The 139,857-nt window shown below is 50.0% G+C and overlaps 3 protein-coding genes and 1 non-coding gene across 7 annotated transcripts; 2 read left to right on the top strand and 2 right to left on the bottom strand.

Annotated features, from left to right (window-relative positions):
• The first annotated feature begins 816 nt into the window (after positions 1 to 816).
• On the top strand, positions 817 to 889 carry TRNAK-CUU (transfer RNA lysine (anticodon CUU)). The gene has a single exon. It is a non-coding gene; the product is annotated as a tRNA-Lys (tRNA).
• A 46,104-nt stretch (positions 890 to 46,993) lies between these two features.
• Positions 46,994 to 117,806, top strand: DNAJC11 (DnaJ heat shock protein family (Hsp40) member C11). 2 transcript variants are annotated; one of them, XM_059138481.1, is made up of 16 exons: positions 46,994 to 47,142; positions 69,422 to 69,551; positions 71,584 to 71,657; positions 78,767 to 78,868; positions 100,493 to 100,621; positions 101,544 to 101,666; positions 102,672 to 102,745; positions 105,533 to 105,722; positions 106,292 to 106,377; positions 106,670 to 106,786; positions 114,145 to 114,300; positions 115,339 to 115,408; positions 115,854 to 115,911; positions 116,029 to 116,171; positions 116,767 to 116,896; positions 117,199 to 117,806. In XM_059138481.1, the coding sequence occupies exons 1-16, from the start codon at positions 47,071 to 47,073 to the stop codon at positions 117,222 to 117,224; spliced, it is 1,680 nt and encodes a 559-aa protein (XP_058994464.1). In that variant the 5' UTR covers positions 46,994 to 47,070; the 3' UTR covers positions 117,225 to 117,806. The 2 variants fall into 2 exon arrangements, with proteins under 2 accessions (XP_058994464.1, XP_058994466.1); XM_059138483.1 differs by lacking the exon at positions 46,994 to 47,142 and adding an exon at positions 47,423 to 47,753.
• Positions 117,807 to 119,293: 1,487 nt separating this feature from the next.
• THAP3 (THAP domain containing 3) lies at positions 119,294 to 125,091 on the bottom strand. Of its 3 annotated transcripts, XM_059138484.1 has the most exons (6): positions 124,956 to 125,089; positions 122,495 to 122,687; positions 121,668 to 121,810; positions 120,637 to 120,697; positions 120,170 to 120,267; positions 119,294 to 120,000 (listed from the first exon to the last, which is right to left on the bottom strand). In XM_059138484.1, the coding sequence occupies exons 2-6, from the start codon at positions 122,652 to 122,654 to the stop codon at positions 119,614 to 119,616; spliced, it is 849 nt and encodes a 282-aa protein (XP_058994467.1). In that variant the 5' UTR covers positions 122,655 to 122,687; positions 124,956 to 125,089; the 3' UTR covers positions 119,294 to 119,613. The 3 variants fall into 3 exon arrangements, with proteins under 3 accessions (XP_058994467.1, XP_058994468.1, XP_058994469.1); XM_059138485.1 differs by lacking the exon at positions 121,668 to 121,810 and having other exon boundaries at positions 124,956 to 125,091; XM_059138486.1 differs by lacking the exons at positions 120,637 to 120,697; positions 121,668 to 121,810 and having other exon boundaries at positions 120,170 to 120,265; positions 124,956 to 125,091.
• Positions 125,092 to 125,990: 899 nt separating this feature from the next.
• On the bottom strand, positions 125,991 to 133,723 carry PHF13 (PHD finger protein 13). The gene is made up of 4 exons (XM_059136748.1): positions 133,585 to 133,723; positions 130,965 to 131,066; positions 129,234 to 129,768; positions 125,991 to 128,645 (listed from the first exon to the last, which is right to left on the bottom strand). The coding sequence occupies exons 1-4, from the start codon at positions 133,621 to 133,623 to the stop codon at positions 128,419 to 128,421; spliced, it is 903 nt and encodes a 300-aa protein (XP_058992731.1). The 5' UTR covers positions 133,624 to 133,723; the 3' UTR covers positions 125,991 to 128,418.
• Between the last annotated feature and the right edge of the window lie 6,134 nt (positions 133,724 to 139,857).

Below are 139,857 nucleotides of genomic sequence, written 5' to 3'. Positions count from 1 at the left end.
ATTTTCAAAAAGCTATAAAAACCATGACTCCCACACAAATATAAAGTGTGTCTGTGTCAAGAACTGTCTTGAGCTCTTTAGATTACGAGGGAACCAGTAAGATATTGACCCCAGCTGGAAGGAGAATTTGAAGAACAGAGGCATATTTATACACAAGCAAGAATGCTTGCTAGAAGATGCAAAAGTGGTGCGTATCTTTTAGGGCAATAACGTTCCATGTGTGGGATCCTCCTTTCCATAGGGCAGAACGCAGTAGCGTCTACGGGCAGGAATCATCTGCATTCCTCTCAGCGTTCTGCTTCTACCCCGTCCACAGAAAGGCAGTTAAAAGTGTTCATTCTGATAGAATCACATCCTCCCAGAGGGTCCTCCAGGCAATGCCCAACACTTTGCTGAATAGACAGGCTTGCTCTTTTCCAAATCTTGGACAATTTTCTCTGATACAGGGATTCAATATTTATTGAGCATCCTACTAAGTGACAGGTACCGCTCTGTGCAATGGAAGTACATCTCCGAACAAAAAACACGGATTTCTGCTCTCTTGGTGCTCACCTTCAAGAGAAGGCAATAAACATAATAAAGAAAATCTATAGGATGTGGGAACTCCATAAGCGTTACGGGAAAAATAAAACATGCAGCAGGTCAAAAGGGATCAGAAACACCAGTGCTGGGGAGATGTAGTTTCAAATAGAAATGGTCAGGTCCAAGGCCAGTTAGCTCAGCAGGTTAGAGCGTGGTGCTGACAAATAGAAACCATCGGGGAAGACATCATTAAGAAATTGACACAAGGGGCCCGTGGGGAGGGGGAGGGGCAGCGTCTGGCTGGCTCAGTCGGAAGAGCATGAGACTCTTGATCTCGGGGTTGTGGGTTCAAGACCCATGTTGGACATAGAGATTACTTAAACAAATTTAAAAAAAAAAAAAGAAAGAAAGAAATTGACATTTGAGCAAAGACTTGTGGGAGCTGAGAGAGTTAGTCTCACGGATACCAGAAAGAAGATTGTGTAAAATAGAAAAAAAGAGTTTGGGATTTTTTTAAAAAGGAGGTTAATTTTGTTTTTAATTAGTGAAGGAAAAAAATGTAAGCAGTCAAATTTGAGTCATTGATTGAGTCAAAACAGTTTGTTTCCCTGCCTGCGATGCCTTCTTTCCAATTCTAAGCAGACTGTGATGCTGCGGGTACAAGATAAATGTGAAATCAGAAGAATGATTCTAACAGTCCTGATCTTTTCGCCCTTTCTGAGTGAAAATTGGCTCCTCCTTCTTATTGGAGAGGAATCCCATCTGCCTTGCTATCCCACCCACAAAGAATTTGACTGCATGTGTGACAAATACTTAAAGGAAAAATTAAACTTTTAGTAGTAAATAGCAATTCAAAAATAGGTTTCTCGAAAGAGAATTTGCTAGTTAATGGAAGTGCTGGCTGGAGTAGACTGAGAACTCCTGATCTGATTTCTAAAACTCCGCTGTAGTAAATGTATAAAAATGCAGCGTTGTTTCTCTGCTCTTTATTTGGGAGACAAAGGGAGCTGGGATTCTTTCCTTTCTAATTCGAACCGCGTAAAGCAGAGTCTTAAGACTTGGGCAAAGATTTCTCAAAGTACAATTTTCCTCTGTGACAAAAGATTTCTTCCTTTTTGCATCTTGTCAAACATAATCACTCACAGATAAAGTCAATTTGCTCTTTTGCCTCCGTGTTGGGCTGTTTCCTTTTGCCCGCTGACTAACGTTTTCGAGGGCAGGTTGGACTTAATCATTCAGCACCCTGAGATTTTTCAGACCGGCCGGGGCCGAGGACTCAAAACAATAAAACCCACAGTTCGCCCTCTGACAAAAGACCTCATACTTGGCCAGGAGGGAGCCACTGAACACCTCAGAAAGAACAATTTGGAAAATTCTACCTAACAGCCCAATTCCGCTTCTCCAGATCCGGAAAACGCATTCATTTGTCACCCTAACTAGAAGTCATTTGGTGCTAATTATTCTAGAACTGGTGGCCGTTTTCTGCTTCCCCAAGAGGCCTTCCCGTCAAGTGCAAGCGCACTACATTGTTTTCTCTCCGAAGAACCCCAAGCCTGCCTCGCGTTTCTATCCCGGCAGCTCTGCGGCCGGCATGTGGGTTCTCCATCCAGCGTCTCTGGGTGACCTGAAACGTCACGTTCTTTCCACCAGGGTGATGTCTTCCCCTTCCCCTTCCCCTTCCGCAGAGCCAGCCTCAGTCTGCCCGGGCTCTAAACCCCTGGCCACTTGGCTTGCTCACGTCTGGAGCTCCCGGACCAAAAGGCACAATGTGGTCCCTGGCACAGAGGAGCAGCGGACTGGGAACAGGGGCCGGCCAGGGTGCTAGCTGAATGTCAAGGGATATTTGCTGCAAAGAGGCTCCAGAAATAATGTAAAATTGTTCTGTCCTTTTAAAAATGGAAAATGCCTTGGCAGGGTGATATATTATTTGCCTGGCTGCATTTTCTCTCTGTCTCCGTCAAGGCTTGGAAAGTACTGGCACTTCTGCCTTTTCATGCGGAGCTCAGTGTAACTGGACCACATCTAATGCTTGTACGATGCAAATGAAGATTGAAAGTGTTGTTTCCTTTGATGTGTGTGACTAAATGCTCAAAGGGGATATTTTCTTTTCGATCCTCCGGTGGATAGAGCCTCTTTAAAGATACCTGTTGGCTCCTTCTTCCCATTGGCAATTGAAGTAATTCCCCGCACTGGAGACGGAGGTTGGGTACGGTCGTGATGAATGTCTTTCTCTGGGAAGAATACCTTGCTCGGGTTGGCGATGATTGTGAAAGCTCTGGGGGGAATTAAGAGGCGTGAAAGGCACGTTAATGATGGGTGTCTGCAATGAGCCATTCGGGCTTGCCTGAGAAAGTCCAGAGAGCACATTTGGAGAGCGAAGTTGGGGAGATGAGATGAGTCACGGCTGGGCTTCTCAGTGACGCTAGCTCTTTCTGGCTCCCAGTAGCTTAAAGGACCTGGGAAGCTGGCGAGGGGCGCGGGGTTGCTGCCATTGGCCCAAGAGGCTGACCCACACCTCGGCCATTCAGTCTTCCCACCAAGAGGGGAAGCATTCCTCACCTGTGCTGGGAGGATCCTAGCCCTTCTCTGAATCCGGGTGGTTTCTGAACACACACAAACACCCACAAGGAAATTAATAGCTTGGAGCGTTGTCAGAGCCGGCCAGCCTCCAGACCGGCTGAGCTCGATGCTCTGAACCGCTCTCCCTATGAGACGAGGCGTAACCATAATCCACCTCAGCGACTCTGCCTTGCACGCCCATGTTCAGCAAGGCCATCGACAAGAGAAGCTTCTTTGTGAAAGCGAGAACAAACAAACATTTGGATCCATCTATAAATCATGATCTGGGTCCTTGGATTTACTTTGGATGCCACCTCTTCCCCCTTTGTCCCTGGTAGATGTTTGCAGTAGCTCACCTGGGGAGGAAGCCGGAAGCGCGGATCCTTTTGGAGCCAGGAGAGGAGATGGGAGATCTGGAAACTCCAGGATAACAGAGGCTTGGCAGTGGCCCCTGCTGCGAGCCTCGTGCCCAGACTGGCCCAGGCACAGGACAGGTGCAGTCAACACCGAATGATGAATGAATGCTCAGCCCAGCCTTATCCAAAGGAACCACATTGTTTGGGGCGGGGTGGGGGGTGGGGGTGGGGGGGGAATTCACAGGGGGAGAAATTAAAGACAGCCTTTGGGCTAATCTGCTCAAGCAGCCGTAAGAAAGTGCCACAGACTGGGGGAGCTGAAACAACAGAAATTTATTTTCTCACAGTTCTGGAGGCTGGAAGTCAGGAAGCATGGCATTGGCGGGTTCAGTTTCTCCCAAGGCTTCTCTCTTCAGGTTGAAGCCGCCACCCTCTCCCTGTGTCCTCACGTGGTCTTTCCTCTTCACACCAGCACTCCTGGTGTCTCTCTCTCTCTTCGAGCCCAAATTTCCTCTTCTAACAAGGATGCCAGTCATGTTGGATTCGGACCTGTCCCAATGACCACATTTTAACTTAATCACCTCTTCCAAGGCTCCATCTCCAAATACAGTCACATTCTGGGATACTGGGGCGGGTAGGGCTTCAACCTACAAATTTGGGGGACACACAATTCAGTCCATAACCGGTCCAGACTAGTCTCACACTGAAGCTCAGTACTTTGGGGCTCCTTAAAATATAAGAGCACTGGTCTCATTTCCTGCCCTATTAGCTAAGCTTTCATCCCACACTGGGCAAAGCATGTTGAGCAAGTATCCCTCCTGTGTAAACCCTGCTGCACTTTGTTTTCTAGATCCTGGTTTTCCATCCGCTTTCCTCTGATTCCGGAGAGGCAGTGTGCCATGTTGTCAGGTGCCGGTGCCTCCTGGCTGTGCCCCCACAGACTTGCCTGGGGCAGCTCCCTCGACATTGCCGAGGGCCACCTCATTCTCAGAAGGGACTCAATCATCCTTGCCCTGCCTGCCTCGCAAGGTCACTGTGATGACCTTACGATGTCATGTCTATGTGTCCAAGCAGGTACATGTGCCCAACGAGGTATATAAAGTCTCAGAATAAACAAAGTCATTCTTCCCAGAGCATCACTTTAAAAAATATGATCGTTATATTAAAATCAGCACAGATGCATTAGGAAGCCGAACAAAACATTGGCATGGAATGCAAGTAAAACTGAAGATTTCCAATAAAATGTGTCCTTGCTGCAGCCTATGTGTTTCTGCCATCCCAGGCTCTTGGGTGGGAAGTTGAAGCAGTGCTGGTTATGCCATGAAGATGTATGAGGTGCTCTCCAGGTACTGATATGGAACAATTGCCAAGATATATTACACAGTGAAAAAATTCAGGTGCAGAACAAGGTGTTACCATTTGTTTAAAAAAAGCAGGGGGCATGTGGGTATTTATAAAGGCTTGTGAATGCCAAGCATAGTTGGGAGTAATACAAGGAAACCCATAGCAGGGGGTTACCTCCAAGATAAAGACCTGGGGAACCTGGGAGACGGGGACGGGAAGGAGACTTCACAACAAAACCTTCCTGTATCATCTGATTTTTAAAGATTTATTTATTTATGTGTGTGTGAGAGAGAGAGAGAGAACATGAGTGGAGAGAGGGGCAGAGGGAGAGAAACCTCAAACAGACTCTTCACTGAGTGTAGAGCCTGAAGGGGCCTCAGTCCCATGACCCACGAGCTCGTCACCTGAGCCAAAACCAAGAGTCAGGTGCTTAACCGACGGAGCCGCCCAGGTGCCTCGACCTCATTTTTTTAGACATACAGAGTACCTATTTGTAAATGGTGTTGTTTTTATTTTTTTTTATTTTTTAAAGATTATTTATTTATTTATTTGCCAGTGATAGAGGGAGAGAAAGAGAGCAAGCACAGGCAGACAGAGAGGCAGGCAGAGGCAGAGAGGGAAGCAGGCTCCCTGCCGAGCAAGGAGCCTGATGCGGGACTCGATCCCAGGACGCTGGGATCATGACCTGAGCCGAAGGCAGCCACTTAACCAACTGAGCCACCCAGGCGTCCCTAAATGGTGTTGTTTTTAAAAGCCACAGTCCTGGTTTTAAAATTAATTTATTATCATTATTCAAATGATAATCACATGCGTTACATGGAGTACATGAGCTATATGGCGTATACGAGTATAAGGAGAGCATGAATATAGTTACACAGATGCCATGAGCTATATGAACTATACGGACACCAGGAGTCATACGGACACCAGGAGTATATGGGATGTAGGGAGAGACGGACTCTATGAATTATATGGAGTATGAGTTATATGGAGTATATGGAGTACTTGAGCATGTAGAGTAACAAATATTTGGAATACATGGAGTGAGAGACTTTACATGCAGCCCCGGGAAATGCTAACATTGGACAACCAGAGAAGCAGAAAAGAAAACCCAGGAAGCATGTAGGAAATGGAGGAAGCAGGTTTTGAGAAGGAAGTGTCCATAAAGTCAAATGCCACGGAAAAGTCATGTAGCACCATTTCCCATCCACTAGGATGACTATCCTCAGAAGAAAAAAACAGGAATAGTAAGTGTTGGGAGGGTGTGGAGAGCCGGAACCCTCGTCACGCCTGGTGGGAGTGTAAGATGGTGCAGGTAACTGCAGAAACGGTAGGGTGATTCCTCAAACAGCTAAACACAGAATGACCGTATCACCCAGCAATTCCACTCCCAGGTCTATACCTCCAAGATCCGAGAGCAGAGACTCGAACAGATATCTGTACACACACGTTTGTGTGTCTACACTGTGAATTAGCTGAAAGGTGAAAGTGACCTAGTCGTGGGCAGACGGATCAGCAAATACGGTGTTCACACAATGGAATGTTGCTCAGCTCAACCAAGGAATGAAATTCTGACCATGCCCCAATGGGGATGAACCTTGAAGACAAAATTTGCTAAGTCACAAATAAACCAGTCACAAGACAGCAGATACTGCACGATTCCACTCACATGAAGCCTCTAGAACCATCACATTCGGAAGATGGAAGGAATGGAGGTGGTGGGGGGCTGAGGGCGAGGACGGGGCATTAGTGTTCAATGGGGGCAGAGTTTCAGTTGGGCTGCATGAGAAAGTTCTGGAAGTAGGCTGTGGTGTCGACCGCACAGCCGTGTGAAATCACTTCCTGCAGCTGAACGGTGTGGTTAAAATGGTGGATTTTATGCTGAGTGTATCTGACCACCACCACCAAACATCCAGTTAAAGGACGGATGTGAATCCAGCCTAGAAGTTACCAGGGATTTTGATGAGGCAGAAGGGCAGAAGCCAAACAAGAGTGGGTGTGGGTAGGGCAAGACTGAAGGGCATGAGGATGCGAACACGTTGACAAGGTGCCTCTAGAAAGCGGGAGAAAGCCGGGGTGGCAGTTAAGGAGTGGGGAGCACTTTTGCATCATCCCTGGACTTTCCTGCACACTTAGCCAGGCCTGGGCTCTAGAATCATTGCTAATGCTGGGATATGAGGAGGAGGCACCCCGTGCCCATGCCAAGGGACCCTCTGGTTTCTTCCAAGCCAACCTGCTCCTTTCTCTTCCGTTGTGAACATTCTTCAGTTTTCTTCCGGGTTTAGGCCTTCGGAAACAAGGGCCAGCGTCTTGCCGCTATCCCCACAATCTGCCAGTCCCAGAGCTTGTCGGAGGCTACGAAATGCAGAGCCAGCTGCCCACCTGAAGTAGCGGAAGGAAAACGAGAAAACCATCAGAGGACCTTACCTGCTGTACATGCTTCCTGGTTTCTCAGAGTCCGTGTGTGGCTTTTTGGTTGCTGAAATCAATGAGGTGAGTGGGTTTCTACCAGCTCCCCTTCACAGACCTCACCGTCCGTCTTCCTCTTCTCTCCTGTGTGGTCTTCCCTGTGCTCTTGTGCCATGCTCCACTTCCCCTTACACTTGACATCAAGTTCATTCAACACATTGTTTTTTAGCACCTGTTACCTGGCAGGCCCTGTAAGCAAGACAGGAGGGCATTTCTGCTTGTGGGCTTTAATTTTCTTGCCGTGGGAGATGGATTATAAAGTTTAAAAGTTAAGTACATATATGAGATAGTGGTAACAGCTATGTTGGGGTGAGGGGGTCCAGAAATGGGAAAAAGAGGGAACAGGAGTGAGGAATGGAATTGCAATTTCCAAAAGGGCAGTCCAGGAAAGCAAGTGAGCAAGGATGGAGGCAGGTGAGGGAGAGCCCTGCAGGTCTCTGGGGGAAGCGCATCCCAGGCAGGAGGGAGAATCAGTGCAAAGGCCCTGAGGCAAACACTTCCGTTGTGGATTGGAGAAAGAACAAGAAGGACTGCATCTGAGTGAGCAGAGGAGGGCACAGTGGGAGACACACTCAGAGCAAAGAAGCGAGCAATCAGATCTGATGGTGGAGGTTCCGAGCAATCAGATAGGATGGTGGGGGCTCCGAACAACTGAATGCTCTGGCTCTCGTTCTGAGTGCAAGGGGAAGCCATCAGAGAGGACAGGAGCGCTGCGATGTGACCTGAGAACTGGAGTCTTCCGTCTGCCCCCAGTATGGAGAACAGACGGTTGGGGTTGGGTAGTGAGAGCAAAAAGGCAGGAAGACCAGTTACAAAGCAACTGCACAATCACACGAGAGGAGATGGTGGGTTGCACCAGAGTGAGATCTGTCGGTGCAAGGAGTCAGGCTCTGGATCAGTTTTGAAGGCAGAGCCATCAGGACCTGCGGGCAGAACGCATGTGGAGTGCAAGGGAAAAGACAGTCCAGAACGATTCTGAGCCGGGGAAGCATGTGTGTGGGGGAGGATTAATGAAGCTTGCCACTGGATGGCTGCCTCATCCTCTGGTCCAGCCCCCTCCCCGGGGTGACCCAGCTCCTTCCCGGCACCCTCCGAGGGGCCCCACCCAGGAGACGTGAACTTGGAGTTTCTCTGCTGTACCACAAAGCCCAGAATCCAGAGTTTGCTTCCCACCTATTCTGCCGCGGGTAGGTAGAAAACGAACCTGTTACGAATGTTAATAATTTAAGAACAAAATGTTACTAATTAAGTTAAGAATAAAATGTTAACAATTTTGTAACCTGTCCCTTTTCTTAGAGAACCAGAACCCAGGAAAGCAGAGTCCTATCATTTCGTGATTATCAGAGCCAACGTCAATGTGGCTTACGTGTCAAGAGACTAAAGGATTGATCCTGTCTTTGTTCATGTGGACAGTTCTGTAAGTATCTGCCTACCTTCCGAATGTTGAGAAGTCAGATGTGTCAGAAGTGGGGGTGTCCCTCAGTGAGTAACGCACCCACCCTTTTCTGGTGGGACGCACTGCTGGATCAGTGGTCTTTGAGGTGCGGGTTCCTGGATTAGCTGCATCTAGCGTTTCCTGGGATATTCTGAGAAATGCAGATCCTGGGGTGCTATGCCAGACCCATGGAGTCAGAAAATCCTAGAGAAGAGTCCGGCGCTCTCTATCTCAACGAATGCCCCTCCCCCCGCCCCCGGTGATTCTGCTGGGCTCCGAGGCGCCATCCAAACCATCAGCAACGCCCCACCCCCTCCCCACCAGTCCCTGCCTTCAGGAGGGGTAGACACTGGAAAGCTGGAATAGGAAGGGACATTTCTTTATGCCTTTATTTTCTAGGTTCCCTCTCTGGAGTTTTCTTTATTTATAGATTGTCTCGACTTATTTGAGACACACAAATGCAAGCATCAGGGACCACATCCAGGCATTTTTGTCGTGGGCTCTCCACCACTTACACACGTACATGTCCCGTGGCTCCGGCACACGCACACGAGCAGAAGCCTCGGACCCTTTCTCACGGTATGGGTGACAATGCTGAGACCTTCCTCTCCTTGTGCCGGTCACAAAGTTTCTCTGCAGAGGAAAACAGCGACACAAGTGCCAAGTGATGTTGTCTGTTGAACACCAGTCAAACACGACGCTCACTTTTTCAATGTTTGTGTGACCAGGATAAAACCGATTGTTCTTTTGGCCGGCACCTTCTCATGGATCGTTCTTCCTAAACAGGGCAGAGGGGAAACCCTGCTAAGCTAGCCTACCTCACAGACTGAAGCACAAACAAACTCAGTCCTTTTTTTGTTGTTGGAATAAAAGTTTGAATCCTTACCACTACCCAGCTGTGCGCTCGATGAGACCCTGCCTCGCTTACCAAGTCTGGGTTCAAAACCACCTGGAAATCCCTATCCCTCCTGACAGCCCCGCAGTCTGGTGGCCCATCCGTCTACCGTGAGCATCTTGCCATCCACTGATACGTCCTTTTGAGGGCAAACAGCCACGCCGGCAACTGCAGATGAGCCGTCGGGGCTGAGTCAGCATGGGTGTGGCATATAATATTTTTCTTATCAGCCTGATGAGACAAGTCACCAGACTATTTCCTACGTTCCGGTGCTGGAAACCCAGCATGAGAAAGAGAGTCTGCCTGCCCCAGCGCACACAGACGTTCGGGGCCGAAGGCAAGAAGAAAATTCCCTCATTTCCCACACCGTTCCTCAGAGACTACTTTTTCTGGGTAAAAATAGTCCCCAGTTACGGCAGGTCTGGGAAGAGGGATGGAAGGTCTCTGTCCGAGCTCTCCCTCGTCGAGGGGCAAACCGAGGCTGTACCTGGACAGAGAGTGGGGAAGGGGGGCTGGAGCCCAGATAGAAAGGAGCATCTGCCCATGCCGAGGGGCAATGTCGATGAGCCCCCCAGACCTAGGATGATGGTGCTCAGCCGGACACAGCGCTGCCCCCCCATCATGCCCCGGCCAGGATGAGGGCGAGGCGAGAGAGCTGCCCCCACCCTCCTCCGCTCCCCACCGGCACGTGCAGGCCCTGGCAGCGAGCCCCTTCTCCGTCTGCACCTAGGCCTCCCCAAAGACACAGTGAAATCCTGCAGAGGATTATTGAACAAGACAGGCTGGAGCCAGTACCCGGCACAGTTCTTCGAATCATCACAGAGTTAGCAGTAAATGTGCAAGATGGGAAAGGAAACGGAAAGAAAATTCGAGAGCGCTTGCTTCCAGACTCTTACTTGGCCATCAACACTGTGGGCGGAGAGAAGCCCTCAGCTTCCCTCGCTGTTCCCAGCGCTGCCTTGCAACTTGGGAGCATCTGCGAAAGGCTCTGGACCAAGGGCCTGCCTCAGCCAAAGCGACATGGGGACACTGAGCGAGTCACATGGCTTCTGTGAGCTTCGATTTCCTAGAAAACGTGCATGACACTGATTACGGCATCCCATGAGCTGTGGGTTTCAGAGAACACCTGTAAAAGTTCCTTTGAAGATGCAAGCTGGGGGCGCCTGGGTGGCTCAGTGGGTTAAGCCACTGCCTTCGGCTCAGATCATGATTTCAGGGTTCTGGGATCGAGCCCCGCATCAGACTCTCTGCTCAGCAGGGAGCCTGCTTCCCTTTTCTCTCTGCCTGCCTCTCTGCCTACTTGTGATCTCTCTCTCTCTCCCTCTGTAAAATAAATAAATAAAATCTTAAAAAAAAAAGAAAGAAAGAAAGAAAAAAGAAAATGCAAGCTGTTTCAGGGGTGCCTGGCTGGCTCAGTTGGTGGAGCGTGCAACTCTTGACCTCAGGATCGTGAGTTCAAGCCCCATGTTGGGTGTAGAGATTACTTAAAAGTCAATTTGTTTAAAAAAATGCAAGATGTTTCATAGAAATGAAAGACACAATGGTTGCTATTCACTCTCTTCTGTTTACAGATCTGTGGTACGTCTCTGTCCGGCCAGTCATCCTCATTCTAAACTGCAGAAGCCCAGTTTGAGGTTGTAGGAATTTAAGAAGCAAGCCCTAAGACTCAAATGGAGACGTTCAGACACGTGTCATTTATTGATTTTGTCAAAGTTATTTCCTATTGGTGGGGCGCCTGGGTGGCTCAGTGGGTTCAGGCTCTGTCTTCGGCTCAGGTCATGCATGATCTCAGTGTCCTGGGATCGAGCCCCGCGTCGGGCTCTCCGCTCGGAGGGAGCCGGCTTCCCCCACACCACCACCATCCCTGTTTGTGTTCCCTCTCTCGCTGTGTCTCTCTCTGTCAGACAAATAAATAAAAAAATCTTTTAAAAAAAAAAGTTGTTTCCTATTGGTGTTCACAAGGTGTATTCAGCCCATCACACTGAACTAAGAGCACCAGCCTGCCTGGGTTCTGGGTTTGTAAACGAGGAGGTAGGCCAGGCTCGTGTACGGTACCCGCTGAGTAAAGGGTGGTTCGGACTAGAGTCACCAATGCCACACACACGATTCATGAGGAGAAATGCTTTTCACAAATTCCAAATGCTCAACTCCATGCATTCAGCTCTTCTTTGTTCATTCACTGGCCTCCCAGAAACTCCAAGGATCCTGCAGGCCATTAGAGTGAGGGAAGGAGCTCCAAGTGGCCCTCCAGAGAGGAAGATTGAAGGGTAACGGTATTAGAGTTCTCCAGAGAAACAGAACAAGCAGGAGATATGGAGAGAGAGAGAGAAAAGATGTGTGTGTGTGTGTGTGTGTGTGTGTGTGTGTGTGTGTGTGAGGGAGGGAGGGAGAGAGAGAGAGAGACATAATGGGAGTTGGCTCAAGTGATTATGGAAACTGAGAAGTCCCACGATCTGCCGTCCGCAAGCTGGTGACCCAAGAATGCCCGTGGTGTAATTCAGGCTGAGTCCAAAGGCCTGAGAACCAAGCATCCAATGATTTAAATCCCAGCCCGTGCAAGGAATGGAAAAGATGAGATACGATGTCCCAACCGAAGCAGGCAGGCAGGAAGTCAAAAGGGGCGGATCCCTCCTTCTTCTGCCTTTGATTCATCCCGGCCTCCCGTGGATGATGGCGTCACCCATACCGGGAAGTGAAGGTACATTGCTGAGTCGGCCCGTTCGAATGCTCTCATCACTGAGAAACACCACCCCCCAAGACACAACCAGAAATAATGTTTAATCTGGGCATCCCCCCCGCCCCACCCAGACAAGTCAACACATACGATTAGCCATCAAAGTAACCAAATATTAGCTATGAGTAGTCCAAGAAATGTCACACTAAGAGCTGGGGAAAACAAAGGAAAGGTCACCTCCATGGGAGGACCTCAAGGTGGCTTTACTGGAGAGGTTGACCAAGACCAGCCTTGAAGGCCAGATGGGCATCACCATCCCATAGCATCGTAGTTGCTTTCAGAACGTTTGCCCCTCTCTGTATTCACTCAGTGACCCCACAAATATCTGCGTTTCTGTACCAGCCCAGGCCCTGATGTTAGGGTCAGAGAGGACAGAGACAATGTCCTGCCCTTACAGAGCGGACAACCAGAGAGAGAACAAAAAAGGGCAGTGTGCCATGTGACAGGTGTTCTGAAATCGACAAAGCAGGGAAATGGGACAGGGAATGCCTGATCGGGGGTTCGGACCGTGGGTGGGGGTGCTGTTCTGGCTGGAGCTATAACTCTCTGGAGGAAATGCATACCGGATGAGAAGAGCCTTTTGAATGGCCCTGGGGATAGAATGAGCTTGGTCAAGCTGATATGAACCCCAGACAGGGAAGGAAGGAGCTGGAACTTAAGGGTGCTTGTTGGCTGCCTGATGAGGAGTCTGCGTTCTATTATAAATGTAATAGAAGTCCATTTGCAGGATTTTCAGTAGGAGAAATCTTATGATCCAAACTTCTAGGGAGCCAGAACTTTGTTTCTCAATGGTTTCCAACCATTTATTGAACTAAACTGAATTTCATCCATTCTCCCAATATTAGCCAAAGGACCTTGACCAAATTCCTTCACCAACAACCAGCCTGCAGAATCTTCTTTGAACTTAGGAGGCGTGACCCCAGCATGCGTTCCATGAAACCCTGGGTTGCACCCCTGTAATGGGAGAGTGGCAGATTGTGAGTGGGGGACTTACCGGTTCCACGAGTTCCATGCATGAGCCTGTGACCAAAAAAGACTGATAAGGTCCTAGAGTTATCCGAGCTCCTCCTGGTGCTAAGTCCCTATTGGATTACAACTGCTCATTTTCCTCCAGAATGACCCAGACCCCTCCCTCGACTCTCTGCCACAACGGGAAAATTAACAGTGACAAAAGTTGAGAAGGTGGAAGGACATTATCGCTCTTGTCAACAATAAAATCTGCGGCTGGCATTCAGTTGTGAAGATGGGCACATCTATTATTTATAGAATACAGATTGTTAAATATTAAATACTTGAACCTAGGACAGGGTGAGGGTAAAACCAAGAGTGTGAACTTGTCAAAATCGTAAAAACGGTAACTCTTTGCAAGGGTGGAGTGCACCTACATTTATAACCACGTTTACTGCACTATAAATTAAGGGGGGAAACCTTTGATGTGTCAGTTCCAAGTTCCAAGCGATAGGCATTGTCTTTGGGCTGACATCTGTTTAAGTCAGCTTTACAAACAGCTACGAGCCCAGCTGCGTAGACCTTTTAACTGGTTTGGGCTAGGAAGGTGGCAATGGATAAGGTTTTCTTCCTCATTTCCCACCTGAGGGATTGGAAGACAAGTCAAACGTCTCATGAGTTGGTGATTTTTCTCATATCACTTGTGCATCTGATCTAACATTTGCCCAAAGGTTTGCAATGATGAAGGCAAAAATACGTCTTAAAAATCTTAAAAGTCACATGTGATGTCAAACATCTTCATTTTTTTTTAAGATTTTATTTATTTATTTGACAGACAGAGATCACAGGTAGGCAGAGAGGCAGACAGAGAGAGAGGAGGAAGCAGGCTCCCTGCTGAGCAGAGAGCCCAATGTTGGGCTCGATCCCAAAATCCTGAGATCATGACCCGAGCTGAAGGCAGAGGCTTAACCCACTGAGCTACCCAGGTGCCCCAAACATCTTCATTTTTATATGATTTTGATGTACTCTAGTTTACCCTACTTTCTTTCTGGCCTGAATTTTTTGTGCAAATTTTAAAACTTGAATGGCTGCCATGTGCTTTGTAATAGGACGTGAGATACCGAGAGATCTGTCACAACCCAAGCATCCGCTCAGCCGACCCCTAATGTTCACAGGTGTAACAGCTTGATTTCTTGATTTACTGCTCGTAACAAAATGATTTTTCTGTCTTCTTACAAAGAAGATGTGCACATCCAATTTGGTTTTCCTTTAAAAAAAAAAAAATGTGTTGAAGTAGCCAAAAAATTTCCAGTGAAGCACCTGATCCAAATACAAATTCTGCCCACTAAAGTAGGCAGTCTTATGTTTAATAAGTACTCAACAAGGATTATGCATTAAATTATCTTCCTCAAAAACTTGCTGATAGACATCAATATTTGGCTTAATTTTAATGTTAAAGAAGCAAATTCTTAATATTTCCAGTTTAGGAGGACAGGAAACCTATGACTTAATTGTACAAAAGTTTTAACCTTGATTATCCCCTTTTCTGATTGAACACTAGACAATGATATTACATTCAAAAATTAATCTAGCCTGCAGGATGGACAATTAGTCAAAAGCAGGGAAAAGTCACAAGAAATTAACAATGAAATCAATTCCTTGATTTTGTGTCACACCTCTTTCTCCTGGGCATTCTGAGGCAGATTTTCAATATAAGCTCATTTCCTTCTTCTAAATTCTGCTGAAGTTTTATTATACAAAGATCTAGACTTTTCCTTTTAGAGATGGGGAAAACCAAGTGAAAGCAAAGTTCCATGGTGACAGGAAGAAAAACCAGAAGGAATGATTTAGAAAAGGTTGAAGCAGGAAGAAGGGAAGAGCCAGAGATCAGAGCTCCTGACATTGTTGAGGACGAGCAGAACAGCCAAGCGGTTAGGACTAGAGCAGAAAACTGCTTCCAAAAGCTGCCGGGGACCCCACGAGCTACCATCTAGTTTGGAACAGGAAAGCAGGGATCTCCAGGACAAAATCTCTGGTGGAAATAAATGGAATAAGTGAGAATTTGAAAAGGAATTGAGGGCATCAGGGTAGCTCAGTGGGTTAAGCCTCTGCCTTGAGCTCAGGTCATGATCTCAGGGTTCTGGGATCGAGCCCCGCATCGGGCTCTCTGCTCAGCAGGGAGCCTGCTTCCTCCTCTTTCTCTGCCTGCCTCTCTGCCTACTTGTGATCTCTGTCTGTCAAATAAATAAATAAAATCTTTAAAAAAGTAATTAAGAATATGATTAAGGCAAGTCACAGGAAAGAAGAAAGAAAAGAAGGAGAAACAGAGAGAGAAAGAAGGAAGCATAGAAGAAAGAAAGAGAGAGAGGGAGGGAGGCAGAGAAAGAAAGAAAGGAAAGAAAGGAAAAAAAAGTAAGGAAGGGAGGGAGAGAGGAGAGGGAGGAAGGGAAGGGAAGAAAAGAAGGTATACAAGAAATAATGGTTGGGCACCAAGGTGGCTCAGTCCATCAGGTGTCTGCCTTCTGGTCAGGTCATGATTCTGGGGTCCTGGGATCAAGCCCCACATCAGGCTCCATCTCCGTCTCCTCCCCACTCACGCATGCTCTCTTTCTCTCGCTCTCTCTCTCTAAAATAAAAATAAATAAATAAAGTCTTTTTAAAAAATGGTCCAAAAATGGGGCGCCTGGGTGGCTCAGTGGGTTAAGCCGCTGCCTTCGGCTCAGGTCATGATCTCAGGGTCCTGGGATCGAGTCCTGCATTGGGCTCTCTGCTCAGCAGGGAGCCTGCTTCCCTATCTCTCTCTCTCTCTCCGTCTACTTGTGATTTCTCTCTGTCAAATAAATAAATAAAATCTTTAAAAAAAAAATGGTCCAGGGACGCCTGGGTGGCTCAGTTGGTTAGACGACTGCCTTCGGCTCAGGTCATGATCCTGGAGTCCCGGGATCGAGTCCCGCATCGGACTCCCAGCTCCATGGGGAGTCTGCTTCTCTCTCTGACCTTCTCCTCGTTCATGCTCTCTCTCACTATCTCTCTCTCAAGTAAATAAATAAAATCTTTAAAAAAAAAAAATGGTCCAAAAAAGAAGCACACAGAATGTGTCATAGTTTTAAGCAATCAATGGACTATGATGATAACTTTTTTAATATTTGGAAAGAAGGCACAGAGTTCACTCATGACGTCAAACATCCTGAGGATGTCATCATGACGTAAAGCCGTTCATTGGCTCTTGGCTTTTCAGTTCACCCCGTAGACCGGGCTACGGAGAGCTAGATGTGTTGTCAGAAGGCAAATGCTACCCTATAGTTGTGAAGGCTGATGGAGAGAACAAGGAAGGAGGAAGGAGAGGATGAGCACTAACGTCCGCGTCTGACCAACCGGAGGCCAAGTGAAGTCACGGACAGCTGACGTATGAGAAATCAAGACGTCCGTCCATTATTTAAAATTAAGAAAATGACTTTTAGAAATTTTAAAATAATAATGTAAATATCAAACATTTAGAGGGAAAACTCAAAAAGGGACTCGAGAAATAGGAAATATGGGGCACCTGGGTGGTTCAGTCAGTTAAGCATCCAACTCTGGATCTCAGCTCAGGTCATGATCTCAGGGTCGTGGGATGGAACCCCATCTCAGGCTCTGTGCTGGGTGTGGAACCTGCTTAGGATTCTCTCTCTCTCTCTCCCTCAGGCTCTCCCTGCCTGCTTGCTCATGAAGGCACACATGCCCTCTCTCCCTCTCTTAAAAAAAAGAAAAGAAGGGGTGCCTGGGTGGCTCAGTCGTTAAGCGGATGCCTTCTGCTCAAGTCATGATCCCAGTGTCCTGGATCGAGCCCAACATCGGGCTCCCGGCTCAGCGGGAAGTCTGCTCCTCCCTCTACCCACTCCCCCTGCTTGTGTTCCCTCTCGCGGTCTCTCTCTCTGTCAAATAAATAAATAAAATCTCTTCTAAAAACAAAAAAGAGAGAGAGAAAGAAATAAAAGAAAAGAAGAAGTAGAAAATACAAATAGACCTACAAGAGACTGAATTAGTAGTCAAAAACTTCCCCACTTTCCACCCTCCCACACAAAAGCCCAGGCCTGGACGACTTCACTGGTGAGTTCAACCACATGCTTGAATGAGAATTAATGCTATTCCTTCACAAACTCTTCCTGAAAATAAAGCAAGAGGGAACACTTCCCAACTCATTCTATGAGGCAAGCATTCCCCAATACCAAAACTGGATAAACACATCACCCAAAAAAACACACACCGATAACCTTTTGGAAGATAGTACAAAAATCATCAACAAAATATTAGCAAATAAAGTCCAGCAACATAGAAAAAGGCATACATGACCATGTGGGATTCCTCCCAGAAATGCAATGTCAGCTTAACATGTGAAAATCAACCATGCTGGGGCACCTGGGTGGCTCAGTGGGTTAAGCCTCTGTCTTCGGCTCAGGTCATGGTCTCAGGATCCTGGGATCGAGTCCCGCATCGGGCTCTCTGCTCAGCGGGGAGCCTGCTTCCCCCTCTCTCTCTGCCTGCCTCTCTGCCTATTTGTGATCTCTCTCTCTGTCAAATAAATAAATAAAATCTTTTTTAAAAAAACCCTGAAAGCCACGAAATACTATTGAAAGAGATTAAGGAAGACTTACATTAGTGGAACCCAAGCTTATGGGCAGGAAGAGTTAACATCTTTAAGACAGCAGCTCCCCAGACTGGCCCACAGATTCAACATAATACCCCAGAGACCTAAATGTGAGGGCTGAGACTATAAAAATCTTAGAAGAAAGCATAGGAGTACATCTTCATGACCTTGGATTAGGCAATGATTTCTTAGATATAACACAGAAAGCACGAACAGCAAAAGCAAATATAGATGCATTTGGTCTCGAAAAATTGAAAGTATCTGTGATTCAAAGGACACCATCAAGAAAGTGAAAAGACAACCCCATAAAATGATTAAAAAAAATTTTTTTTTGCAAACCATGTATCTGATAAGGATCTAGTACCCAAAATAAGTAAGGAATTCTGGCACCCCAACAATAAACAAGCAATCCAACTTAAAAAGACAAAAGACCTACGGAGATAGTTTTCCAAAGATCTATGAATGGCCAGTAAGCTCACGAAAAGATGCTCAAAATCATTAGTAATTAGGGAAAATGCAAGTCAAAACCAGAGTCACAAACCACTTCACATCCACTTGGAAGACCATGAGAAAAAAGACAAATCTTTTGTGTCCGTGGGGATGTGGAGAAATGAGTAGCTGCCGGGGGGCTGGGGAGAAGGGGGTGATGGAGATGGCGTTTCTTTTTTTTTTTTTTTTTTAATATTTTATTTTATTTATTTATTCGACAGACAGAGATCACAAGTAGACAGAGAGGCAGGCAGAGAGAGAGGGAGAAGCAGGCTCCCTGCTGAGCAGAGAGCCCGATGTGGGGCTCAATCCCAGGACCCTGAGATCATGACCTGAGCTGAAGGCAGAGGCTTAACCCACTGAGCCACCCAGGTGCCCCGGAGATGGCGTTTCTTAGTGGAGGGCAAAAGGCAAACTGTGCTGGCTTTAGAAGTGGTTGCACAACTTTGTGAACACACCAAGGAACCACTGAATCATGCCCTTGAACGTGATGAATTTTATGGTATGTGTCAGCTCAGGAAAACAGTTGTCAACATTAGAGACAGAAGAGGGGGAAGGAGAAAGGATGGAGTTAGGTGAGCTCAACCTCATCTTCCCCATTAGGAGTCAAAAGATAAATTGATATCAAAAAGATAAAGTCAAATTGACAAATCCAGCAGTAGGGGCGTAATCCTAGAGCAGCACGGTGGGGGGAAACTCTGGAAGAATTAAAACAAGGAACAGGTAAAGTCACTCTAGGGGGAGGGCTGGGAGGTGTTGGGGAGAAGGTTGCTTTTGAACATTATCTCTTTTCTACTTATTTGTTGCTGTGTGTGTACGTTATTTTGATAGAACAGGAGGGGGAAAAAATCTTAAAAAGGTAAGCCTCTTTTCAAAGCTCCTGTAGGTCAAGGCCAGGGAAAGGGAAGCTTTGCAAGGTACTCATGGGATGTAGAGACGGAGCTTCTGCACCAGGCGTCTTCCAGGAAACCGCCCTCGTGCTGGAATCTTGTCTCAGCTTCCAGCCCGCTGCTCCACGCCGCTGTCTCCCTGCTGCTGCCAGATGACCCTGTCTGGGCTCCAGCAAGGGTAATGACCAGCACAGACTTATCCCAACCAGCTGAGAGATCAGAGAGTGACAGTCAAAAAAGGAACAGTGAAAAGAATTAACTGTGAAATTAATTAAATGTCATGCATCAAAATCACCACAAGATTGGAGAGAGAACGTGGCTATGGTTTAAGCAGTCGGTGCTCAACTTTTGCATACATCTTGAACAGTGTGTGCCGAGAAATCGGGGGTTCACACCGTCACCGGTGGTCTGTATGACTTTAATTCCACATCACTCTTCTTCTGGGTCAGATCTTTGTTTAGCCAGCACACGGCTCAGAGAACTCTCCAACTGATCCAACACTCAGGAAAAGAAAAAGAAAAAAAAAACAAAAAAACAAAAAAATCCCCACAACTGTGTGTAAGGTAATTTTGTCCCAGATCTTTCCCTCCAAGTCATGAACATAATAGATTTGACTTTTTACATCGTGTGCCCCCCTAAGAAGCATAAAAGAAAGGTTACACTGGCAGGCAGCTAGAAAAGAGTTTAATTAATCCCAAAGTGTGCGCTTCATTTGGAAAGTGCATCACAAAAGAATCCTGTGTTTACTGAACTAGATCCTTAGGGCCATTATCCCTCCACCAATGGTGAGATTTTTCTGAGGGAGCCTTGTCCCTTGTGGTCTGGAAGGTACTGCCATTAAAAATAAGATCCACACGGGGAACCAAAATTGAAGATGCTGAGGATGCAGGCACTTTCCCCTTGGCAGAGGTAATTGGCGTCTTGGCATTTGTGGAAAGATCTAAACCTTAATCCTGTAGACTTTGATGGGGCCAAGGCAGCTTTCCCCAGACCATGCCCACAGAGGCGCTGAGGGGTGGTCTGTGCTCGGTATCCCCCTGGCTGGCTATCCCTTCTTTGAAAGTAGAGCTGCCCTGTTCTAGCAAGCATGTGCTAAGCTAACCAGAAACTACGGGTTTAAAACAAAAAATACAGTTGTGTTAATTTAGCATTGCCCTTATTACAGGAGTGCCTGATATAAACACTTAGGACACTAGACGTGGGAACCTTGAAAATTATTATGCTCCCTGGTGTGTGCCCATCACAAGAGGACAAATACTGTGTGATTCGCCTCTGTGAGGTGCTAGGGGAGTCAGACACACAGAGACCCTGTTTCCCCCTGGGGAACAGGGATGGGGAGGGAGCATTTGGTGAGGACTGACTTTCCCTCGGGGAAGATGAGAAAGTTCCGGAGACAGAGGGTGGTGATAGGCTTACAACACCGTGACTGTACTTAAAATGGTTAAAATGGTACTTTTTCTGTTGTATTTACTACAATTTTTTTTTAATTTTTTTAAAGTTGGGGCTCGTTCTGTTAAAAAATAAATAAATAAATAACACAGTGTTGTGCTTTGCGCTACGTGATTTGGCTTCATGCTGATTCCGGGGGCGGCTCGGAAGCCAAGGCAAGGGACCCTCGGTGGGCATCAGAGGGCAGACCCAAACTGTTCTGGAGACCAGGAGGAAGGAAATTTGCCCTGCTCATGAGTAATGACTGTGGTTTTCTGGCAAACATTAAGGAGGAAGGAACTAAAAATACTTAGCGGACACCCTGCCAAAACTCCACAGTGCTCAGAACGTACCAGGCCAACATGTAGAAGCACTTTCAGAGTGAGAGGGATCGGACTAGGCGCCAAGGTCAAAGTCATTTCACACCTTCTCCTCCGCTCTTGAGAGGCTGGGGCAACCAATGAGGGGCCAGGTGCCCAGCACTGCCCCAGCCAGCCGTCCAGAACCACAGCCCACGGGAGAGGAGGCACAGGACCAGCAGGGCCCCCAGGCCGGCCAGCCACGGTCCCCACTCCCACCCAGCTGCAGGGCGAGCCCTGCCAGGCAGTGCCTTTGCTGCTTGCCAACTCCCAGAAGCTAAGACAGAAAGAGCCACATAGACATTTCCCTGATGCTTCCTCCAAGCTCCTGGAGTCAAAGCGGCGGACACCTGCGAGAGGGGGTGGGAGCGGAGGCACACAGGTGTGTGAGCAGGCAGCCCAAATGGGGTCTGCCCTGGAGACCCGTGCCTCTCCAGCTTGAACACGCACGTGTTCGCCGGCGGGGCTGGTTAAAACGTAGTCTCTGATTCAGCAGGTCTGAGTAGAGCCAGAGATCCTGATTTCTAACTAGTGCCCAGGTATGTCGACGCCGCTGGCCCAGGGACCAAGACCTGAAGACGAAGCCCACCAGACGCAGGGAGCAAACAGGGGTGGGGGCGAAGCTAACAGCGATGGGCTACTTCGGTGTGGCGAGCTCTCCCAGTCTGGAAGGCGAACGCTTTCTAAATCCTGACCGTGCCCATGTAGGTTGGCACATTAGCTGATGGCTCATGTTTTTGTTTCTGCCACAAGTGAGAATTTCACTCAGTGTCCACTCTGTCACAGAGCCCTGTGGGTTTGGGAGGAACAGGCACCCTCTAACCACGAGGAGAAGTATGTCCCTGCAGACACACTGAACCAGATGGGTCAGTCGGGGAGTGTGACTCAGGGGTTCAAGGTCCAGATATTACTCAATGATGACCATGGAATCCTGCTTCCAAGCACTTCTGATGTCCGGAGTTCAGACCATCTTGGGGGAAGGGGATCCCCAAAGCGAAGACTTTAGAATCACTGACGAAGCACAAAGGAGACATTAGTCCTGACGATTCTAGCTGGCATCACGCACTTCCCCTTAGCTAAGGATTAAAGTCCACTTTATAAAAATCTCTACACCTCCACTGTAATTTCACAAAGAAATGCCATTTTTGGGGTGGGGAGGAAGGCATTTAAAAGGGATGATGTCCAGCCTGAGTTTCAGGAGGATGCAAAATGGGGCAGACACCAAACTGAGCCTCCCGAGAAGGACTTGCTCATCGAGACCGTGGTCACAGCCCTAACTCCCGACCGGATCTCAGGAGGCTCCTGGATTACCAAACCTGGACCCAAGCCAGGGCATAATGGATCATAACTATGGAGTAAGTTATTCAAATTATGATCATTTCAAGAACCATTTTTTATGAGAAAATAAATTTTAAATAATAGCATTTTAAACTTTTTATGCTTACATTTGCCATGTGACCTGAAACAAGGTATATTTTTGCACTAAAATGGGACACATTAATTATTTCCAAAGTAACACTCACTCAGTAAAAATACCAGCAGGATGAAAGGACAGGCTGATTCAAACAGCTGTTCCTTCTATTTGAGAGTCCTGAGTGCACACGCGTGTGTGTGCACACACAAAGGATGTGAGTAGAACGGTTCGGCCGCTGCACCCAACCCAGGTCACTGACGGGCAGAGGAAGATTGCACACCAGGCAGTGGATTTAATGGAGATCCAGAAAACCTCGTAGTGTGTGTGAGTGTGCATGTGTGTGTGTGTGTGTGTGTGTGTTTGCTTTTCTTGCTTGTTTAGCAGTTAAACAATTAGCTTAACTTTGGCCATATGCTTCCCCAAATTCCTAGAAATGGAAAGGAAATTGCTATCAGCAATGACTCCCCACCTTTCTTTCCATATTCCCGTGGAAGTCCAGAGGATCTGAGCCCACCTACTGCCTGTGCAGGTTATCGGGGGTCTGGCAGCAGACCATCGGATTGTGTGAACGGGGGCTTTCCTGGCAGGAAGAACAGTGTCTGCACGTGGGGGGGTCCACACAGCAGTGTCCGTCCCTGGGAGGAAGGAGAGGCGGCTTATAAGTAATAAAAAGAAATGTTTTCTATAGTGCTTTACAGTTTACGACTCCTTTTCCATACATTGCATCACCTGCCTAGGACCGCCTGTATAATTTGTGGGGCAGGTGTAAGAAGGAAATGCAGACCTCCATTTAAAAATTCTTGGGAATTGCAAGACAACAACGGCAGAGCATTAAGCCAAGCACAGGACCCTGTGATTGCCCAGGTCCGCCACCTGTGAAAGTGGCCCAGCCGCACCACCCCCACCCCAAGTGGCCACCCCAAGTGGCCCAGCCGCACCACCTCCCATGCCCCAAGACTCCCGCCACCTCCCCTCCACCTCCTACCCCTCACCCCTCCACTGTGTGCTTTCAGCTGCAAAATACAAACACCCAAGGCAAATTGGCTTATGCAGCAGTGAAATGTGTTGGCTTCCACAGCTGAAAGCCGAGAGAAAGCTTTTGCTTCGGGACCTACCTAATCCACTGGCTCTAGCTCAGTTTCCCCGCCTTGCTCTGGGTTCTGCCCTCTTGGGCAATGACATCATCCTCAGGGCGGAAGCAAGGGTGGCTGCAGCTCTGGCCCCGCCCAGCCCTGGATTCTCGGAGAATCCAAGAATGGGGAAGGTAAAATCACCTTGATTGGCTTCAGCCGCCCCTTCCCCATGTCACTGAGCTTCAGCCATTGAATCACACTGAGGCTGCTTAGCCCTGGGTGTAGGCGAGATGATGCCTCATGACCACAGCCTTGTAGGCCCATATGGCTGGGAGAAAGCTCTCTGACCCACCATGCTTTCCAGCCTAGACGCTGACCTCTAGCCATGTTTGTCTGGGACAAGGGTACCCCTCCCTGAGGACCGACCATGCGTTGGTTATGTGTTGCCCTGTATAGGACGATGGGTCGGACCAGGTTGTTGCTCTGGGCATTTGAAGGAAGAAACTATAGGAGCAACAGGGCAGGGAGATGGTTAATGTTCAAGATTGCAGTTTAAACATCACAACACAAAAAGAAGTCAGAGAGGCCAGCGTGGGTCTTGTGCAACTGAAATCCCGTGCGGGAAGCGGGGACAGCAGAAGCCGTGGAACAGAGAGGTCGAGTGAACGGTGAGAAGCAGGCAGAGTCGCCACCTGAGTGATGGGCAGAGGGAAACCAGCCAGCTCCGGCTCCCAACAGCCTGTGGGCAGTCCTGCATCCAGAGCTTTGCAGATGCCCCTCGCTCTCCTCCCCTGCTCTCCCAGCGGGTCTTCCTCACAGCCAAGTCTCAAACGAGGGATCTCAGATTTTACTGCTCTTTTCGGTTAAGAGGAGAAATGTAGAAGAAAAGAGCCTTTCATTCATTAAACCCATACTCCGAACTCGGGAGCCGAGCCGCTCCGCCAGGATTCGGGGATGCGGCGATGGGGGCGGGGATGCCCCCTGAAGGACCTCAGGGTGTCGCCTTGGTGGAGGGAGCAGACAGGTGAACAAGGAATTGTGCTGTGGTCTGAGGAGCATGACAGGGAGAGGAAGGAAATGATTAAAAGGTCCCAAAGTCCACCGTCTCTGAGGGATGTGTCCCCAAAACTTCAGCCACGTTGGGAATGAACGCTCTGAGCGAGGCTAAGAGGCGAATGTCGGATAATAAGCGAGCAGATGGCCAAATCCTTCAGTTCCCCTCCCCACCGTTTCCCCTGATCTGTCATCCTTCTACTTCCACAAAAAAGAATTAAAAACAAATAACCAAGGCACCGATCAGTCCTTCCAGTGGGTGAGGCCCACAGAGTACAGCTTGCAGTCATGGCGAACTCTGATAACCAAAACCATATCCATGGTAACTGATCAGAAACATAGGAAATCTATGACATAGGCATCTCCGATGAAACAGAGTAATCAGACGGATGATACTGACTTGTGAATCCAGTTACGGAATTTTATGACAAAAAGCAGGGGAGAGGGAAGGAAGAGGGGTCACATCTCAACAGAACATCCATCTGTGTCGGTCAAACCAAGCACCTTGATTCCGAAGGACTTGCCTTTCTCTCTGAAAATACCCGGGGGTCTGAGACTCAAGAGCTGGGGGTGTCAGCAGGGCGGGGGTGGGGCACGGGGAACGAGGAAGAACTTGCGTATTTCCACGGGAAAGATGGAGCCACGTGGTCCTGACTCACTTATCCTGTGGGCATTGGGCACACCTGCTATATATTCACGGGTGGATATTTGATACTTGATATTAAAAGGCTGGTTGGAGAAAGTGTTAAGTCCTGTGAGGTCCTGGGAAATCTTCTGGCCAGAACTCTGAAACAGAAAGGTCCAAAGAAATGTGCTCCAAACTTTGCAGAGGGACATTAGCTTCATTCAGAGAGGGACGTAATTACAGCCTTTCCCGCTCCTTGCCTCACTGAGACCTCCCTAACATCTAAGACGTGCTGTTGAAATCTGAAAGAAATAGCACTGCATAAATCATAAAGACTGAAATTTAATTTTTAGATTACAATAGAGAAAAGCGAGCCTGAGAAGACAGCCCTAAGGTCAGCCGAAGGGGACAGGAATTGATTTCTTCATGAAGTCATTGTTCAACAAACCCCCGGCCAGATGTGACCTGGCAAATGTCCACATCTGTATCAGAGAATCCAAACGGCCATCCTTTCATACTTAGAAAATAGATTAATAACCAGGCAAGTCATGATTACATTAACAGCGTAACAGCTGCCTGTCTGATGAATTGGAATGGGCCATAGTATTCGGAAGCTACATTCTCGGAGTCAATGAGTTTTGATAATTGAGTTTACCCCTTGCGACGAGCACAGTTCTAGGAAACCTAGACAAAAGTGTAGCCTAAGTGTTTCCTGAGCAAGGACTGTTAGCTTTGTATGACTTTTTTGGACATTTTGTGGTCATTCCACCCAGGATAGGATTTTTGGTGGTACTCTCCGGCATCACAGAGCCTCCCCCTACCCCCTCGCCTCGAAGATTTTATTTATTTATTTATTTGACAGATCACAAGTAGGCAGAGCAGCAGGCAGAGAGAAAGAGGAGGAAGCAGGCTCCCTGCGTAGCAGAGAGTCCGATGCGGGGCTCAATCCCAGGACCCCGGGATCATGACCTGAGCCGAAGGCAGAGGCTTTAACCCACTGAGCCACCCAGGTGCCCCACAGAGCCCTTTTTTAAATAACATGTGGAAAAGCAAACAAATCACACAGAAAAAAAGTCCAGCAGCTCTCTGCCTGGTGGATGGCTGGGAGGGGCCGACCCTTTTCTGTTGCTGCTGCCCCCCATTACACACAGTAGCCCCGAGGGGGACCCTGGGGAGCCTAGTTTGAAAACGACCTCATGATCCACCATAAACCTCTATGATTCTTCCCTAGTTAACGGATTATCACTGAAGCTTTAGGAGGGTCTGGGCTTGGGTTGGCCTTGGTTTGGGTCTGCATTTGCGGGACGAGGAGAGAGCTGTCTGGGAAGACAGCGCTCTGAGGACAAGGGGCAGGGATGGGAGGGAATCTGGGGGAGAAGGAGGCTGGGAGTCACCCAGATAGGGTGCCCGGAGGGATATGATAAGAAGGAGGGAGACAGATCGGGAATTTGGGGTAAGACAAGGACATAAAGGGTCTTGAACACCAAGCTAAGAAATTTGGGCTTTGTCCTGTGTCACTAGGCTTGTGATTGGTGGATCAGACTAGTTCCCTAAGGCTCCTATAACAAAGTGCCACAGACTGGGGGCATACACAACAAGAATTTATAACCTCACCGTTCGAGAAGCTGGATTTCAGAGAGCGAAGTGTTGGCAGGTTGATTCCTTCTGAGGTTCTCTGCTTGGCTCATGCCTGACCATCTTCTGCCTGTGTCCTCACGAGGGGGTCCCTCTGTGTGTCTGTGTCTCACCCCCTCGTCTCATAAGGACCCCAGTCCTGTCAGATCAAGGCCCACCCTAATGACCTCATTTTGACTTAACCACCCTCTTAAAGACCCCCCTCTCCAAATACAGTCACATTCTGAGGTGCTGGGGGCTAGGAGTTCAACGTGTGAATTTGGGGGGACACATTTCAGCCCATAACATCGAGATTTATAATATAACACACACACACACACACACACACATACACACACATACTTCTTTTATTTTTTTTTTTTAGGCTTTAAAAAAAAAATCATCTAGCAATAGTGTCAAATAAATGGGCTGGCTCCAGGCATAGCACGGAAGTGGCGGGAGAGAAAGGGGAGAGAAGCAGGAAGGGCAGGCCTGCGGCAACACTGGCAAACAGCACACACACACACACAATGGGAGGTGGTTGTACCCAGCGCTGGCTGGGACGGTCCATCCAGGGTACCACGGGGGTTCGGGGAGGAGAGAGAAACCGGTGTAGGAGGCAGAAAGTGTGGTGGGGGGCTGTGGAGGGATTGCACCTGCAAGTGTGGGTAGGTTCGAGCTAGAAGAACGGAGGGAGGGTCTGTGTTAACAAAGAGATGAAGACAGAGCCACAGGACAGGCTTTGCAGCTTGGAGCTACAGGTCAGACCTCCTCATGCAAGATCTAGACAGGACCGCATTGCTGGGCTCTTCGTGGCCAAACTCGTGAGCTTGGGAGGCCGCTGCACAGAGCACGATATTTAAATATGAAGGACTTTGCCCTTGTATCTTCATTGATCCTGAAGAAATGCCCGGAGGTAACGCTGAGAGCCCCAATCCTCAGAAAACACATTTCCTTCCTTCCCTGATATGTCGTTTGCATTTTTATCCTGTTGCAACACGCCAGGCAACCTCTCGTTGCTTCCAAAGCCCTCCTAGGCACTCACCCCAGCCCCCCGTTGGAGGATAAGAGAGGGGTCCTCCCAATCCTGTCACAGAGAACCTGACATCCACCATGGTGTGTGTGTGTTTCAATGGCACTGGTTTTTAAGCAATTTTTAGATGGGCTCAAATACCAATCTAGGAAAGCCAGATTCCAGAAAACAATGAGGAAATGTAAAGAAACCAAATATAAAAATACTGGCACATGCCAAAGAAAAGAAAACAAAAAAATCAAGTTACTTCCCCAGATTACAGCTGGAAATTCCCAGAGGAACAGGTAGATTTTTGGAAGAGGAAAAGAGATTATATTTTATGGGAAGAGACACAATAACCATTCTCTTCCCATAAAGCCAGTGATGGAAGATTGTCTCTTCCCCATAGACACACACGGCACATTTTCCGAATAATACCAACAGGAAATCAATAGGATCTTTTATATGTGAAAAGACATTATCTCTCCCGAAAAATTGCCACTCACCATTAATCTTGGTCCTGGGACAATAAGTAGCCTTTAAATCCAGATCTTTGTTTATTTTTAAATTATCCTTATTATTTATTTGTTTAGAAATAATCACGTTCAAAGCCTCACCCTTCATTAGAGACAAAGAGGCTTCGGATAACACTCTCTGACAAGTGTCTCCACCGTGGGCCGGATGCTCTCCAGAAAGGCCCCTCCCAGTCGCATCCATGCAGGTGAACGGCCATATCGTTAGCCACCAAAAGCTTTATCAGAGCATAATTTGGCCGCCGTGACAGGTTCAACGGGATTTATGGGATCTCCTGGTTTTTTGCCTCCATTGATCTGAAATAGAACCAAAGTTAATATTAGCAAAAAGCACTTTGTGCTGGGGTAATTTTCCCATGAAAGGTTTTGGCGACGGGTAGCTTTGAACATCTATTATCCAAGTGCTCTTGGCCGACTCTAGGTCATGAGTTTCGTAATACCTAAAAGACGAAGTATCCTTGTCTCTCTTCCCATATGAGACTCTGACCACCATCTTGGTGAAATCTCTCACTTTCCCCCAGCGCTAATGTAATTGTCACAACCCCACTAGTCTCAGGTTTGGGTTTAGCACTGGTTCTGCCCTTGGGTTAGTTTCCTGGGGCTGCCCTAACATGGGGCCAAAAACCAGGTGGGTTAAAAGAACACAGTCAGGAGGCCAAGGTGTGGGCAGGCGTGAGCTCTACCCTAGGACCCAAGAGGAGAGGATCCTTCCGTGGCTTCCAGCTTCAGTGGCGGACGGAAGTCCTTGCTGTCTCTGAGCTTGAAGTTACATGGATCCGTGGTCTTCCGTGGGTGCGTATCTATGTCCAGGAGTCCCTTCTTTATAAGGACTCCAATCCCATGAATTAGGATCCACATAAGGACATCATGTCAACTTGATGACCTCTGCAAAGACCCTATTTCCAAATAAGGTCACATTGGGAAGTACGTCTTTTCCGGAGGACATGATCCAGCCTAAAACAGCCCCAAAGGAGCTCACCTGTCACTCCATGCAGGCCAGACAACACTTGCACGGATCAGGTTGAACGTGAGGGGGTCTCAACCTCAGCACAGGTGACATTGTGTTGGGGTAATTCTTTGTTATGGGGAGCTGTCCTGCATCCTAGCTGTCCAGCTAGAGGTACAGGGACACCCCTCCTGCCCCCTTGTGATAACCAAAAATGTCCCCTAACAGGGACGCCAGGGTGGCTCCGTCGGTTAAGTGTCCGACTCTTGATTTCAGCCCAGGTCTTGATCTCACGGTCGTGAGTTCAAGCCCCAGGCTGGGTTCTGTGCTAAGCGTGGAGACTACTTTAAGAAAAAAATAAATAAATAATAAAATAAATAAAATAAAAACGTCTCCTCACAAATGTCCCCGGAGGGGGCACCACTGCCCTGAGAACCACAGGCTTAGATGAAAAGTCAACCGAGCTTATGAAGGTGCTTCAAGTCCCCTGAACACTGAAGAGACTAGGGCGTTCACATTGGTCAGAGTCCAGTCCCTGAAGGAGACGGGCCCTGAGCAACTGCGCCACCGGATTCCTTCATTAATTTAACCAATACAGATGGAGTCCTAGCTGCATGTTGGGTGCTGATCTGAGCCTGGGGTTGGGGGAAGCTGGATTTTAAAATCCCTGCCTGAAACAACATCCATTTTAGCGGGGAAGCTGAAAATAAACAGGATGAGTGAAACACATAATATGTGAGCTACTGATGGAGTGAATGAGAAAAAGAGAACCCAAGCAAGAGGTTGGGAAGGGGGGGCGGAACGGGAATGGGGAAGGGGAAAGGGTCGGGGAGGGAGGACAGGTGCGGAAAGCTTTGACCGAGTGACCTGGGAAAGGCCCCCTGAGAGGGCGCACACCTGAGAAGGTGGGGGCTGGGGACCAGGCCATGCAGATTTGGGGCAAGGGGCGCTGCAGGCAGACAGAACAGCAGACCAGGATATTCCCGGGTGCCCAAGGAATAGGGGGGAGGCCTGTGCAGCAGGACAGATAGGGCAAGGCCTTCGGGTCAGAGCCATGACGTGCTGTGGCTGCGGGCATGTGTGTGGAGGGGTGGTCGGTGGCGCGGCGTGCTGGGCGATGTGGCGGGGGTGAGGTTCTGGACGGTACGGGCGTGCCGACTGTGGACTGCAAGAGCACGGAAAGGTCTTTGGCGTCAACAAATGGAAAAATCGAGTTGGTACGAAGTGAGATGAAAAGTCCTCAGAAAAGGAGCAGGTTTGAAGAAAGTGGCAGAAGAGTCCGATTTTCTTACAAAAGAAAATGTACCCTTGCGACCGTCTTGAACGCTACAGCTTGGTGGCACTTAACACGTTCCTTGTGGTGACACCATCACCGCCACCTTCTTCCAGAGCTTCTCCATCTTCCCCGGCTGATGCTCCGTCCTCCTAGCAGCCTCCGGGGCCCCCCAGCTCCCGGCAGTCACCACGCTGCTCTGTGTCTAGGAGGTGACGCCTCTAGGAACCTCACATCAGTGGGATCGCACAACACTTGTTCTTCTGCCACGGGCTCATTCCACTTAGCAGGAGGGAGGGACTTCAAGGCTCCATCCCCATGGTCGCAGGCCAAAATCTGCTGCTTTTTTAAGGCTGAATTGCACTCCATCTGGGCACGGACCACCTTGTGTCTATCTGTTCGGCCACTGATGGACACGTGGGCTGCTCCCACCTCTCAACCACCGTGAATAACGTTGCTGAGAACATGGGTATCCAAATGTCTCTTTGAGTCCCTGCTTCTGGTTCTTTGCGATACATGCCTGGGAGTAGAATTCTCAAATTCTACGGTAATCCTGTTTAAGGTTTTAAAGAACTGCCCTATCATTTCCCACAGCAGCTGTAGCATATTATGTTCCCACAGGCAAGTGCACGGTCCCCATCCTTGCCAACACCTGCTACTTTCTGTGTGTTTGTTTTTGCATAGCCACACTAACGCGTTCAAAGTGGTATCATATGGTGATCAGAAGGTGAGTTTTGGGGTCCCTGGGGGGGCTCAGTTGTTACAGCTTCTGCCTTCAACTCAGGTCATGGTCCAGGGGTCCTGGAATCAAGCTCCATGTCAGGCTCCCTGCTTGGTGGGGAGTCTGCTTTTCCCTCTCCCTCTGCCCCACCGCCAAATAAATAAATAAGTAACCTCTTTTTTAAAAATATTAAATAAAGGGATACTTGGGTGGCCAGTCAGTTAAGCTTCTGTCTTCTGCTCAGGTCATAATCCCAGAGTCCTGGGATGGAGCCCCACAGCCCGCAGAGCGGGGAGCCTGCTTCTCCCTCTGCCGGCTGCTCCCCCACCTCCTGCTCTTTCTTTTTCACTCACTCACTCTCTCTCTTTCTGGCAAATAAAATCTTTTTTAAAAATTATTAAATTAAATTTTATTTCCTTAGTTACATGAGCTATACTTCAAGCACCCAACGGCTGTATTTGACTAGTAGCTATGATATCGGACAGCACAGAGACCGAGCATTCCCAGCTCCGCAGAAAATTCCATCGGACAGCGCTGGAGTGGGTAATATGTAAGAGTCAAGAAAGAAAGAGAGAGAGAGAGAGAGGAAGAAAGAAAGAAAGAAGAAAGAAAGAGGAAGAAAGGAAGGAAGGAAGGAGAAAAAGAAAGAGCGCGCGGCCCAAGCACTGGGTCACAGGGCACGTCAACCCTGAGATCATTAGCAGAGCATGGTACAGGTTGGCCTAAAGGTAAGGTACCAAATGTCCCTCTTTTCTGGGGACAGTCCAGATAGTGCCTCCAGGCCAGATGTAATTAAGAGTAGCTCCTTTCAGGGCCACCCAGGTGGCTCAGTCAGTTAAGCAGTGACGCTTGATCTCAGCTCAGGTCTTAATCTCAGGGTCCTGAGTTCGAGGCCCGCACTGGGCTCCACACTGCGCAGGGAGCCTATTTAAAAACAAACAAACAAACAAACAAACAAAAACAGCAGCACCTTTCGTTCTGAAAATCACTCTGGACTGGATGATAATATGGTCACCCTGGGACGCCTGGGTGGCTCAGTGGGTTAAGCATCTGCCTTTGGCTCAGGTCATGATCTGGGGGTCCTGGGATCAAGCCCCACATCAGGCTCCCTGCTCAGTGGGGAGTCTGCTTCTCCCTCTCCCTCTGTGTGTACGCTCTCTCTCTCAAATAAATAAATAAATCTTTAAATAAATATATATATATATATATACATATATATATATATATATATATATATATATATGGTCACCCCACCTACCAAGGTGTGGGCAGGTACAGGTCTAAGGTAAGGGTCAGCTGGCGTCTCCTGTACGGAGAGGATGCGGGGTTCCAGTGATTGGGAATCCGCCCCTGGCTCCTCCATCCAACCACATCAGTGACCAGGAGCCAGGTAGGGGACAGGTTACAGTCTGCTGCTCCCTGTGACTGACCCTTGGAGAAGTCCATGCACAGTACTTGCAGGAGGCAGGTGTGGACTCCCAGCCGCCGTCCTCAAAGTCATGAGGGCCAGCCCACCGCCCTGGGTCTGCCTTCCCCTCTGTGTGCTGGTGCTAATGCCCTAAACCAGAGGTGAGTTTCGACTGGTAAAGTGTTGGCTGCGATGTCTCCTGCTATGATTTCCACCTCACCAGCAGCCTACCCCTTGGGGACCATCTGGTTATTTACAGCAAATCTCACCTTCCTTGTTGACATTTCCATGCACAGGCAAAGCTAGGAGAGAGCCTGAAGAGAGAGGTACGTGAAGACCCCAGGTGCTCCCCTGTCGCTCCACATTGCATTAGCCAGGGGGGCTGGAATATGGCAGAAAATCAGGAAGGTAGGGACACACATTCCAAAACCCCCCCGTGACATCTTCGGAATGAATGAAACCCCATGGCTGGCAGAGACAATAGCCCTTGTTGAATTCTAAAGTTCAGACACACATTGGCACCGTTCTATCTCAACCTTTCATTTCCATGGAAACCATTCATGATGCCACAGAACAGGGATTCTGACCAGAGTTGAGAAAGAAGTAGCAGCACGGATCCAAGCTTTACAGCGAGCCTGTGGCAGTCGGAAAGACAGGACAGGCCACGGAGCCGGACCTAGAGTTTTTTTAGGGACAGCGGCACTCTCAGGGTCCCCAAGTTGAGCACCTGTAGCCCAGGCAGAGCCCACAGACCCCAGAGTGGGTTCTGATAACCCAGCCGGCTGCCTGTTCCACCCCAAATCTGCTTTCCCTTTTTTGCTTCTTTTCTTACGCGGAAAGTGTGCTCTCCAGTCAATGGTAAGGCTCCTTGGCTAGAACTCAAGCACAGAAAGGCATGGGTTGGAGGGAGCAGAAGTCACCCATGATCTGAGCTTCCCGTGGCCACGGTAACAAAGTGCTACAAACCGTGGAGGGACTCAAAGAACTGAAATGTAATCTCTCTCTGTTCCAGAGGCCAAAAGTCCCCATTGTGGGTCTCAGCAGAACCACGCTCCCTCTGAAGGCTCCAGTCCTGCCTTTTCCAGCCTCTGGTGGCCCCTGGCATCCCTTGGCTTACGGACACATAGTTCCAACCTCTGCCTCTGTCTTCACAGGAACTCTGTCCTGTGTGTCCACGCCTCAAATCTCCCTCCACGTTTTCTTGTAAGAACACAGGACTTTGGAATTAGGGCCCACCCTAAGCCCAAGATAATCTCATCATGAGATCCTGAATTACATCTGCAAAGACCCTTTTGCCAAGGAAGGTCATATTCACAGGACCCAGGGATTAGGACTGAGACTTACATTTCTGGGAGACACTATTCGACCCGCCACCCCCACATACCAGGACACTTTGCCGGGGAGAGGCAAAAATTCTCATTCTTGGCGCTGAGTGGGCAACCCTGCAGGTCTTGAAGCTTTGGCCAATTTCAGAGGAATGCCATGACCAGTTCCTCTCTCTCTGAAACCTGGGCAAGGCAGGGAATTTGAGTCGTTGCCATGGTGATCCCACACCTTGAAACTTTTGTCCTTTCGCATTGTTTGCAAGGACCTAATTACTCTAAAATCATGTGAAACACCTGAATCCAAGAGGTGGGCTGTTTCTGGAGGAAACTCATTGCTCAAAGGGGGGCTTTCCCCTTCCTTCATCAAACAAACCAAAATCTGTGACATTCTTTGGATTTCTTCCCAAACGACCATTGTACTAGGCTTAGCAACAACCTTGAGCATCATCAGGCACGTCTGGGAGTTTGAAGAGGAAGGGGAGAGGCTCCTATTACCCACGTTCCAGCACTCAGATTCCAAAGAGATTTTGAAAACGCTCAACTCGACAGACATGCGGGTGGTAACACGGACAGGAAAGGAAAGGCTCCGCCCGAGCAGCTTCCCATGATTAATATGGCTCTGCCAGGCACGTAGCTAGTTCTACGAAGAGCTAGCAGAAGGGCCAGGCAGCAGGGGAAAGCCTGCTTCTCTGGGAGACGGCACAAACTTGGAGAAGTTTCTGTTTACCCTCCCTGCGGTTTCCATGCAGGTGAACATGGGAAAACGAAGATTTGGGTAAATTCATCAGAGGTTCGGCCCAGATAGAAGTTTGGCTAAAAGTTCTGTGGGTAATTTTCTTTTTCATAAAATAAGGACCGGCGCACCTGTCCTCTCTGAAGGCAGCCGTCCCCTTCTGGATTCAGCGTTCCGCTGGGGGTAGCACGGTGGGACCTGAACACATGGCCCCACTAAGCCTCTGAGAACCTACCAGCTAGAAGGACGCAGAGGAAAACCCTCTCCTTCTTAATGGTATTTCCCAGCAGAGACAGTTCTTGGTCCTGTGACACTGTCACACAGACCAAGATCAGCTTAATAGCGATAACTCACGGAAGGGGAAAGCTAACTTAAGGGGGTCTTTCCACTTTACATTATCATTATGGAAAGGAGGTGGTACATTTTTTTAAAAGGACAGGACAAGGAAATGCCCTGCCCATAAAGATATTTTAAAAAACGGCCCCACTCTGGATGAGCAAAGGATGCAGCTGCCATTTCCCTAAGCCTTTCCCCCTCTGTTCCCAACCTCCAAGAACAATTTTCTTTGCCCACTGCTGTCAGTTGGGACCACAGGTCTGCCCTCTGCTGGTTAAGGGATATTCAAGCAGTATTCCGACCGGGAAGGGGAATACGTCGGGCCCCTGAGCCACCTGTCTCGCCAGGGAGGCAAGAAGGTCCCCATCCCCTAACTCTCAGACGCGTGATATGGGACTCAGGGCTGTTGAGTGCGCAACAGAACGTTCCCCGCCCTCGCGGGTCCCCGATAACATGGTCTCACACCGTATGACCCAGGGAAGTGTGAGATAAAGCGGACGTTACCCCCTGTACGCACAAAGACCCCTGAAACATCATTTTACAAATTAATCTAAAAGAGAAAAAACCAATTAAACATCAAGGCAGTCATAAACAGAGACAGACCTGTGTCTGAATCCTGGTCTCACCATTTTCTAGCTCCAAGGGCTGGGACAAATGCCTGCCTGAGCCCAGCTTCCTTCTCAGTCAAGTGAAGCTAGTAAGAATTACATCGGAGAGGGAAGCCAGGGTGGCTCAGTTGGTTAAGCATCTGCCTTCAGCTTAGGTCATGGTCCCAGAGTCCTGGTTGCATGTTGGGATCCCTGCTCAGTCGGGAGTTTGCTTCTCCCTCTGTGCTCCACACTGCTTGTGTTCTCCCTCTCTTGCTCTCTCTCCCCCAGATCTTTTTTAATCTTAAAAAAAGAATTGGGGCGCCTGGGTGGCTCAGTGGTTTAAGCCTCTGCCTTCGGCACAGGTCATGGTCTCAGGGTCCTGGGATCAAGCCCCGCATTAGGATCTCTGCTCAGCATGGAGGCTGCTTTCCTTCCTCTCCCTCTGCCTGCCTCTCTGCCTACTTGTGATCTCTCTCTCTCTCTTTCTGTCAAATAAATAAATAAAATCTTAAAAAAAAAAAAAAGGAATTACATCAGAGAATTAAATGAATCAGTTAGCACAATGTCTGGCACATAGGAAATATTCCATAAATGGTAGCTTAATTATTTTTTTTCAATTCATCAAATTCTAGAAGCTAAAAATTTTTTCTCTGAGTGCCTGCAGGAAGAAAAGCCGATGTTGGAGAAGAGGGTCCTTGTGGTTCGTGACCAGTGTCCTCACCTCTAACCCAGAGTTCTCAATCAGAGTGACTCTGTTCCCCAGGGGAGTTCTGGAGACATTTTTGGTGGTCACAGCTAGGGAGGGTCCTGCTTATCTAGTGGGTAGAGGCCAGGATGCTGCTAAGCTTCCTACAGTGCCCAGGACAACCCCACAAGAAATTTACCCAGCAACAGATGTTGATAGCAATGCGGTTGGAGACCCTGCTCTGGTCTTTCTTGAAGTATCTTTAGCTTTAACACTGAAGAATTAAGGCTTCGGCAGCCACTGTCTACAACTGAAGTCATGCCTCCATCATGCTCAAAACTCATTCAGAAATGCAACGTGAGTCCTCCCGGTGTGTCAGGTTGGCCTTAAACAGTAGTGACTCTCAGCTGTGTTCCGGAACTTTCCATCTCTAACTAACTGGCAACATTTCTGCTTTTACTGCTTGGCTCTCTTGATGGCAGTGAGATCAGGAATAAAATCTCTGGATTTAAAGTCACCCAAAGTTAAGAGGTCAAGACTCCCAACATATTTTTTAAATATTTTTAATTGTGATAAAATACACACCACATAAAACTGATCACCTTCACCATTTTTAAGTGTACAACTCAACAGGGTTTTTGTTTTTTTTTTTTAAGATTTCATTTATTTATTTGACAGAGAGAGATCACAAGTAGGCAGAGAGGCAGGCAGAGGGAGAGGAAGGGAAGCAGCCTCTACGCTGGGCAGAGAGCCTGATGCGGGGTGGATCCCAGGACCCCAAGATCATGACCTGAGCTGAAGGCAGAGGCTTAACCCACTGAGCCACCCAGGCGCCCCTCAACAGGGTTAAATACATTCACTTCATTGTGTAGCCAACCTTCAGATTGGTTTCCATCTTTTTTTTTTTTTTTTAAAGATTTTATCTATTTGACAGACAGATCACAAGTAGGCAGAGAGGCAGGCAGAGAGAGAGGGGTGCGAAGCAGGCTCCCCGCTGAGCAGAGAGCCCAACGCAGGCCCAACGCGGGGCCCGATCCCAGGACCCCGGGACCACGACCCGAGCCAAAGGCAGAGGCCCCAACCCACTAAGCCACCCAGGCGCCCCAGATTGGTTTCCATCTTGCAAAACTGAAACTCTATACCCATTAAACAGCTCCTCATCCCCCCTCCTTACAAGGATTCCTGCTATTTTGTAAGATTAAGTATTCTTGTTTTTTTTTTTTTTAAAGACCTACAGCAGCCATCCAGGCACTGTAAGAGGATCCAACTCCCAAGAACACCAGGAACAACATGGAAACAACATGGGAAGGGCCTTCCTCCTTCATGGTATAGTTGAGCAGCTGATCTGTCTGCTTCCAGAACCATCTGGCTTTGGGCCTCTTGTTCGATAATCAAATTTTAACTGTTTGTGGGGGGGGAGAAACACGTAAAAACAAAAGAAAATGAAATAGGGACCCCTGACTGGCTCAGCCGGTAGAGCTTGCAGCTTTTACTCTCAGGGACCTGAGCTCAAGCCCCACACTGGATGTGGAGCCTACTCAAATTTTAAAAAAATAATAACAACTTTTAAAAATAATAAAATAACCACCCAACCAACAAAATATCCAGACATTTTTCTTTGAAGTTGGCACTTCATTTAAAAGAAGACATTTTGGGGCGCCTGGGTGGCTCAGTGGGTTAAAGCCTCTGCCTTCAGCTCAGGTCATGATCCCAGGGTCCTGGGATGGAGCCCCACATCAGGCTCTCTGCTCAGCGGGGAGCCTGCTTCCTCCTCTCTCTCTGCCTGACTCTCTGCCTACCTGTGATCTCTGTCAAATAAATAAATAAATAAATAAATAATAAAAGAAGACATTTCTTCAAACCTGGCTTGACTCTGTGGTCACAACAGATCCCCACTCACCCATCCTCTGTGACAAAGCCACCTCTCCTTGGATTTCCCAAGAAGACAGGGAAGGGAGACGGGCAGCTAACCACACTATACGGCCATGCACTGACCAGGGATGTTTGGAGAGAAGGCTGATCGATCCCAAGCCAGAAAGACCCGGGGCTTCCCTTGGCTCTGCTCTGCTCTTGGGACCCCAGTACCCCAGGCTGAGCTCTGTCTCCTTGCCTATCAGTGGACGAAAATGTCTCTGTGCATCTCCCCTTCCATCTTGTTTTGCTTCCAGCTCTCTTTCCTCTTGGTTTCAAGACACATTAAATACATGTATGTAACTTATTATATATAACTCTTATTATATGCAAGACACACAATGCTGTTGGAAATATAAAGACAAACTATTTCAAACACTTGCCTAAGGAGCTTACGGTCTAACAGAGGATATAGATGTGTAAATGATGGAAAATTGTCACTGGAATATACGTGGTACAAATGGACATTACGTTGTACAAAGAGACTGGGATTAAAACTGACAAAAATCCCTCCAGAAATCCCAATAAAAGGATAATAAAGGAATTAAACAAGTATAAGCACCTATGGACATAATGCATGGGAGAGGAGATGACATGGGATGAAAGACATGACAAAAATATTACAGCCTTCTCCGGGAGTGACAACAGAAAAGTGGACTGGTTTGTACTACGGGATCCAAGAGTGGTTCAGGAATTGAAGACTGGGCAGGGGTATAGCTGGTCTATACACAGGATAGTTTAGAACCCCAGGTGTCCTTCCCCCATCTACCCAGGCAGGCAACTAGTCCCCCACCCCTGCCCCGTAGGGGGTTTATTATCCAGTGAGGCTCAACAAGAAAGGCTCTGGAGTCTAGACATCAGAGCATCACTACTTACTGGGTATCATACTAAAATGCTACTCCCTTCCCTGCAGAGCTTTTGCCTACCCCAGGCCAGGGAAAGTAGGACTCCTCTCTGGGAAATCCAGTCCAGCCAAGAGAAAAGACCTACAGACTCGATATCTGGGGAACCTTACCTGACAACTCTCCAAGAAGCCCCCCAGAAGAGTAGTGTTGAACATGCATGTGGAGGTCCATGAATAGACAGCCAAGGGTCACCAGAGCTTTGAGGAAGGTATACACACACACACAGGAAAAAAAAACTAGGAGGAATACAAAAAGTGAGAAGGTGGAATAAAACATAGATACATTCTCAGAGATGTGAGAGAACACATTGCCTGCACAAAACTATTTTAAAGAAAAAATAGGTGCACCTGGGTGGCTCAGTATTTAAGCGTCTGCCTTCAGCTCAGGTCATGATCGCAGGGTCCTGGGATCGAGCCCCGCACTGGGCTCCCTACTCGACGAGCTTGCTTCTCCCTCTCTCTCTGCCTGCTCGCTTCCCTTGCTGTGTTCTCTCTCTGTCTCTCTAATAAATAAATAAATAATCTTAGGAAGGAAGGAGGAAGACTTCTGGAAATTTATTTTAAAATATAATACAATGTGGAGCAGGGGGATGGCTCAGTTAGTTAAGCATCTATCTTTGGCCCAGGTCATGATTCTGGAGTCCTGGGACTGAGCTCCATGTTGGGCTCCCTTCTCAGTGGGGATTCTGCTTCTCCCTCTCCCTCTGCCTCTTCCCCCCCGATGCTCACTCTCTAGCTCTCTCTCACACAAATAAATAAACAAAATCTATATATATATATATATTTTGACATTATGACAAACATTTTTTTAAATCAATAAAAGAATTGGTAGATATAGTTGGATCTCCAACAAAGATCAAAAAGACAAAAGAATGGGAATCAGTCCAAGAGGTCTGACATCGCAATAAACATAGATCCAATGAGAACAGACCAAAAAAAAAAAAAACCAATTAAGTGGAATTCAGTTATCAAGCAATCAAATATACTTCTCCAGAGTGATGGACAGAAATGAACCCACTAACTGCATAGCACCATAAATTTTGGAAGACCATACAAGGCACATCACCATGGAACTTCAGAAAACCAGGAGCAAGAACAATATTTCCAAAGAGAGAAGAAAAAGAACAGTTACAACATTGTTGGTATTAGAACAGAATCCATCTTACTGACAACAACATTGGGAAACAGGCTAAAGGCTTTAGCAATGCTTTTAAAATTATGAGGAAAAATCGTTACAACCTAGATTTTTGTACCCAAACTATCTACCTAGCAAACTCACCATCATATATAAAGGTAGGATAAGGGCACCTAAGGTCTCAAAAAACAGGGGAGATTTACTCCATCAAAGCCAAGGAATGAAACAAATAAATAGGAAATAGGACATTCAGGAACCAGGGGTGCCCACAGTGAGGAGAGGGGAAGTGTCACCTGCAGTGAGAGTCTAAGCATGGGGCAGGATGTATGTCCCATATATAAAATTCTAGAAAATGCAGACTAGTCTACAATGATAAGCAGTGGATTGGTAGCTCATCATCTTAATTATAATAATGGATTCATGGGCATACACATGCCAAAACTCATAAAATTATTCACTCTAAATATGCATATTTTCCCGCACATAAACTATACCTCAATTAAGTAGTTAAGAAAACTTACAAAAATGAGAGAATCAGGGCGCCTGGGCAGCTCAGTGGGTTAAGCCTCTACCTTTGGCCCAGGTCATGATCTCAGGGTCCTGGGATTGAGTCCTGCATCGGGATCTCTGCTCAGCAGGGGAGCCTGCTTCTCCCTCTCTCTCTGCCTGCCTCTCTGCCCACTTGTGATCTCTCTCTGTGTGACAAATGAATAAGTAAAATCTTTAAAAAAAAAAAAATGAGAGAATCATAGAGAAGTGGAAGGTTGCTCATACAGAACTATCCACAAAGCCATAGAGATAAAAAGAAGGAAGAAACAAAAGAAAGAATAAAACGCATAAAGGACAGGGCGCCTGGGTGGCACTGTCGGTTGGGCATGTGGCTTTTGGTTTTGGCTCAGGTCGTGATCTTGAGGTCATGATCTCAGGGTCTTGGGATCAAGCCCTGCATCAGGCTCTATGCTCAGTGCAGCATCTGCTCGTCTCCCTCTCTCCTTGCTCTCTCAAATAAATAAATAAATAAATAAATAAATAAATAAATAAATCTCTTTTTAAAGAAAGCATACAGAGGAGTGTCTGAATGGCTCAGTCAGTCAAGCAGGTGCCTTCATCTCAGGGTCCTGGGATCGAGCCCTGCACCGGGCTCCCTGCTCAGCGGGGAGTCTGCTTCTCCCTCTCCCTCTGTCCCTTTTGTGCTCTTACTGTCTCTCGCAAACCAATAAAATCTTTTTTAAAATAAGAAGGTCTAACAGGCTTAACCGAGATCCCCCAAAGAAACAAGAGCACCCCCTCGCAGCAGCAACTGCAGATGCCTGAAAGAAGGGAAGTGATGCTGGAAACATGTGCTGGAAAACAAAATAATTGCCGAACTAGCTTCCTCTAGCCTGAGGGGAAAAACCCTTTAATACTAATAATGGAAGATAAAGATCTTTTCAGATAGACAAATGCCGAGAGCATTATTCAACAGCAGAGTCCCCCAACCCACCCCCCAAAAAATTTTTTCCACAAGGCTGTTTTTTAGGCTGAAGGTCAATGACCCTTCCTGGAAGCTCAGAGATGCAAGAAAGGATGCACACGTTCAAGAATGGTTCAGAGATTAATTTTTCTTTCTGGTTAGAACCAACGCTCCATGAAGAAAGTTGGGAGGCATAAGGCTGGAAGATGTGTGAACCCAGATCGCAGAGGAAGAAAGGGGGCTGGATGCAGAGAAACATGGAGGTCAAGAGAGAGAGACCGAGCAGAGGTGGGGAGCTTGTAGTGAAGGAGAGGCAATGTTGATAGCAGCTGCCTGAGGTCCAGGCTGTCTGCGTTCGACAGATGCCACCGCATCTGGGGCTCAGGAAGCCACCGGAAACTTTGAGGAGGGAATTCTAAAGAATGATGGGAACAAGGGTCTGCTGGCAAGAGGTGGAAGGAGCGAGTGGAAAGGAAGCAGAAGCGGCAGGTACCACCTCCACGTCGAGGTCTAGCAAAGACGTAGCTCTGTGTCTTCCAAAAAGAACTCTTTGTGTCGCCCTCCAAAATCTTCCCTTGCTTCCTCAATAGCATCCATGGTCTCACTACCTAGCAGCGCAGACCAAAATGCAGGAGTAACTGCTGATGTCTCTCTTCCCCGCCTCCATTCTCCAGACTCAACCTATCGGCAGTCCCTGCTGACTCCAGTGCAAGGAGCAGTCTATGCCTGCCAGCCCCACGCTTCTGTCTCAGTGCAAGCCCACCACCGTCTCCTCCCAGAACACTGCATAACCTCTAACGGGGTCATCGGATGAGGGGCTGATTCCATTCTTGTTCCTTCTAACCCACGCCCCTGGAGCGGGGTGGGAATTGGACCATGTTACTTCTCTGCTTAAAGTCCTTTGATGGCTCCCTGTTGTGGTTGGAATAACATTTAAATTCCTGAGGTCTCCCCTCCATGAGCCTGTCCTGACTCAGATCCTCTAACATCTTTTCCTACTGCTCTCCCCAACCTGCATCGGCTTGTGCCCACGGGCTTGCTCCCTGCCCCTCATCCCACCTCCGAATCTCCACACCAGAAGGTTCTTCCTGGTGGTCTTACAAAGCTGGGTCCTTCCCATCATTCAGTTCAAAATCACCTCTTCAGGTAGATATTTCATAACCAACCAGGCCACTTAATGTGATCTCCCTCCCTCTGACATGTCCCACCATTGCATTTCCGTGTTTTAATTTACTTGTAGTCTTTAGCATCGGACATTATCTTCTTTATTAACTCACGGATTTACTGTCTGCACCTCACCACCCGCCAAACCCCTTTAGAGTGTCAATTCCACTAAAATGGAAACCATTTCCTTCTTATAAATTGCTGAAACACCCGTGCCCAATTTGGAGTTGTCTCCAAATTCAAAGATAAGCTGAGTAGACACTGTGGGGAATTTATAGAGTGTAAATAAGAGATGAAGGTAATAGGGTTGCCAAGTAACACTGGGGGCCCATTGAAGTCAGACAGCATCAACTTTGTATTTTCCAAGACTTTCCCCAGCTACTTCCGACAGCCGGGAAGGAGTGCAGAAAGGAAGATACAGAAGAGAAACCAAGCTGGGAATAGTTGTGGTGGACAGAGCCAAAGATGAAAGGATTATGATATCACCGAATGATCAAGAAAGCAGATCCGAAGGGGACCCCAGCAGGGAGCTGATGGATTAGGACAGATTAACACACCGGGACCAAGGATCTAGAGTTGCAAACAGCAGGGGAAACCCGAACCCTTGGTGTGACAGGTAGATGACAGTAAGGGTGGAATGCTGAGTTCCAAAGGCAGCAGCCCTGGACTGGAGATTTTGGAGATGCACGCTCTGTTGGGATGGTGAGTTCTAAACCTGGGGAGTCGCAAAGCCCCAGTCCATCCCCGCCAGAGGCTTCCTCAGCAATGGTCTCCACACAGCAGTGGGTTCAGTGGGTTAAAGCCGCTGCCTTCAGCTCAGGTTATGATCCCAGGGTCCTGGGATCGAGCCCCGCATCGGGCTCTCTGCTCAGCGGGGTGCCTGCTTCCTCCTCTCTCTCTGCCTACTTGTGATCTCTGTCTGTCAAATAAATAAATAAAATCTTTAAAAAAAAAAACTTTAAAAAAAATAATAAAAATAATAATAATAATTAAAAAAAAAGAAAATTAAATTTTTTTTTAAAGATTTTATTTATTTGACAGAGAGAGACAGCGAGAGAGGGAACACACTCAGGGGGAGTGGGAGTGGGTTCTCTCTGAGCAGGGACCCCAACACGGGGCTCAATCTCGAGACCCCGGAACCATGACCTGAGCTGAAGGCAGATGCTTAATGACTGAGCCACCCAGGTGCCCCAAGAAAATTCAATTCTTGAGTGTTTGCACACTGTGCCTTCTTTTCTTCAGCCGAGGAACCTTTTCCCCCGAAGTCCTCTGAACAGGGTTATCAGAGCTCACGAGGGAAAGGGAGAGGAGGCTGTGAATGGCAAACCAGCACTGAATCTTAATCAGGACTCAATGACAAGAGAATCATAAAAAGATTCGAGGTAAATTTTTCCTCCTGAATTATAGAGAAGGTGTATGGATTCAGCCCAAGTGCAGAAGGGGCTAGGTCAGGGCTGCTTAGCCCATCTCTTACAAGTATTACTCAGGAAAAGGGGTAAGGAGTGAAGGGTTTCCAGTTGGGGTTGCCAGATGTGGCAACTAAAAATAGTTAAATTTTAATTTCAGGGCACATGGGTGGCTCAGTCCTTAAGCGTCTGCCTTCGGCTCAGGTCATGATCCGGGGGCCTGGGATCGAGCCCCACATCGGGGCTCCCTGCTCAGCGGGGGGCCTGCTTCTCCCTCTCCCACTCCCCCTGCTTGTGTCCCCTCTCTCGCTGTGTCTCTATCAAATAAATAAATAAAATCTTTTTTAAAAAATTAAATTTCAGATACACAGTGAATTTTTTAGTATATGTAAATGCTCGTGCAATATTAGTATATGTATACTAACAATTATTCATTGCATATCTGAAATTCAAATCTGAGCATCCTATATTTAATGCTAGAAGGGAGTCCCCCCCCCCAACTACATTAAGCCATTGAGCAGAGGAAGCTTGCTTCCTGATGGTGGTGCTGGGAAGGTCAAATATTCTGGGGTCATTCTGAATACAAATGGTGGTGAAGGAAAATGTCCTTATGTTTTTCTATTTACAGCTGAGAGAATTCAAAAATCATTATCTATACATATATATAACACATACACACGTAGCTATATAAATATATTATGTAAGTGTATCAGGCTTGGCTTTGCAGCTAAGTTACAAATTGCTTTGTGGCTTTACCCAATGAAGAGAAAACAAAAATGCAAGGCAGTGCATTAATGTGGCTGAGTTTCGGCAGTTGCCCAGGCATGAGTGGTGGCTGCATGGGTGTGGTAACTTATCAATTTGTGCCTCTCCTGCTTTCTATTATCTCGCCCATCAGAGATGAAGGCTTTTGGAGGGAGAAACAAAACAGCCAACCTCCAAAATAAATTCCCTCTCAGGCCTGTGGTGTATCTAAGCTTATTTTCCATTTGTCACATTTGCTTTCCAAGTAACCGTAATACAAAGTCTCGTGCGCCCGGAAGGGGACAAATACAGAGCATCCCTGAGTCACTATTTATTTCGTTTGAGTGGCGATAAAAACCAGGTCATTCTCAATCATAGAAACACAGACCTGGGCCCTCGGAAACATATGTTGGGTTCCGTTTATAGAATTCCTACAGTGTTTTCCAAGGCAGAGGGAAGAAAGCAAGGAGCTTCTCTACCCAACTGAGCATTATGGCCCAATTAATGTCTACAAACCAAAGGAAAAAAGGAATGTCTCAATATCGGAGTTTTCTCCCCCAGCTTCTCTGTAAGAAATTCTCTTAAAGACCAGCAAATGTCAGCAAGCAGCTTAGCCCTAATCACCGCTCTGCAAAGGAGAAAAAAGGAAAGACCATAAAAAATTGCTGCAATTGCGGATGGCATGGGAGCATCTGTGAAAGCTGTTGTGGAAAAGTCTCACCCAGCCGGAGAAATAGCTCTTCCTCCACAACCTGGGCTGAGGTCGGCACCGGACTGACTCAACACTCCTGAATAACCTGTCTCAGCACACCTACTTGTCTCACGCCAAAAGATCCTAAGAGGGCTGAGCAACTTGGAAGGGACCATACACAGGCCCAGATGGTGAACATCTGGCCAAAAATGAGGAAGAGAAAGAAATCAGCTTCTCAAACCCACAGACAGGTGTTTGGGGCTTCCCAGGAGACCTGCTTAGGAAGGGCAACAGGGATAGTTCTAAACTGATCGTTAGTCAAAGCTCAACGAACGGTTCCTGAGAAATAATGAAGGATGGGTACAGGTCAGCATGAACCAAACAGGGGGCAAGAGCAGGGAAGCTCTGCTGTCCACCTCCTCTTGATAACGGCATCATTTCGAACACATTTAAATTATTTAGGTGGTTGTAACCAGACATCTTTAATAATGCACCAAACAGCAGGCACCAGGTTGAAATCAATTAGACTCCACCGCTAAATCAGAAGGTAGAAATTTACAAGAGGAGGGCTCTGGGATAGGGACTGGAGGTATAGATGCCTGCCAGAGACAATTCTATTAGGAACCCAATGGTTATTGCCTGGTCAGTTAAGCAGCAGAAAAAATGGCCAGATGCTCCTAAATATAGGGCAATTTAAAAATTTTTAAATAAAAAAATTAAAAACCCAACATTGAGGAGGCTCGTCCTCTGGGCAGGGTTCTGGATGGCCAGGAAAAAGACGAAGAACAATGGAGGCAGGAATAAACCCCATTCTGGAGGTTTCCTGTGCAAAGAGAAGTCAGCCAGTGGGGCCTCGAGGAGCCTCCGGCCCCGGGTGGACTCCGCGGGGGGGAGCCCGGGCGGGGCTGTTTGGGAGAGAATGATCCCGCACTGGGATCCGGCGTGGGGGACAAGGGAGGTGTCTCAGGGGGCAGAGGGGACCACCCCCAGCCTCCCTGCCGGGTCCCAGGTGAACCTCAGGGAGGCCGGCTGAAATTTAGGTCCGCGAGCACCACGTGGCGGACCCCGGCCGCCGCGTCCCGCCCTCGACCGCGCGGGGGCGCAGGGCGCAGGCGCGCTGCTGCGGTGCGCGGGCGGCGGCGCGCCCCTCCGGTCCGCCAGGGGCCGCTGTGGCGCAGCCGGGCGGGCCCGTGCCGTCGGGGTCGCGGCTCGCCGGTCCCTCTTGGGCACGGCCTTGCCGGTTTGGCGGGGTGAAAGGTTGCGAAGATGGCGACGGCCTTGAGCGAGGAGGAGCTGGACAATGAAGACTATTACTCGTTGCTGAACGTGCGCAGGGAGGTGAGGCTTTCGGTGCGACGCCCTCTGGGCGGAGGCCGTGCCCCGTGGTTCGGGAGGGCCGGGCTGGCGGCCACCGCTCCGTCCCCGCCACGGGCGGCCGGGACCCGGCGGGGAGGCCGCGTGACCCCGCCCGACATGCGCGACCGCCCGCCGACCGGGCGGTCCCTACCGCCTCGACCCCTGCACCGGGGGTGTCCCGGCCGGCCTCTGCCCTTGCTCCCGGCGGCCAAGGAGCCGCGTCCTGGCAAGGCCAGAGGCTCCAGTACCCACAGGAGGGAAGGGGTTCCCGAGGTAGAGGCTCCTGGAGTGGGGTTCCCGGTCCTCCCGGACCCCGTGCCGCGCCCAGCTCGCAAACTTGCCTCGGCCGAGGGGCTGTGTCATCACCCCTGGCCGGCAGAATGGGAAACTGAGTCTCCGGCACCAAGGTCAAGGCCACGAGGGAACCTTCCCGCGGCGTCCGTCGGGTTCCCGAGTATTCATGGGGACGTCCCGCTTTTGAAATGAATCCAGGCCCAGAGGCACGTGTCTTGTGCCCTCCTCTTCCCTGAGCGGCTGTCCAGAAATTCAGGAAAGAGCGTCCCGTACCTACAGCCTCTCTTCGGAGGCCGCAGGTGAGGAAGCCGCTCGCTGTAGAGACCAGGAAGCCGCGGTACCCCAAGGACGGCCTCAGCATGCGCGCCCCTCTCCACACTAGAGGGTTTGCACCCTGTCTCCTCACCCAGTGAAAGATAAAGTCTCACGCTGTGTCTGGCATGCAGTAGGGCCCAGTCCGTTTCGTTGGCTCGTCCCGCGGACATCAGCGTGAAGGGCAGGGAGGCTTCCAAGGTCAGGTCCTGAGGTGGATCGTTAATCTGCAAGCTGCTGGGTTGGGTCTTCTCAGCCCTGCTAGAGAACCTTTCATAACCATCTCTCAGTTTTCCCAGTGACCACAATTAGCCAAGTTGGACTATTTTAGGCAAAGCCGGCCAAGTGTGTGCTGTCCGTAAGTGTTGGTGTGCACGATGTCCGTGAGAACTAACATTTTTTGAGTGCTGCTTTGGGCAGGGCCACCAGGCTGAGCGAGCACTTCCTGTTACATTACCTCGTTTAATTCTCACCCCAGCCCCTAAGGTAAGCATTGTGATAATCCGTGATTTATACCTGAGAAGACCGAGGTGGAGAGAGGTGAAGTCGCTTGACCAGAGCAACACAAATAGAAAGTGCAGGAACCTGAATTCCGCCCTGAGAAGTCTGACTGGAGCCTCAGCTCCTGACTTCTACACTCAGTGTCATTGCCAGCCAGCCTACAGAGCTGCCAGTTCTGGTCTGTGTCCTGGGGCACCCGTATATAAATCCCTCAGTTGCGTTAGCCCCCTCGTATTAGGAAAACGTCCAGTGACATATCTGGGGCGACTGCCAATCGTGTGGGCAGCTGGAGGTTCTTGTAACTAATGAACAGTAAGGCTTTGGGTAAACCATTTCTTTGGCCTTCGGTTCCTTTCCCTTCGAATGAAGCTGTTTGACTAGTTACTAACTTTTCTCCAGTTCTTAGAAGCCAAGCAGTAAATGAAACTAGCTTTTCTGAAACCAGCCTTTCTTTCTTCTTTTTTTTTTTTTTTTAAGATGTTATTTATTTATTTTACAGAGAGAAATCACAAGTAGATGGAGAGGCAGGCAGAGAGAGAGACAGAGGGAAGCAGGCTCCCTGCTGAGCAGAGAGCCCAACGTGGGACTCGATCCCAGGACCCTGAGATCATGACCCGAGCCGAAGGCAGCGGCTTAACCCACTGAGCCACCCAGGCACCCCCAGCCTTTCTTTTTTAAAAAAGATTTTTTAAAGATTTATGGGGCACCTGAGTGGCTCAGTCGGTCAAGCGTCTGCCCTGATTCAGCTCAGTTCATGATCCCAGGGTCCTGCTCATGCTCTCTCCCTCTCTCTCTCTCTTAAATGAATAAATAAGTAAATAAATGTCTTAAAGATTTTATTTATTTGAGAGAGAGTACAAATGGAGGGGGACGGGCAGAGGGAGGAGCAGATCCAGCCACCTGGGCTGGATCGTAGGGCCCTGGGATCACCACGCAGGCGCCCCGAAACCAGCCTTTCTTACCACTCATTTATAGTCTGAGTTATCAGTAATTGAGCGGCAGTTTGCCCATTTATCAGGCTTACTGAGTCTTAGGCAGATGCATATGGTCAAAAAGATCTAGAATAATAGGTTTGGCCAGAGTCCTCGGTAAACGGTAGTCAAAGGTGTACCTTGAAACTGCTGGAACCTTAAGACTTACTGTTATTGGACTGATGAGTGGGAGCCAAATAAATATTTCTTTTTAAAAAGATCACTTTTCCCAATGAGTTATGGCACTTCTCCTATTTATGGCTATGGGTGAAATCCCCATGAAACACGTTCTCTCGCTGAAGTCACTTTGCGTTCCCTTTGCCAACAAACTCTGTGTGAAATGTCAGGGTGTGCAGATTTTCTCTCTCAAGATTCTGCTGGAAGAGAAGTTCTCAAGGCGGTCTCTGGACTTGATATTGACTAGGATTTTGTGGGGTGGGGGGACCAGAAATCAACCTGAGGTTGAAATAGCATGATTTAGTTGGAGGGTGAGAGGAGGAGTAGAAGTAATGTTAACTCTTACACCTGTTGATAAATTTCCTGTCAGTTCTATTTCTTCTGTAGCTTGATGCCGTTTGTTTACCTGTGGGAGGCGGGATCCCCTTCCCGCCAGTATTTCAGAGTACCTTCAGCTCTTTGTTCAGGGAGTTCAGAGACTGGGGCACCTGGAGGGCTCAGTGGGTTGGGCCTCTGCTTCCGGTTCAGGTCATGATCTCAGGTCCTGGGAGGGAGGAGCATACTTTCCCCCTCTCTCTCTGGCTGCCTCTCTGCCTACTTGAGACCTCTCTCTCAAATAAACAAATAAAATCTAAAAAGAAAAAGAAAGTTCAGATACTTTCCCCAAGAAATCTCAAATGAGGGAACCTGATGGAAAACCAGAAGTTCTATTAAAAAAATTTTTTTTTAATTACAAGCCTACTTTACAGTTACCATTGGAGTAATACAGAAATGTCAAAAATCAGCTTGCAAATCTCTTTTCCAAGGTTTTAAACCTCAGAATATCCCCTCATACTGTATTTCAGCAAGTGAAGCAGGCAGTTAGGACTAGATGCCTCTCTCTAAATGAGACTTATGTGATCTTTAATGATTCCCTTTCTCCACTGTTCTGAATTTCCTGTTTACAGAGTAGAACTATTGTCGCACTGAGCGGAGGGAGTAATTTATCATTAACCGGGCACATTAAAACCAGATTGACATCTCTGGTTTAGTGTCGTCAAATGCGTTATCAGGGGCCTAAAATCTAACCAATCCGAGATTTCTGAGATGATTTTCCAAAATTTATTTGGATAAAGGATTCCTGACCAATCAATCCGTGTATTTTTCTTGGTCTTTATACATTTTATAGACATTTTAATTGACAGCTTCTAAACGGAATTTATTCCTAATCTACTCAAATTCCTACCTTATCAATGTTGTATTACCATTAAAAGAAACTTTTCGTTTTCTTGCAGGACACTGAACAGTGTTTATAACCCATTTTAAGATCTTTGGTCCCAATCAGGGACCAAAGGGGCCAGTCTCTTCAAGTTTTAAACACTTTTAAAAAGAACAGTGAAGGGCCCTGGGTGGCTCGGTTGGTTAAGTGACTGCATTCAGCTCAGGTCATAATCCTGGAGTCCCAGGATCGAGTCCCACATCAGGCTCCTTGCTCAGCAGGGAGTCTGTTTCTCTGTCTGACCCTCACTCCTCTCAGGCTCTCTCTCTCTCTCATTCTCTCTCTAAATAAATAAATAAGATCTTTTAAAAAATAAAACAAAAACATGGTTAGGTAAAAGATAAGCTTAATTTGAAAAGGTTTTTTCTTGCAGTCCATATGGGGAGGTCAGTATTCTGGGTTTTTCATCCTTCCATACCGGCCTTGAAACGAGAATTCCAAAATTGTCACCCACCAGGAAAGTTTCCCCCAGAGTCCCTGCATTTTCATTCCTTCCCTGGTTTAGGGTGTGTTGGTGCACAATTTTGCAGTTTTAGGTTGTCTGGATTTCTCTGGCTGGAGGTTACAGTTACAGGGTGTGACTAAACGTTCAAGTTCGGGCTGCAGATGGAATGGGCGAGAGCAGTGGAGGAAAGTCTGCTAGCCACTGTCTGGATAGACCGAGGGGGACATCAGGCAGCCCAGCAACCAGGATGGCTTGGAGGTCTGTAGAAGTTGGAGCGTGGGCGTGTCAGCCAAGCCAGGTGCACACCCGGGTTCCTAAAGTAGCCAGGTGCTGTGGGTCTATTCATCCGTTGCTGACCTATCCTTGTGATGGGCGGGGAACTCATTAGTCTTTAGAAAAGATACCGAGAAGGGTCTGAGAAGGTGATTGCTTCGGTGAGTTTCCCATCAACTACATTTTGCTCAGAGTTCGGTATTTCTAACAGTGACTCTGCTTAAAATGTGTGCATTCAGCAGGTAGTGCTAAGCCTTGGTTATCCAAAAACTGAACTTAGGCAGGTGATCCACTTCCTAAGGTGCCCCTAAGCAAGAGGCTGAGGAGCAAGGTCAGTAGGAGCAGGAGTCACAGGCCACGCTGCCCCCAGGCCACAGGTCATTGAACCTCTGCAGGTCTCCACTTCCGTGCTGCAGTCCTTCCGAGTTACTGAGAGAGTGAGAGGCCACACTGTGCAGCTTTGCCAGAATGTCCTGGGTCGCAGTCTTTACATTGGGGGTGGGGAGGCTCGGGTTCCTGCCTCTGGGCCAGTCATCTATGCTTTCTGCCTTTCTGCTTCCCGTTTTCTTTGACATTGAAATGGAGGGAACGGACAGTAATGGACTAGGTGCTAACTTACTGGGAGCCAGAACGCTGTGTGTTGGAGTGTTGCCCTGTGACAGGGGTCTGTGCACACTGCCTTGTACAAGTAGATGTTCGTTTAGTGTTTATTGTTATTTCTTGAATTCTGACAAAGCATGAGGTTTTGCTTATTTTAAAAGACATACATGTACATCGAAAACTTCGGTTAAATCTGATCCTGGCTAAATTTGCTATCCGACTGTTAAATATTAATTTAAAAAAATAGCGCCAAAATCTATGCTAAGGATCAAGTTATGAATTCCTAAAAGTTTCTTTTCTCTTTCTGTTCAAAATACTGAGTTTCTTATCTTCAAAAGGCAGTTATCTCTTTGAACTCTGCTTCCTGCAAAGTCAGGAGTTTTCCACCTGGAGGGCTCCGGGGAGGAGCTCCCAGAAGGCCGAGCTGAGTTCTCAGGGTAGGGGACAAGGGATAGTCCCCAAAGACAGTGAGTGTCTGGGGTAAAGGCCGAGTGGGACCCGAAGACGGAACTCTTGTGAGCTGTCAGCTCCTCGAGGGCCTCCCTGATCAGAGCAGAGGGACAAGACAGCGCTGGGGTCAGTGGACCCCGGCAGGATCTGTAGAGGCTTCTGGTGGTCTTGCTTCTGGGTGGGGACAGAGTTCTTAGGATACCCAGTTAGTTCCAGATGTCATCCTGTAATACGATTAGCAAACACCATGGGGTTAAATTTTAGGTTTTTTTTATTAAATTTTTTGTAAAGATTTTATTTATTTATTTGGCAGAGATCACAAGTAGGCAGAGAGGCAGGCAGAGAGAGAGGAAGGGAAGCAGGCTCCCTGCGGAGCTCGATCCCAAGGACCCTGGGATCCTGACCTGAGCTGAAGGCAGAGGCTTTAACCTACAGATACCCCGAGGTTAAATTTTAAAATGTGTTTTCTTTAATGAACCATAAGCTAGTTATTACTTTTCTGCTTTGGGCATTTTAAATAATTGCTTCTTGAGATTTTAATGTTCTAGTTCTGGTTTGGGGCTTTTTTGTGTTTTTTTTGTTTTGTTTTGTTTTATTTTTTTGGTTTGTTAAAGAGAATTCAGTTGAAAGCTTTTTTATTTGCTGTGAGTTTAGAGGTAAACAATAGATAAGGAAAAGACGGGACACACAAGCAATGTGTTTTGCTTGGCTGTGGAATTCTAGTGTTTACTTTTATTAAACTTTCATTTTGATTTTATATCATACCTTGTCCAAGAAAGGATTTAAGACAACTAACAGGGATGAATAAATAAAATAGCATAAAAGTTTAAAAGGGGGCACCAGGAGGGAGAAAGACCATTGGGAACACTGCTGCTTTATTACTACCGTTGTGGCCCACACTTTACAAAGCCCCTGTAGCCCCTGAAGGAGCTTGGAGCCTCCTCCGAGTTCATATCCCGGTAGCTGGGTGCTGTTTGGCTCTTGGACTGTTGGAATGACTTCTGCATGCTACGAGTGCACAGTGTCCCCTCCCTAGTTTGCAGGAGCCAGAACATTCTTCAGTGGTAAAATGCCAGCAGACATCAACTACAAGAAGTCTGCAGTGGTGGGCAGGGTATAACAGATGGACATGGACGAGAGAAAGTATAAGGTCAGGCTTTTTGGGGAAAAAAAGCCAAGCTCTTTCTGTGACCATCACTTCTGACCCAGAAAGGAACTGGAGCTCATTTTCCTAAGATGCTGGCCTTTTTATTTACTGTTGTGTCTCAAGGGCACCAAATACACATATGGACATGACGAGGAAGAGAAATGAAAACCAAATTGTACAATGATCAGACAATCTCTCCTCAGCCCTTGGAATGACCTCTCATCAGAAATCAGACTTTCTGCTCTTCTGGCTCCTTTGTTCTCACATTTTCTGTCATCAGCAGAAGTGGACATGGCAGACAGGATTTCCCCCACCCCCTAAACACTGAAGGTGACCGGGGCCTGCCTTTTTCTTTGTTGGTGTGTAGACTTCTGTCATTACTGGTTGCCTGATCTTTTTTTTTTTTTTTTTTTTTTTTTTGCCATCTTGGGGGTAAAGAGTTCTGTCAACTTTGTAAGTTTTTTCCTTCCCTTTAAGACAACGGACTTCGGTTACCTCTACTTGTAGAAACCTGGAATTGCTTGAGCAACCTCATATTTAGTTTTTCTGACTTACTCATGGTTTAATTGTTCTCTCTTAAGCCCACCTTCTCAAAGCAGAGTCTGAAATGTCTGAAGGGGGCAGCTGGGTGGCACAGTCCATTAAGCGCCTGCCTTCCGACCAAGTCATGATCTCAGGACCTTGGGATCGAGCCTCATGTTGGGCTCAGCGCTCGGCGGGGAGTCTATTGTCCCTCCACCCTGCCGCCCCCCCCCACCACCACTCGTGCTCTCTGTCTCTCACTCCCAAATAAATATTTATTTTTTAAATAATAAAATGGCAGTAGGAGGTTGACTTTTCAAAATCACATGACACAGAGTGTGTCCACTTGACCCCCGTACTCCAGAAAGCTGTGACGGTGCTCAGGGGTTTTTGAGAAGTACACCAAAACCACTGAGCCCATTACCTTCCATGAGAAGCACCTTCCTTGGGAAGCCCCTGTACACCCTCATGGGTGATTCTTTGGAAAGGCGGTGGAGCTTCAGAAGGGGTCGGCGTCCTAAGAGTGAAGCCCTTGCAGTCAGGTTTGAGTCGGACTTCCCTTAGCAGCCTGGTCTGGGGCAAGCCACTTACCCTCTCTGGGCCCGTCTCTTCATCCATAAAATCCAGACAATAATTTCACTGTCCTAGGGCTTTGGGGAAGATGAAGCAAGAGCGCACATGAGTGCTCCGCATAGTAATGGGCACGGTTCTAGGTAAGGTAACGCGATACATTTTTGCTGGCGTCAGGAGCATGACATTCAGCCAGGACTGTTCCTAGTGCTGTGTCCGAGCTCTTCACAGTCTGCACGATCCGGCGGGTGCTGGATGCTTCCCGTGTACTTGCTCCTTCCCTGTGACCGGGCTTTGGTCTGGGCGGGGCCACACAGACTCTTAATCTCCAGCCAGCTTTTGGGTCAGGGGGCCAGAGGGAGTTCCTTCTCCCTCTCAGACCAGACTTTTATCTTTTTGATCCTCACTGCTTTGACCTGTAAAATGGAGGCTCCGGTGCCAATCTCCAGGTGTTCTGTGAGTGTTAAGCCTCAAATGGGAAAATACCAGCTGATGCATGTTTGCCTTCTGGAATGATCTCTGTATCTTTCCTTACCCTGTCAGGTGCGCCTTCTCGCTCCTCACAATTCCCCCAGGTTTGGGCCTCTTGAGTTTGGCTGTTTTTATAATCTCTTGCTCTCCTGCATTCCCCCCCCCTCTGGGCCTTGTGCTTAGGTGTTCAAATTTACCTTTTCCCCAAAGCCTGATGCTTCCAGTTTCTCCCCAACCCACGCCTCTGAGCCAGAACCTCAGGTGTGCTCTTTGGTTTGTTTTCTCTATATCGTACTGAGCCTCTTTCGATTGTCCCACAGCCCCGCCCAGCTCTTAAAGGCTCCTCCTGACCCCAGCCAGCTCTGATCCTTGGTACATTGCTGTGACTTCTGGGCAGCCAGGGAGCCCTCCTGACCTCAACCCTACATTTCTGCCTTAGTTTTCTCTAGGTCTCTCTGGTTTTGATTTTGTCGGTTGTAGTCAAGCTGTACCAAATTAATATTAACAAACAGTACTGATAACAGTATTTCCCTACCCAGAAGCCATCTGTGGCTTCCCGCTGTTTATTGGGTAGGGGTCAAACTCCTGGACCCGTTTGAAAGCCCCTTATAAATCCGTTGTTTTATGTGTTTTCTGCGTTTCTCGTGGTGATGCTCTGCTTTCCTCCACTGCAGAGTAAGCATCCTGTGGTCAGGGACCGTGGCTGTTTGATCCACTGCTGTATCTCTTAGGGCAGGGCCAGTGTTTACTGAATGAATGGGCAGGTGGACGGACGCCCAAGTTCAGTTCCAGCTGGCGTTTGCTCTAGTGTCGGCCTGTTCCTTACGATGTTCTTTTCCCCTGAAATGCCCCAGCCCGTCTTGGACACCAGAACGTATCAAAACCCGCCTTTCTCGTTCCCATTTAGATCCCGCCGCCGTCATGCGGTTTTCTTTCCATTCTGACGGCCCTGAACTTACTTCTCCACCATTCATATTAGCATTTTTGTGTTCTCACCGTTTAGTTAAATCCACGTGGGTTTTTTGTTTTTTGGTTTTTTTAGGGGAAACACATATGCACACCTACTTTGTAATCTTAATACTGCATTTCTGTTGTACCTCCTGCGGTACTCAGAACAGGTCAGGCGCTCGGTCAGTGCACTGACTGGAAGAGTTCAGTATTTGCTGGTGTCATACCCACCATGTCCGGATGCTCTTTGCTTTGAGGAATGCCTGTGTTGAAGATCACATTGCAGTTTTGGCAACAAAACTAGAGGAATTTAGAAATTCTAGAGGAATTTATTGGTAGGAGTTTATCAGTTGTCATTTGGCAGATCTGAATGGCCACTTGTCAGAATTGTTCGAAGCCAGATACAAGAGGAAGAGAGCAGATGCGAATGCTCACCTTTATGCCTGCCCCCAGAGTAAGCCGGCGTGCCCGGAGACTGGGGACTGTGCTGAAGAGAACAGGGCTTGCCCTGCTGGGCTTGTCCCTTTTCGTCTGGCAGGCTTTTGATCCTCTTCTGTTCCTTTGTTGTGGTGGGAGAAGGTTACTTGTTTATTGCCTTTTGTACGAGCATCACTAATATCAGTAAAAGTACATTTCAGATGGATTAGATTGGTCTTGGAGTTTTTTCTTTTGTCAGAGCTGAATGTTCAGGACAGACTACATAGGTTAGTCTCACTAGAAATCGTGTCCCACTGGTGACGCTCCTGACAACCACGGGTCAGGCAGGACGAGTCCGCACGGTCCACACCGTGCTCGAGGTTGCCTGTGAGTCCACGTACAGTGTCGGAGTCCTGCTGTTTGCTGATCAACCCCAGCTTCTTTCCAGACCCTCCATCCGTGTTCAGCATGAAAATGAAAATTGTAGAAGGCTGTGTTGAGCAGGGAAAATGGCATCAGAAGATGGCAGGGCTGTGTGTGAGAGTGGTTTTATTGTGTGATGCTTCAGGCTGTGTGGTGGGAACCTTTTCAAAATGAAGTGGGAAATTTTTCCAAGTCCAGTTAGTGCCTGATGAGTACATGCCTTGGTCTCCTCGGTGACACCAAGTAGTCTGTAACCCCTCCTCTCCATGAAACAGCTCTTACTCGGCACAAAGCACCCATGCTGTCTTGGTGTTAATTAGCTCTGAAATCTGCTTTTTCTTTTAAATTGTATGAGCACCAAGTATCGTAAAAAATTATAGGTTTTATTAGCTGATGCAGTTTATTTCAATCAGATTGTCACGGAACATATGGACAGTAATGAATCTTCAATGGTGGTAATTAGGCAAACTTCCCAAAATCCAATAGAACGTAGTTTTGGAGCTTTGCTGAAATACAGCGGTGTAGACACAGCTGGAAGTTTGAGCTGGAAAGTATGGGCTTCAGCAGCAACAGACCTAGTGACTTTCCTGTTCCTCAGATGGATGTAAGCATGAGGTGTAAGTTGCTGCTTGCCGGCTCTGTCGGGTCTTGCAAGAACATTGGTTCTTTGCCTGTCCGGCCCATGGTGCAACGGCACCTGCCAGCCCCCCAGCGTTGAGTGAGGCCCTGTGGCTAGTTCTAGGCAACGACATGAATGGATCTAATATGTATTCTGCTCAGACAGAAGCATTTAAAACAATACAAAGGAAAAATGGGTTATTTCTTAAAAAGTTGTCCAAAATGCAAATAAATACATGGAGAAATGTGCATCCTCAATAGTAAACAAATCACCTTTTTTTTTTTTTTTTACGATTTTATCCATTTATCTGACAGAGATCACAAGCAGGCAGAGCAGCAGGCAGAGGGAGAGGGAGAAGCAGGCTCCCCGCTGAGCAGAGAGCCTGACATGCTCAATCCCAGAACCCTGGGATCATGACCTGAGGCGAAGGTAAACACTTAACCTACTGAGCCACCCAGGCACCCAACAGGCAGTTTTAAAATAGTGTGCCCGGTTTGTCTACCATGTTGACAAAGTTTGTTTTCTTTCTCATGGTAGCACTCAGTGCTGACGAGGTGAGTGTGCTGACCCGCCCAGCCAGGAGACAGGACAATCATTCCCTGGAGAAATTGAACCAGGAAGGCCGTAGACACAGGAGAGGGCGAGAGTGGCAGCCTTGCAAAAGCAGGGAACACACGAGCGATGACATCTTGCGCGGAGACTTACAGCTTTTCCTTGTTTTCTGTGTCCTTCCGTGAAGAAACTGACTTATCAAAGAGAAAATCCACCAAATGACACTTCCGGGTCCTCCCATAGGCATTTCATAAAGGAGCTCATCAGACGACAAGGCCTGTTCACATAGAGCTTCCAGATAGCTCCTTAGTGTCTTACTCTTGGGTATGAATTGGTACCAGAGAACGTAAATATTTGAAGGAATACCACAACGTGAGTTTCTAAGATCGTGCGACAGCAAAGAGAGATGAAGGAAGCAGACAGTGCAGGGAATTTGAAAGCTAGGTCGTCTTCCGAGAAATAAAATATTACATGAAAGAAATAAGAACAAAGTGATACCCTTTTTTTTTTGAAAGATTTTATTTATGTATGTGTGTATTTATTTAGACAGAGAGTGAGCACAAGTGAGGGGAGGGGCTCCCGGCTGAGGGCTCTGTCTCAGGAAGAGCTTTATCTCATGACCCTGAGATCATGACTTGAGCTGAGGACATCAGGGGTCTGCCACTTAACCGACTGAGCCACCCAGGCACACCTGTCTATGTCTCTTTTAAAATTATCACCTTGTTCTGGGTCGCCTCGGTGGCTCAGTGGGTTAGGCATCTGATTTGATTTGGGCTCAGGTCATGATCTCCGTCCTGGGATTGAGCCCTGTCTCACGCTCTGTGGCCAGCTGGGAGTCTGATTCACGATTCTCCCTCCCTCTGCCCCTCCTCCCGCTTGCTCACGCTTTTCTCTCTCAAAATAAATAAATCTTTTTAAAAAAGAAATATAAACAAAAGAAGGATATCTTAGAAATTAAAAATAAGATAGAAATAAAAATTCTGTAGAGGGGCTGGAAGATAATGATGAGGAAATCATCAAAGTAAAATTTTAAAATTAGAAGACCAACTCTTACATACTAAAGGAAAATGAAGAAGAAGACATTATATTAAACAATATGGAAAGAATTCTCAGAACTAAAAGATATGAGACTGTAGACGGAAAGGGCCAATGAAGTAACAAGCATGGTTGGGTTGGAGAAAAGACCCATGCTGAGGAAATCATTGGTTGAAGAGAACATGCTAAAAGTTTCCAAACAAGTCACGAGGAATTGGAAATTGGAATGACATTAACCTTTCTCAGCTCAGTACTATAAGCTAAGAGACAGTGAAACAAACAATACAGTACAAATTCTGAGGAGAAAATATTTCCGAGCTAGGATTTTATCCTCAGCCAACTATTTATCAAGGGTAAAGGCAGAATACAAGAAAAGAACATTTTGAGGGGCCCCTGACTGGCTGAGTCAGTAGAGCATGTCTCTTTCAGGATCCTGAGTTTGAGCCTCACAATGGGTGTAAAGCTTACTTTAAAAAAGAGAAAATGGGGCGCCTGGGTTGCTCAGTAGGTTAAAGCCTCTGCCTTCAGCTCAAGTCACAATTCTGGGGTCCTGGGATCGAGCCCCACATCAGGCTCTCTGCTCAGCAAGGAGCCTGCTTCCCCCTCTCTCTCTGCCTGCCTCTCTGCCTACTTGTTATCTCTGTCAAATAAATAAAATCTTAAAAAAAAAAAAATTAATTAACGGGGCGCCTGGGTAGCTCAATGGGTTAAAAACTCTGCCTTCAGCTCAGGTCATGATCCCAGGGTCCTGGGAACGAGCCCCACATCAGGCTCTCTGCTCAGCAGGGAGCCTGCTTCCCCCTCTCTCTCTGCCTGCCTCTCTGTCTACTTGTGATCTCTCTCTGTCAAATAAATAAATAAATCTTTTAAAAAAAATTAAATTAAGGATATAAGTATAAGCATATGATTTTGAAATATAAATGAGGAAAATGCTGAGAGATTTTAAAGTACTTATCACCTGAGGAGTGGGGATGAATGCTGTTTTGGTTGTAAGTCTGATAGTTCCATTTATAAACTGTTTTATATATCCCTTTGATAAAATTAAATTTTTAAATTTAAAATAATTAAATCTTAGACAATAGAGAGCAGTTCAGCAGATTAAAACAGAAATCTTACACCCTTTAACCCAACAGTTCTAGAAACTTCTTTGCAAAAAGATAATCATGGATGCACATAAAGTTTTAGCTGTAGGAATGTCCACTCCAGCCTTTTGAAAACACATGAAAATTGTTCATAGGGAATCCTTATATAAACTGGTAATGCCACATTTGAAGTACTATGCAGCCATTTAAAATGATGTGGAAAATACTTGATGACCAATAAAAGCTGCAAAAACAAAACCTCACAAAGACTTTTAACTGAAACAAGGGGGGATTATAAAATTCTATTAAAAAAACAAATTTTTATTTTAAAACATGTTCTCTCTATTTTCTGTTTTATCTATGAAGAATATGTATACTTTTCTAATAAAACTAGCAGGTTTTTTTTCAAGATTTTATTTATTAGAGGAATGGAGAGCACAAGTAGATAGAGCAGCAGGCTGAGGGGGAGGGAGAAGCAGGCCCCCCGCTGAGCAAAGAGCCCAATGCAGGGCTCAGTCCCAGGACCCTGAGATCATGACCTGAGCCGACCTGAGCTTAACTGACTGATCCACCCAGGTGCCCCAAAGTAAAGGTTTTTAAGGTAATTTAACTAGGAAAAACATAGCCATTGACTCATTTCTTTAACCTGTTTTGACCGTTAGAATTGATGCCATTTTTATCTCTCTGCTAATGACAAAGCTTTTGTTCATATTTTTGCAAATGATGTTTATCTTGCCTCACATCCTCACCTACATTCAATATTCTCAGTCTGTCGTTGTAGGCATTCTCGTGGTCATGTGGTATCTACTTTTATTTTTAATTGGCACTTCCACAGTGACTAACAATACCGAAGGTCTTTTCATGTACTAACCAGTTTTTTTTTTTTTTTTAAAGATTTTATTTATTTATTTGTCAGGGATAGAGGGAGAGAGAGCAAGCGAGCACAGGCAGAGGCAGAGGGAGAAGCAGGCTCCCTGCCGAGCAAGGAGCCCGATGTGGGACTCGATCCCACGACGCTGGGATCATGACCTGAGCCGAAGGCAGCCGCTCAACCACCTGAGCCACCCAGGCGTCCCTAAATCTTTTACTTGCAATTTTATCGGATTGTCTTCTTCTTTTTTTTTTTTTTTAAAGATTTATTTATTTATTTATTTGACAGAGAGAGAGATCACAAGTAGGCAGAGAGGCAGGCAGAGAGAGAGGGAAGCAGGCTCCCCGCTGAGCAGAGAGCCCGATGCGGGACTCGATCCCAGGACCCTGAGATCATGACCTGAGCCGAAGGCAGCGGCCCAACCCACTGAGCCACCCAGGTGCCCCGGATTGTCTTCTTCAGGAAGAGCTCTTCATATATTCTGGATACAAGTCTAATCCATACATATTTTACAAGTATTTTTCTTTTATTCTGTATAGGAGATATTTAACTCAAGGTTACAAAAATAATGTTTTTAGAAGTTTTATGGTTTTAGCTTTCACATTTAAGTCTTTAATTTTTTTCTATTTTGAGGGTTTTTTCCCCCAATTATTACTATTATTTTTTAAGATCTTATTTACTTATTTGACAGAGAGGGCACAAGCAGGGGGAGCAGCAGGCAGGAAGAGAGGGAGAAGCAGACTGCCAGCTGAGCAGAGACCCAGACTTGGAGCTTGATCCCAAGACCCTGGGATCATGACCTGAGCCGAAGGCAGACACAGGCGCCCCTCAGTTGTTTAAAGTGTCAAATACATATAACATAAAATTTACCATCTTCCCCAGTTTTTACAGTTCTGTGGTGCTCAGCACATATCTGATGTTGCGCAACCTTCCCCACCATCTGTCTCCTGAACTCTTTTCATCTTGCAAAACTGAAATTCTACCCATTACACAATAACTGTCTACTCCCCCACCCGGGTCCCTGGCAAGCACGATTCTACTTTCTGTCTCTGATTTTTTACTACTAGATTCCTCATCATAGAATCTAGAATCATACAGGATTCATCATTTTGTGACTGGCTTATTTCACTCGGTATGTCATTTTCGGGGTTCATCCACGTTCTAGCACGTGTCTTTTTAAGACTGATCATTCCGTTGCGTGTGTTTGTACCACATTCTGCTGATAAGCATTAGTCTGTGGATGGACGCTTGGGCTGCTTCCGTGTCTTAGCTGTTGTGAATAATACTGCTGTGACCGTGGGTTTACAGATACTTCTCTGAGACCCTGCTTCCAGTTCTTTTGGCTCTATGCCCAGAAGTGGATTGCTGAGTCATATGGTAAATCTGTTTTTATTTTTTTGAGGAACTACCACACTCTTTTCCACGAAAGCCATACCATCTTACATTCCCACCAGTCGTGTACACGGGTTCCGGTTTCTTCACATCCTTGCCAACACTTGTTATTATATGTTTGTTCTGTAGTAGCGTCCTAATGGGTGGCTTTGATTGGCCTTTCCCTGATGATTAGTGATACCGAGCATCCTTTCCTGTGCTTATTGGACATTAGTATATCTTCTTTGGGGAAATGTCTGTTCAAGTCCTTTGTCAGGTTGGTTGTTTTTGTTGAGTTTTAAGGGTTCTTTATGTATTCCGGGTATTACTTCCTTATTAGGTAATATGATTTGCAAATATTTTCTCCCATTCTTTAGATTGTTTTTTCACTTTCTTAATATTATCCCTTGATTTACAAAAGTTCTTAGTTTTGCGGAGTTCAGTTTGTCTATTTTTTTCTTTTATTGGCTGTGCCTTTGATGTTATAACCAAGAAATCATTGCCAAATCCAATGTAATGAAATTTCTGCCCTGTGTTTTCTCTGCTACGAGTCTTTTACACTTCTGGGTCTTATGTTTAGGTCTTTCATCCATTTTTAGTGAATAAACTAATAAGTGAATTGAGTGAAGTTACATGATATGAAGTCAACACAAAAGTCAGCTGCATTAACTTTTATATATGGTATGGAAGAAGGGTCCTACTCATTCTTTTACAAACAAATATCCAGTTTTCCCGGCACCATTTGTTGAAAAAACTGTCCTTTCCCTATTGAGTAGTCTTGACACCATGTCAAAAATCATTCGACCATATATGTGAGTGTATATTTCTGGACCCTCTGTCCTATCCTTTTGGTCCATACATCTGTCTTTATTCCAGTACCACACCGTTTTGATTACTGTACTCTGTAGTAAGCTTTGACGTAAGGAAATACAAATCCCCCAACTTTGTTCTTTTTCAAGATTATTTGGCTCTTCAGGGCACCTGGATGGCTCAGTGGGTTAAGCCGCTGCCTTCGGCTCAGGTCATGATCTCAGAGTCCTGGGATCGAGCCCCACATTGGGCTTTCTGCTCAGTGGGGAGTCTGCTTCCCTCTCTCTCTCTCTCTCTCTCTGCCTACTTGTGATCTCTCTTTGTCGAATAAATAACATCTTAAAAAAAAAAAAAAGATTATTTGGTTCTTTGGGTCCCTTGAGGTTCCATGCAAATTTTGGGGGGGATTTTTCTATTTCTGCAAAAACTGGCATTGGGATTTTAATAGGGATTGTATTGAATCTTTTAGTTGCTTTGGGTAATATTGACATTTTAATAATACTGTCTTCCCATACATTGATGTGGAATGTCTTTCTTTCTTTCTTTCTTTCTTTTTTTTTTTTAAGGTCTTCTTTAATCCTTTCAGTGGCATGTCATAGTTCTCATTATAAAAAATCTTCTACCTGGTGCCTGGGTGGCTCAATGGATTAAGGCCTCTGCCTCTGGCTCGGGGCATAATCCCAGGGTCCTGGGTCTGAACCCTGCATGGGGCTCAGAAGGGAGCCTACTTGCTCCTCTCTCTCTCTCTCTGCCTGCTTCTCTGCCTACCTGTGATCTCTGTCAAATAAATAATAAATAAAATCTTTAAAAAAAAAAAATCTACCTCCTTAGTTAACTACTAGGGTTTGCTTTTTTTTTATGCTTTTGTACGTGGAGCTGTTTTTCTTTCTTTCAAGGTAGTTCATTTTTACTGTATAGAAATACAGCTAATTTGTGTGTGTTGACTTTGTATCCTGCAACTTTGCTGAATTCATTTATTAGTTTGAAATTTTTTTTGTGTTGGTGGAATTGTTTGTTTCCTTCATATAAGATCATATAGTCTGGGAATAGAGATTATATTACTTTCCAATTTGGATGCCATTTATTTCTTTTTCTTATCTAGTTGCTCTGGCTAGGACCTCCAATACTATGTCTAATAGAAGTAAAAGCAGACATCCTTGTGTGGATCCTGATCTTAGAGGAAAATGTTTCAGTGTTTCACCATTTAATATGATGTTCACTGTAGATCTGTCTTCTGTTGTAAGAGGTCTTTATGGCTTTTATTATGCTCAGGTAGTGTCCTTCTGTTCCTAGTTTGTTGGATGTTTTTACCACGATAAAGTGTTGAATTTTGTCAGATACTTTTTCTGTATCAATTGAGATGATCGTATGGGGTTTTTTTCTTTTCATTCTCTTAGTGTAGTATATTATATTGATTTGTGCTGAACTATCCTTGCATTCCAGGAATAAATGCCACTCAGTCACGGTGTATAATAATCCTTTTAGTATGCTAAATTCTGTTTAGTAGTGTTCTGTTGAGAATTTTTGCATCAGCGTTCATAGGGTTTTCTTCTGCTATCTTTTTCTAGCTTTGGAATGAGTTTGGAAGTGTTCCTTCCTCCTCAGTGTTTTGGAAAATTTGGAGAAGGATTGAGATTAATTCTTTAAATTTCTGGTAGAACTCCCCAGTGAAGCCGTTAGGTCCAGGGCTTTTTCACTTTGTCAAGAAGTCTTTGATTAGTAGTTAAAGCCAGGCTGCGATTCCTGTTGGTACTGTGTTGGGGTTACCTGCAGACATGTCCTGAACCCAGTCATTATGTTCACCCATGAGCAGGCCGTGTTTGTTGATGGTATTCTGAACAGTATTGTCTTTTTAAGTTTGTTTTTAGATTGTAGAAATAAATTGATGTTTGTGTAGTGACTCTGTACTGCATGACCTTGCTAACATCACTTAGTAGCTTTTTTGTAGGTTCTTTATGATTTCCCATGTAAGTGATGTCTGCAAATACAGAGTTCTTCTTTTTCATTTCATTTCATTGTAAGCCTTTTATTTTTGTGCCTTATTGCAGAAGTTTCTTTTGTTTCCTGTAACATGAAATCCAACCATTTTAACAGACCACTAAACTCTATGGTCAGGTCACAGAGGACCTTTTCACTGTGAGTTTTATGATCTATGAGGTTGAATTTATAATAGATTGACTTTACATTAAAAACAGAACCAGGTGGGGGCGCCTGATTGGCTCAGTGGATTGAAGCCTCTGCCTTTGGCTCAGGTCATGATCTCCGGGTCCTGGGATCAAGCCCCGAATCCATCTCTCTGCTCAGCAGGGAGCCTGCCTTCCTGTCTGTCTCTGCCTGCCTCTCTGCCTTCTTGTGATCTCTCTCTCTGTAAATAAAGAAATAAAATCTTAAAAAAAAAAATAAAAGAAAGAAAGAAACAGATGATTGAGATGGTGAAACTTTTCAGACTTTTTTTTAAGGTTTTATTTATTTATTTGACAGTGGAGAGTGAGAGAGGAAATTCAAGCAGGGAGAGTGGGAAAGGGAGAAGCAGACTCCCTGCTCAGGAGGGACCCCACATGAGGCTCCATCCCAGGACCCTGGGGTCATGACCTGAGTCGAGGGGAGAAACCCCAGGCGCTGCAAAACTTTTCAGACTTAAAAGCACAATACACCTCTTTATACAGAATTTTAGAAACGAGTGTGCAGCTGTAGGTTTCATTTTTAATGATATCACAGATTTTGAAATAATACCATTTTTTTATGATAAAGAGTTTATCATTTATGAAATATCGACCCAGTGACCTCAGCTCTTCAGTTATGATGAAAGGTTCAATCTAACCTTCTACTGAATGTAATATTTATTAAAAATGAAACTTCTCATTTCTGTTACTCAATCGATAGCACATTAAGTCATTTATTAATATGATTACAGAAGGTCTTTCAGATTAGATGTCCCCCTCCCCCTTTGTCATCTCATTTAATTTTAACAACTAGGAAACAGCAGCCTAAGCTAGAAGTCAGCCGGGTCTGTCTAATCATGCACTTGTAACTTAGGAGATGCTGGAAAGAATGATTAAAATTGGCAGAAAGAAAATAACCTGTAATTGCTCTTTAGGAAGGAACAAGCCCCCTTACGTCATCACGTGGGTAAACCTACGTGGGGGAGATCTGGTTTATTCAGTTAACTAGTATTTGCTTAAAACAATGAGTTTGGTACAGGGGACATATTGGCCAAGTGTGGCAAGAAACGCATTGCACGATTGGTGTTGGCAGGGAAAGAAATCAGGGTTAAGAGAAAGAAAAAAGACCTGCAGACACAGGAATGTTGACTGACGCACATGTCTTCAATGGAGTCTCGTGTGTTTTATTGAAACAGAAGGTATATCTAGAAGAGGGCGCGTGTCATGTCGTAAGTGTGCAGCTCGGTGGATTTTCACAAATAAGGACTGCTTCACGATTGAGCGCTCCTGCCAGCCCGTGCCAGGGCAACACCTTCTCTCTGATCTGTTCTGCTTTCTGGGGGGTACTGAGCTGCTCTTTGGGTTATGATAGCTGGAGTGATCGGATCCCTCTTGTGAGCGCAGCGTCGTTGAGCACTGTACGGGTCATACGCCCTTTACTCCTCACGGGGACTTTGGGGAGAGAGGTACTCGTGTCCACAGCTGCAAGGTGAGAATACAAAGAAAAGGTTTTACAAGAGCCACGCTTTGTAAGCTTGTGCTCTGGGTCAGGCACTCTGCGAAAGCCCCGTGTGGTCACGCACTCACTCCGTGGTCTCCCCATCCCGGAGACTTTCGCCCTTTTGCGGATGAGCACGGTAGGAGTCAGCAAGCTCATTTGCCCCAAAAGCCTGTGTTCTTCACCAGTAAACTTGGAGGTCGATGTGTCACCACAGAGGAAATCTTGCAGGTGAGCAGATGGAGAGAAAGAGGGACGGCAGCCACCTGCCAGTTGTCGGACAGTGTAATTCTCAGAGGCTGCGCCAAAGAGCACAAAGGCAGGCAGGGGAGCTAGAATGGGGCAGAAGTCTGCCTGATTCCGAGAGGACAAGGGATACTCAGTTAACAAGGTCTTTGACCCTCTTCAGGGAGCTGCTGATTTAAAACTACGTGTAGATGAGCCTCTGTCCAAATAAGCAGCGAAGGTCTGTGTCTGGTTTAAAGCACAGGCTGAGGGGCTCACAGATAGCTCTTTCCGGATAACAGATCATGTGAAGTCCGCTGGAAAGGCCCAGAGAGGTCAGCCAGCCAGCCACCTCCTTCCCAGAAGAAGAAGTGATGGGCCTAGAAGTGAAAACATTGTCCAGAAGGCACTGAGGGGCACTGGGCACGTGTGACTGACACATCTCACCAGTCACATGCAGTCTTCCTTTGGAGGCCTCCAGAATTCCTTGTTTGAAACCTCTAGTGGAGGGGCGCCTGGGTGGCTCAGATGGTTAAACGTCTGCCTTCGGCTCAGGTCATGATCCTGAGGACCTGGGATTGAGTCCCGAATCGGGCTCCCTGCTCAGCGGGGAGGCTGCTTCTCCCTCTGCCTCTCTCTCTTTATTTCTCGTGAATAAATAAATAAAATCTTTTTTAAAAAAGAAAGAAAGAAAGAAACCTCTAGTAGGGGAACCTGGATGGCTCAGTTGGTAAAGCGTCTGATTTCAGCTGAGGTTATGATCCCAGATTCCCGAGATCAAGCCCCGAATCGGGCTCCCTGCTCAGTGGAAAGCCTGCTTGTCCCTCACTATCTGCCCCACACCCCCCCACTCGCTCACTCAAATAAATAAAAGTCTTAAAAAAAAAACCTGCAGTAAACATTCACAGTGTTGCCGTTTTTCTACCGTCTGAGTAACATACTCATATATAAAGTATTTAAATTTTGTGCCAGAAATTACTACTAAAGTACATTAAAGTTTTGCCTTTTATCCTTAGTGGGGAAAAAAAAAACTTCATGAGTCCTGGAATTGGAAGATACTGAAAAGTTGTAGAAATTATAGGAAAATATGCTCAAACGTGTTTCCTTGTCACCTTGATCACTTGATGAGTCCCTGCGGTGGCTCTCCCTGCACATACGGGTTCTGAGACTTGGTCCCAGGCCTCTGCCCAGATGCCTGGTTTTTTGGCTCCCTCTGGCACGTTGTCGATGACCCAGAAATGGGATCAAAATGGTGAGGGAGTTGACTCCCAAAATAAAATGTTCTTTGACCGATCATCTGGATAGAGCTGCCTGTTCAGCATCGCCTCTGATGGACCAGAGTGGTCCCTGAGGCTGATACAAAATCAGATCCAATACTGCCCAAAAAACAGGCCTGATGGGCTAGCCACATAGGTAGCTCAGTGTTCCTAGGGCCTCTGAGGGAGGTTGTTCCTGCTAACTTCTCGGTGGCTGTGTGGCAGGCAAAGCAGAATGTGGGTTTTGTCCTCACCCCCATGTCCCTCCCTTCTGTGTGGCTGAAACACGGAGTCCCATTTTATTTACTCCGTGTCTTCTGCTCCTCTCGTGGTACGTGTTCTCCCTCCAGCTGAGGACTTGTGAGGACTGGGGCCTCGGGGGCAGGGGGGCGTCTTTTGGATTTGGGAAGGAGGGCTTTTGTTTCTACTGTAGGATAGCAAAGGATTTTTGCCTGCTTTCTGCGCTGCCTTTTGGAATTAGAGGTTGCACCGGGGACGTGTGTTGGCTTTACAATTTTATTTGTCTTTGATTTTTTTTTTTTTAAGGGCAAATATATTCACTGCATTTCTTTTGTTGGAAAACTGCGTAAGATGCATGGCATTGCTGTCTAGTGGTGTATAGTTTTTTCCCTGTCTGAGCCAATTTTCTGTTAGGAGTACCTTGTTATGATTTATTTCAAATAACTTAGGTTAAAAAGTAAGCGGGTCTCTGACGTTTTTTGTTTCAGCTCAGAGCACAGTGAACCAGTATTAGAGACACATCTGATCGCAGCATTTCCCAGCGAAACACAGTTGCTATTGATGTCCATAATTGATCACTTTATTAACTGGGGAAAAAAGAAGCCTTATTGAAGCAATAAAGCATAACTTCATTATGTCCCGGGTGCGGAGAGCAGACACGTTGGAAAGTGGCTGACAGGCTCCCATTTCAAGGCTGATTCTGATAATGATAATATTTAAGGAGCATTGATTGTTCTCTAATTGGATTTTTCTTTCCGTAGGCCTCTTCTGAAGAGCTGAAAGCCGCGTACCGGAGGCTGTGTATGCTTTACCATCCCGACAAGCACCGAGACCCCGAGCTCAAATCACAAGCAGAACGACTGTTTAACCTTGTTCACCAGGCTTATGAAGGTCAGCGGAGGGCTTGGCTTCACGCAGACGCCCTGGAAGCAGCTGCTCGATTTTTAAGAGACTTGATTTGTAGGGGGCAGAAAGAGAGTCCTTAGGCGTGTATAAGAGAGGAGGGTTAGGTCAGTGCTTTTTTACTGACAGGGTCCTTTGAAAGAGTAGTATTTTGCTTCAGAAATCAATATGTGTCCAGTGAGTAGGAAGCGCGAGTGCAGGCAGAGCAGCAGACGGGCTGGGCTGCAGGGAGCACTGGGACTGTGAGTCGCTCGCTGGCTTTCTTCTAAAGGGAACTCGTAGAGGTAAAAGGCTGATCGCTGCCGACAAGCCCCCTTTGTTCTCTTGTTATGAGAAGATGTACAAGAACGTTTTTTTTGGCCCCGATTTTATTGGCTCCGGAACATTCAGTGAAGGAAAGTTTCTAACAGAAGGAGGAGAACGATCTTAAGAAGGCCACCAGGGAGTAGTCAAGTAACACAGGGTTTTCTGCTTACTTCTCAGGTACTAGAGAAAGAAAATTCTGTGATATAGTTGGGTGTAAAACGTTCAAGTCGCTGATAAGTCCCCGGTTTCTGTCGGAGATGGTGGCAAAGCTCTTGGTCACACGTTGGTGTTGGTCACACAGTGGCGCAACTGCCTTCAGTACCCTGAATTGTACACTTCAAAGTGGCTAAAATGGATTCTCTGTTATGCATATTTTGCCACAGTTTTAAAAAGAAAGATTAAAAAATATTTACTCCTAGGACACACACCAAGTAAAAGAGTCTGTTTATTCCAGAGCCATTTGGTGATTTGCACCTTGGTTAGACAGACCAAAAATTAGTAACGTGTTTCTTTAGAGAATAAAGACTTCTCATTGCAGTCGTAAGAGCATATGCTGTATTTCACTTAGTGGTTTTACCGTAAAATTAGATTTTACTGAGGAGGAACGTTCGGGCCGTGACACGTGGCGCGGGCCTGAGCTCAGTGGCAGGTCTTCATCGCACCTAACTCCAGTGAGACCGTTTCCATGGCGGTCCTGACCAGGAGCCTGGTCCTTCTGTCGCATCATGTGGGCTGAACGGCTGTGATACTTTGACTGCTGTCCAGATCACCCTCAGCCCATTCGTGTGGTTCTGGAGATTCAGGGAAGAGTTAATAGAAAACCTTCACAGAGCTGGTGTAAGTGCTGCGGCAGCAGAGCTAGCCCCAGTGTTCACCCTAACGGGGAGACCAAAGCAAAGCCGTGAATAAGTAATTCCCTATGAAATTCTCCAGATCAGCTCGAGAAGTCTGCCTCCCGCGTTTTCCAGTGGTCAGCATTTCCTTCTTCCCCATTAGATTTGAATATGGATAGAATCATTTACATCGTTTTTTTAATTAGGCCTAAAAATATATGGGAAGTCTCAAGGGAGAGAAGATTCAAAGGTCTTGAACACAAACTGGCAGAGGAAAAGAGGAATGGCCATTAGCTTTCCTGACACTTGTGTTCAGTTCGGACGTCCTTCCAGTGGCTCCGTCCCTCACTGAAAGACTTTGATGTACGGAGTTAGGTGGCGTGGCCGCCACCGTAGTGACAGGTGTTTGTGTCTTTAAATGATTTATAAAAAAAGGAAAGATTGGGGAGAAGAACCTGTCTTCGGAGTTAGTGAAACTCTGTAATAGAGCAAATAATAAATCACCTTTTTCTACAATCAGAGCCTGTCTGAACAGGCTTTAGAGACTGGAGTGAACAGCCCAGGTACGTTACGGGCTACGGCAGAAACTGAGCTCTATTAGAAACAACTGTTCATGTGGGACACTCGGAAGCAGCTTCCTATAAGGTGAACCTCACAATTTAAGAGTAGCTGAGACACAAAAAATCCAGTATTTCTCATTCATGTCCACCTTTCAGCATATCCTAGATCAGATCTAAGAGGCAGTTAGGAGGAGGGAGGCACGGGACAGAAGGTGGGGTTGGGTAGGGAAGAGGAAGAGGCAAGCTCACCGGGTGATGTTGTCTCCGGCTCGGACGGGAGAATTCCGTGCTCTCTTAGCATGTGTCATTCTGAATTTGCAGTGCTCAGCGACCCCCAGACCAGAGCCATCTATGATATATATGGGAAGAGAGGACTGGAAATGGAAGGATGGGAGGTAAGAGAAACTGCACATCCTGTGTCCCGGAAGAGCCCTCCAGCTCCACACGCTGTGATCATGGGTTGGAGAATACCGAGAGGCGCCAGGGTCCCGTTCTCATTGGTCTTTTGGTCTCAGAGACAGAGTTCTAGGCTCGGCTGTGCCTCTGCCTACCTCTGTGTACCTGGGCAGGTCAGTCACCCAGCTTGTCCTCAGTGTCCCGACCTGTCTGGTGAAAAGCTAAGGGCGTAGATGCTGCCAGTAATTCCTAACCCCAGGGAGGGCCCAGGCCGGTTGTGGGGTTGATGGAAGACCGTTTCTGCAGAACACAGTTCTGCCTTCACCTGCGTTTCCTGCCGCCCCCTTCCCCGCCCCGCGGGTGGCACAGTTCTGTGCCCTCTCTCCACCCCAGCTTACCTGCAACCCCATCTGGGACGTGTTCCTGTTGGTCACGTGCTGTGCGTGTGAATGAAACGGAAGCACAGTAGCACAGTACAGTTGAGAACTACCGGGCTAACTGGCCCTTCGTGAAATCAGCTCTCCCCGGCAGCCAGGCTGTACGAAGAGTCACAAAAGTCATACAATTCTGTGCTCCAAGCCTCGTGCACGTCCACACTACCGTCTGCAGCAGGAAGGCCCGAGGCTCGAGTGGGAAATCGAATATGAGAATTAGCGGGAAAACTCTGAAGTTGCTGTAAGAACATGTAGATGTTAGAATTTAATTTCATTAGACTTGGTTCTGATGCCCGAGAAATGGTGGGAGGCTGTTAGCGTTAAATTGGCCGTCACTGGTTTCTCATCGCATAAATTACAAGGCATATGCAAGGGCATAAATTACCCTTGAAGTTCTCTCGGTGCGTAATCTCGAGCCGGAGGCCTGGCTCTGACTAGTATCGGAGCCTTCTCCAGGCCTTTGGAGAAGGAGTGCAAGAGAAGCCACACGGGCTCCAGTCCCTTGGCCACTGCTGCTTCGTATTTATGGCAGCTTATGGGGCGTCTTCTGCCTGTGGCCAGGTTTGGGGCGCCCACGCAATAAATTGTAGTTGCTAACATTTATCAAAATGGGAGGTTTTACATAAATATCCAGTTGTCTGTCTTCTCTTGGAAAAATCGGAAAATCTGGTAGCAGCATATCTGAATTGTTCTGTGAGGAGCCTCTGCCCCGTGGGTGGGCCATGCTGTCACCGTCCCGGCGCTCACCACCTCCTGTCATCTGACCACTGGCCCGCCCTTCGTCCGTGTGTCCCACCTGGCTCCAGCGTGCATTTGGGTTCTGACCTGTGGCTGGATGGAGGCAGCAGCACTTCATGTCACGTTAGTTCCTTGTAGCTAAGTATTAGGTACACATTTTTCCATTCCTGAAAGGAAAATACGATCCTGTCGTATTTACTGACTTGCTCCTCATCCTTCGTGCACATGGTCAAGCTCCCTTGTGTTTTGAACACGTGGGTCAGTTGTGGTTTGGATGGGTGCATTCAGGGACCCTGCAAGGCCAGAGGCTCCCCCTTTGGAGTCTGGGCGGTTAATTCCCAGCATCGTCAGCCCATCTAATGGAGCGGCGGGATAACGTCTTCCTGACAAAATACTGCCTGGTTTCCTATCGCCAAACCAAATTATCTCCCCATTAGAAACAAAGCAAAACCACACACACAGTAATGATTCTAAAAGTATGTAGGCAGTCACAGATGGTGAATGGATAAGCTTTTCTATTCATATATTTTAGTAAGCTACTTTATAAGGAAATTAAGTTCTCATCGATCAGAATTGGCTTTTTATTTTCATTGATAACTAAGCTTTTTTGCAGTTTGCTATTTTTGCATTGATACTAAGCTTTCACTGAAGATAAAAATGCCTTCAAGGAAGAGCACATGAAGATACCTCCCCGATATTTACTAAGAAAGGTGTGGGTGCCTAACATACGATAGAAACGGAGCCCGTTGTTCGTGTTGCACAGGAACGGTCTCACTCCAGAGCATTCTGTGCGGCTGGCGTCCTGACTCCCTCAAGGAGACCGTCGCGCCCCTACTGGGTAACGTGCGGATTCTCCGGCTTCAGCTGAGTTCCCTTCGCGCTGTTGCTGGTGTTCTTCAACTGTTAAACTTTTCTAATTGCTGATGGTATCCGCTTGCCACATACCTGTTAGTCTGAACATACAGGCAGTCGCTGGAGGAGGGAGGGCGCTGTCAAAACCATAGCACCTGAGACGCCTCTAGTCCCGAGATGTCAGAGCCCGCCTGGCCGGCCCTGGGGCGGAAACCTGAGTTTGTTCAGGCTGCACAAGATACAAGTCCTGCTTTCAGCCGCTAGTCAGTTTCAAGGTTGGTTTTGTTTAGTTTTAGAGAGAGAGAGAGAGTAAGCAGGGGTTTGGGGCAGAGGGAGAGAATCCCAAGTGGTTTGTACACTCAGCACAGAGCCTGACAGGAGGCTTGATTCCACGACCCTGAGATCATCACCTGAGCCAAAATCAAGAGTCAGATGCTTAAGGGCGTCTAGGTGGCTCAGTCAGTTAAGCATCGCCTTTGACTCAGGTTATGATCCCAGAGTCCTGGGATGGAGTCCCGCATAGGGGTCCTTGATGAGTGGGGCGCGGCCTTTTTCTGCCTGCTGCTCCCCCCGCTTGTGTGCTCTCTCTCGCTTTCTCTCTTTATGACAAATAAAATTTGTTTTAAAGGGGGGCTAAGATGCCTAACCAGTTGAGCCACCTATGCTTTTGCCCTTTTTTTGTCTTTTAATCTTTGAGAGGCTTTGTCATTCTCCAGCAGGATTCCGAAGGAAGAAGATGCAGACGTACAAGTGATCGCCACTTGTGAAACCAGCTATTTTAGTTACCCGAGTTGGTTAGCAGTGTTTGTGCAATACCCATGTTGAAAATGAAATTGGCTTGAGTGGCAAGCTTCACCTTTGAGCTGGGAGTGCTCGGTGGCATTGAAGCCGGTAACGGTGAGCCGGCAGAGAGGAGAGCCCGTGACTCAGGAGCACTGGGAGATGTTCCACCGCGTCCTTTGGCTTACACTGCCCACGGTCTAGTTTTTGTCCACAGGCCCTGCTGGTACCCACATCTCACTCTTCCCTGTCTCCTTGACGTCCGTCTCACAGTGGCTAGGACAGTAGCCTTCATTAGGCAGAGCTGCAGTGCGGTCAAGGTCATGAAAACAAAGACTTAGAAGCTCTCACAGACTAAGGAGATGGGATGACAGCATGCAAGGCCAGAGCCTAAACCGGATCCCGGAGTACAGGGATGACAGCATGCAAGGCCAGAGCCTAAACCGGATCCCGGAGCACAGGGATGACAGCATGCAAGGCCAGAGCCTAAGCCGGATCCCGGAGCACAGGGATGACAGCATGCAAGGCCAGAGCCTAAGCCGGATCCCGGAGCACAGGGATGACAGCATGCAAGGCCAGAGCCTAAACCGGATCCCGGAGCACAGGGATGACAGCATGCAAGGCCAGAGCCTAAACCGGATCCCGGAGCACAGGGATGACAGCATGCAAGGCCAGAGCCTAAGCCGGATCCCGGAGCACAGGGATGACAACATGCAAGGCCAGAGCCTAAGCTGGATCCCGGAGCACAGGGATGACAGCATGCAAGGCCAGAGCCTAAGCCGGATCCCGGAGCACAGGGATGACAGCATGCAAGGCCAGAGCCTAAGCCGGATCCCGGAGCACAGGGATGACAGCATGCAAGGCCAGAGCCTAAGCCGGATCCCGGAGCACAGGGATGACAGCATGCAAGGCCAGAGCCTAAACCGGATCCCGGAACACAGGGATGACAACATGCAAGGCCAGAGCCTAAACCGGATCCCAGAACACACAAGGGATGTTAGTGGAAGAGCTGGTGCAATCAAAAAGGTCTGGGTTCCGTTCCTCGGAGTGCTCTAGGGTTGGCTTTGAGATTTGGCCGCTGTCCTAGGGCAGTGTGAGGTGTTAACATCAGGGGAAGCCGGGGAAAGGGTGTAGGAGAACTTCCTGTACTGTCTTTGTAATTTTTCTAAAGTTCTGAATAATTTTCTAAAATTGTTCCAAAACCAAAGTCAAGTAGCTGGACTCAGAATTTTCAGACCAGACAACCCCTCAGGAATCCTGTAGTCCAACCCCGTCACTGTAGCAGGGATCCGAGGCTTAGAGAAGTGAAGTGACCCTCCCCGCGCCCCTGAGGCTGCCAGGAGGTTAGAGGCAGGGTGAGAGAGCCTGCCTTCTGTCCTTCTACCACGCTGCCTTGCTTTTAGGGATCCCTGCCCCCTCTTCCACAAGGCAGATCCGTGTTCCTGGCTAGCGCAGGGACGGACCTCATTGGTGAATGGACAGTTAAGGTGAACGGGACAGGTGTGTAGATTCAGGGGCTGCCCATGATCTGCCCTGTTAACGGAAAGTGTCTGGTATTCACCATCTGGCATGTGGTTCTGGGCACTGTGTTCCTGGGTACGTCTATCCAAGGGTGCCTGAGATTGAGGAAAGTGACGTGTGGCTGGCTCGGTCTCCTTCCCTCCTCTGCCGTGGTGCACTGCGTGGAACGGGCCGAAAGGACGAACGATGTCGGGAGCCTTGGAAGCGAGACTCTGCCCTGAGCCACCCAGCTCTTCGCCGCTCTCCAGGTGCCAATCCTCTTGACTTTGCAGTCCGCTCTGATTATGCACCAGCTGTTTGCCAAACCTGTGTAAAATTGACTAGAAACGGAATGACTTCACACATTTGGAATATTTGCCTCTTCAGCTTATCACAGAGTAGGGCAGAGAGAGGGATTCACAGCTACTAATTCAGTCGGCAAAGGTCAGACAGCTCTAGAATTTCTAAAACAAATCTTGTTTTGCTCTGGCCTCTGCAGAGCCTGACGCTTTCCAATCTTTTAACTCCTGAAATCTTACAAATCTTTGTATTTAAAAAATATCAGGGAAGAGGCATATTCATGGAGTCTGTGTTGCTGGTTAAAGCTTGGCTTGTCAAACTTGTGCTTAGTCTGCATTATCAACACCGGTGTCCCGCTGGACAGAGTACTCGGTGGGAAACCTTCTCATCCAGGCAGAACAGGGAGGTTATTCCAAGACCTGTGCAGCAGGCACTTCCCATCCAGACCCTGCTTGACCTTGGTAGTGCAGCACTTAGGTCACCACCGGCAGGTTCCACAGTCATAGGTTGGGGTTCAGAGGTCGTGAAGAATTTCTAAAACACTTTAAATCCTTTTTTCCTGATCTTTGTTGATCTTCATGGTTAAGTGGAGTAGTTGGTAACTTCCATCTCCCTGAAGCTCTTTTGCTTTTATTCTCTGTGCTGAAGGGAGAAGCCGGTGGGAGACAGGGGTGCTACAGAAGCGGAAGCCCTGAGCCTCCCTGCCCCGGCTCTGCCCCCGGCTCAGTCCAGGGTAGGAATGCAGGCGGAGTGCTCAGGCCTCAACTGCAGGGAACCAGCAGGCTGAGCCTCCATATCCATTCAGTACGACCGAGGATGGTGCTGGGAGGCCACAGAGCAGTCACTGGTGCCACTGATTTATTTGTTCTTGGATGATTTTTGTGTTTTTATTTTAAAACTTCCTTTAAGAGAACTGCTGCCCCCGTTTAGTAATTCTTGGTTGTATCAGGTTATAAGAGGAGAAAAAGGTTTCTCCATTTTTTTTTTCTTTACTTCCTGGGAGCAGTAGTAAACACATTTCTCAGTGTTTTTTTGGATAAGCCAGTTTTTATTTTTCTTTTTCTTTATTGCTGAATAATAAAACCGAGGTACACAAAACCTTAGACTATAACCCATTTATGTGTTAGAATACACACACACGTATGTGTGCACAGAGATGTCTAGAAGACACAGAAAAGCTCGATGTCAGCCTGTGGGAGGGATGGTGGGAAAGAGGGAGCTACAGGCGAGTTGCACTGTTTGCTTTATATCCTCCTGTACTATTTTGATTTTTTGCTGTAAGCGTGTATTTTTTTAAACAATTCTTTAAACTTGTGATTTCCAGGATTGCTTCTTCTCACATCACCTCCCTTTTTAGCTGTTCTGTGAGCAGCCTCTCAAGGCTCCTCTGTGTCTCTCCCACTGCTACAGGCAGTGTGCTCTCGGGGCTTCCCCCCGCCCAGCTCCGGACGCTGTCCCACGCCGATCTCGGTGTTGCTCACAGGCCGTGGCATCTTGGACCCTAAAATCACATGGTGCGGTTTTCTCTTTCACAGATACGGGGCCTGAGGCCCACGGTGGCCTTCCGTTGCCTATTAGAAATCTCTGCTTCATGACGCGCTAAGAAAAGCCGCAGCGGGAGGCCGTATTTCCTCATTGATCCGACATCATTGTTCAGGGGGTCTGCCTGTCAGTACGAGAATTGGGGGTGCAGAAGTGCACCCGACATCTACATCCTCGGGGTCCTATCGTAGTGTAGTAGGGAAGGTTGCAAAAAATGCCCAGACCTGATGGCCGAAGACCCCTTGGTCCGAGCCCAGAAGGCATCTCTGGCGATGGCCCCGGCGCACTGAGGAGAGATGGCCGGGCTGTGTGGGCCTTTGCCCTTTGGTTCCGTCTTTAAGGTTTATTGTCTGTGCTGGGACCATTGGGAAATTTAGACCGTGAGACTTAAGGTGATGTGTTCTTGGGGAGCCTGGGTGACCCAGTTGGTTAAGTGTCCGACTCTTGCTTTCAGCTCGGCTCCTGATCTCAGGGTGGTGAGATCGAGCCCCGAGCAGGGCCCCAGGCTGGGTGTGGAGCCTCCTGAAGATGCTCACCCTCCCTCTCCCTCTGCCACTCCCCACCCCCCCCGACACTTGTGCGCGAGCTCTCTCTCTCACCGTCTCTCAAAAACTAAATGAAAATTTAAAAATAAGGTGACGTGTTCTTTGTAAGGTTCCTGCAGCCTCGCATCAGCTACTGAAACCAGGGAAGCGTGCTTTGGTCTCTCCGGAGAGCTGAGGAGAAGCGCGGCCACGGGACGATGAGGGCAGAGCTGAGTGGGTGTGACCGTGAGCCTCGCCTCCCCAGGGCCCTTGTCCACGGGGAAAAGCCCACTGGGCATCGCTGGCGTCTCGTTTAAGTCCCGGGGAAAGGAACACGACCCCGGGCCACGCGGACTCGCCAGTTAACCCTGTCAGCTCTTTGCATCTGTCTTCCTTGCTTTCTGGGTCCTTAACTGTGTCCTCCTGCTGTGCCCGCAGGTGGTGGAGCGGAGGAGAACGCCGGCCGAAATCAGGGAAGAGTTCGAGCGGCTGCAGAGAGAGCGGGAGGAGCGGAGGCTGCAGCAGCGCACCAACCCCAAGGTGAGCTGGGCCCGCAGGGCGTGCGAGCCAGCAGGCCAGCCCGAGGTCCGTGGTGCTGCTGGGGTTTTTGTGTGTGTGTTTGGTTGGTTGGTTGTTTGTTTGAAAATAATAACATACAAAACTGGTGGAACAAAGTTTTGTGTATCCAAGTGGCGTCTTTATGGAAAGCAGCTCCCAGTGGCTTTCCGCAAAGCTGTGGCCGAGGACGTGAGAAAAGGGTTTCCAGCCACACGCGGGGCAGCAGCACTGGTCCCACGGCTCCCCAAAGCCAAGGAGACCTCCCAGACAGTAAGCAGCACAGGCAGGTCCCCGAGACCCTTCCCTGCAGTCGAGCTGCCCACACTCTTGCTGGGTGACAGTCAGGGGACACTCGCTGTCAGGGAGAGGGCGGCCACCTGACCACACTGAGGCAGCTGGGTTCCCTGCATGGCTTAGGACATAGGATTGTTCCAGACTGCCTTGTGCAGGGGCCTAGGCTTTTTTTTTATCCTCTCCAGACAACAGCGCTGTGAACACCAGTCACTGGGCTCTTGTGGCAGCGACAAGATGACTCCCTTTGACTCTGTCAAGTCCCCAGAGGAGTTTGAGTCCTCCTAGCAACGTGCCTGAGTCTGGGAGCTACTTCTCAGTCCCATGTACCGTATCTCTGTCCTTTGGTTTGTTAGGGAAGCGCGTTCTGAGTCCATGTCCCAGCCCTGCGGCAAATGGGGCACGTCAGTCAGTCAGAAGTACCAGATGTGCGAGTGGCTAACCGAATGCGGCCCCGTGTTCCCGTTCAGTGTGCTGGGTAAGCGGGGCTCGGCCTCCATCAGCGTGACCAGGGTGTCCTGGCAGGTGGCCTGAGCGTCTCCTAAAGGAAAAGAACAGACGCTGGCGTACATCTGGGAGGTGCGATAATACGAACTTCTGATCAAATATATTCCAGAAAGTGGATTTTTTAAAGACTCCCACAGCAGTTAGGGGACTGTATATTCAGAACACTGCCGTCTATTTGAAGCCTGCATTTCAGAGTATATTTATAAATGCCCACACCTCTCCTTTCTACCCGCCTCCCTGCAACAGATGATGGCGTCAGTGGTGGCGAGCGGCTTTTGGTCACAGGCTGGTGGAGAATTGAAACACCGGCCAAACCGACTCGGGGCAGGTGACGTAGTCGGGGGCACTAAAGATCTCAGGGGCGCCTAAACCATGCTCATGGGGGACCTTCGCAGAGCCAGCGGTCAGGGCCGCACACTGGGGGGATGCTGGGTTGGAGGGGTCGGCGCTGGCAGATGGAGCGAGGGCTGCGGAGATGGGGTGGGAGCCCGGCGGGAGCGTGCTGTTGCTCTGCTGTCTTTGCTGCGCTGGCTGCAGCTCTGCCACATTCAGAGCAACGAAGGGGAAAGACGAAGGGGAATGACACTGTCACAGTAGCCTGAGCCTCTGTGTCCTGCAATAAAATCGGCCATCTGGGTGTGCGCAGTGATTGCTTATTGGGATTCTGTGGAAATGTGTCTCCGGGCCATGTTTCTGTGGAATGAGGGAGCACAGCTGTGACCGTTTCACACAAGCGTGCAAGTTATTGTAAAATTCCTAATACTGCACTACTTGCTTAAACCGCTTCCAAATAAGACGTTTTCTAACCAGAAATAGGGAGTAATAACCAGATGTGGGCTATGCAGCATTTCAGGGAGAGGTTTTGAGCTGGGTCTTTTATTCCATTTCTGAAGGTTTTGCTTTTCATAGTGGAAGGGTTTGGAATATTCTCATCCTAAGAAGACAGGGCGATCTCCTCTGTTAAGAAAACCACAGAGGAAGGACACTGCCGATGACCATCAGGCTGAGCACTGACCTGTCCCAAGAGACTGGCAGGCAGGTTCCATTTTTGGTACTGCCGTCTGAATCTTGGACGGGCATTTCTCTCTGTTGTTACAGAAAGAGTTTGTTGGGCAGGGATTTTTGAGTAGGATGTATGTACCAAGAACAGGCAGAGAGGTCAGGTGAGAAAAGTCACAGATTGGAATTCCTGACTCTGATACAGTGATGCGGGACCCAGAGCAAAGCATGTGACCTATGCTTTGTTTTCTTGTCTGTAAAATGAAGCCATCTGGGGGCGCCTAGGTGGCTCAGTCGGTTGAGTTGTCAGCCTCTTGTTTTCGGCTCATGTCATGATCTCAGGGTCGTGGGATCGGGCCCTGTGTCAGTCTCCACACTCGGCGGAGTCTGCTTGTCCCTTTCCCTCACCCTCTGCACCTCCCCGCAGTCGGTCTCTGTCTCTCTCTCTTTCTCTCTCTCTCAGATAAATAAAATCTTTAAAAAAAAAAAAAAAAAAAATGACACTGTCTGGCTTTCCTGTCATACAAGCTGGGAAATGATTTAACCTTTTTTTTTTTTTTTTTTTTTAAGATTTTATTTATTTATTTGTCAGAGAGAGGGAACAAGCAAGCAGAGAGGCAGGCAGAGGCAGAGAGAGAAGCAGGCTCCCCGCTGAGCAGGGAGCCCAATGCAGGACTCCATCCCAGGACACTCATGACCTGAGCTGAAGGCCGCTGCTTAACCGACTGAGCCACCCAGGTGTCCTGGGAAATGATTTTAAAAATAGGAAATAGGAGTTAATTTATTAGAGACGGACAAGCCTGCTAAAGAAATGCATAGTGGTACCTATCAGGTACTAGTGAGGTTAAGAACTCAATTTCATTTTCGTTTTGCCTCCAGCACTGCATGGGAAACGCTTGGTTTGGTCAGGCAGTTCTGGGCCCTTGGTGGTTGGGTCTGGATGGGGTCTGGCAACTGGGATTTCAAAATGGCCCTCTGACAACACCATCAGCCTTCTGCTGCGGCCTTGGCCCAGTGGTGTCAGCGTGCCCAGCTACCTGTGAGTCCTGGCTTGTCTGACTGAGCTTGGGAAAGCACTGTGGGGCTCAGAAGTGGTGAGCGCAGCCCCCAGCTCCGGTGTGCGAGCCGGCAGCGGAACGCATACAGACACGCTTATGAGCAGATGCCGGAGACAGTGTGGTGGAGCCTTCCACTTGGAGTCAGGAGCCCTGCACAGGGATTCAGAGTCCTCCCTCCCATCCTGGGCCCTGGGTCAGGCTGCTTCTCCTGTCTTAGCTCAGTTTCCCCTTGTGTGCAATGGAAGCTTTGCCCGGAAACCCACTTCTTGGGGTCAGAAGACCCCACAGTCCTTAGTTTCCTCACTTCTGTTTTCTGTGTTTGCTGCATGAGAGGAAAGTCCTCTGTGTCCCCTGCCGGAGACCCCCAGGCTCAGGTTGGTGGCATCCAAGGACCTCCCGGGCCCTGGCACTGAGCAGCTCTGGGAGGGTGTTCACAGCCAGGCCAGACGGCGAGGCTCGTCCCCATCGAGAGCGCCACGTGTGACTGGACTGTCGCTGCACTGCCCCGGCCACCCTCCCTCCCTCCATCCTCCGGATCTCTGTTTTGTGGCTCAGTCCGTCCACAGGGCTTGCCTTTTAAAGACTTAGGATCCCACGATAGGTTTGTTCCGTGTTGCATTCACTTGAGATTGGTTCCCTTGATTCTTTCCTTTGTTAATGCCCGGAAGCCGTCCCTCCCTGCCACGGCGGCCACTCTGGGGTCGGCCAGTGGACGTTACTGCCGCCTTCTGGGGACTTTGTTCCCATTCCGTGCAGAGCAGAGCACTAAGTCACGAGCTGTTGGGGAGCTGTTGGGGGGCCGCTGCCGTCTGCCTCCGGGGGTAGGCTGGCCGCCTGCCGATCCCGTTACGGAGCAGTTCAGGGGGCTCGCTGCATCCTGTCCGTTTCCTTTTCGCCGTTCAGAGGTCCACGTAAGCTCCCTGGCAAGACCTCCTCTCTGATTTCAGAAAGGCCGGCTTATCGGCCTGGTTCCTGTGATAGCTTAAAAATAGGATTCAGCTTTATCGGGAAAAGAATTTAAATAACGTATCAAGGAAGACATGTAACAGTAAAAATATTTTTAAATCCCAAAACGTTTTCATAAAGATGCAGGATTACATTACTCAATTATTTTTAAAGGGTTTTTAAAAAGCTATGTCTCGGCTGCCGCGGCTGATGGTCGTAGGCATTCGAATGAGCCCGTGGCTATGACTTCAGTCTGTTCAGGGGAAATGGCTCTGATGTCATAAACCGGCTCGGCTTTGCTGACAGGAAAATTGTGCCGAAGGAAAGCTCTTTGGACCCATATGTTTGTTGTGTTCGATGGCAGGAGGGGACGATTTAGCGTTTGCACAAATAGGCAGCCACCGCAGGGGAAGAGACTGGGAAGTTGTTGTAGAAGATGGGACCGAGTGAGGAGACAGAGCCTTTGCGGGAGGCACGAGGCTGTTCTCCCCCATCCTGTTGGCGTCACCGCTCCGAATCAAGGTGTCCAAGTGGGAGACTGGGGGTGAGGGGACACAGGGGTGGGGGCATCCTCGGGGGGTGAGGGGACACGGGGGTGGGGGCATCCTTGGAAGCTCCGGTGAGTCTGCGTTTGATCCTCGCTGAGCTCAGGCAACACAGGTTCCGACTCTGATCTCCCAGCGACTCTGTGGACACGACCTCAAGAGCCACCCTGGGCCCAGCAGCCGGAAAGCGGCTACACGTTGCTCTTACGGCACTTGCCTCCTGGGGGAAGTTTCAGTCAGTCATTGAGAATGCATTTGACAGAAATTTCTCCCTTTATCCTTATGGCCAGATAAAATACAAACATGAAAATAATTCAGAACGGAGCATTCCTGATTCTCCTCAAAGAGGGTTGATGAATGCACCATCTCCAGCCTGGTGAGAAGCTTCTCGTCGTGGGAGAAGGGCTGTCACGTGGCATGCTCAGAATTTCTGTGAATGATGTCAGTGAAGATGTGTCTGTCATATTCTCCGGCAACCCAAGGCTGGAGGACAAAACCACGGTTCTAGAATATCGCAGTGAACTAGAGTGGAAAGGTGACCCGGGCTAGCCCAGAGAAGGGGAGCCGGGGAGAAACGGTTCTGCACCGCCTGGGCTTACTAATATCAACAGCAGTTTAGAGCAGTGGTGGGTTGGGGGTGGGTAAGCTAAAGGTGACTCGGGTTCACAAGGCGGTGTAGACTGGGGGCCCGTACTGAACCAGGCCCTGCTCCAGATGTGGGCGTGCAGCAGAGAACGGCAGACAAGCCCCTGCCCTCTGGGATTCGAGTTGAGAGAGACAGATACTACACCACGGACGCGACACGTAAATGATGGACTGTGTTAGGAGGCGATGTTGCCGACGCGGGGAGGTGGGACAAGGTAGGGGGGAGGACTGCGGTCTTAAATGGGGAGCTCGGGCTTGCTGAGCAGGCGACACTGAAACTAAGAGGAGAGAGGAGCTACTATGGGCGTATCTGGGAAGAACCTTCTGGATGGAGGGAGGAGCCAGTTCAAAGGGATAAGGTGGGTCTGGTACGTTGGAGGCGAGTGTGTGCAGCAGTGGTGGAGGGAGTTAGACCTCTCTGAGGTCAGAGAGGCACAGCTTCCCCCTCCCTGTGGAGAAGCAGCAACTGGTCTTAATTTGTGGTAGGTGCGGAGAACAGAACCAACAGCTCGAAGACGATTTTGGCTTGGTGCGAGGAACAAGGCGGGCTGCTGGGGACTGAAGGAAACCACACTTTTCTCCACCATCTCATCCTGAACACAGAGCAGCAAGGACCTACATCTTCCAGGGGGGTGGGGGGGGTGGGGGAGTTATATAATTAAGATAAAAATAAGTTTGCCCGGCTGTTCACAGAGTCCGTGTGGGAGTGGATTCCCGGCCGGCAGGTGGTGCTCCCATCCGGGCTGGGTGGAGTTCTCTGATGACCTCTGGGTTGGGGTGGGGGGGTCTCTCTCACTCCAGGCCCTCCCTGCCTGTGAGTAATGGTGTCATTTGGTTATGTGGCTCTTCCCAGGGAGGAAATTTTTGACACTTACAGGCACAAGAAGTCTACTGATTGTTAAATATGCATAAGGCCTTTTTGAGATTTTAATCACTTTAAAGATTTTTTTATTTATTGGAGAGCATGAGTCGGGGGAGCAGCAGAGGGAGAAGCAGACTCCCTGCTGACCAGGGAGCCCGAGGCGGGCATCCATCCCAGGACCCCGTGATCATGACCTGAGCCAAAGGAGACACTTAACCCACTGAGTCACCCAGGCGCCCCAAGATTTTAATCGTTTTTAAGGAGACTCTAGTTTTGAAGTCTGAGGTATGGGAACATTTTTCTCAGTCTTTTTGTGGTCTAAGTAATATGCATAAATAGTGGAGAAAGTCAGTTACTCGACCTACTACAAAAACAACCTCTCGCCGCTCCCCGCTGGTCTGTCCAGGCCTCGCTGCTGCCCCTGCCCCAGAGGCACCCGAGGGAGACACTGCGAGAGAAGGAACACAAGCAGGGGGAGTGGGAGAGGGGGAAGCAGGCTTCCCGCAGAGCAGGGAGCCCGACGCAGGGCTCGATCCCAGGACTCCGGGATCATGACCTGAGCCACCCAGGTGCCCCTGCTCTTAGGTCTTCTGTCTCTCACCCATCCTTTTGGCATCCTCTGAGGCCCTGCTTCGTCCTCCCCCCTCCCACTCCAGTCTGGACCCCCGCTCTCTGGCCTGCTGTACGGCTGGGGCCCCACGACTCTCCTCATCGGCTTCCTAGGAATGTGTTTCTGTTCGCTTCGGCAACACCTTGTTCCCCAGGAGCAGCCACAGGGGGCACTGCCAGGCCCGGGAGCCCGGAACAGCACCTCCCTCCCCTCGGTGGGCTCCCTCTATCCCTTCCTGTGGAGAAAACCCATCTTCTAGCAGCTTCATTAATGGAAATCCTGGAAGTCAAATTTCTTGGTTCTTTTCTCCCCCATTTTATTGTCTCTTGAAAGAGAAAATAATAACGTAAGTTATACATATACATAACTTATACATACACATGCGTACGGCGGATCACGTGTGACATCTGAGCCCTGACAGCGGTCAGGGACGTGGAGGTACACCCCGCCTGACCCCGGGACAAGAGTCCTGCCACACTGGGTGTCTGCCTCCGCGGCCCCTCCTTTCCCATCTCCAGGCCGCAAAGAAACACCAGCCAAAGGGGGTCATCCTTCTGTTGCCTTTTAAACTTTGTCACAAATTGGATACGTGCTTGAGTGATCCGCTGTTTGGTTTTTATTGTTCTCAAGCTTCACAGAAGTGGTCCATGCTCTAGGTGGGCCTCTGGGACTTGTTTTCTACCCACACCTCCTACCCGTGCAGACGTCTGTGCGTTTCGCGAAGTCGTGACTCAGTCATTTTCGCTGCCGTCCGCAGTGTATGCCTTCCCCTGCGAGTGGGTGTCTGGTCTCCGGGTTTCTGTGTCCACGAGCTCCTCCGTCTGAGCTCGAGGGGTCCCGGGATGTGTAGAAGTTCAGCTGGGGGAGATGGTGCCGCGGCGTTTTCCGGAGGTGAAAGCGGCCTTCCCCTAACTCAAAATGTCTTGATTGGATCTTCAGACCTACCTAAGCGTAAAGCTCGTGTCTGGGTCTTTGTCACAGTGTGTGTATAGATAGACACGCACATGGTAGGAAGTGTGTCTCCGCGTTCAGTGAGAGCTCTGTGTTTAATGTTAGAAATGGCTGCTCTTGATCTGTTTTAGACTTAAAAAAACAACAGGGTTTTTGTGTGTGTGTGTGTGTGTTTTTCCAACCTACAATTCAGCAGGATATGAAGCTCCAGTTTGGAAGTCATCTTTCCTCTGAACTTGGAAGACCTCATTCCAGTGTCTTCTAGCTTCCGGGACTGGTGTTGAGAAGACCCGTTCCTGTTCTCGTTCTCGTGTGGGGTGGTCTTCTCCCCCTTTGGAAGCCTGTAGGGTTTTCCTGTCTGGGCTGGTGCAGCTGCGTGTGGGAGGCCTTGGGTGAGCTGCTCAGTGGAGTCGGGCGCACAGCGGATGCACGCGCGGGCGCACAGCCATGCCGCAGCCCTGGCGCGTTTTCTCACGCTCACTCTTCCGAACTCCGCTCTGCTTCTGTCCGCACCTTCCATTTCACACATCGGGCTCTCTGGACGCATCGTCTCACTGGCTCATGTTTTCCTCTCTGTTTTGCATATTTTTGAGTAGTTCTACTTGTTAAGAAAGTTTCTTTTTCTAGGTGGTTTTCCTGCCTTCCTATCAGCGTGAAAAATCCTGCCGTATTTTTTAATATCCAAGAACTTTCTTCAGTTTGTTGTTTTCCATATTCTTGCGGAGGTACAAGGAAGGGCTTTGGTTCTTGAGCCGTGTCGAGAGGTGCCCTGTGTCCCCGTCCCGTCTCTGACACCCCCCAGCTGTGTGGCCTCGGGCAAGACTCGTGGCCTCTGTTCTTGGTGTCTTCATCTGTGAAATGGAGACAGTAACAGTACCCACCTCGTTATTAATGGAAAGATTCAATGGAGTAATGCATGTCGAATACTTCAGAGTGTCCCCAGCACTTACTAAGCGTTCATAAATGCTGGTTTCTATGATTAATGCAGTCTCTTTGCTTTTACTGAGCGTATTACTTAGTCATTTCCTGCCATTTTCTCTGGCATTTGTATCCTCTGCTTCTTTCGGTTCTTTTTGATCTTTACTTGGTTTTAGACTTCCGTGTTGGAGGTTTTCCTCCAATGTCTGCTAATCTCTGGCCGGCTGCCCGTGAGGCGGTGCAGCGCCGGGGACAGTCATAGACTTGGCAGGGCTTGACACCGATAACCTTCACTCTGGGCTGTTTGGAAGGAGACGCCCATCCCCCGCACACACACAAAGGTTAGTGTTGAAAGGCTTTTTCTACCTACCAGCTGGTACTTCTCTGGAGAGGAGACCCCCAGTCTCTCACCTGGCTGCCGGCAGTCTTGTCACTGAGAGGGCGGGAAGTCGGGAGCTGACCATTCCGTGTGAGTCTCACTTCACCTCGTTCCTTGCTTCCAGGACCTGCCCCCCCAATTCCACCCCACTCACCTCCACTGGACCTGGCATGCCTTCCTGTGATTTCTTCAGAGAGCAAGCCTCTGTTACTTCTCTCCTTTGAGCCGGCAACTGGTCCCTCCGGTTCCGGAGCCAGCAGAAGCCCCGTATCTTCCTCTGCTCAGTCAATGACCACCTCCATTCTTTTCCAGTTTCTAATAAGGCTTGGTTAGCATCTCTTATCCTGTCGCTCTTGGTGTTGCTTGAATGTCATTTTGGGAGGGAGGAGGGTTTCAGGAGAACAATCCTATTGGTTTAACCAAAAATCCAAATTTACTTATTGGAGATAATTGCACCAGAAGACTGATGTTTGTCCATAATCATGGAGATGGAGGAACAAAAAGCGGCCACAACTCTGCAGATGCAGTGTCTTCGAGTTAAAAGACTGTTGGGGGTGGGGGGCGCCTGGGTGGCTTCATCGGCTAAGTGTCTGACTCTAGATTTTGGCTTAGGTCATGATTTCGGGGTTGTGAGATCGAGTCCGTTGTCAGGCTCTATGATCTGTGCAGTGTGCTTGAGATATTCTCTCTCCCTCTCCTTCTGCCTCTCTGTGTCTGTCTGTCTGTCTCTCTCTCTCTCTCTCTCTCTCTCCCAGACAAAATCTTTAAAAGCCTGTCGACTTGGAGAGCAGACCTGGGGTCACCAGGGGTTGGGGAGAAGGGAGGGGAGGAGAGTGGAGGAACCCAGCTCTAAATGGGCAGCACAAGGATCCCTGTGGCGGTGGAAGTGTTCCATATGCTGGCTCCTTCTGGAGGCATGAACCCACGTAGGTGATCAGGTTGTATAGAGTTAAATGCACATGCCACAAATGAAAAAGTAAATAAAACTGAGGAAATCTAAACAAGAAGGTTGGATTGTATCAATGTCAGTATCCTGGTCATGATATTGTACTGTAGTTTTGCAAGACGTAGCCATTGAAAGAAATGTGATGCATCAGATCTCTATTTATTTCTTACAACTGCATGTGAATCTATAATTATCTTGGTAAAATTTTCAGTTAAAAAAAACAGGGTGGCTCAGTTGGTTAAGCGTCTGCCTCCGGCTCAGGTCATGATCTCCGGGCCCCAGGATGGAGCCCTACATCGGGCTCTCTGCTCAGCGGGGAGTCCACCTCTCCCTCTGCCCCTCCCCCACTGGTGCTTGTGTGCACACATGCATCTCTCAAATATATACATAAAATATTTTTTTAAAAAGTGCAGATTCTGGTGCCTGGGTGGCTCAGTGGGTTAAAGCCTCTGCATTCGGCTCAGGTCATGGTCTCAGGGTCCTGGGATCGAGTCCCACATTGGGCTCTCTGCTCAGCAGGGAGCCTGCTTCCCTCTCTCTCTCTGCCTGCCTCTCTGCCTACTTGTGATCTCTCTCTGTCAAATAAATAAATAAAATCTTTAAAAAAAAAAAACAAAACACAACACACAAGATTTAAAAAAAAAGAAAGTACAGATTCTCAGGGCAGCTGAAGGGGAGTCTCGGGCTACTACCTGGGAATGTGTATTTGAACAAGCTCGGGAGGGAATTCAGATGGTGGCTGGATGGGAACTGTCAGAGGAGTCTGCCAGTGGTGCTATTTTTATGTAACGGTTAAAGAAAAAAGAGTTGACTTACGAGTAGTTTGTTGGACGCCAGGAAGATGGTGACCTGGTGGGCTTGTAGTTTAGAGGTTGGACCAGGTGCTTCAAAGGGGATCTCTCCAGTTACTGCCGCTAGTGTTCAGCTCCTTAAATCTGTGATTTTTACTGAAGACCTCAAAACCTGAGACACTGATTAAATCATACTCACTTGACAAGTCGTGCTACATTGTTATTACTTACCTCAGTGCTTGAAGACAGTTTGAAACTTTGGGTTTCTGGGTTGTGTGCCCCGGAGTCGAGGTATGCCTCGGAGTCGAGGTACGAGGTACTTTGGCAGGGGGAAGGCAGAAAACTGGCATGTACAAGAGATTGAATCCTCCGGCTCCTACACGGTCACAAATGTCTCAGCTGGCAATCTGTGGCTGTTGTGTGTCCCACTGACAGGTTTTCAGTGCGTCCTGACGGTGTGTAAAGAGCCTCGTACTGTTCTCATCGTTGTTTCATGTGCAAATTGCAGAGTTAAGTACCGTGGGATGAGGGTCCGCCACCTGCAGCCTGCTGTCTGGTTTTCTCCAGCCTCTGAGCTAAGAACCACTTTTATTACATCTTAAATGGTTTTTAAGAAATCAGAAAGGATAAGGGCGCCTGGGTGGCTCAGTGGGTTAAGCCTCTGCCTTTAGTTCAGGTCATGTTCTCAGGGTCCTGGGATCGAGCCCCGCATCAGGCTCTCTGCTCAGCGGGGAGCCTGCTTCTCTGCTTACTTGTGATCTCTTTCTCTCTCTCTCTCTCTCAAATAAATAAATAAAATCTTTTAAAAAGGCGCCTGGATGGCTCAGTGGGTTAAGACCTCTGCCTGGCATTCTGGGATCGAGTCCCGCATTGGGATCTCTGCTCTGCTCTGTGGGGAGCCTGCTTCCCCTCCTCTCCCTGCCTGTCTCTTTGCCTACTTGTGATCTCTGTCAAATAAATTAATAAAATCTTTAAAAATAAATTAATAAAATCTTTCAAAAAATCAGAACGATAATTCATGACACATAAAAATGATATGAAACTGAGATTTCAGTGGTCTTAAATAAAGTTTTACTAGAACACAGCAACACTCATTTAAGTATTACCTGTGGCTTGTTTGTGCTTCCCGTAACAGCACAGGCTTGAGCAGTTTCAACTGTAGTTGCCCACAGAGCCTCAAGTGCTGTCTGGTCCTGGACTGCAAACGTTTGATGACCCCGCTCTACTAAAAAATAAGGGGACATATGCAGGTATTTTCCTCTGTAAACTTTTTTATTTGAAAAAGGGAATTTAGTAGTAAAAGAACACAAGCCTGGCTGCGTTCAGTTAGCAGTTGTTGGGAGAGCTCTGACTCATCGGTCTGTCCAGCCTTAGATCTGTTTCTCCTTTTTCCTTATCTTTTTTTATTTTCTGTCAAAATTCGGATCTGACTTTCCTTCCTCAAAGTTAGGACTTCTCGTATAAAAGCATTTTGCCTTGAAAGTTTCTGAAAGTGAGTTGTAAGTTGTGCCAAACGCCTGGTTAGCTCGTAGAGAAGAAAGCTGTCCAGTTCTGGTGCTGGGGCCAGTCCGTTTTCAAAAGGTTATTCCTTGAGCCGGAAGAACAGCAGAAGGCAGGCATCCAAACATCTCCTTAAAATATTAAAAGCCATGTCCTTGTGAGCTCACAGTGACGCGATCATTCATCTCTGGGACAGTCTGTTTCATGAGCCTTGGCTGGCACTGGAGCCTAACATTCTTTGTGGTGGCTCTCGTGACCTTTCTGGGTTAGTCCTTTTCCATAGACTTGGATCAGCACCAGAGGCTGTTGAGTCTCCAAAGCCACTGGCTGGTTGAAGTATTTGGTTATTTTGGCCTTGTTTAAAGAAACAACAAGATGGTTGAAAAAGTGATGACGTGAGCAATATTTTTTTTTTACTTTTAAAGGCTGTTCTGGGCGCTGGTGAGTCATTTGATTGTCAGTGCAGAGTTAACACAAATATCTATCATTTTAAAAGTTTTCTTTGGGAAAGGAAATAAAACCATATTGAGCATTATTCTGGAAGTTTTAAGCCAATGCAGTTTGGCAAATGATAAACGAGATGTAAATGTTGAAAGGGCTGTGATATTTGGTGGAAGGTGAGATTGCCTGTCCGTAGAGAACCAGCCGTAAACCATCAGGACTGACGCGCTGAATGAGACAGTTACGAGACTCGCATACCTAGGACAGTGGGTTTCTGCTGTTCCCGCCAGCAGCACCGTGTGGATTACGGAATAACCTCTCCGGCCTGCTCTCCTGCCTCTCTGCTTCCCCTCTCCGTCCCCCAGCTCGGCAGCCAGACTGAGCCTGCGGAAACTCCGGTCAGCCCCGGTCACCTGCCTGCAGAGCTCACCTGCCTGCAGAGCTCGGAGGCTGGTGTCGCTCTTTGTCAGCAGCACTCTCCCCGTGGCCCATGATGCGGCGACCGTCGTGCATCATCCAGACCAGGACATTTTTGAGAGTGTGAAGGGGTGCTTAAAGTAATTAAAATTTTCTAGTTTTTGAAATGTTCATTGACCAAGGCACTGGGTGGCTCAGTCAGTTAAGCATCTGCCTTTGGCTCAGGTCATGATCCCAGGGTCCTGGGATTGAGCCCCAAATCGTGCTTTCTGCCTGGCAGGGACCCTGCTGCTCCCTCTGCTCGTGTGTGCGCGCACGCTTTCTCACTCTCTCTGTCTCTCTCAAATAAGTAAATAAAATCTTTTTTAAGAAACAAATAATTTTGGGCGCCTGAGTGGCTCAGTGGGTTAAGCCGCTGCCTTCAGCTCAGGTCATGATCTCAGGGTCCTGGGATCGAGTCCCGCATCGGGCTCTCTGCTCAGCAGGGAGCCCGCTTCCATCTCTCTCTCTCTCTCTCTCTGCCTGCCTCTCCATCTACTTGTGATTTCTCTCTGTCAAATAAATAAATAAAATATTTAAAAAAAAAAAAAAAAAGAAACAAATAATTTTTAGGGGCGCCTGGGTGGCTGAGTGGGTTAAAGCCTCTGCCTTCGGCTCAGTTCATGATCCCGGGGTCCTGGGATCTAGCCCCGCATCGGGCTCTCTGCTCGGCAGAGAGCCTGCTTCACTTCCTCTCTCTCTGCCTGCCTCTGCCTACTTAGGATCTCTGTCTGTCAAATAAATAATAAATAAAATTTTTTTTTTTAAATAAATAAATAAATAAATAAATGATTTTTTTTTAAGTCTAAAAATGTTTATTGACCAGCACTGGTTTTATTATATTGGAGAACCTACAAAATAGTTTATTCAAAAACTACTTCAGAAATATTTCCTTTAGGGACGCCTGGGTGGCTCAGCTGGTTAAGCGGCTGCCTTTGGCTCAGGTCATGATCCCAGCATCCTGGGATCGAGTCCCACATCGGGCTCCTTGCTCAGCCGGGAGCCTGCTTCTCCCTCTGCCTCTGCTTACCACTCTGTCTGCTTGTGCTCACTCTCGCTCCTCTCTCTGACAAATAAATAAATAAAATCTTAAAAAAAAAAAAAAAAAAAAGAAATATTTCCTTTAAAAAATGTACCTATGTATATTAAAGCAAACTTTACGGGCGCCTCGGTGGCTCAGTGGGTTAAAGCCTCTGCCTTCGGCTCAGGTCATGATCCCAGGGTCTTGGGATCGAGCCCCGTGTCAGGCTCTCTGCTCAGCGAGGAACCTGTTTCCCCTCCTCTCTCTCTGCCTGCCTCTCTGCCTACTTGTGATCTCTGTCTGTCAAATAGATAAATAAAAATCTTTTAAAAAATAAAATAAAAAATAAAAATTATCGGGCGCCTGGGTGGCTCAGTGGGTTAAGCCGCTGCCTTCGGCTCAGGTCATGATCTCAGGGTCCTGGGATCGAGTCCCGCATCGGGCTCTCTGCTCGGCAGGGAGCCTGCTTCCCTCTCTCTCTCTCTCTGCCTGCCTCTCCATCTACTTGTGATTTCTCTCTGTCAAATAAATAAATCTTTATAAATAAATAAATAAATAAATAAATAAAAATTATGTTGATTATATGAACATTAAAAGAAGAAGCAGCAGTGGCACCTGGCTGGCTCAGTTGGTAGAGTACACAACTCCTGATCTCAGGGTTGTGAGTTCAAGCCCCACGTTGGGTGTAGAGCCGAGACAGAGGGAAGAAGGAAAGAAGGAGAGAAGCGGGTAGGAAGGAGAATTCTTTTGGGCATACATTTGAATAGTTTTAATCAGCTTATCAGTTACATTTGTCTCTGATATTCTGTGTTCTGGTTATGCATAACCAACCACACCAGAACTCAGTGGCATAAACAATTTGATTTTCTCTCAGGGTCCTGTGGGTTGACCGGCATCAGCTGGACGGTTCTGCTGGGGTCTCCTCATGTGGGTGTAGTCCAGTGGCGGCGGGGTTGTGTTGAAGATGGCGCCTGCGCTCCTGGGCCTCCCACGTGGCTCTCCCCGCCCTGGCTGGCTTGGTCTTCCCTCAGAACATAGCAGTTTCGGGGACGGTGGAGTGTTCTGTTAGCTAGCTTCCCCAGAAAGCACCTCCAGGGGTGCCTGGGTGGCTCAGTGGGCTAAAGCCTCTGCCTTCAGCTCAGGTCATGATCCCGGCGTACTGAGATCGAGCCCCGCGTGGGCTCGCTGCTCAATGGGGAGCCTGCCTCTCTGTCTACTTGTGATCTCTCTATCAAATAAATAAATAAAATCTTTTTTAAAAAAAAAAAGAAAGAAAGCGCCCTCAGAGAGACCTAGAAGAAAACTGCAAGGTGTCCCGTGACCTCGCTCCGAAGGCCACACCAGTCACACCGCTGCACTCTGTCGGACAGGAGCGAGTCTCTGGGGCTGGGCAGAATCAAGGAGAGGGCTCTGCAAGGGTCAGACGCCAGCAAGCGGGGCTCGCGGGGGGGCCTTCTCTGGACCCTCACTCCTGCCTTGTGGCACTGATCGTTTCCCAGAGAAGGTGCCTTCCGTGTGGTGGTCTGTCTTCCGTAACATTGCCTACCATCTTTTTGCTTGTTTGTTTGTTTTTAAGATTTTATTTATTTGAGAGAGAGAGAGCACAAGAACAAGCAGGGGGAGGGGCAGAGGGAGAAGCAGGCTCTCCGCCACACAGGGAGCCCAGTGTAGACTCAGTCCCTGGGCCCTAGGACCACGACTCCAGCCAAAGGCAGACGCTCAACAGACTGAGCCACCCAGGTGCCCCCGTTACCTACCATCTAAATACATTTGTATTTAGTAAATTTGAATTTTTTTTTTTTTTTTAAGATTTATTTATTTGACAGAGAAAGTGGGAGAGGTAATACAAGCAGGGGAAGCAGGAGAGGGAGAAGCAGACTCCCCACTTAGCAGGGAGCCTGATGCGGGGCTCAATCCCCAGACCCTGGGATCATGACCTGAGCCGAAGGCAGCTGCGTAAGAGACTGAGCCACCCAGGCGCCCCTAGTAAATTTGAAATCTTTTTTTTTTTTTTTTTTTTTTTTTTAATTTATTTATTTGACAGAGAAAGAGATCACAAGCAGGCAGGGAGGCAGGCAGAGAGAGGAGGAAGCAGGCTCTCCACAGAGCAGAGAGCCCAATGCGGGGCTCGATCCCAGAATGCCGGGATCATGACCTGAGCCGAAGGCAGAGGCTTTAACCCACTGAGCCACCCAGGCGCCCCGTAAATTTGAAATCTTTAGTATATTTGATTCTTCTCTGTATACTATAGTATTCTTTTTTTTAACTTATTATTTTTCTCACCATAGCACATAAGTTCCCCAGTGTCTACCACCCAGCCACCCCATCTCCCTCATCCCTCCCCTCCAGCAACCCTCAGTTTTTAATCCACAGAGATTAAGAGTTTCTTACGGTTTGTCTCCCTCTCTGGTTTCGTCTTGTTTCATTTTTCCCTCCCTTACCCATGACCCTCTGTCTGGCTTCACCATAGTATTCTTAATTGAGAGTATTTTCTCAATTATAAATTTCAAGTTTGCGGAACATATACTTTGGCTCAAGTATTTTCTTTTTCTTTTTTTTTTTTTTAAAGATTTTATTTATTAATTTGACAGAGAGAAATCACAAGTAGACAGAGAGGCAGCCAGAGAGAGAGAGAGAGGGAAGCAGGCTCTCTGCCGAGCAGAGAGCCCGATGCGGGACTCGATCCCAGGACTCTGAGATCATGACCTGAGCCGAAGGCAGCGGCTTAACCCACTGAGCCACCCAGGCGCCCCTGGCTCAAGTATTTTCATAGGGTATTATCTTTTTGCCTCCATTTAGAATATTTTTGACACTCTTTTTTCAATAAATTGTCTTTTCCTTATGATCTTTCGCCTGCTTCATCAGATTACCGGCCCAGCCACAAAACCACAGGCAGGCCTTTTCAGTTTCATTCCATTCCAAGAGAGACTATACATTTAACTAAAGATGACAGTTCCACCAAAAAAATTCTTAGCAAAAATCAAGATACTCCAGATTGCTCTTAGGGAATTTTGAAATAAACTGTTGGAGCTCTTGTTTTGTTTGTTCAGTTCGTCCTTCCTCAAGAGCTCAATTTCAGAGTGACACGCTTTATTTTTGGTGATTGCAATTTCTTAAATATTTCAAAAGCTAGGGGGTTTATTGTGCCATTTTAAAAAGGAGTTATTTAACTCCTTTTAACTCTCTTCTGGGTGGTAGACACAGAGCCCAGATGTGCCTAATACTCAATTTGTAATACGGACATGCTGTAAATTTTTTTGTTTTCAGAATCAGCTTTGGGGTGTCTGGGTGGCTTAGTGGGTTAAGCGTCTGACTCTTGATCTCAGCTCAGGGTTGATCTCAGGGTCATGAGTTCAAACCCCACACTGGGCACTATACCCAGTATGGAGCCTACTTTTTAAAAAAAATAAATAAATAATGAATCCGCTTCACAGAAAATTATTGTTACTCTGAAGACACAAAAATATTTGTACATTTTGACAGCTTGAGCTTAATTTTCCCAGGTGGATAATCGCAGCTGGTTTTGACAGTCGTGCGTCCATGTGCACGTAACTAATGCTGAGGCTGTTTTTCCTCCGTAGGTTTCTTGCTTTAATAAGACACTTTTACCATCACGCTGTACTTTACCAGAATTGGCATTTGAGTATCACCACAAAAACAGAAGCTTACATTCACACTAGGACTTTTTGACTTTACAGTAACACTTTCTTCTGAGGTTCCCACCCAGTTCCAGCGTGGATGGGGGCAGCTGCAACCAGCAAGAATCCAACTCGGGTCCAGGGGCGCCTGGGTGGCTGAGTCAGCTGAGGCCTTGATCTCAGGGTCTAGACTTCGAGCCCCACGTTGGGCTCCACATGGGTTGTGGAGCCTGCTTTTTAAAAAAAAAAAAAAAAAAAAAAAGTCCGTTCATCTCTGATGCTGTCTGGGACTGCATCAGATTCCACAGATGGAAGGTTCAATCCTACAACACTGCTGCGACACCCCCCCCCACCTCCAATGCCCATCACAGGCCCAAGGCTTCTGACCCAGGGTTGTAGAGGCCAACACCCTCCTTCTCAGATTCCTTCAGTTCACTAGAGGGGCACAAATCAGCAGCCGGTGGGAATACGCAGAGCGAAGGCTGGGAAAAGGTAATGGGTTTGCACACCCTCTCAGACACCCTACTCTCCCTGCACCTGCACTGTCCCCGCCAATCATGAAGCTTGCAGGACCCAGTCCTTTTGGATTTTCTCGGAGACTTCATTGCATAGTCAGACTGACTGGTTTCAACCTCTTGATTCCTCTTCCCTCCCTGGAGGCTGGGGGTAGAACTTGAAGGTTCCAGCCCTCCAGTCACTTAGTTGGTCCTCCTGGCAACCAGCCCCCGGCCTTGGAGGGAGACGAAAAGCCACCTTCATTAACATAACAGAAGACGCATTTATCATCCTTACCGGCAGAAATGTCTGGGGTCGTAGGAGCTGTGAGCCAGGATCCCTACAGATGAAGACCAAATACAAATAAGAAGTACATATTTGGTCACCTGAATGACCGGACATACATTTCTTATAAATCACAGGATTGCATGGTTTGTTGTTTTTTTTGTTTTTGTTTTTGTTTTTTTGGTTTTGTTTGTTGGTCTGTTTAAAGATTTTATTTATTTGACAGAGAGAGATCACAAGTAGGCAGAGAGGAAGGTGGGGGGGCAGGCTCCCTGCTGAGAAGAGAGCCAGTTGCAGGGCTCGATCCCAGGACCCTGAGACCATGACCTGAGCTGAAGACAGAGGCTTAACCCACTGAGCCACCCAGGCGCCCAGTATTGCATGTTTATAATTCAGATCAAACCAGTATTAAGATTCGCTGATTTTCTGTTTGAAGCATCAGGTAACACTGACATAAAATTGGCATCATTAACAGCTGTGAGGTTCTCTTGCTAATAGAACAAACACATAAATAGCTATTGCCTTACCTTTGCTCTGTGCAGTACAATCCTTAGAATGGACAAATGAGTGAAATTAACAGAGCGGAACTGCTGTCCGGTCCACAGTTACCTGGACAGCCCCTGCTGCTCCGGCTCGCTTTGGGGCGTGGTCTTTAATGAAGAGCAGCGGACTACTGACCAAGGCCCTGGAGTTTGTTTAGCCTGTGTAAGACTTGATTTTCGTATGGTCTGAATTAGCGCTGTGGATGGATGATCGATACTGAAAACCGTTTCCGACGAGTTACAAATTCATCAGTTCTCTGAGAAAATGGAAATTGAGTGCTTATTTCGTTGTTGTTAGACATAAACTGTGTTTAATTGTGTTGCTCCCTGAAGAATTTATCAGAAAAGAAAATATTACCCAAAAACACAAACGTCCTACAGATTTACATCAGGAGTTGCACATTTAGCCCACTGCCAGTTTTTATGTGACAAGCTAAGAATTGTTTTTACTTTTTTTTTTTTAACAGTTGAAAAAAATCAAAAGGGGACAGCTGGGTAGCTCAGTGGGTTAAGCATCCGACTCTGGATTTCAGCTCAGGTCTTGATCTCAGGGTCATGAGTTCAAGCCCCACATTGGGCTCCACGTTAGAGGGGTTTTTGTCTGTCTGTCTGTCTGTCTGTCTGTTTGTTTGAGACAAGAAAATTCTATGAAATTCAGATTTCAGGATGAATAAACAGTTTTGCCAGACAGCCAGGGTCAGTCCCTTGCTGGGTAGTTGGGCTGCTTTCCCTTCCAACAGCAGAGTTGAGTTGCGACAGAGACGGTAGGACCCACACCTAAAATAGTTCCTGTGGCCCTTCACAGAAAGTGTCACCTCCAGATGATACCCTTCAGTAGAGGAAAAACACTGCGGCAGGAATATTCAGACTGCCGTCTGCTGCCTTCTGCTGAGGACCGGCCCGTCTCTCTTTCCCACCCTGTTCATAACGCACCTGCGGGTTCCCGCACTCGGCTGCCCACAGCTTCACATATGTCCCAGGCTGAGGCACAGGCCACTTGCCTGCCGTACCAGCCGGGCCACGGCATCTCCTGCTTCTCATACCAGCGGAGACTAGGAGAAGGCAACTGGCTGCGCCACCACACCAGCAAATGTCGGGGCTGGGCTGAGGTGGAGAGAGGCAGTGGCCCCTGACATACCACTAGATGAGACAGTGTCAGAGGCTAAGGATACCAAGGCATGCCTGAGCACCAAACCTGTCTGGCTTCTTAGCTTAAGGCAACTGGTGATGATGCTAATACTCAGTTTAAAAATGAAAACCTAGGGGCGCCAGGGTGGCTCAGTGGGTTAAACCTCTGCCTTCGGCTTAGGTCATGATCTCAGGGTCCTGGGATCGAGCCCCACATCGGGCTCTCTGCTCGGCAGGGAGCCTGCTTCCCTTCCTCCCTCTCTGCCTCTCTCTGCCTACTTGTGATCTGTCTCTCTCTCTCTGTCAAATAAATAAATAAAATCTTTTCTTAAAACTAAATAAATAATGAAAATAAAAATGAAAACCTAGACTAATTGCTAATCCCACTGAAACAGCAGGGTTCAACTGGTCATCTCCTAGATAGCCCCACGCCCCCCGCCCCGCACCATAGCGTCCACAGATCACCCGCACACAATCACCAGAGCCTTCCTGTCTGCCATGTGCCCCTCTGCTCCGGCCCCGTGGCCTCCTCCCTAGTTCCCCGCTCACATCTTTGTTCACGTGTCCCCTTCTTGGGCAGAAGAACACATGCGCCCACGCTGCTTTTGGGGCGATAGAAATGTTCTGTGTCGTGATTGTGGAGGTTGGTTTCGCGAGTCTGCATGTCTATCAGAACTCACCGAAATGGGCACCTCAGGCAGTGCGCTTTCTGTCATTATTTATAAATTCAGCCTCAGTACAGTTTTTTTAAATGGGCTGCAGGGAACCGAATAAAAAATGTGTGTGTGGTCAGATTTTTATATGTGGGGTTAAGATATATGCCCATTTGAGAAATCTTATGATGATAAAAAAAATAATAAACATTGATTTTCTGAGGATGGAGCATTTTATATCAGTCAGCAGATTTTAGCTTCACGTTTCTTGAGAGAATATGGTGTCCCATTTCTCATAGCTTAATTCTCAAATTAATTTTAGAAGGTGAAACAATTTTTCAATCTCCATTCATAATTGATTTTGTTTGCACTTTTTTTTTTTAAGATTTTGTTTATTTATTTGACAGCACAAGCGAGTGGCAAGCACTTCTTGATCTTTGAAGTTACTTTATGTTTTAAAGAGTTTTAAGGGCACCTGGGTGGCTCAGTCAGTTAGATGTCTGCCTTTGGCTTAGGTCATGATTCCAGGGTCCTGGGATCAAGTCCCACATTAGGATCCCTGCTCATGCTCTTTCTTGCGCTCTCAAATAAATAAATAAAATATTTTTTAAAAGAAGGGTTTTAAGGTAGTTTTATAATGTAAAGGTGCTCAGAATCAAACATTAAAATGTTTAATTCATGTGACTCCTATCTAGATGGTTTCTGCATTCACAGCTTAAATCTGGAGGTGATCTATTTGGGCCCTAAATTCATACTGTATGGGTCTTTTTCTTCCCCCAAATTCTTGTCTTCTCATTTGCCTCCCAGCATGACTGGTTTCCTGACCCCAGCGGTCGGTGAAGCTCTGTTGCTGTTTGGCGTGAACTGTGACATTCATGCTCTGTGGGCTGCGTGGTGGAGTCCCGCCCACACCCAGTGTGCTGCCGGCTGCTGGAGTGTAGATTGTCTTTCATTCCACAAATACCACCCCTGCTGCTGACTGCTTGTTTTTCTGCCCCAGGGGACCATCAGTGTTGGCATCGATGCCACTGACCTTTTTGATCGCTATGAGGAGGAGTACGAAGATGTGTCCGGGAGTGGCTTTCCGCAGATCGAAATTAACAAGATGCACATATCCCAGTCCATTGAGGTAAAGCCCAGACTCCCCCCACCGAGTGCAGCGAGGCTCAGGTTAACGAGGCACGGTGCTCCGGGCAGATGCGGTTTTTCTCATCTTTATTTATGAAAGGATGCAATTAGCCACTTAAAAAAAAAAGTAGTTCCAGGCACAACCTTGTTACTGCTTTGCTGATGCGTTAGCAACATGAGTGCCAGGGGGCACTTAGCTTCCAAGGTCGCTGGGCTCCCCCAGCAGAAGTGCAAGTGGTCTGGGAGAAGTAGAGACCAAGGTCAGGAAGATTTGGGATGAGAAAGAAGACCTCCATGGGTGATTCAAAGAACCAGTCTCCATTTTAAGGCACGCTCTGTTGTGTGCAGAAAATACAACATTCAGCTGAACCCAGGGTCACTAAAATGTCATCTTTCTGCACACTGGCAGGGGGTCTGCTGAGGCTCACAGGAGGTCTCTACCTCCTCAACTCTGTTTATTCTCAAGTGCATCAACCCAGAAGATGAAGTCCAAACTGGGAAACTTGCCTGTCTGGCAGAGCTTCCAGGGTTGGCTACTAGGGCCACGGATTCAATCCCTTCCTCGGTGCTGGTGGTGAGCAAGGACTGTAGAGTCCCAGACATGCCACTGTGGGAGGAAAGGCACACGATGAAGCCACTGTGCCATCTGATCCTAAGAACCAGCAATCAGCCCGGTCTTTCCCCTGGAAATTTTGAAATTTTCCCAGGAAAGCTTTTGAAAAACATTATCTTGGTGGCCACATGCAGTTCAGATAGCAAAGTGGGAGAGAAGTGAGCCAGTTGAGGTCCTTGTGCGTCCCTAGACCCTGGAGCTGTGGTCACCTGCACCTTTGGCCATGCACTTGAAGTGTACTCCTTACACTGCTATCCTTGTGCTTTCTCATGCTTTGACTCATTCCTCACCAGCCAATATCATTTCCTAGGCACCCTTGACAGCTACAGACACAGCCATCCTTTCTGGAAGCCTCTCAACCCAGAATGGGAACGGAGGGGGTTCCATAAACTTCGCGCTTAGACGAGTCACTTCTGCAAAGGGATGGGGAGAGGTAAGAGTGTCGACGGGTAGGGTCGTGCTAACCACTGCAGAGCCTGATTTCTGAACCTTTACATTCTAAAAGCCAGCCCTCAGAAAGACCTAGATTGGCCCCATCATTGTACAACAGGATTCCAGATGCCAAACTTGCATCAGGTGACTGTCCCCAAGAGAAAAACGCGTCTCCTACTGGAGCCAGAATCCCCCGTCTGCTGGACAGCCCAGAGGCGGGACAGAGCAGCAAGACTGCCCTTGAGACGCCGACGCACAGAAACACAGCCGCGAGAAACTCCACGTCTCTGTTCCCCTTCAGCAGAGACCTGTAGCTTCTTCCCTTGTCCTGCCCGGTTCGGAAGGCAGGTGCCGCGTCAGTGCTCCCGGCCACTGATGGGCGGCTGTCTCGCAGCCAGCTCTGCTGAGCAAATGGACCTGCGTCAAATTAACATTGAAGAGGTGCCTTGAAAGTCACCCAGACTAGTAAACGAGGCAGCCAGCACTGGCTGGACTTCCCGGGCTGAGCCCAAGACCCCTGAGGACCATCTCCAGTTACCTGTGAGAGCCACGGGCCATGAAGCAGAGCAAGAACACAAGGCAGGGGCCCCCGCTCCAGACCACGGCAGGCGGCTCTGCACGTGGCCGGGCATGGAAGCCAGTCTCCCCTTCTGACTTGAGCGAGGGAGACCATCGGAGGCCAGCAGTGTTTTCCGAAACCTGCCTCCTTTGTATCTGTGGCAACAGCCCTCCATTTGGTGATGGTCCGGATGAGGTCTTGGGAATCTTCCAGGGGCCCTGGTGGCTCAGTCAGTTAAGCATCCAACTCTTGGTCTTACCTCGGGTCTTGATCTCAGAGTCGTGAGATAAAGCCCCACGTTGGGCTCTAAAATCTTCCAACCCCTACTTGGCAAGGGCCAGTGGCATTAAATTAAAAGAAGGAATTATAACCAGAGGTGCCTCACCGAGACCTGGGTTGCTGCTGTGAGAGTAAACACTGCTAACTCTCTCTTTCTCTTTTGAATAGTTAGAATTTGGAGCCGGGGATCTGCAGGGACCTTTATTTGGTCTGAAGCTGTTCCGTAATCTCACCCCAAGATGGTAAATACAGAGAAATCCTCTTTGATGGTCTTTGTGGATTTAGCAGACTAGAACCTGTGTATTTTTTTGGTCAAGGTCATCTGGAGTTACTTCTTCTCTCCTACAAGGTCGTCAGGGGCAAACCTGCGGCGCTGGCAGAGAACCAAGGCAGGGTTCCCGTGGCACAGACGCTGGACTGGTGGGCGCAGGGAGGGGTCATCTGCTGCCTGTCTGCCCCGGGCCCAGCTATTGCTCTGTGGCCCACAGTCTCCTCCTTTATGGGAATGAGGCCCCACCTGTTCACCCAGGGCTGTGAGCACCAGGAGAGTGGAGAGAAAGCACCTTCATGGGGAAGCTGGCCAGTGGCCTGAAATACTGACGAACTTGTGGATCATTTCTTTGTCCCTGAGAATGTGTTTCAAGTACTGGAAAGGGTGTGTATTAAACAGTGGGGCACTGGTGAGACTGCCTGGTCATCGGTGAGATGGGCAGACGCTGGAGAGTCAAGCCCCCCCCCCCGCCGCCCAAGTCCCCTTCGTCTTTGCTGTTGCAGTAACATCCCACTCCTGGACCTGTAACTCGCTGCCCTCCTAGAACCCCAGAGGTGTCCTTCGTTCCCCTGTTGGTAACCCCTGTTGGTTACCTTGTGCGCGCAGCTAAAGGAACTGGGTGAAAGGTAAAATAAAATTCTTCCCCTGGGGGAGAAAGTAAAGGGATCCTGGGAGGAAGTATATGCTGGGAAAGAAAGCTTTTCACTTCCACTCGGATGTGTATCTGCACACCTGCCCGGTCCCGCTGGCCAAGACCAGTCCCTGCTCCAGTCCAGTAGGAAAGGCGAGTTCCCAGGTGGTGGGACACAGGGTATGGAAGGTCATGAGAGAACGGGTGTGGCCTCTGGGACAGGTAGAGACCAAGCTTGTGTACGCACAGGCTGAAAGCAGCAGCGACAGGCGCTCTCAGTCCCGTTGTGGGGGATCGTGCATGCGTGGGTGCGAACACAGCTTCGCAGGCTTCTGCTCCAGGACTCAGGAGTCAGTGGGTCTGGGAGGCGACGAGGATTTGCACTTTTAACCACTTTAGGCTAAGAGTATACACACATGTTGTCCTAATGCACTGGCCCGAGCGCTTGTGTGCGTCAGTCTGTCTCCCCTGGTGCCGCCAGAGAGCACAGAGTCCTACCCTGCTCCCCACACCGGCTGAGTCGGGTGCTCTGGGAGGCCCAGGAGTCTGTATTTATCAAGCACCTAGGTCATTCTTAAGGCCAGATACATTCAGGAGACACTTGACCGAGGGAAAGCTGTTGGCCACTTTATTCTGGCTGAGCCTCAAAGTGCTGAGTGGTGCCCAGGGAGGGAGGTTAGGGCTTGCTGGTCGTCGGCCTTTGGAAATTGAATGTCCTCATCATGCCCAAAGTTCTTGAGACTTGAGAATGCAGATGTATAAACGGGTGCCAGTTGGTGGACATACGGCGTCTGTGCTGGGGGGTGCCCCGATCCTAGGGCCAGGCCATTTGCAAGTCCAGACTAGTGATCACAAGGTTGGGTGGGGTGTAGCACCAGCCCCGAAAAGGCAGACAGCCTGTAGAGTGTTTTCTCTCTTCCCGGGAAGTGCCTGCCTTGCTAATCTCTCTCTCTCCCTCCCTCTCTCGAATTGGTCTCTGTGTGACATGCTGGATAAAAAGACTAAGTCGTTACTACTTGAGGGATCTCAGTCCTTCTATTTTGATTCTCTTAAATGCCACCGTCTGTCTTGAAATTCTAGGGTGACTTTGGCCTCTCTCCTCCCTGCCTGCCTCCCCTGACCCCAGCGTGGCTGAAGCAGAAAAACGCAGCTGGCACCCGGGGTGACTTGAGAGAAATGAGGGAACATTCGGGTTGGGGGCCCCGTGGTGGGGAAGACAAATTTCTTAATTCGTGGAGAGCTGCTGAAGTTTGCAAGAGTGCTGCCATCGGCGCTCTCTCGTTTGTCATTATTTAGTGGCAAAAGTGGCACCCCCAAGCTTAGGAAAGAGAGAAGGAAATCAGACTTTGGCGATCTGGTGAACATTCGGCTGTTTGCTCACCTTTTAACGCTTTGGGTAAAGTGGTGTGAATTCCTTTGTTGTTGACATGAAATACCCCTTTTTAACCAGAAGATGGGGCTGACTGCCTTGGAAACAAACTTCAGATGCCTTTCCGGGCAAGCGGTTCGGGCAAGCGGTTCGCTGTACGAGCTTTCAAGTGCAGGGCCACGGGCAGTCGTGGAGGAAGCTACTGATGCGCCGCCCCCCCCCCCCGCCCGAAACTCTGACATAATTGGTCTGGGGTGGTCTGGGGTGGTCTCTGGGTCAGGGGGCCTTCCGCTTTGCCACACATTAGAATCACCTGGCAAGCTTTGAACACTCCAAGCCCGTACTCAGAACGCCAGGGCCGGGAGCCCAGCATCAGCGTTTTTTAGACCAGCCACATGCTGCCAGTGTGCAGCCTATTCCCCACCCCCCCCCAAGGTGGTTCTGACCTGCAGTAGGGTTGGACCTAGTGGTTTTCGGTAACAGACATTCGGGTGCCTCTTTGGTCGTAGCTCAAGGTGGAATGGGCTGGTGGGCCGTGAACATGAGCAGGGAGAGGCACTAGGAAGACGGCAGCAAGGCCCTCTCTCCATCCCTCCCGCGGAAAGAGGCTCCGTGTCCTGTTTTCCTTGTGGGGCACCAGCTCGGGGCTTCACGGAAGGCAGAGTGCGCTGGGTCTTAGCGTGACAGAGAGGAAGGGGCCAAGAGGAGCCGAGAACCGGGTGTCATCCAGGACCATTTCTGTGTGTGTGTGTCCCCAGCTTTGTGACGACAAACTGTGCTCTGCAGTTTTCGTCTCGTGGCATCCGGCCCGGCCTCACCACCGTCCTAGCCCGGAACCTGGACAAGAACACGGTGGGCTACCTGCAGTGGCGGTGGGGGATCCAGTCGGCCATGAACACGAGCATCGTCCGGGACACCAAGACCAGCCACTTCACTGTGGCCCTGCAGGTGAGGAGGAGCTGCTCCCTCGTGTGCTCCTGACGTGCCTCACCCGAGCCACCCTCCCCGGATCTCAGCGCCGTGGGGCCCGCAGCGGGCTGTCCCGTGCATAAGCGCTCAGGGCTGCTGAGACACTGTCCTCAGGCTTCCAGGGAAGCTGTGTTCCTGTTACGCTAAGCCAACTGGCCCTTTCCCGTCTAGTAGGAGCCCTCAGAATCAGGGTGGGAGAGAGCCTGGGCTGGTGAGTAACCCCAGAGCATTGTCGTGTGCTCGGGTGCCACCATGGTGGGCAGGGACACAGGGCATGAGGGGCCCCACACCTCAAAAGGCAGCTGCTCCCCAGCACCCACCACCAGCTACTGTGTCAGAACATAGGCCCCTGGCCATAGAATGTTCTGTTTCTGTGAGCAGCCAGGAAAGTGCATTCCCCCAGGTGTTAAATATCGGCCCCTAGTAAGTGTTCGCGCCTAGGGTGGGGCCCCGGCCCGAGAGGTCTGCCGCGATGGGCGCTCAGCAGCCGGTGGGACACGGCCCCTCGGCCACTAGCCGTGCCTTCCCTTCTCCCCCTGTCTCCCCAGCTTGGGATCCCTCACTCCTTTGCACTGATCAGCTATCAGCACAAATTCCAGGACGATGACCAGACCCGCGTGAAAGGGTCGCTGAAGTAAGTCCAGGCCAGGGGCTCTCCACGTTGTACACCTTGTGGAGGGGGATCCGACGGCAGGGCCGTGGCCGCAGGACGCCTGCCATTTCTGTGACGTTTCTCGAGCGTTCCTGTGGGAGGTCGTGGGCTGATGGAAGGGCCACACCGCGGCTGGGCTGACTTCGCTCTGCCCGGGCACCGGGGTGTCAGTCCTCATCCACTCCTGGGGCGGTGGGGGGCAAGGGCAGGAAGGGGGACCACGAGAGATGGAGAGCTGCGGGCCCCGCGTGCTCAGGCCTCGCGCTCCCCGCAGGGCCGGCTTCTTCGGGACGGTGGTCGAGTACGGGGCCGAGCGCAAGATCTCCAGGCACAGCATCCTCGGCGCAGCGGTCAGCGTTGGAGTCCCTCAGGGTGTTTCTCTCAAAGTCAAGTAAGTGGAACTGGGTCTTTCTGGCCGAGCGTTCTCCGGCAGCTTGTGGCCCACCCCGGTGAGCGTTAAGGACGAAACCGACTTGGCTTTGTAGTTTTGTTCTTAAAGATGCGGTTGCTTCTGTCTTCAGCGCGTAAGCCAGTGTCAGGGGTCCGGAAGCCCAGTGTTCACTGAGGGTCTGAGGCTCTGCAGTCAGGACCACCCACCGGCCGACTGCATCTCCCTTCCCTGGCACCCCGGGCCAGCCCCACTCACCCACCCAGCGTGTGCGGCGCCTGTTTACCCCCTGCCCCCTGCCCCCTGCCCCCTAGCAGTCGTTCCCATCCGCACAGACCCTCCTCCCCTGCTCCCCTGCTCCCCTGCTCCGGTGGCGCGCCTTCCGGCCTTCTGGCCTCTCCATCCTGTCTCTGTTACCTCACGGGCTGGTTGCTGTGTATGGCGGCGTGGCAGTGGGGCCCGGTCCTTGTCCGTGTAGACGCCCTCCCCAGGTGGGCCCACCCGGCCTGCTGGCTTGAAGCGCCTTCCTGCAGTGACAACGCTCACACAGCTCCGGCCAGGCCTGCCTGTCAGACCTCCAGCCCCTGTATCCCACTTCCTCTTACTCATTGCTGCTTGGATCTCCACCAGCCTCTCAGTTGGCCCCTCGCAACTCTGATGCTTCCAAACCTGCTCTCCCCAGAGCCTCCCTGTGCAGGTCAGGAGAGCCCCGGTCTTCCAGCTGGTCTGTGCAAAACCTGGCAGTTGGTCTTGGTCACTCTTTTTCCATACACCAAAGTTTATGCACCTCAGAACCATCTCAGCTGTCCTCAGAAAGCATCTCCCGCACATGACCGTCCCTCACCCCCTCTGCTCCCACTGTCCGTTCTGAATGACTGCACTGGTCGTCTCCCGACCATTCTCATTCGCCACCTTTTGACCCTGCCCTCCACACTGGCAGAGCCTCTGAACAGAAGTCCGAGTCTGTCGCTCTCTGCTTAAGCCCTCGGTGACTCTCAGCCCCAGGCAAAAGCTGGAGACCTTGAGAACCTGCCTTCTGCTGACCGGCCCCTCCTGCCCCCCTCACTCCACACAGCCAGCCCGGCGCCTCCACGCTGCCCCAGACAACAGCGAGCGCACCCTGTGGCCACACTGTGTGCCTGCTGTTCCTCAGTCCCCAGAAGCCAGCATGGCTGGTTCCTTCGATTCCCTCAGAAGTCACCTGACTGCCAGAAGCATCCCTTGTCACCCCGCAAGAGCAGTAGCCTTCAGTTTGGCCCAGGCAAATCCTTTCCATTTCCCCCGTTTATTCTCCACTGTGCGTCTCCCTCTGATCATTCGTTCACCTCCCCGGCCCTCATCGGAAGCTCTTTTAACTGTCCACTCACTGTGTTCTGTACTGCACTCCTGGAGCCTAGAACGCAGCCTGGCACTTGACAAAGCTCTGTAAGAGGCAGGAGGGAGGAAGAGCTACAAAGACCGGAAGGAAGCAGATCACATCTCTTTGTGATTTGGAGATGAGAGCCAGAGCAGGTCACCAGGACCAGAACGGCACCAGGCCTCTCTCCTCTCAGTGATCTGAAGACCCCTGAGATTTAGTCAAGGACACAGAGAGCAACAGATGGTCCACATTCTGATCCCTTTGATTCCCAAATTGGGACAACTAACAAGACACGGTTTTCTGATTCCGATTCTGTTGTGAAATACTTCTTATATGAAGATATTGCAGGAGGTAATCTGAATTGAATTTTCATCCCAAGAATGCCACTCTCCCTCCTGGGAAGAAGCATCTTCACTCCTGCTCAGGTTCCCGTGTCAGCGGGCTGAACTGTCCAGACTGTATCACTGTATAAACCAAAGGTTTCCAGAAGGCCCTGGAGTTCAGCAATAACATGTGATCTTACTTTGCTAACTTTTCTCTTACGTTCTGCTTATTTGGTGAATCACAGTGGTTTTTGAATGTTAAACCAACCTTATATTCCTGAGGGAAACTCCCCTTGATCGTGACATATAATACTTTTTATGTAGCGCTTGATTTCATTTGCTAATTAATACCTTACTAAGGCTTTTTGTATCTGTGTTTGTAAGGGATGCAGATTATAATTTTCTCTCTTTATTATGTATTTGTCAGATTTTGGGATGAGTTACGGCAGCTTGATAAAATGAGTTAGGAAGCATTCCTTCTTCCTCCCTTTTCTGAAAGGATTTTGTGCAAATGGTTTGTTCTTTTTTGAGAGTGTGCGTGCACAGGCAGGGCCAAGAGCAAAGGGGGAGGAGAGAGTCTCAAGCAGACGCCCCACCGAGCACACAGAGCCCAGCACGGGCTCCATCCTGTTACCCTGAGGTCATGACCTGCGCCGAAATCAAGAGTTGGACACCCAGCCGACTGAGCCACCCAGGCGCCCCAAGAATGGTTTATTCTTCAAGTTTCGTGGAATTCACCAGTGAAATCAGTTGAGACTGAATTTTCTTTATAGGAGGGTTTTTTGGTTTTGTTTTTAGATTTTATTTATTTATTTGGCAGAAAAAAAGAGAGAGCATCCACAAGCAGAGGAAGAAGGAGAAGCCGGCTCCCTGCTGAGAGGGAGCCCGATGTGGGGCTCTATCCCAGGACCCTGGGATCATGACCTGAGCCAAAGACAGAGGTTTAACTGACTGAGTCCCCCAGTGCCCCTGTAGGAGGATTTTTCATAATGGATTCTTTGATAAATATAGGGCTTCTCCAATTTTCTCTTTCATCTTGTGTCAGCTTTGTTATTTTGTGTTTTTCAAGGAATTTGCCCATTTTGACTGTCAGATTGTTCGCATGAAGTTGCTCATAATATGCCCTTACCCTTTTACTGTTGTCTGTGGCAGTCTGTTGATGATCTCTGCCTTCATTACTCATGCTGGTCATTTATGTTCTTTCCCCCTTTTTCTTAACCAGTCTGGATGGGGCACTGGACCTTTCAAAGAACCAGCTTTGGCTTTGTTATGTTCTCTGTTATTTAGCTGTTTTCTATTTCATTGATTTCTGGTCTTTTTTCTTCTTTCTACTACTTCGGTTTCACGTTGCTGCCTTTTCTAGATTTTTAAAGCCCAGCCTTGGGTTATTAATTTAAAACTCTTCTTCTTTTATATTATAAACACTTAAGGCTTTAAACCCAATTTTAGGGGCCCCAGGGTAGCTCAGTAGGTTAAAGCCTCTGCCTTTGGCTCAGGTCATGATCCCAGGGTCTTGGGATCGAGCCCCACATTGGCCTCTCTGCTCAGCGGGGTCATGTTAGCGACCCAGCAGTTGTGTGTGCTTGAGCAGAACGTGCGTTCCACACTTGCTGGGCTTTGGTTCTGTAAATATCAGCAGGTCAGGGTGGTGGACACCATTTACCAGAAACCACAAGTTCTGTGACTTTATTGATTTGGACCTGATTTCTGTCAGTTGCTGAGAAAGTGGTGTTAAAAGTTCCAGCTAAGAGTGTAGAATTCTTTTTCTTCCTTTGCCAGTTGTGGCTTTGTGAAATCCATCTCTGGCAGTGCTCTCTGACTTGAAGTCTGCTTTATTGGGCACCGTACAGCTGCTACGGCTCCTTGTCCTTCTGTGTCTGTGGTTTATCCTTTTCTGTTTACGTTTAACCTGTCTATGTCCACATACACAGGGTGTCTCATAGAATAAATCCATCCATCCAGTTTCTTGCTTTTTAATGGGAGCATTTGTTAGTCCATTAATATTTAATGTAATTGTTGGTACGGTTGAATTTAGGCCTGTTATGATCTGTCTTCTATTCTTCCGTTCTGGTTTCTTGTTCGTCTAACCATCCTTTGTCTTAATGAATATTTCTAACATTCCATTTGGTTTTACCTGTTGACTTTTTGGCTGTACCTCTGCAGCGGGGTTTTTCCCTTTGGGGCTGCTCTAGGGATTATGGGTCATGAACCTTTTATCATCTGCTTAGACTTCATTCATATCACTTCATGTAAAATTCAAGAACCTTGAAAATTTCCGGGGCCATCTCCCCTCCCTCTGTTCTGTATGCTGTACGTGCCATATGCTTTGTAATTACACACATTACAGCCCCCGCAAGAGCATTACAATTCTGGCTTTAAGTAGCTTATATCTGTATTTGTACATACATTTGTGTTAAAGAAATTAAGGGGGGAGTCATGTTTGCCCCCCCCATTTTTTTAACCATTTCCAGTGTTCCTTATTCCTTCCTAAAAATCTGATTTTCCTTCTGATACTCATTTCTTTGGCCCAAAGAACTTCCTTCAGCTTCTTTTTTTCCCCCTTCAGCTTTTCTTAAGTGTAGGTCTATCAGTGATGACCTTTTAGTATTCTTTACCAAGAAAATACCTGTATTTTTTCTTTATTCTGCTTTTATATTTTATTAATTTATATTTTATCTAGATACAACACTTCATTATTATTTTACATTATATTAATCTAAAATAGTTTCCTTGTGGGCACTCCTACCCCAGAACTCAGCAGTTATCATTGCTGTAATTTTTTTTTTTAATTTATTTATTTGACAGAGACAGCAAGAGAGGGAATATGAGCAGGGAGAGTGGGAGAGGGAGAAGCAGGCTTCCTGCTGAGCAGGGAGCCTGACATGGGGCTTGATCCCAGAACCCTGGGATCATGACCTAAGCCAAAGGCAGATGCTTATCAACTGAGCCACCCAGGAGCCCCCATTGCTGTAATTTTTAACATCAAGCTTTATTGATGTAAACTTTACATAAACTAAAATTCATCTGTCTCATTATACAGTCCTAGGAGTTTTGACAATCACATAAGGTTCGACGATCATGTGACCACCATCATCATCAAGATACAGCACATTTCCATTGTCTCCCAAAATTGCCTCCTGGCCTTTGCACAGTCTCCTGGGCCACTGGTCTGTTTTCACTCCCTACATTTTTGCCTTTTTCAGAATGTCACGTAATTGGAATCACACAGCGTGAAGCCTTTTGTGCTTCTTTTTTGAGCATGATGCATTTGAGATACAACCTTACAGCCGCACACGTCAGCAGCGTGTCCCTCATTCCTGTTCTCCGGCATCACCTTGTGTTGATACACCACAGTTTATCGGCTTCTCAGTTTAAAGACATTTCAGTTGTTGGCAGTTTTTAGCGATTACAGATAAAGCCAGTACACATTCACATAGAGGTTTTGGGTGAACCTAAGTTTCCCTTTCTCTTGGGTAAGTACCTAGGAGCCAAATGGGAGGTGTGTGCCCCTGGTTAGGAAGTTACAAAGCTGCTCTTCCACCAGCAGCCTGGAGTGCCCCATGACTCTGCGTCCTCACCAGCCCTTGGTACGCCCGTCTGGCGCTCTCGAGCTGCTTTAGTCAGCGCATGAGTGTGCCCACTGTGGTTCCAATGTGCGTCTCCCTGATGGCCCAGGCGGTGGACATCTTTCCACATGCTTCTTTGCCATCCATATCTTTTTTTGTTAGTGAAGTCTCCCTTCACACCTTTTGTTTTATTGTTGGGTTACCAACAATATTGTTGGGTTGTTTGGTTTCTTACGTTTTGAGTGTTCTTTGTCAATTCTGGTGTTGCTTTTCTTCTGAAGGATATTGTCCCCGAATATAGAATTCAGGGTTAATAGATTTGTGCTTCCAGCGCCTGACGGTGTTACTCTGCTGGCTTCTGGCCTCTCCAGTGGTTGTTTGAATCATCATCCCCCTGAGGGTTATGTCTTTTTTTTTTTCTGGCTACTTAACTTTTTGTTTTGCTGTGGTTTGGGGTTTTGATTTTTTTAGCTTTTTTTTTCCTCAGCAATTTGTTCCTACAATGTACCTCCATGTGTTTTTTGTTGTATTTATGCTGCTTGGGGTTTGCTAAACCCCTCGCATCTGTAAATTTATGTCCACATCAAATTTGGAACTTTGGGACCAGTAGTTATTCAAATCTTAATCCTGCCCCTTTCTCTCCTCTCTGGTGCCCTAATTACTCAAGTCTAAACCTCTTAATATTGTTCCAACAGTTTCCGAGGCCCTGCCCATTTGCCCTCAGTTCTTTTCTCTTTGTTCTTCAGATTGCATAGTTTCTGTTGCCGTGTCTACAAGTTCTCTGACCCTCTCATCTCCTCCAGTCTGCTGTTAAGCCCGTGCAGTGAATACAATCCTTGGGCATAAAGTGGCGCTTTAAAACCCTTATCTGCTCCATCCAGTATCTGTGTCATCTGGGGTTGGTCTTGTTATCTTTTTCCTCTGTTGTGCATCTAGGTATGTAGAGTCGTTTGTCTTATACTTTGGTATTGTGACTAGTACAGTGTAGAGGGTCTGTATTCCAACTGTGCCTAGACTCCCCAAACGTGTTGATTTTTTCTTTTCAGAGGTAATTAACTTTGCCAGAGTTGGACTGTGACCTGGGACTGACGTGTGTGGCAGCAGCTGGAGTAGCACAATTATTTCACCTGTAGCCAAGGCTGCTGATAGACCAGGGATGGGCTAGGGATTTGTGCCACATCTGTACAAAGAACTTGGGGCTCCACATCTCTGATTTCCCTTGTTGGGGGACCCCCACTTCCCAGTTGCTATGGCTGCCTCTCAGTCTGAGCTCTGGGTCTTCAGTCTCTTAGGACTGCAGATTTCTTTTTTTTTTTTTTTTTTTTTTAAGATTTTATTTATTTATTTGACAGAGATCACAAGTAGGCAGAGAGTCAGGCAGAGAGAGAGAGAAGGAAGCAGGCTCCCTGCCGAGCAGAGAGCTCAATGCGGGGCTCGATCCCAGGACCCTGAGATCATGACCTGAGCTGAAGGCAGAGGCTTAACCCAGTGAGCCACCCAGGCACCCCAGGACTGCAGATTTCTTTCCAGTGTTTACCATCGGCGCAGTGGCAGCTAATACTTGCCCTCGGGCTCAGAGCCATTGACACAAACAGGAAACCAGTGCCTTTGTGCGCTCTGGATTCTGAGCCCTCCTGTATACCCTCCTGTAGACCCACCGACCCTGGGAGTCTTTGTTGTTTGTGCTCTGAGTTGACAGTGGCTACCTGTGGGATGACTGGTCCGACAGGAGCTACTGGGCCATTACCCGAAGCAGAACCTCCTTAATCTGCCAGTTTTGGAAATCTTCACGCACTTTTTTCGATGGATAAATTGACGGCGGAGAGGTCTCCCGTCACCAGGACCCTGGGAGGTGCCCACTTCTGTCTTCTAAGGCCACCTTGGACAAGGGGTAGTCCCTGCTTTGACCAGGAGGTTAGCAGGTAGTAGGATCCGACCTAGACGTCGGGCCTAGCAGCTAAATTTGGGAATAGGGACCGGATGGTGTGTAAATTTGGAAACTAGCCGTAACTGGCGTTGTGTGTATCTGCGAGTTCTCCCGCGCTGACATCTCCCCTACCCTGCCCCGGAGACCCAACTCACCGCGGCGTTCTGTTCCGTTCCTGTTTGCAGGTTAAACAGGGCCAGTCAGACTTACTTCTTCCCTATTCACTTGACGGACCAGCTGCTTCCCAGCGCCGTGTTCTACGCCACTGTGGGGCCGCTCGTGGTCTACTTCGCTCTGCACCGTCTGGTCATCAAACCATACCTCAGGGCTCAGAAAGAGAAGTGAGTTCCTAGCATGTCACGGGGACATCAGTACACAACTCTGTGCCTCAGTTTCCTTGTCTTTAAGGTGGAGATGATAATAATAGAACCTGCTCAGAGAGTCAGTACGAAAATGAACTCCTACGCGCGAAGCCCCGGCTCGGCGTCCGGCCCGCAGTAAGCGCTGGGTGGGCGCCAGCTGCGCTCGTGAGCGGCCCTGCTGCGGGCCCCCCTCACTTGTCCCTCCTACTTCCAGAAAGGGCTAGAGCTAGTTTCCAAGATTGTGCAGACAACACAGCATGACCACAGAAACAGGCCCCTGTTCTCTCTGCGACCGTTTCTTTTCCCGGCACCGAGTCCAGCAGCAGGGGCTCGAGTTCGGATACACAGGCGTGCCTTAAGCGCGGTCCTGGAGTCACTGAAACATTCCTTTACGGTGCAGCTTCTCGGGGAAGCTCGGCCGTAGCCCGGCCCACGTGGTGTATGGTCATAGTCCTCAGCGCCCGACGTAGTAGGTCGTGGAGCTCAGAGACGCTCCTCCCTGGGCCCCACTGCGTTTGAATCCGTGGAGTGCGGGGTCCTGCTGCCCCGGGAGGCTTGAGGCCTAGAAGGAGGAGCGTGCGGGCTGGTCTGACGGGACAGGCGTACGCTGCCCGGAGTCCCAGTGCTCGGCTACATAAGAAGAAAGTATATTTTGTACCTAAAGCAGGAAGCCTTCCCCCCACCCCCAGGTGTTCTCTGGGAATCCCAGAGGGGGGCCTCCTCGGTGCTCCCGCCCCCTCCTCCCACCTCTGCCAGGCTGAGAGTCCCCTCGGGTGGGGGGCTGCTTCCCTCCGCCAGGGTCCCGGGGTGGGGGGGAGCCATCTAGGGACAAAAGAACGGGATGCTGCCGAGGCCTGCAAAGAACAGATTTGCTTGCGCCTGGCTCGGAAACATTGTCTGAAGCTCCAGAAGCAGGAGCGCGGCGGCCACTCGCACTGTGCGCCGGGCGCCGGGCCAGCGCAGGGCTCTGTTGCCTCACTCCGCACTAACATGTGGCCTGTGTTTTTCTCGCTTAAGGGAGTTGGAAAAGCAAAGGGAAAGCACAGCCACTGACATTCTGCAGAAGAAACAAGAGGCAGAAGCTGCCGTAAGTGCTGCAGAGACGCGACTCCAAGCACGCCTGCTGGCGGGCCCCTCACCCTGTGCCGGCCGCACGGCGCCCAGCGGGGCTCAGGGAGCGCGGCGCCCTCCGCACGTGGGCCTCGGGCCTCGCTGGGCACCTCAGTCTTTGCAATCCCCATGGGTACAGTACCGGGAACTCTAGGCCCGGCACTAAAGATGAGCTCCAGTTACCCTCAAAAGGCGTCACAAGGCGTTTCTTAGAACGGGAGGGCCCAGTCCCCCTCTCTGCCCTTCCAGTGAACTGTTCTGAGGTGACAGAACAGCAGTGTCCAGGAGAAATGCAGGGGTACCCCTGGGTTCTTTGTGGACAGAGGAGGGGCTAAAACGCACCCTGGCACGGGGCTGCCGCTGAACCAGGAGGCGGGGCCCGGGCCGGACCTGACCGTGGCGCGCCCCCTTGTTCTTTGCAGGTTCGGTTGATGCAGGAATCTGTCCGGAGGATTATCGAGGCGGAGGAGTCCAGAATGGGTGAGAAGGCCTGGCCTCTCTTGGGGCAGGGTGGGCGCTGGGGGCTTCTGTGGTCCGGCAGTGCAGGGGGTGCCCAGCCGAGACCCCCGCCCCTGCTCAGACTGCGCCGGTCCTCAGGGCTCATCATCGTCAACGCCTGGTACGGGAAGTTCGTCAACGACAAGAGCAGGAAGAGCGAGAAGGTGAAGGTGATCGACGTGACCGTGCCCCTGCAGTGCCTGGTCAAGGACTCGAAGCTCATCCTCACAGAGGCCTCGAAGGTACCCCTGGGGCTCGGGCCCGAGAGGCCTGCGGGGGGCGGGGCGGCCTGGTGCCTGGAACAGCCGTTTTGCTGTAGTAGAACCACACATGGCGCCGGCGCCGGCTCTGTGACCCGCTGCCCAGCGCCCCAGTTACATTCGCACCGCAGCTGTTGACATTGTGCGTCCCCTCGGCAAGGATTTTCTGAGCACCCACTGTGTGCCAGGGAGAGCAGCGAACAAAACGTACATCCAGTCTCCATGGAGCTTACGGTCTCCATACTCTGCCTTGTTCTAGAAAGAGTGTGAGATCCATAGCTCGTTGGAAGCTCACACTGGTGCCCAGCGCTGGGCACCGTAAAGGCCAACCAAACCATAGGTTAGTGCGGACCACATACCGAGCTCTCTAGGGAGCGCTGATGGGGCTTCTGCGAGGACAGGGGTGTCTTGCGGGGGAGAACGGGTCTGTCCTGCGAGGGGGGCCTAGGACTAAAGAGGCGACTTCCTGATGTTCTCCGCTCCGCGGTGTGCAGCTCCCGTGGCGGCGGCCCACGGCGGTGGTGCCGGGCTCGGAGCGCCGTCTCGGTGCCGTGGGGTCAGACTGTGTGTGTTATAGGCAGGGCTGCCGGGCTTCTACGACCCGTGCGTGGGCGAGGAAAAGAGCCTGAAAGTTCTGTACCAGTTCCGCGGCGTCCTTCACCAGGTCATGGCGCTGGACAACGAGGCGCTTAGGATACCAAAGCAGTGTGAGTAGCTGTTCCTTGGCAGCCACCTGCCCCGAGCACGGGGACCGGGGACATGGAGCGCGAGTGACAGCCACCTTCCCTCGGTCACCTACCTGGGAGCAAGTGACTTGCTCAGAGCCTGTGGTGGGGCGCCCTGAGGAGGGGCGGTGGCGGACCCGGCTACTCCTGTGTGTTCCGGAACCACGGGATTCTCCACAGCGTGTCCTCTGCCTCCGGCCAGGTGACGGCTAAACCCCGTCAGAGGGAGAAGGGGCGCGGAAACAGTTGCCTGGGGATACATTGTCTTGTCTTGTCTTTCACAGCTCACAGGATCGACACAGATGGATAAACCGCTTAAGAAACCAGATTTACAAGAGGCTGCAAAAAATCCTTTCCTAGGAGTCTACAAATTCAGAAGCAGGGAAAAAACCCAGACATCAGATGTGTTTATTTTATATTATTCCTATAGAGGGTGGTACCGTATCAATTATGTGGAGGGACACAGACACCCGCTTTCGTGGGCGCTGTCGGTAGGACTGAGGCAGCCGCACCTGGACCAGACCTGCAGCACGGCCTGTGGCTCTTTTCCCAAGGATCATGTCCCTGGAGGGAAGGGCCCTGGGCCCCAGCCCCCTAGGCTCCTGAGCCCACGTGCTGACTGCCGCCCCCCGGTAGCGCCCGGTCTGTCTTGAGGTGTTTATGGAACATCCTGCCCTCACACATAGGACTGAACTACTTTTCCTAAAACCCACACTGAGCATGGAAAACGAAACGGAAAGGAAGGAAGTTGTTCTCGAGAGCAGAGGTCTCCAGAACAATAGTGCGTCGGTTCGGTCAACTTCCCAAAAACCACTTTTTCCTGCTAAAATACTATTCAGTGAATCTGGAGGATCGTGTGGGTTTATAAATCTGCTCTTTATCTGAGAACGAAGGGTTTCGGAAATCAGCGTCTTTTTTCGCCCTCCTCCCAGAACTTCTCGAATCATCCCACTGGCACGTGGCTTGGGACAAAGTGGTAGAACCCTCGGGTCCCAGGGCCCAGCCCTGGCACAGGTCACTTCTCCCAGGAGCCACCTGTGTCCTTGCGGCAAAAGGCAGAGGTGAGCTAAGCCATGTCCCCTCAGCCCGCCCCCCCGGTTCAGTCGGACCTGCCTCTGCACCTCCACTGGAGCCCAGAAACCGAGAGGCTCCGAGGACAGGGGCAGCATGGGGCAGGGACTGAAAGGACCCTGGCTCAGGTACGTGCCAAACCCCCTGCCCGGGGAGAGCAAAGCCCACTGGAGCCTCGGCGCTCTCACAGGTGCGGCCGGCAGGTGGCTCTCGTGCGCCCAAACCTCCTCCCGCCGAGCCCCTTCCTCGTGGTGGGGGGCTTGGGGGGGGGCCTCTGGTGTCTGCTCCCAAGACCCTTTTCCTTCACTTGTCTCCTCTGTGGATGCAAAACGTGTCAGGAGCCAGGATGCTCCTGAACAAACAGCCCAGCCTGCTGACTTGGAGTCACCCACGAGCCAAGAGGCCCTGGCCGGCCGCGGGTCTGACAGGCCCCCAGCCGGCCACCCCCCGCAGCTTTTGCTAAAATCAGGCTTCGCTCCTGGTTCCGGAGTCATCGCTAACGCCCCCTCCCTCCAGTTTTCAACACCGTTCAGGTCGTCCGATTCTGTAATGTTTCTCCTCATTTTAAAAAGTCTTTCTCCGAGCTGCTGCTCTGAATGTAAATCGTGCAATAAGCGTGCCGTGAACGCTCGGACTCTGGCCGCAGCCACGTGTTCCCTCCACGGCAGGTGGCTCTTTGGGGCACCAAGTCTCTTGATTTTGTCTGAAACAGACTGTACGGAAGGCGCTCCCACCACAATAAACCTTTCCTGAAAACCGGGGACAGTGTCCGGTGCGTCTGTGCGTTCGCGCTTAGGGCAGAGCAGACTTGACAAGTGGTAGGGCCCTCCCCACGCCGCCTCCCCGTCCAGCCCGCGCCGCGGGAACCACGGTGCTCACCGCGAGGCTGAGCTCAACGCCGTGGTTCAGTTTCCACACGAGACTCTGCCTGAGAAGCACGAGTCCGGAGTCAGGAGAGGACCCAGGCTAGGATCCCTGTTTTCCCAGAGGCGGTTTGTTTGCGTGTCCCCAGAGCCAAAACCAATCCCCTCTGGTTCCGCGGACACTGGAGGACCCGTTAGCCGCAGCTACATGAACTCGGGCTGCAGCCCAGAGGCTCAGCCGCCGCCGCATCTCGTTCCCCGGGAAGGGGGGCCCAGCCTGCAGCGAAAGAAACACTATTTCTGCTTTACACCTTTTGTCATAAAAGTGAAAATCCTCTTCAGGTTTCTTGAGGTCAGAGAAAGCAGGCACTAATGCAGGTCCTTTGGGAAAGCAAACTCGAGAAACGGGACACCCGGGCTCGTTTTTAAATAAAGGAGGAAAAGCTGCAGTGGAGGAAGACACTTTATTCGGTCTGTCGCTCACAGCAGGCCGGGATGGGGGGCTCCACCGCTCTGAGCCCGCCATCCAGGCGACAGTGTATCCCTCCTGCCGCCTGGGCGCCACTGTCACCCGTTCTCATGTCCTTCCCTGGCCCGGCTGCCCCTCAAGGAAATGCGCTGCAACCCCACACTGGCCAGGTCACCACCTGACGCTGTGGTTGAGGACCCCCGCCCAGCTCTCCAAGAAAAGCCAGCTGCCCCAGTCACCTCCGGAAGGACCCAGTTCCACACACTCCCGGATCTGTCCTGTCCCAGCCGATGCAGCTACACGTCCCCCGAGGTGGCGGGGGTGTGCCTGGCCCGCCTCACGGTCCCTTGACGTGTCAGCGGCGGGAGAGCGGGGTCCATGGTCCGAGCCCCGAGGCTCGGACGAGAAAACCTGGCTGCGCGGCTCATCTCTGGCTCCAGCCGCAGCCTGGCCCGGGATCCCAGCTGTCCCGGCCTGTGGGCCCGCAGGCGGCCCGACAGCCTCTGGATCGCCAGCCTCTGGGCCCGCAAGCGCTTTCGGAGCTTTTCGTTCTCCCTCAGAGTCACGAAGAGTTTGTTTTTTAGGGCGTCTAAGTCCAAGAGGGCATAGCTGTGATCGGACGGCTGCGCGGGGCCAGCCGGCTGCCTGGGGACCGGGGTTCCCTGCGGTCTCGGCGGCAGGACCTGGGGACAAAGGCGCGTGCAGGCAAGGCCGAGCCCAGCGCTCCTGCCATAGAGGCCCCGTGCTGTGGCGCTCGTGGCCCGGCCACCAGTTTGCTTCGACATGTTTGAAGCGAATCCCCTGGTGCAGGGACCCACCAGCCCCGTGCTGCCTTGGGCCCCGGGGCCTTACCTGCTCAGTGGGACCGCCAGCATTCGGGGGCGGCGCTTCGAGGGCGCCGTCCGTCCTCCCCAGGCCGCACTCTGCCCGCCCCACCTCAGGGATGACCTGGGGACAGCAGGGCAGAAGCGGGCAGCCCACCGGGAATCCTTCCTGCTCTCCCGGCGGGGGCCACAGCCAGGGCAGCAGCAGAAACCGAGAAACAGCTTCCCTCCCAGGCCTGGGACCAGACCCCCAGAAACTGGGCCCGAGCCTTCGCTCCAAGCAACCTGGTATACCAGGGCTGCCTGGTATTAAACAGGACATAGGCATAGGAGGCCCTGCTTTCCCTTTTCTAGGAAAACACAGAATCCTGAACCCTGGTTCGGGGGACAAGCACGACAAAGCAGGGCAGGCCAGCCGGGGGACAGGGGCAGCCCAGTCGCGCTCTATGTCTGCACCAAGGACTCGGTCCTGACGGGGGCACCTGCGCACGCTCACCTCCTTGCGACCGTCTGCATATGCAGCCCCGCCTGCCGGGTCCGTGCTCTCCCTCACCAGCTGCAAGAGACAAGAACCGTCCGCAGGCTCCCCAAGGGTGCAGTAGGTCACCCCGAGAACACCTGCTGGCTGCCCAGCCTCGTGCATCCCCCACCCCACTGTTCAACCCCATGGGTCCAGCCAGATGGTGCTCTGAACGCAGCTCAGCTCTCGTCACCATCCACCAGCTTGCTGTCCCCAAAGCTGTCCCCAAATTAGGTCAGAAGCTGTTGAACCAGGGACCTGGTTCCTGTGTGTCCCCCCTGGGCCTGACATTCTAGGCACGTAGGAAGTGACTGAAATGTGGCTCAAGGCGTGGCAGACCTAGGAGAGAACATCTGACTCAGGGCCTTGTGGCGGGAACCAGCAGCCCCTACCCCTAGCTCTGGGCCCTGGGCACCGACAGCCCCCGGGAGCAGGCTCACAGACGGCCCCCCAAGGTGTTAAACTAATCCCACTTCACATCTCACCACAAACGTGTGAGAAGCCATCAGACTCCACTAGCAACGGGCACTGATGGAGGAGGGAGCTAATCAGAGGCAGAGTCTCAGTCCGCTGAAGATGAGGTTTTAGACCCTGCGGAGCAGCCTCAGGCCCGAGTCTTCTTTGTCAAGAGGCCAGATCCCATGTTAAGTCTACTACATGTCAACTGAAAACCAAAGGCCTTCCACGTTGACAACAAAACGTTCTGGGCACTGGGAGTAAAGCCAGGAACAAACTCCTGTCCTCAGGGAGCCCAGCAAAGATAGAAGCTGAACCAGAGCAAATGTAAGTGCGGCCCCGCCCCCTGCCCTGCAGAGTGGAGAAAGCCAGGAGGAAGGGGATGCGGGCCAGCAGGGGGATAGACAGGACTGGGAGTGTCCCCCCTCCAAGGGCTGTGAACCCGGACTTGGAGGGGAGGCCGCGACCCAGCAGAGGGGCATAAAGTTCAGATGGAGAGCAGGTGCCCCAACACAGGGCCTGCTGGGCCCCTACGCCTGCACTTCCTCACCCCTGTAACAGCCTTGCCTCTCGCTGCCAGGACGATCGAGCAGCGCAGGGACCTGGCGGCCTTGCTCTTTGCTCCACCGCCGCTTTGCCTTCCGGGTCCGAAGAGGTGCCCGGGTGACACCCGCACTCCGGGACTCAGTACACCTTCAGGATTTATGAAATTCCAGATAATCCCCCTCATGGCCTCAAGGCCCAGCTGCCTGGGAGCTCTCCCCGGAGCCAAACCTGCACATCCCGCCCCACAGAGCGACGGCCACTCCAGCGTCCTGCCGGGAAATCCAACTCCAGACTCACAGGGCCAATGCCAGAGAATCAGGGCCCCCCCTCTGCTAGGGGCGGAGCGAGCTCGGCCCTTGCTGACCACCACCCTCTCAGCCTGCTGGGTCTGCAAAGGCTGTCCACTCTCACGACCTCAGCCCCCTTTAGCTCAGGCCACCACCCTGGCACCTGCAACACCAGCCCAGGAGAGCCTCTCACCCCACCCGGCACACCATAGGCCTCTCCCGGCCGGTCACCGTATGGCCCCTGCAAACCCTCCAAGCAGCCGGACAGACGCTGTCTGCGAGCTCGATCCCATGACACAGATCAGCCAAGAGCCAGACGCTTGCCGACTGAGCCACCCAGGAAGTGGGGGTGCCACTTCCAGGGTCTTTAAACTGCAAATGGCCTACAGCAAAGGTCACGGCCAGCAGGGCAGCTGGGCTCTAAATCCCAGGGGCTTGGCGGCGCTGTCTCCCTGCACTTCCCAGCCTCGGCCTCTGCAGTCCTGCAAACCGCACACCCAGCCCGACTGCCCAGCCGGCTGCGCCCCCGCAGCGCTGCGCTCACCTGTGCGGCGTCCTGAAAGGCGAACACCGTGGGCACGGCATTCTGCTTCAGGTTTTTGCGGTTTCCAAAGGCACTGAAGCACTCGGGTCGGAAGTGCTCGGAGCAGATGACCGTGTGCTGCTTGGGCTTGAAGTTGCCCCGGCCAATGTTCAGCACCCATTCCTTCAGCAGCTCCGGGCGGCTGAACGGGAACCTGAGGGCAGAGGAGGGAGACAGGAAGGAATCCGCAAGGCTCGAGTGAGCACCGCAGAGTCTGGAGGCATTCTGAAAACACCACGGAGCATTTTACTGGACAGCTTGGAGAATTCAGTGACTTCACTCTGCTAAAGCACATCCAATTTCTGGAAGCTTCTGTCATGCCCATTTACAGCATACCTACTAGGCTTCTGAAGGTATACTTGCAGGGTGAGCCTGTTGGTGCCCTGGGGAGTCAGCCGCGTGCAGGCCCTGCCCCTGGCCCTGGGAAGTAGGAGTGAATAAGTGGAGGGAGTCCCCCCCCTCACAGAGCCTACATTCTCAAACAGGAAAACAGCAAACCAAACAAACAAAGGCTGCATAGGAATAAAGAGGAGTCAGTGGTCAGGAAGGCCTCCTGAGAAGTGACATTTGAGCAGAGGCCACAGGATGCAGGGGAGCGAGCGGTGTGGGCATCAGAAGGAAGAGCGAGAGCAAAGGCGCTGTGACAGGAGGGCCCAGCAGGTCGGAGAGGAGTCCCAGGCGGGTTTGGCTGGGAAGGCGGGAGCAAGAGGAGGGTGAGGACCTCAGGAGGTGGCCCTGGGCGGTCCCCGGAAGCTCTGGGCAGAAGGTGAGAGAGGAACGAGCACCAGGTGGCCGGGACCTGAGTGTCAGGGGAGGGGTCGTGAGCAGGCGACCTGGATATATTTTGCAAACTGTGCAATAAGGTTTGCCTGTGAGCTGCAAAATAAAGAGAGGGAAGGAGTCCCGTGTATTAAGACGGGAGGCAGGTCTGCGGGGTCAGAATTTTGGTTCTATTTCTCAAACCTGAGATGCCTTTTACATGTCCCAAGTGCCGAAGTGGAGTGGCAGGGGACACGAGTCAGAAGATGGGGACCATCCCGGTGTAAAGGGGGGTAAAGCCTAGGTGAGATGGGGAGTGAGTGTGGCTGGGGAGGGTACAAGGCCACGGCCCTCCCCCAAAGGGTTGCAAGGCTAGTGCTGGAAAAGAGGAGGATCCGGCAGAGGAGACCGCGGAGGGCCATGGAAACCGACAAAGACAAGCACGGGAAGACTGGCCCCAGCAACACGGTCCACAGTCCTGTGCTTGTGATGGCCAAGACACAGGGGCGCCCAAATGCCCTTTAATTGTAGAACAAGTCAGTTCTGGAATAGTCACTGAGCAGGGCACCGCGAGAGTGCAGGTGACTCACAGCCACGGCCACAAGACATTGAAGAACTGCAAGCCAGGTTCAACACAGGCCAAAGCGCCCACTCTGACTGCCAGAAGGGAGCATCTCATTCCCCTTGGGGATGAGAGGGGACAAGGGGCTGGAAGGGGGTGCAGCAGGGGGCTCCCTGGCTGCACCAGGAGCCCTGGTGCTGTTCTGATTCACAGCAGTCACGAGTGTTCACTTTGCAGAATGGACTGGGCTGTGGACTTTGAATTTGTGTGCTTTTCTGCAGGTCTTACCTTCAATAAAAACTCACTTTGAGAAGGAAAATGGTGATGGGAGGGGCAGTGGAGACAGAGAGTGCTGCTGGCCTTGGGGGTCGTGCCTTAAGGGGCAGAGGCTGGACCCTGGGCTCCCCGGGGCAGGGACCCGGTACCCACCAGGGCAGGCACACTGGGAGCGCTGGAAATGCGACGACACACTCCTAAACCTCCCGCCAAGGTGGCACGGCCAGCCCCACTCCCCGGACAGCCCGGAACGTTCTCCCTTCATGCCCCCTTGCTTCCGGACAGGGCACCTGGCCAGGGCTAAGCAGGGTGACCAACGCATGGCAGCCACACGGCCGGACGCCACCACCGCTCATTCATTCGGAAATGCACTCGGCCAGGACGTGCCGGGCACCTGCCACGTGCCAGGCCGCGTCTGTGAACAGGCCCACGTCCCAGAACTGCCCAGGGGGCTGGGGGCTGCGGGGCGCGGCCTGGGGAGGGGCAGCTCACCCCGGCCCCCTCCGCACGTGACCGCCCCGGCCGCCAGCCGGCGAGGCTATGCGCCTTCCGCAGGTTGCTCAGCCTCTCCGACAGTCTACCCACGCGCCCAGGCCGGCCAAGGCGGCGCCCGGCCGCCGGTCACCTCGCCTGTCCCCAGGCCGCGGGCCCCTCCGCGAAGGGCCCGGCTGCACGCCCTCCGGCCTCCCCCGGGGCCCGGCAGCGGCCCTGACGTCCCCACCCGGCGCGCCAGGCCTCGGGCTCCGGCGGGGGCCGCGGCCGCTCGGCCGGGGCAGGCGGGTCGGGAGCCGGGCCCACGCGCCCCACGGCGCCCCCGCCCCTCACCGGTGGAAGGTGAGCTGCTTCCTGCGGCTGCTGTAGCGGTTGCAGCACTGCCTGGCCGCGCACGACTTCGGCATCTCCAGACGCCAGGCCCCGCTGCCCCTAACAAAGATGGCGGCGGCGAGCCTGCGGGGCCGGGCGGGCGGGGCCCAGAGCGGGACGACGGGCGGGGCGGGGCCGGTGGGCGGGGCAAGTGGGCGTGGAGGGGCGGGGCCTACGGGACCAGGCTAGGCCTGCGGCCCGGAGAGGGACGACTGGCAGGGCTGGGCCAGCGGGCGGGGCGGGGTCTGCAGGCGGGGAGGGGCCTGCGGGACCAGACCTGGCCTGCGGACCCGAGCGGGACGACTGGCAGGGCGGGGCTAGCGGGCGGGGCAGGGCGGGGCCTGCGCGACCTGGCCGGGCCTGTGGGCGGGGCGGGGCCGCCGGCAGGTGGAGCCGGGCCAGCCTCCGCTCTCCTCCCGGGTTACCTCCTAGCGCGCTCCCTGTGACCTGCATCGCGGGAGTCTGGTGGGCTCCGGGGTGCTCCCAGAGCCATCCCCGGCCACACACCCCCCAACAGCCTTGGACGCCCGAAAACAGAAGGGCTCGCCGCCCAACATGGCCAGTATTTCCAAGACTCTAAGAGGTGTCAATGCGTGGATCTTGGCTGCTCGAAAGGAAGAACTAGGTGACTCACACTGGATCCAGATTATAGGCGGGCAGACCCGGCCGAGTGACAGAAAAAGCACAGGGATGGGGAACCCCGAGTATAAAGAGGCAGAACGAGCACCCCTGAGAGGCTGCAAATCGGCTTGCACGGAGGTAACCACTCACAGGGGCTTAAGCTAACCCACAGCATGGTGCAACTGTGAAGGCCATTCTGGTCTGTTCACACCGTGGTTTGGTCCTGCAGAGTTCACTAGGGCAGTCCTCGTCCTGCTACACCAGACTCTGACGTGACCTCCCCGTCTCCATGTCATCATGGTTTGGGAGAGTTGATGACGGGAGCAGAGACACCACTGTCCTTCCCCAGAGAAAACAAACACCTGAAGCTAGGCATGAACCTCAAAGTAGCAATATGTTTATTTACAAAATATACAGTTTCACAGAAACAGCTTCGCTTTATACACATAAACTTTATAATTACACAGAACCATGTAAACGATGTTAAGTGTCTGGCCTGGCCAATGCCAATGTGAGGGGCTTACTCTTGGGGTGACAGCTTTCCCTCCCCTCACTTCATTAGCCATCAACCAGGAGCCCCTAGATGGGCCACGCCTAATTTGCATAAAGCTGATTGCAGCTGCCCAGCTCAAGCTAACACAAAACCAAGGTGTCCTGACTTCCTAGACACCACCCACAGGGATAGATACGTCCGTTAAAAGAACAAAAAGGAAATGGAGGAAACAGATCAAAATGACTATCAAGCACCTTCCAGAGGCGTCACCAGGCGTGGAACCTTCTAAGAGCGACGCAGCAATCGCCAGGCCTGGCAGTTCCACTCTAAAACCACACGTATTTTTAAATGCACTTTTAAAACTTAGTGGAGATTTTTTTTAAAAAAGAAAAACACTTTGGAACTTTGGCTATCATCGTGGTGAAGACACGGGACAGGCGATGTCAAGGGGCAGATCTTTGGCAAATTCCTCTCCGACTTTGCCTGGACGTTTGCCCTCATCAGAGCCAGACAGCCGTCTGGGGAGAAAGCGGTTTCGAAGCCTGCTTCTTACTACTCTTCTCTACAGCAGAACTTCTCCCTTGGGGATCTTCACGATCAACTGGGTTTCAGAAACTACTTCTATTTCTGTGTTAATATAAGCAACAGAATTAAAAACAAAACAAAAAACAAAAAGCAGCTGGCTGGCGAAGGATGAACGATACTAGCGCAGAACACGGGCTCTGGTCAGCCAATTCGCGTTCAAGCCCCTTGGTGCCTCGGGGAGAGAATGGGAACAGAGTCCCCCAGCACGAGGGCGCCACATGAAGACCCCAGCAAGGAGGCTGGGGGTCTGCCCTGCTATAAATAAGTATGACCAACTTGAGCCTTCTTCCCCTTTCGTGCTTCAGAAGAAACCATGTGTATGAAAACACACCCGTCCACTTACCAAAAAATAAAAAATCAAAACAAAAACGATTTTGAGAAGAGTATTTCAACTGCTAAAGAGCACTGTCAACTTCGGGGAAAGTGGGAGCCTTCTTGTCCCCGCAGGCCCCAGAGCCTCCAGCGCCACAGGGTCCACGGCCCTCGGACAGAGCCCTGTGGGCGCTGCAGGCAAACTTCCTGGCTTCTCCAGGCTGGCCTGCCCAGGAGCCTCCCCAGTCCAGGGTCCCAGTTCAGATCTAAAGAAGTCTGCACGGCTCAGTGGTATACTCCTGGAGGCCAATGTTGCCGTATCGCTCACTCACCAATTTCAAACCAAAAAAAAACAAAACGAAATGAAAAAGGTTTCAAATTCTGACCGTGCCCCGTGAGACCAGCAGGCCAGCCTGTGTGAGGGCATCCTAAGAATCAACCACAGGAGAGGCCTTCCCCTCGAGTCTTCTCTACCGCATGATGCAGAGGAACGCTGTTCCTGTGACGGCTTAACCTTGACGTTGCTACTGGAACAAAGTGAGGGAAAGAGAGGACAGACTCCAGGTGCCCTCTTGCTTGAAAACAGCTCGCCTGGGCACCCCTAGGACCTCACACACCAACTGGGAAGGGCACCCCAGCAGAAATCTGCCAATACTTTTGGCTATATCGTGCAAAAAGACAGGTTTTTTACATCGTGCAAAACAGGAAACTGAGTTATGAACACAGGCCACCTCAACCCCCCAACCAACCCCTTTTCCGCCAAGAAGCGGCCACATACTATCCCTTTGAACAAACAGAAGGAAACCTAGGGATCACTAGCTAGCCACCACCCCAGGGCTCCTCTCACAGTGAGACCAGACGACTCCAGCTGGGAGCCTGCGGGGACAGACAGGTAGCAGCCAAGGCAGGGAGAGGGCAGGCCACGAAGGTAGGGGCAGCTCGATGGTTGCTGTACAGACACTTACGGTCAAAGACTTACACTTGAGAAAAAGCTTACACGTATGGCTGTTCGTTAACAGGCCTGGGAAACTGAACATCTCCTCTCCCAAGACAGCGGAAGCAGGAAAACAGCACTGGTTCCAACTGGCGGGAGCTTGTTAACCATGATAGCAAGAATCCACAACTACCGCCGCCCTCACCTGCAGGCGAGTCGAACCCACTGGACTCGGGTGGTGAGTCCGCCTCCACTGCAGAGAACACAGCTCTAGCAGCAGCTTTGGCCAACGAGGATTTTATTCAGTCACTGGCTATGTACAGGTCATACCTTGGACAGCCTGTCCTTTGGCTTAGGCACCTGAACGGCAGGGGTCTGCCGGCACCAGAGCTGAGAGTTCTGTGCTCAACTAAGAGAGGAGCCAAAAGGCCCCTCGTCCTTTCTGATTCCTCGCCCACGCTCTGCTCGCTCACCAGCAGTCAGTCCAGAAACAGTTTCCGCGAGCCCATCCGGGAGCGGTTGGAGCGGCGGATGTCAAACTTGGAGTCCCGGCACTTTTGGCAGACGAACACTTCCGGAACGTTGGATTTCCGAATCTTCGCGCAGGACAGGTGGATCCAGGTGTGGCACTCGTTGCACTCTATCATAGGGCGGCCGGCAAACGGCTTCATGCAGAAGCAGGTGACGAGGTCCCAGGAGTCATCATCTGAAGGGACAGACACGCAGGTGAAGAGGAGCAAAAACACTTCCTGCGGCCCCTCCCCAGTGGGATCCCTCCCGGCAGCCCAGGCAGGGGCAGGGCAGAGCAGCAGAGCCGCAGTGAAGCCTGATCCTCAACACACACACACTCGAGGGCAGGCCGCGGAGTCCGTGCATGACAAGGGACACTGGACCTTGTGCGGCGCCCCCAGGAACTAGCCGTGAGACGTTTACTGGGAAGCTGTATGTATTTTCATTTTTTTTGCTTAAGATTTTATTTGTCAGAAAGAGTGAGCGAGCACAAGCAGGCAGAGCGGCAGCAGAATGTGGGACTCGATCCCAGGATGCTGGGATCATAACCTGAGCCATAGGTAGCCGCTTAACCGACTGAGCCACCCGGGCATCCCTGTACTTTCGTATTTTAAGGCCTGTCCCGGAACCTCAGCTGTTTCTGGCCGCAATCACCCCCTTCCTAAACACCTAGGTGTCCACCTTCGGATACCTGCCTCCCTAGGGGCGGTGGGCACACTCTGCTGTCACCCTTCAGGGAAGGGACGACTCTTCGGGCCCCGGCAGCCCGTCAGGGGCCACTCACCTGAGTCCACCATGATGTCCTCGTCATTGCCAGTGCTGTCCTCGTCGCGGAACACCACCTGCTTTCCCTGCCGGACAATAGTCCGTTTCCCTTCAGTTTTTATTTCTTTGACCTGATCAGGCGACACAGTGATACAAGACCCGCTGGAAGGGGTGTCGGAGTCCCAGCCTGAGCAGGGCTCGCCGGGGGCCTGGGGGATATCCTGCAGGGCGGGACTGGTGGGGGTCCCCACGTAGGGGTCGGCGGCTTCCAGCTTCAGCAGGCTCCCCATGTACCCCTCCTCCACAGGCACGTCGCCGTCCCTTCGCTTCCTCTTCTTCTTCTTCTTCAGCTTGTCTGTCTTCTTTCTGTCCAGCAGGAAGTTACTGGGCTTGGCCCGCTGCAGGAGGCTGGGCTGCAGGTGGCCGAAGCAGCGGTCGGAGACCGGCAGGGGCACCGCGGACGCAATGTCAGTGAAGCCAGCGTCCCAGCCGTCGCTGTCAATGGTGCCGGCGGTGCTGTTGGCAGGGCTGGGGCTGCTCCGCAGAGGGAGTTCCTGAAAGGACAGAAGCACAGGTAGCCGGGGTCGAGCGTTGTGCCCAGTCCCCATGACGAGCAGAGCTTCCCCGGGCGCGCCCCCAGCCCACCGACAAGGGCTATCAGGACCGTAACCTTCTCGGCTCTCTAAGGGGTGCTCTTTTGGAATGGTGTCCTGAGTACTGTACCACGACCTTCCAGACAGAATGCTAACCCACCAGGAGGAAAACGCTCCTTTGCTGAGCCCTCAGCCCCTGTCCCAGAGCCAGGAAATCATTCGATGCTCTCTAACCCTCTAGAAAGCTGCCAAGAATACCCTCTCCTACCCCTTACCTTTCCCAGACTGTAAAATCTCCGTTCCATTTGCCCTCCCCCAAGGGGTGTACTTTTTTTTAATTAAATGAATTTAAATTAGTTTTGAGAATTCCTGATGCTCTTTCTAGAAACTGCAGAGATCCCCAAATACTACAAAATCAAACTACATAATTACTGCCCCAAAGCAGTGAGCTAAATCCCTACAGTTCCTTCACAGCATTCAAGCATTTTATTTGCAAAGAGTGGCGACATTCTGCGTGGCACAAAGGAAGCATTTACCCACGTACACAGCAAACAGAAAAGATAAGCCAGTGCCGGGGTTTGGTCTCTTCAAAATACCAGATTCCTTTCTTGTTAGCCCTGAACAAGACAAGGTTGAGCACCGTGACAACAGCGGTTCTCAGTTCTACCCATTATCTAGCACGGGGAAAAAAAATCCCTTAAAACACGGGATTTGTGCCACAAGTCCCCAAGATTCTATAATACGATGCACATAGCAAGCAGCCAGCTGCTCACCAGGAAGGACAGTGTGGACCCTAACCACCCGGCGGCACCCCAGGCCTGTGCCCCAGCGTCCTCCTCTGTAAAATGGGGACCGAGAACAGCACCCGTCCCAGATGTTGTAATACACTTCCCGGCCACTGCAGGCCCTCAGTAAGCCCTGGAGATTCAGGGCAGATGGCCATCATACAGTCACCTGCAAACCAACACTCAGAAGTTTAGTAAATCCTTTCTAGACAAGCCTGCGTGTTCCATCAGACTTTTCAGAACCACCTGCCAGGCTGGGCTGTTTTCAAGAAAGGCTTCTACCTGGCAGCTGTCTGGCGTCCCCCTACATGACCCCTCCCAGACCCCCACCCGGCCACTGGTTTCACTGCCAGCAGAAGCACATAGATTTACCTCCTTTGGGTAAGGAATGTAGCCAGCATAGGCCAAGACAAAGGTGCAGAATTTGTTGAAATCCTCCACAGTCCTGCGCCTCTTGTAACTGGGGGAGCACTCCTGTTAGCGGGTGAGAAGATGGGGCACATGTGAGAGGAGGCACTTGCAGGTGGAACCCAGAAACAAAACGAAGCCAGCTGGAGCTTTTATTGTCAGCCACTGGAAAACACACCGCTACATTTACAAACACTCTCAGAAACAAGATAAGGTAGGTTTAGGTCAAGAAATAACACTGCACTCAGAAGGCTGAAAGAGGGGTATTGTGATGTTCCGCCGAGCATGCTGGGAAACCGGGCAGGAGATAAAAACCCGTGCAAGAGTCTACTTCTTAGTGGCATTTTCCAACATTATCATGGTCTGCAGGCCTATCAGGAGCTCTAACAACTACTTTTTTGCTACATATTTTCCATTTTGAAAACAAAGTCCAGCTGCAGCTGTAACCAAGGTATCTTTCTAAAGACTTATTTATTTACTCGACACAGAGAGCGCACAAGCAGAGGGGCAGGTGGAGGGAGAGGGAAAAGCAGGCTCCTGATGGGGGGCTCCATCCCAGGACCCCCGGATCATGACGTGAGCTGAAGGCCGCTGCTTAACCCACTGAGCCACCTGTGCGCCCCTGAAATCAAAGTATTTTAAGTGACTTCTTCGGAAGTCAACTGCCCCTGATCCTCCAAAGCTCACTCAGGCCTGACCCCTCCCCAGCCAGGGCTGCAGGCAGACCCCCTCCTCCTAGCACTTCCTGCTTCTCCCTCCCCTGCTGCGGCCTTTCTAGTTTCAGAAAATAAACTCTGATTTACTCTGATTCAGAAAATAAACCAGAAATGCTCAGGCTGGGTTTACTTGCACCTTGAAAATGAAATAGGAGGGGCTGGCTTGTGTCCAGTCTCCATTCAATCTAGAAACGCCCTCAACAAGAAGGGTTTTTCTTCTGAGCAAGAGCCGCTCTGGGAGAAAGAAGCCTTATTTGCTACAAGCAAAACAACTGCTTTATTCGGGCTTGGACTAGCGTATTTACCGAGGTCTCCTCTACGCACTTCAGCACCCACCCCAACCCCATCCTGACGTGCTCAGCTACCATTTCCAGGGCCCAGGGTCCCACTACCCGCCAAGGACGAACGCGGGACGGGAAACTGGGGGGTGGGTTCCTGGACCCAGCCCAGCCCCTTCCCAGGACCGAAGGCAGAGAAAGCGGCGGGCACCCGGCGTGCTGCCCGCAGCTCTCTTTCCAAGGGCCCCACTTCCTATTCTCTCCACTAGGTTCTAGCCGACCACCTCCGCCTCCCACCCCCGGCCGCACGGACCCCGGGGGGCGCGCAGGTTGGCCGAGCACCCGCCTCGGAGCGGCCCCGGCATTTCCTGCGCCGGAGAGACCCTGCCCCCACCCCCGGGAAGAACTGACCGCCCGCGCTCCGGCCGCGGCGGGAGGGCCGCAGCCCTCGGCCCTCAAACTCTCGGGGAGAACTTTTATTTCGGCGGGGAACACGCACAAGTGGGTCGGGGGCCTGGACGCCGACCGCAAGGCGGTGGCGCCCGCGGGCCCGGGGCGGAGGGACCTGCGCCGCCCCCGCCCCGCCCGCCTCGCCGCCTTTAGGAAAAGCAGATGGCGGTGCGGCCCCCTCCCCGCCCTCCGCGGAAGCCGCCCCCCGCCGACACTCGGCCCCGGAAGGTGCGGGGCCCATCCCGCGGGGGAGGGGACGCGGGAAGCCGGGCGGGATTCGGGGTCCGGAGCTGGTGGGCCCCGCGAACCGCCGAGGCGGCGGCGCGGCGGGCGAAAGCGCCCGGCGCCGCCTCCCCCACCTCGCCTGCTGCTGGACCCGCACCCCGGCCCCGCGGGCCTCCGGAGGGAGAGGGCACCGAGGCGGGGGCGCCGGAGGGGCCGCCCGGGAGAACCGAGGGCCGATCCCCGGAAGGAGGGGGAGCCGGGGCGGGGCGAAAGAGCCCGCGGCCGGGGGGCGGGGGCCTCGGAGGGGGAGGAGAGCGAGCGGAGGGTGGGGGGCTCGACTCGGGTGTTTGCGGGGGTGGGGACCCGGCAGGACGAGGCCCCCCGGCTCCGAAGGGGGCGGGGGCCGCGCGGGAGTCAGGGGGCGGGGCGCGGACTACCGGGCCCGGGGGATTAAGGGAGCAGGCGGGGGCGCGCGGAGCGGAGTCCCCGTCCGAGGTGGACCGCGAGCCCCTCCGGGAAGGGGGAGGGGGCTCCTAAGAGAAGCGGGAACGCGAGGCGGCGGCGGCTGGGACTGGGTCCCCGGGGGCGGGGAAGGAGTAAGCCAAGCCGGCGGGGAGGGGCCGGGGGCTTAGACGGGTCCCGGGGCTACGCGAGGCCGGGGAGGGGTGGGCGCGGCGGCCCGAGGGAAGGGGCGCCGGGAAGACGCGGACGCCCGCGATAGGGACGCCGAGGCGAGGGCCGGCAGGGAGGACGGGGCGCGGGCCCGAGTGGGGGGCGGGGTTGGGCGCCCAAGGGGGCGACGAGGGAAGGCTGGGGGAGGGGAGGGCGGCGCTCGGCCGGCGGGGGTCCGGCTTTGGGGAGCGCAGGACTGGAGTCGAGATGGTCAGGGGCGGTCGGGACGCAGCCCTCACTCACCTCCGGGTGGAAGGCGGCGGCGCAAGAGTCGGAGTCCATGTTCAGGGTGGGGGGCGGCGGCTACGGGAGTGCAGGGGCCCGGGATGCGGGCGCCGGGCCACCGAGCCGCTCAGGGCTGGGGGCTCCGGCGGCCGCGCAGAGCGAGGGCGGACCCGGGAGGGGTCGCCCCGGCTGGAGATGATGAGGGGGCTCGGCGCGCTGCGTCCCGGGCTCAGTGCTCCCGGGCCGGTAGCTCCACGGCCGAGCAGAGTTGGCGATGCAGCTCCTGCGGCCGGCGCGGTGGGAGAGGCGGGAGAGTCGCTGCGGGGGGCGGCGGCGGCGGCGGCGAGCGGGAACCCGACCCGCTCCCCGACCTGACGCCCAGTTCGGCTCGTGTCTCGGGAGGGAGGGCGGGAGAGCCGCGAGGGCGGTCGGGAAATGTAGTCTGTGGGCGACGGGAAGCCGAAGGCGCGGGGGTGGACGCGGAGCATTGTGGGAGTAGTAGTCCCAGCTCCGCTTCTGAGGCGCACAAAGGCTGCCTCGCGGACTCCAGCCCCCATAGAGCTCCGCGGCGGCTGCCCGGTTTGTGGGGGCGGTGTCTCCGGGACCAGAGGCTGCCGGAGCGGGGGAGGTGCGGAGGCTCGCGCTGGCTCTGCGGTGGGGGAGGGGCGGCGCGAGCGGTAGCGCCGCGGTCTCCGCGGGGGCGAGGGGAGGGGGTTGCTGCGGCGGGTGGGGGCGGGGCTGACGGCCTTGGTCGAGGAGGGCGGCGGCGGCGGCGGCGGCGGCTGCTGCCTCTCCCTTTGGACTTGGGGGTTCGTGCCCCTTTGTGGGGCCGTGGTCGCCGCAGCGGGGGCGACGGGCGCTGACGTCGCGGCCGCCCCCTGGGCTCGGACCCGGCGGGGCCAACTTGTTTTCGCGGCCGGGGTATTCTGGCCGGCTCCTCCGGGCCCGGGGGTCCTGGGACGGCGGGAGCGAGGATCTCCCGGTGTCTGTAGGACCCGCGTGGGGGTGTCGAGGATCGGCGTTTCTGAAAACGGTGCCGGGGTTACCGGGGTTTGGGAGATGTTGGTCTCACATTCGCTTTCCCCTCTCCTCGGTCTGATCTTGGGACCACCCTGTTTGCTTACTTTCCCGGGATCACCGGCGTCTCCCGCCCCGGGCTCCAGCGGCGGGTGAGGGAAGCGCGGCGCAGGCATCGGGTACCGACTGGCTTCACCGGTCGTTGACGGAGCTGGCGGGGCTCACCCGCTGGGCCTGCGGGGCTCCCAGGTTCCCGCACCGAAGGCCGACGACTGGCCGCCGGCTGGGAGGTGGTCGGCTGCGCGGAAGCCCCGGAGCAGGCCGGGCGGCCGAACCTCCGAGAACCGTTCGACGGGCGGTGATTCAGTGCGGGCTGGGCAGCTCCGAAGACAAAGGAACCGCGTTAACGAGGAGGGACGTAAAATTTTAACTTGGAGTCAGAAAACTAACCCCCGGACCTGCTGAATCCGAAGGCTGATTGGAAGAACCTGAGGGAGGAAGCCCTCGCCGGCGGCCTGCTGCGGTTCCGATGGGGACAGTCCCGAAGGAGACTGCCGGCGAGGTGCTGGGTTTGTCTCAGAAGTACCTTCCTGAGCCCCAGTTTCCTAAACTTACAAAAGTTTGATCTAGTTCCTTTCTCCCTACCTGGTCGTTTACTGTGGCTTCAGCAGTGCCTTCCCGGATTGGAGGGCTCCCCAGTGTGGAAACAAACTGAGGGTCTCTAGAAAGTAAGATTGAAGCCCGGCTCGGCCTGTGGAAACGTCACCGACAGCTTCTTAAGAGAGTGGTCACATTCAGGTCACTTAGCCTCATTTAGAATGTTACCTGATCACCTTGGCCAGAGCAAATGTCCTCAGGTCAGTCAGCGTTGCCCAGGGCCGGATTACCAGGAGCAGCTTGTTTTGCCTGAGTAAGAAGGGCCCCCACGAAGGGTCGTTAGTTTTAACGTGTAAATGCTGAAAAGAATATTGATTGGAGATAAGTACAAATAAGGGACTTTTTTTTTTAAGATTTTATTTATTTATTTGACAGACAAAGATCACAAGGAGGCAGAGAGGCAGGCAGAGAGAGGGGAGGGGAAGCAGGCTCCCTGATGAGCAGAGAGCCCGATGCGGGACTCGATCCCAGGACCCTGAGATCATGACCTGAGGCTTTAACCCACTAGCCAGCCAGGTGCCCCCAAATAAGGGACTTTTTGTAACTTATCATTGTTGACTATGATGTAATTTTTCACATAGTAAATACTAAGTCTCCTTCCCATTAAAGTGAAATAAAGAATTTGTTCATTATTATAATGGACTTGATGGGGGCGCCTGGGTGGCTCAGTGAGTTAAGCCTCTGCCTTGGGCTCAGGTCATGATCTCAAGGTCCTGAGATTGAGCCCCACATCAGGTAAAAAAAATTAATGGACTTGATGACAAAACCCTAGAATTCGGGGATCTATATTGAATGGAACCACTCAGTCACACTGAGGAAAGAACATTCCAAACCTGGGTTGTGTCATGTAACAGTGATAACTCTTGCTCAGAATAGGTATTCAATAGGTTTTCTTTTTTTTTCTAGTTTTATTTACTTACTTGACAGAAAAAGAGACAGCACAAGCAAGGGAAGCTACCGGCAGAGTACGGGGAGAAGCAGGCAGAGAACTGAGCAGAGAACCCCACATGGGTCTCCATCCGAGGACTCTGGGATCATGACCTGAACTACCCAGGCTTCCCACAATAGATATTTCTCGAATAAGTTATTCATAAGTAGTTCTTAGTACACAGATGTGACCAGTGCTACCTGATGCAGTCTGCTTGTTTCCCTGCCTGCCACTCCAGTATTTTCATGGAGGACCGTCTTGGCCTCCTCCCATTGATTCCCCTTAGAAATTTAGCAGTTTGGAGGAGATCTCAACATTGTATGTACCATCCTATCCCTAGACTCAGGGAAGGACTAGACTACCAATAACTGCCCCAGACTCAATAGCATATGTACACGTGGGAGAATGTAGTTGGTTTACCTAGTTTATTTCTCAGGTGTCCTGTACTACACCTGGGCTCCAAGGGACAAATTTGGAATTCAAGGATTAATGCAAAAGCATTCTCCACAGTAGCCAGATTCTCAGAGTCCGTGATTCCTTGTTTTCTGCTTAAAAAGAAAAATAAAAAAAAGACAAATCTGATGATTCTAGTTCTTTGGAAAAGAAGAAAAAAAACCAACGTTCACACAGGTTGTGACAAGTTTTAAAATACTAAGAATACCATAGTTTCCCAGTAAGTAACTTGAGAATGTAGTTATTTTAATTGGGTTACCAAATATAGCTTCACCTTTCTAAATCTTACCGGCCACACTACATTCATTTGGGGAACATTCAGGAAAGATTTCTGCTTCCCATTATAACTCAGTGCTTGAGTGCAGGCATGAACATAACCAAAGGTTTGTTTTTTCCAGAAATGCTTGTTGGTGGCTCAGCTTTAATACTATGGAATTCATATGGATCATTCCCAGCAGCAATTTTCTGACTTTTCCACTTCCGTCCCCAGGAGAGGAAAAAGAAGTGATAATTCCAAGTCTTGTTTCAACTTTTAGTAGCTTTACCACTGTATGAATATATATGTATATATATATATGTATATATGTATGTGTGAATAGTTTTAAGTCATTAATAAACCATTTTTAAGCCATGTACTATCAACTCTTTGTATAACAAGGGAAATAACTTATGCACAGAGATCAAATGAATTTGCTGTGTTACCGCTCATACCGGTAAACCATAAAGATTAATAGCTAACGCTATGCCAGATACTGTTGAAATGTTTTGATCTAGAGTGTCTCCTTTACATATAATAATGCACTTAATAAATATAGTGAATACTGTAGCATTCCTTAAAGGAAATTTTACATAGAGTAAGTTCATCACAAGCCACACTTTAGGTGCTGCAGAAACAGAATGAATCAGGGTGTATCATAGCAAAGGAGCCACAATCTCTTTTTGATGGTATCAGTGTTGAAGTTTGTGTTCCTAAATGTTCTCGGAGGGGAGAGAAAAGGATAACCGTGGCTTTTGTAAAATGATCTCCGTGCCCTCTTGTCCTGTCTGCCTAAAATTAGCATTCCAAGATCAAAAGTGCAGAGTGTAAATGTTTAAAATAAAATGGTACCATTATTTGTTAAATCATGTTAAATTACATTATCATAAAGAAGTTACTCAGGCAGAGACCACTTTCCTGATTGTGGAAGAGGTAAATTTTTAAAACTTTTATGGTTTAAAGTTTAATCTTTTTTTTTTGTCCTTACCACCCCCAGCCCACCAGCCACCCTCTCCCCAGAAGTTTAATCTTCAAATATAAACTTTCCCCCTAAACCATGGGTCGTTGACTAGAGTTAACACCTTTCTTACCAAACACTAGTGTTTTTATCATGGCTGGCTGTGGAATGACATTTGAAGAGTTTGCCAATTGTATCGATCACATGGTCCTACTTCAGCAAATGAATTTCTCACATTCCCATCTTGAACTCTTAAGGTTGATGAGTGAAAAAAGGAACAGATAGCATGCCTGGGTTAGTAGGTTCTTCAAATTTCCAAACACAGCTGATGGGGCTAAATCTGTTTATTTTCTGACCGCATTCCTTTGTTGACTTAGATATGTACCCATGGCTTCAAATGCTCCCCTTTTAGGTCCTGGATATTAATATACCTTTTTTCTCAAAAACTGAACTTTTAATTTTATTTTAAACTTGTATTATTATTTCCTTAATACACAGAACAGAAAATACAGGCAAGCCCGTACAAAACAAACCTAACCACCTGGAGAATATGTTACCTTCACAATTGTTTTGTAGGCGCAGGAACACACACAACAAACCGGGCCACACTGCGGGTAATCAGATTTTTTGCTCGACAGGACAGCGTGAGTATCTTTCCATTTCAGTAAACATAGGCATCATCATCATTCATCAAGCCTTCACAGTAAGGCTGATTTATTTAAATAGTTACACGAAATAGTTGGACTCCATTCTTCACTGCTGATACATTTTTGATTTAGTAAAGCTTTGCTTTCCGCAAGGTGGACGTGCTCTGACCCAGAGGGACTGGAGTACTTTTCCCCGCAAACATCCCACTTCCTGGCTACTCAGACTTTCTTGTCACAGAGCCTGTGCAAGTAAGCTATTGGCGGGGCTCCTGGGCCCAGGAATGCTGCTGTGTGAACAGTCCATCTATGGGCAACAGGGCAGCTGCCTGGGTACCTGAATGTTTTCTTACTCAGGCCTGCGCTTCCCATGCCGAAATGTGGACCAGATACATTCTCATGGCAAGATGATGAGGTTCATGAGGACAAGGGAAAGCCTGTAGTTTGCATTTCAGAGACAGATGTCTTCTCCAAAGGTTGCACTGGCTTAGCTGGGACCAAGAAATGACAGCAAAGCCCCCCAGCCCCACCCAGAGTGCCTGCCCCCCCACACACACACACGTGGGCGAGTGGGTGAGGTGACGCCCAGGAATGTCTGCAAGGCCCTCCCGGGTCCGGGTGGGGGCTATTGAATAACCAAAACCCAGGTTTCTTCAGAGAAACAAAAGGACTGGAGTTGAAATAAGGGTCTTGGCTAAAGTGGGCGAAGCTTACATTAAAGAAAAACCGTGGCAGGCACTGTGTCTCCTGAAACCAAAATAAGGAAGATTCCTTTCTTCACAGTCACCTCACAAATGACTGAGACGTTCCTGAACGCCCACACCCCTGGCTTTTAAGGCAGTCCCCTGTGTGACCTTGAACTAAAGGCCCTGTCCCAGGGCCCCTCCTGTCCCCTCTCCCGGAATACAAAAACTGTTTGCCCCAGAATTATTTACATTACTTGTATTATTATAATTTTCTGGTCCTTGAGCCTTTTGTTCAGCCTCATAGTGGGTTCTTCTGAATTCTTGCCACCGCATCCTACCCTCCACCTCGCATTTCCAGGAGAGGGGCCAGGAGGTCCTGGGTCGAGCCTGAGCAGGCCTGGCCCCTTCTCAAGGCAGCTCTGGAGCCCGAGTCTCCGTGGATCGACTAAAACTGCCCCTTGTGCGCTGACGAAAGTTAATGACCGAGTTAGTCAAGTCTGAAACTCCTGCAGGAACACAGTGGAGCGGATTCCTGGCAGCTGGCCCCGTGTCACTTATAAATGCGCCAAGAAAAAAAAAATAACAAAACTCTAAAAAGCTTATACTTGTTCAAGCTTTGGTCCTGAATCATGGAAATCCCGTCCTCCGAGATCTGCCCAGCGGTACGGCTAATCAGCAACGCTTGGAACCGG

The sequence above is a fragment of the Mustela lutreola genome, chromosome 10, assembly GCF_030435805.1.
Source record: "Mustela lutreola isolate mMusLut2 chromosome 10, mMusLut2.pri, whole genome shotgun sequence".
NCBI lineage: Eukaryota > Metazoa > Chordata > Mammalia > Carnivora > Mustelidae > Mustela > Mustela lutreola.
This window is presented reverse-complemented; position numbering and strand designations above follow the sequence as displayed.

Excerpts from the sequence above, each read along its gene's own strand:
- DNAJC11 (XM_059138481.1), top strand. The coding sequence starts at position 47,071 with ATGGCGACGGCCTTGAGCGAGGAGGAGCTGGACAATGAAGACTATTAC. Across the intron at positions 71,658-78,766 it reads TGGAAATGGAAGGATGGGAG|GTGGTGGAGCGGAGGAGAAC; the intron begins GTAAGAGAAACT and ends CTGTGCCCGCAG. Across the intron at positions 100,622-101,543 it reads ACATATCCCAGTCCATTGAG|GCACCCTTGACAGCTACAGA; the intron begins GTAAAGCCCAGA and ends ATCATTTCCTAG.
- THAP3 (XM_059138484.1), bottom strand. The coding sequence starts at position 122,654 with ATGGGTGCTGAACATTGGCCGGGGCAACTTCAAGCCCAAGCAGCACAC. Across the intron at positions 121,811-122,494 it reads CCTTTCAGGACGCCGCACAG|GTGTACTGAGTCCCGGAGTG; the intron begins GTGAGCGCAGCG and ends TAAATCCTGAAG. Across the intron at positions 120,268-120,636 it reads TGCAGACGGTCGCAAGGAGG|AGGTCATCCCTGAGGTGGGG; the intron begins TGAGCGTGCGCA and ends CCTGCTGTCCCC.
- PHF13 (XM_059136748.1), bottom strand. The coding sequence starts at position 133,623 with ATGGACTCCGACTCTTGCGCCGCCGCCTTCCACCCGGAG. Across the intron at positions 131,067-133,584 it reads CCGCCGCCTTCCACCCGGAG|GAGTGCTCCCCCAGTTACAA; the intron begins GTGAGTGAGGGC and ends ACCCGCTAACAG. Across the intron at positions 129,769-130,964 it reads ACATTCCTTACCCAAAGGAG|GAACTCCCTCTGCGGAGCAG; the intron begins GTAAATCTATGT and ends CTGTCCTTTCAG.